General features: G+C 42.1%; 3 protein-coding genes and 2 non-coding genes across 8 annotated transcripts; 3 read left to right on the forward strand and 2 right to left on the reverse strand.

The window, feature by feature from the left end:
• Positions 1 to 3,947: 3,947 nt before the first annotated feature.
• On the reverse strand, positions 3,948 to 29,128 carry TAB1 (TGF-beta activated kinase 1 (MAP3K7) binding protein 1). Its single transcript, XM_070756139.1, has 11 exons — positions 28,863 to 29,128; positions 26,319 to 26,455; positions 25,386 to 25,539; positions 22,476 to 22,562; positions 20,891 to 21,029; positions 18,467 to 18,580; positions 15,886 to 15,997; positions 15,630 to 15,774; positions 9,641 to 9,863; positions 7,709 to 7,865; positions 3,948 to 4,583 (listed from the first exon to the last, which is right to left on the reverse strand). The coding sequence occupies exons 1-11, from the start codon at positions 28,893 to 28,895 to the stop codon at positions 4,379 to 4,381; spliced, it is 1,506 nt and encodes a 501-aa protein (XP_070612240.1). The 5' UTR covers positions 28,896 to 29,128; the 3' UTR covers positions 3,948 to 4,378.
• A 10,602-nt stretch (positions 29,129 to 39,730) lies between these two features.
• Positions 39,731 to 81,294, reverse strand: SYNGR1 (synaptogyrin 1). 4 transcript variants are annotated; one of them, XM_070756140.1, is made up of 5 exons: positions 80,610 to 81,245; positions 56,986 to 57,117; positions 52,104 to 52,341; positions 45,046 to 45,191; positions 39,731 to 40,749 (listed from the first exon to the last, which is right to left on the reverse strand). In XM_070756140.1, the coding sequence occupies exons 1-5, from the start codon at positions 80,706 to 80,708 to the stop codon at positions 40,534 to 40,536; spliced, it is 831 nt and encodes a 276-aa protein (XP_070612241.1). In that variant the 5' UTR covers positions 80,709 to 81,245; the 3' UTR covers positions 39,731 to 40,533. The 4 variants fall into 4 exon arrangements, with proteins under 4 accessions (XP_070612241.1, XP_070612242.1, XP_070612243.1 ...); XM_070756141.1 differs by having other exon boundaries at positions 39,731 to 42,032; positions 80,610 to 80,806; XM_070756142.1 differs by lacking the exon at positions 56,986 to 57,117 and having other exon boundaries at positions 80,610 to 81,294.
• Positions 81,295 to 90,536: 9,242 nt separating this feature from the next.
• Positions 90,537 to 97,693, forward strand: RPL3 (ribosomal protein L3). Its single transcript, XM_070756097.1, has 10 exons — positions 90,537 to 90,664; positions 92,133 to 92,325; positions 92,778 to 92,946; positions 93,624 to 93,759; positions 94,291 to 94,477; positions 94,840 to 95,000; positions 95,539 to 95,640; positions 95,918 to 96,013; positions 96,546 to 96,665; positions 97,595 to 97,693. Exons 1-10 carry the CDS (start codon positions 90,662 to 90,664, stop codon positions 97,637 to 97,639), a joined length of 1,212 nt encoding a protein of 403 aa, XP_070612198.1. The 5' UTR covers positions 90,537 to 90,661; the 3' UTR covers positions 97,640 to 97,693.
• On the forward strand, positions 93,576 to 93,623 carry LOC139169828 (small nucleolar RNA U82P). The gene has a single exon (XR_011559533.1). It is a non-coding gene; the product is annotated as a small nucleolar RNA U82P (small nucleolar RNA).
• LOC139169826 (small nucleolar RNA U83B) lies at positions 94,595 to 94,688 on the forward strand. Its single transcript, XR_011559531.1, has one exon. It is a non-coding gene; the product is annotated as a small nucleolar RNA U83B (small nucleolar RNA).
• Positions 97,694 to 144,179: the final 46,486 nt, after the last annotated feature.

Consider the following 144,179-nt stretch of genomic DNA (forward strand, 5'->3'; position numbering starts at 1 on the left):
AGTGTTTTTATTTGTTCTTGTTTTTGGTTTTAGACTGTAATAAACTTGATTTGATTTGAACTGTGTTGTCCTTGGTACCAAGGTAACAGATTAGTCTTTTCTGAACCATTGCCTGAACAACGCTATGATTCTTAGGCAGCTATTGATGAGTCAGTGGCTTGGTTCATATATATATCTTCACAATAGCCTGTGATTTGCTGATATTTAGATTGTCATGATGCGCAAACCCAACACTCAAACCCCCATTTTTGTTTTTTTACAATGGATCACAAATTGAAATTGCAGGTTCTTTTGTTTCAATTACACTTCAGGAAAATTAGTGGATCAGTATTTGAGATTTTGTACGTGTATGTTGTATGATATCTTTTCAAAAGATATCTGTTTTTGTAGCTCTAAAACAGCGGTCCCCAAACTACGGCCCGCGGGCCGGATGCGGCCCGCTGAGGCCATTTACCCGGCCCGCGGTAGCGTACGAGATTTTACCATAAGCTCCGATACTCCCCTCCACTCTGCTGCTGAGCGTCTGGCGGCGGCAAGGAAGAGGAAGAAAGCCAGGGAGCAGGGAGGAAAGCACCCTATGGCAGAGCAGCAACAGTTCCTCTCCCTGAAAGCGAGAAAGAAATTGGCCAATTGCAGGCCCGCTTTCCTCCCCGCCCCCTGGCTTTCCTCCTCCTCCTCCTCCTCCAGACGCTCAGCTGCAGACCGTCTTGGTCCCTCCAGTGCCGCTTTTTTGCTTCTTCGCCACCCCGCGGGGAGCCTGGAAACCCTGCAAAAGCGGCTGGAGGGGGCCATAAGCAAGCCATCAGGACCCCCGTGCACTAACTTGATGATGGCTATGCCATCCCGGATCGCGGGGAGGGGAGCTCTTCTCCAGCCAGGCAACGACGAGGCCCTCCCAATGCTTGCCCGCCGCCCAGGCCCCGCGCTTGGAGCCGGGGCGACGGGCCTAGCCTCAGCTTACTTGGCCCCAGCGCGGCCGAAGCGTGAGGCAGAGTAGGCGGCGGCGGCGGCTTCAGCCCCGCCCCCGAGCTGAGCTTCCTTTGGCTTCCTTCGAGGCAAAACTGCAAAGCTCAACTGCCGCCTCGAAGGAAGCCAAAGGAAGCTCAGCTCAATGAGGACCGGCTGTTGGTCCCTTGAAGCTGCCGCTGCCCACTGCAGAGATCCCTTCGCCAGAACGGAGGCGGCGGCGGCGGGTTCAAGGGACCAACAGCCGGTCCTTTTCGGGGCTGCGTTGCTGCATCCTCCGATGCCGCCCACTGAGGAGATCCCTTCGTCCGGAAGCGGAAGCGGCCTCAGAGGCTGCAACGCAGCCCCGAAAAGGACCGGCTCTTGGTCCCTTGAACCCACCGCCGCCGCCTCCGTTCGGGCGAAGGGATCTCCGCAGTGGGCGGCGGCAGCTTCAAGGGACCAACAGCCGGTCCCTGTTGAGCTGAGCTTCCTTTGGCTTCCTTCGAGGCGGCAGGTGAGCTTTGCAGTTTTGCCTCAAAGGAAGCCAAAGAAAGCTCAGCTCGGGGGCGGGCCTGAAGCAGCCGCCGCCTACTCCGCCCCGCGCTTCAGCCGCACCGGGCAGCTCTGGCGGGCGCAGGGCAGCAAGGGCAAGCCGCGAAGGTGGCGCAGCCAAACGTGGGTCGGCTCTGAGCAGTAGCCATGGGGAGGCAGTGGGGCGGTTGGCTGCAAGGCACCGGCGGCGGCGGAATGGATGTGTTGCAGGACATGCGCTGGGCATGGGGCTGGCACCTCCGTCCCGGCCCAGCTAGCGGGCCAGTGCCAGTCCCATGCCCATGCCCAGCACAGTGCCAGCAATGTACTGCGACCCGATGTCGGTGCCACCATCTTGGAGCTCCTGCTTGCAGCCGACTGCCCCGCGGCGTGTTGCAGGGCAGAAAAAAAAGAAGAGAGGAAGGAAGAGAGAAGAAAAGGAGAGAGAGAGAAAGCAAGAGAGATAGGGAGAGAAAACAGAAGTGGGAGGGGGAGGGAATGTGAGAGAGAAAAAGAGAAAAATGAGAAAATGATGGAGGGAAAGAACGAGGGAGAGGGAAACAAAACAAATGAGAAAGAAGGAAAAAAGGGAGAGGGAAGAGAGAAGTGGAAAGGAGGGAAGGAGGGAGGGAGGGAAAGAAGGAAAAATTGAGGGAAAAGGAAGGAAAGGAAGAAGGAAGGAAGAAGAAATGGAGGGAACAAGGAAGGAAGGAAGAATGCAATTAATGGAGGGGCGGAGGAAGGAAGGACTTTTTGGGGGGGGGATTTTTTAAAATTTTTCTCTCAACATACATTCAAAAAGTACAACACCAATTATATTTCTAACTTATTAACCATTATGCCAAAGTGCTTCCTTCTTTCTTTATATATTTTTCTATAAACCTTTTTATACATTTTTCTATAAACCAAGAGAACCTTGTATAGCCAATCAGATGTTAACAAAAGAAAATTAAAAACAAAGCATAAACATATATAAATTTCAGACTTCTTCCCCCCCTCTAAATAGAACATTCCAATTTTGTTTTTTACGTTAAAACAAGGTATGTGCAGTGTGCATAGGGATTTGTTCATAGTTTTTTTTTATAGTCCGGCCCTCCAACAGTCCGAGGGACAGTGAACTGGCCCCCTGTATAAAAAGTTTGGGGACCCCTGCTCTAAAACAATTAAAACTAAGATGGCATTCATTCCTTAGAAGTTCTACAGCAGGAGCTGAGGAGATATGCTTCATATAATATCACTGATTTAAAGGCCTGGTTCTTCCCCACTAGGCGTACCCGGCACCTTCTTCTTCCAGATCTGAGCAATTTGTTTCTGATGCTGTAAAGGATGGACAGGAAGCCGCTCTGGAACATGTTCTTGAACATCCCGTCGCCGCAGGGCTGCTCCGCCAGGGCACCTCAGCACCTGTCAGCCACCTCTGTCATGCACCACCCTCACACCGAGGCCCGGTGTAGATAGAGACAGGCGTCACTTGCAGGTAAGAAAGCGCTCTGCCGGTGTCTTCAAGCAGTGCCCTGAAGATAGGAGATGGATTACCGGTACAGTGATACCTCGTCTTACAAACCCCTCATCATACAAACTTTTTGAAATACAAACCCGGAGTTTAAGATTTTTTTGCCTCTTCTTCCAAACTATTTTCACCTTACAAACCCAAGCTGCCGCCACTGGGATGCCCCGCCTCTGGACTTCTGTTGCAAGCGAGGCGCCCGTTTTTGCGCTGCTAGGATTCCCCCGAGGCTCCCCTCCGTGGGAAACCCCACCTCCGGACTTCTGTGTTTTTGCAATGCTGCAGGGGAATCCCAGCAGCGCAAAAATGGGTGCTTCACTGGCAACGGAAGTCCGAAGGTGGGGTTTCCCAGCGAGGGAAGCCTCAGTGAAATCGCAGCATCACAAAAACTCGGAAGTCCAGAGGTGGGGTTTCGAGGACTTCCATGTTTTTGTGATGCTGCAATTTCGCTGAGGCTCCCCTCGATGGAAAACCCCACCTCCGGACTTCCGTTGCCAGTGAAGCACCCATTTTTGCGCTGCTGGGATTCCCCTGCAGCATCACAAAAACACGGAAGTCCGGAGGTGGGGTTTCCCATGGAGGGAATCCCAGCGGCGCAAAAATGGGCGCTTCGGCTGGCAAAAGAGGTGAGTTTTGGGCTTGCACGCATTAATCACTTTTCCATTTATTCCTATGGGAAACATTGTTTCGTCTTACAAACTTTTCACCTTAAGAACCTCGTCCCGGAACCAATTAAGTTCGTAAGTTGAGGTATCACTGTACTCATTTTGCTTCCCAACCTGTGTTGTTGGAGACCTCATCGCCGTGGCAACCAGGGGCAGGACGAAGGGCTCATAAGCCCCACCGCAAAAATTCAGAAAGAGAAAGGGATCCCAGGAGGCAAAAGGCAGGACTGCCGGGCCTCTAAAGCGATTCCCCAACCGAGCGCCCTCCAGATGGATTCACAGCAGGAGGACACTTATAGTAGTAACTATAAGTTAGCCTTTATTTTGCAAGTCAGAGGTATCTTTCAAATCATGGTTGTTTCCCAGATTTATGCCTTCAACAAGATGCGCACACACATATATATATACACACACTCTCTCTTGACAGATACTTGTTGTGGACCTATCCATAAGAAAAGTCTGGCTGCTGATTCTTCTTCTTCTGCAGCCATGCGGTAAAAGGATTTGCAACCCTTTCTAATGCCACAAGATTTCACAGTGGAAGAGACCATTAGAAAATAATTCAATATGAGTAAATATGCTCAACAAGTTGATGAGAATAATCACACGAGAAATTTGTCCCGAACTCTCCAAATGATGATGCTTTGTACAAAAATGTTGTCAGCCAAGAGATGAATTGCAGCCTACTGTCTGGTGGGACTTCACAGGGGTTACGCTCCATGCGTTATTACACAGTGATTGTCCCCTGTTCACTGTGGTCCATATTCCAAAGGCGGTAAAACTCTGTAAAGTCTACATAGGATTCAACACGTCCATCTTCATCCGGCCTGAGAGAATGAGAAGGACGAGAACGGAAAAGGCCTCCATCGGAGCTTGAGCTGCTACTCTGGGTATGAGTGTTAGTAGACTGAAGAGTCACAGTAGGACTTTGACTGTTGGTAAAGCCATAAAATAAGGGGGCAAAAAAGAAGAAAGAAAAACAATCGTTCATTCAATCTTCACAAATGACATAGCAACGGTATATATATAAATTTTATTTACGGTCAAAGACCATCAATATAATATTAATAATAATTAAAAGGAAAAAGAACAGGAAACAGGACTTTGGGCTGAGCAACCAAGCTTGACCCATTGTAACTATACAAGAGATGTACATATCTCACTATGAAGGCACACATTTGCGACGAATCCCCACTGCTGCTGCTGCGCTGAATCTGGCCACCTGTGCCGTAATCCTGGCCTGTTCATCCCCAAGCAACCACCGGAGATAGGCAACGTCCGAACGGCCAGGATATCCCTCAATAAGTGGTAGAATATGCTTTCTCCTAATGTCAGTGTAAAAGGAGCATCTCAGGAGCATGTGTCCCTCAGCAACGGTAACTTATAGTGGGGACCATAGTTCCCTTTAAGCTGAGCAGTGAGCAATCGCTCACTTAAAAATCATCATCAACTCAGAGTTTTCCAAACCTGCCCAGAAGCCGAGAGGGAAAGAGTGAGAGGGAAGGAGAGAGAGAGGAAGAGAGAGAAACAGATAGAAAAAAGAGAGGAAGGAAAAGAGAAAGAAAAAGAATGGGAGTAAGGAAGAGAGAAAGAAAATCAAAATCTAGTTTGAAACTAGCTCAACTATTTAAGTGGCATTTTGATATTGATAGAGTTGCCCTATTATGAGCTCACTGTTATAGACACACAGTACAGTATTTTATTTTGAAATTCTCTGAGGCAAAACAGGGTGGTTTTTTTAATTTATTTGTTTGTTTGTTTGTTTATTTATTTATTATTTCTAAGCCGCCCAGTCCCAAAGGGACTGCTGCTCAGACACTATACTTTTCCGCCCACCCCCCCAAAAAATTAGAGGGAACACTGGTGGGGACCTCTCAAAGTCTTCTCCATCCCCAATGGCCCTCTGCACAATCACTTAACAACCACAATGGGGAGAACTGGGATTGTGATAACTGAGCAAGGTGATCGCATAGATGTCTCACTTAACTTGTTTTAGAGACCCTAGGAGATTGAGTTTAGATTCTGAATGGCTTTTTAGATTTAACGTTGTTGCTGTCCTTGCTAACACAAGTTATGTATCAATTTTTATCATTTTTTTAGCTGATGAAACACCCTGGGCTTTTTTCATATGTATTACTGCAAGCAAGGTTTTCCGTAATCCCATACCTGTGACTTTTCTCCTCCCCCACCTCCCCATGCATTTTGGGCCTCTTGTTCAAGCTTGTCTAAACTTGTCTTTGGATCCTTCTCTTTTTTTGTGTGTGTGTTAGCCATTTCTAGTTTTATGTCAATGGAAAATTATGTAATTATTTTCTCAATTCTTTGAGAGGTCAATTTGAGGTCATTAACAAAAATATTGAACAGCACAGGGCTTAGAAGTTTACATTAAATAACATTTGGGGGTGGGTGGGAGGGATAACACATCCAGTATTCCATAAATAACTACGGAGATGGGCGGCATACAAATCTAATTAATAATAATAATAATAATAATAATAATAATAATAATTGGAAGTGATGTGCCAGTGCCTGGAGGCTGTTGGGGCCTGGATGGGTGTCAACAAACTCAAACTCAACCCAGACAAGACGGAGTGGCTGTGGGTCTTGCCTCCCGAGGACAATTCCATTTGTCCGTCCATTACCCTGGGGGGAGAATCATTGACCCCCTCAGAGAGGGTTCGCAAATTGGGCGTCCTCCTCGATCCACAGCTCACATTAGAGAAACATCTTTCAGCTATGGCGAGGGGGGTGTTTGCCAAGGTTCACCTGGTGTACCAGTTGCGACCCTATTTGGACCGGGAGTCACTGCTCACAGTCACTCATGCCCTCATCACCTCGAGGCTCGACTACTGTAACGCTCTCTACATGGGGCTACCTTTGAAAAGTGTTCGGAAACTTCAGATCGTGCAGAATGCAACTGCGAGAGCAATCATGGGCTTTCCCAAATATGCCCATGTTACACCAACACTCCACAGTCTGCACTGGTTGCCGATCAGTTTCCAGTCACAATTCAAAGTGTTGGTTATGACCTATAATGCCCTTCATGGCACCGGACCAGATTATCTCAGGGACCACCTTCTGCTGCACGAATCCCAGCGACCAGTTAAGTCCCACAGAGTGGGTCTTCTCCGGGTCCCGTCAACTAAACAATGTCGCTTGGCGGGACCCAGGGGAAGAGCCTTCTCTGTGGCAGCCCCGGCCCTCTGGAACCAACTCCCCCCGGAGATTAGAACTGCCCCCACCCTCCTTGCCTTTCGTAAGCTGCTTAAAACCCACCTCTGACGCCAGGCATGGAGGAATTGAGATACTCTTTCCCCCTAGGCTTTTACAATTTTATGCATGGTATGTCTGTATGTATGTTTGGTTTTTATAATAATGGGTTTTTAACTGTTTTCAGTATTGGATTATTATTATTATATGCTGTTTTGTTATTGCTGTTAGCTGCCCCGAGTCTCTGGAGAGGGGCGGCATACAAGTCCAATATAAATAAATAAATAAATGAATGAATGAATGATTGAATGAATGAATAAATAAATTTAAAAAAAAGAGTAATAGGGAATACAGCGTTCCCTCGATTTTTGCGGGGGATGTATTCCGAGACCGCCTGCGAATTTCCGCGAAGTAGAGATGCTCCTTTTCTTTCCTTCCTCCCCCGCCCATCTTCATTCCTGGTTTTACTTACCCCCAGAAACCCCAGAAGCAATGGGACAGCAAGCAGGGGGCTTTGCTGCGCTCACTGCGGTGGCAGCAGGCGGCAGTAAGGCTCGGCTTCAATTGGATTGTACCAACGCTCCAAGAATTAAAGGGGTGGGATCGGAAGGCTGGGGCGGAAACAGAGCTTTTATTTAAAGAAGCAGGACGGCTGAGGTGGAGGGGGGGGAGAGTTAAAACGCACAGTATTATACATCGGGTAGCCCCAGAAAACCCTTGGTGTGCAAAAAAACCACGGAGTATTTTTTAATTAATATTTTTTGAAAAACCGTGGTATAGGCTATACGCAAAGTTTGAACCCGCAAAAATTGAGGGAACACTGTAAAACTTAAGATGGAACACTTACTTGGTAAGTGTGGGTGTGACTTCATCCAGCGTAGAGCTACTGTGGGCACCATTGACCATCTGACCTTGAGAAGGCATCACAAGTGATAAAGTCACACTGGTCTTACTTGTGCTCTGAGCACTAGAGTATGGCACGGACACAGGATAGACACGGCCACCTAGAGGTCCAGAAATACATCATGAAAAGAATGGGTACATTGGGAAATTTAACTTACTTACTTACTTACTTACTTACTTACTTACTTACTTACTTACTTACTTACTTACTTTATATATTTATTTATTGGATTTGTATGCCGCCCCTCTCCGTAGACTCGGGGCGGCTAACAACAATGATAAAAACAGCATGTAACAATCCAATACTAAAACAACTAAAAACCCTTATTATAAAACCAAACATACACACAAACATACCATGCATAAATTGTAATGGCCTAGGGGGAAGGAATATCTCAACTCCCCCATGCCTGGCGGTATAAGTGAGTCTTGAGTAGTTTACGAAAGACAGGGAGGATGGGGGCAGTTCTAATCTCCAGGGGGAGTTGGTTCCAGAGGGCCGGGGCCGCCACAGAGAAGGCTCTTCCCCTGGGGCCCACCAAACAACATTGTTTAGTTGACGGGACCCAGAGAAGGCCAACTCTGTGGGACCTTATCGGTCGCTCTATTATTTATTTATTATTTGAATTTATAGGCTGCCCTTCTCCAATGGACTCAGGGTGGCGTATAAAGATGCCAGTAGCTTTATTCTAAACAATTTGCCCCCGGACATTAAAAGCATGGCCCTTTAATCCAAAGATAAATAGCTTATAATGTTAATAAAAGAAATAGCATTATGGCTGCTTCATACTATTCGAAGCTAAATCAAAATCTCACAAGATGTTTACAATGCTTCTTTTTATCTGCGCCTCTTTCTTCATGTGCTTCTCCTTCACACAACCAACTGGGGGAAGAGTACAGATCTAACTCTGCTCCTGTCTTTCACACACAATTTCTTTTTTTTTTTAAATATCAGCTTCCGGTCACAATTCAAAGTGTTGGTTATGACCTATAAAGCCCTTCATGGCACCGGGCCAGATTACCTCAGGGACCGCCTTCTGCCGCACGAATCCCAGCGGCCAGTTAGGTCCCACAGAGTTGGCCTTCTCCGGGTCCCGTCAACTAAACAATGCCACTTGGCGGGACCCAGGAGAAGAGCCTTCTCGGTGGCGGCCCCGGCCCTCTGGAACCAACTCCCCCCAGAGATTAGAATTGCCCCCACCCTCCTTGCCTTTCGTAAGCTACTTAAAACCCACCTCTGCTGCCAGGCATGGGGGAATTAAGACTTTTTTCTCCCCCTAGGCCGTTACAACTGTATACATGGTATTTTTGTATGTATGTTTGGTTTTTATATATTAAAGGGTTTTAATTTGCTTTTAGTATTGGATTTTATTGTATATTGTTCATGATTGTTGTTAGCCGCCCCGAGTTTTCGGAGAGGGGAGGCATATAAATCCAATAAAACTTGAAACTTGAATATATTTTGTTGGTTTTTGCACATACATAACACAATACAAACAATATGCAACAGTGCTCTGTGCATGTGTCCCATCACCCGACTAAACATACATCCCCCACCACCAATTTGGGGGGGGGGGTTCAATTATTTACGAGTATATATTCTGTTATTTCCTCAGCTCTGATTTGCATTTATTTACAATTCAAAGAGTGATTTGAGTTTATTTTTCACCTTTTCTTCACAAATTTTACTTAACATATAATTTTTCACCTTGTCCCATCGCCCCATCAGTTTCTCCAGTTTGTTTTCATTAAAGTCGTTTAATCTTATTTCCATAATTTCAAAGTGAAGGTGATCCACCATGTACCACTACCAATTCTGTAATGGACAAAATTTCACACACAATTTCTGTCATGAAACTGTTTGATTTTCCCATACCTTGTGTTGGAGTCAGTGTGGGCTGGCTCATCTCTCCTAGCGGGTACCCAAAATTTCTTACTAGGACTGTCATGTCTTCATGCCGAGAGCAGAATTTGGACCGTTCACCACCACTGGCATAGGTATCGCAGTGAATACGCTTAACTCGGTCCACAACTGCTTGAGCCACAGAATCCAATGACGTTTGTTTGGCAAACTCTGTGGCAATCATGGCTGCAATTTCCTGGAAAAAGAAGTTTACCAGAAAAAAATATACATTAGCACTAAAAGTGATTCGTTGAAAGCCCTGAGGATGCTTCTCCCATCCCTTAGGAGTTACTTATTTATGAGCAGCCTGTTGGCTTGTCTCGGTTAGGCTATGAAACCTTCGACAACACCGAGCAGAGAATTTTAACAGAGCATGGATGTGTGATAAAGCCAAGACACAGACTTAGTTAAATAAGTATTATTTACATATAAACAAAATATAAACAATCCAGAATAAGCATGAAGCAAATACAGAATAATAAGCACTGAGCAATTACAAGATTAGCACAAAACAAAATACAACATAGGTAATAAGCACAAAGCTTATACAATAAGCACGAAGCTTATACAAGCACGGAGCTTAAACACAACTCCCCCATCTCAGGCAAAAGTAAAGGAAATGACCGAGCAGAATAATGAGCTTTTATAGCTTCAATGAGGAAGTGATGAAACAGCCTTGAATATTAACTCTTCAAGTACAACTTAACTCTTTGAGTGCACATTAACTCTTTAAGTACAAGTTTGGTACAAGTGTACAATATGCAGTTTACAATGGCAATCCCTAACAACCATGTACCCTGTACTAACACAGCCCAAATGCAACTGCAGCTTAGACAACTGTGGGGGGTCCTGCCCCAAAACAGGCACCAAGTAGTAGAAGTATCCTATGATCAAAATCCCGAGAATCAGCTCATGGCTGGGCTCTTAAAATGGCATTATAGGAAAGCTGCTCATGGTGGAGTTCCCAAAGATCTGGATACATAGTAGGAGGACATCTCAGTAATCCATTTGAAGTGGAAAGGGATAAAACCTAGTAAATAGTGTTGGGCGAACCGAACTTGCGTAGTTCAGGTCCGTGCCGAATTTGGCCGGGTTCGGTATACCGAACCCTATCCCGGACTTTTTCAGACGTCCGTGTTCAGGTTCAACATTCGATTGAACACCGCGATACTATTGCAGCAGCGGGGGTGGGGGGGTGAGACGCTCTGCACATGCCAGCTATTCAGGATCCCGGCCGGCAGCTTCAAGCGGGCAGTGGGTGGGAGGGAGAGACGGGGAGGGCTCCGCTCCTGAAGGGCTTTAAAAGGGCTGAGGGAATCCAGACCTTTGGAGCACAAGGAGGGAGGGGAGGCGTGGATTTCTCACAGACCAGGGGGGTGTGCAAGCAAAAGGAGGCAGGGAATCCCATTTGCTTGCCTCCCCCACCAGGGGGGGGGGGTGTTGGTAAGAGCCATACCTGATCCTGGAGCCCACTTAGGAGCTTCTCGCTTGTTCCACCATGGCTCTCCTGCTGGCTGCAAAGACAGGACTTTCTCCCCGCTGAGCCCCTAGGGATTGGAGCCTGACCTCCCCCCAAGCGCTTTGCCTCACGCCAGGCCAGAGGGGTGGGGAGGCAGGTTCTGCCGGCCAGCTATTCAGGATCCCGTCCGGCAGCTTCAAGCGGGCAGTGGGCAGGAGGGGGAGGCGGGGAGGGCTCTGAGGCTCAAGCCGACTCGGCTTGGGGGGGGCAGGAAGGGCAACTCCAGACCTGGAGCCTGACCTCTCTCCCAGCGCTTCACCTTCCGCTGGGCCAGAGGGGTTGGGGTTGGTGTTCCGAACACGAACTCCGACGTCAAGTTCGGCTAAACCCACCAAACCCGAACATCAACGGGTTTGCCCAACGCTACTAGTAAACGCTTTGTCAGATTACTTGAAAGGACTGCATATTGTTCCTGCAAGTACAGTATGTGCATACATACAGAAAAACTTCTATCAGCAGTGATATGGACATGAGTTACTTGTAGGTTACCTCATTTATTTTCTCTCCTAACATAATCTTTTCATTTTTTAATACAATCTTATTGAAAGTTTTAAAAACAGGGAATAAAAATTAATACAAACTAAAACATAATCAGAAAGAAAAAAGAAAACTAAAAAGATAAAATGGTAGAAGGAAAATATAAAAAATACAAAAAGGGCTTCCACTCTTAGCTGCAAGTTCTATTGTAAATGTATTTCTTAAATTACATAACAACTCTCTTCATTCTATAATCTTTCCTATTTGATTATCAAAACCATACATCATGCTTTTTTGCTTTTGTTTTACACAAAAAAAGTCAGTAAGATATTTTCAGTCAACAATAAACACAGATATTGTCTTCTCCAATTCCAATGTAGCTCTTATAAGGTACTTATGTACACAAACAAGAAAAACTGTTTTTTGGACTCTTCCTTCACAAGTACTGAAAATGGATGGAAGGAAGAGATTGCTTTAGGTCTTTGGGACAGATCTGAATGTCAAGTTCTTACAGTATCTAAGTGGTCCCTCTGGTGGAACTACTAGGAATGGAGAGAATGTGATGATTTTCCTGGGTGTATAGGTTTAATTTCCTAAAAATATTTTAATTAAAGATTTAACGGGCTCAGTTACATCATAATTTCTAAAAACAGTTATTCAGATTTGCATCATTTCCTACACTTTATATAAAAAGCAACCATTTTTAAAGGAAAAATTAATCTTTTTAATAATAATAATAATAATAATAATAATAATAATAATAATAATAATAAATAAAAATTTAAGCAAAGCAACATGTCAAATAAAAGAATTAATACTATGTGAAAGAAGCAAAATTCTCTGATCGAACATTCAAAAAAAAGTGGGGAAGCTTTCGTTTCTCAAATGTTGTATGTATATGTTTTGTGTATGTCTTTTTTTGTTATATTTGAAAAAATACATAAATTTTATAATAAAATAAAGGAAAAAATAAAATTGTTGTTCTACATGCCTCAGATCAATATAAATCATTTGTTTCTACAAAATATGAACTCAATGAGATTTATGCTTTTCAAATAGTTATTATTAAATTACAGAAGATGGTGAAATATTGGAAAAGAAGATACAGTACACCTCTTGTAAGTTATTGGCTTTTAAAAGAAATTAAGTAAAAAACATATTACAATCTATTTAGGATATCAAAAGGAATGTATACATATATATATTTTTCTTAATCAAGCATTTTTTTAAAAAAAAACGTGTAGCAATAATCCTTTATTGATACACTTTAAACATGATTTAAATAAAACACAGAAGATGAATTATGACATTTACCACAAGATCAATCCATATTTCCTTCACACCTTTCACTTTGGGAAATTATCATTAAGTTATATCATTGGGGAAGGTTCCTGGAGATGATAGCTTTCCAGAAGAATATTGGAACAAATATACTGCTCAAAAAAATAAAGGGAACACTCAAATAACACATCCTGGATCTGAATGAATGAAATACAGTGATCCCTCGGGTTTCGCGAGGGTTCCGTTCCAAGACCCCTCGCGAAACTTGATTTTTTGCGATATAGCGGTGCGGAAGTAAAAACACCATCTGCGCATGCGCGCCCTTTTTTTCATGGCCGCACATGCGCAGATGGTGGAGTTTGCGTGTGGGCGGCGGGGAAGACCCAGGGAAGGTTCCTTCGGCTGCCCAACAGCTGATCTGCTCCGCAGCGCGGCAGCAGCGAGGAGCCGAAGATGGGGTTTCCCCGTTGCCCAGGCAAAGGGGAAACCCCAAGATCGCTTGCCGCTTGCCCGTTCACCCGCCCGCCCGGCTGCTCGCTTGCCCGTTCACCCACCCGCCCGGCCGCTCCGCTTGCCCGTTCACCCGCCCGCCCGGCTGCTCGCTTGCCGCTCGAGAGCAAGAGGGGGAGAGATAGAGAAAGAGAGAGAAGGAAAGAAAGAGATGAGAGAGGGAGGGAGTGTGAGAGAGGAAGAAGCAAGATAGAGAAAGAGAGAGAGAAAGAAAGATGAGAAAGGAAGGGAGTGACGTCATCGGGTGGAAAAATCGCGATATAGCGTTTCGCAAAGATCGAGATCGCGAAACTCGGGGGATCACTGTATTCTTTTTGAATACTTTGTTCTGTACAAAGTTGAATGCGCATAACAGCATGTGAAATTGATTGTCAATCAGTGTTGTTTCCTAAGTGGACAAGTTTGATTTCACAGAAGTTCTACCTGGAGTTATATTGTGTTGTTTAAGTGTTCCATTTATTTTTTTGAGCAGTGTATTTATTGTATCCAACTTAAAGGGGCTTTCCATATTTATTCAACTACAGTAAGTGAATATAAAAGGATGCTGAATATTTTTCTCTGACAAGGACGTTCAATGCAATGTTGACTATATAATCTATAATTATTTGGAATAGGAATAGGAATTTTTAATTTCATACTTGCAGGGTTGTCATTGGCATTTATCCTAATTTTGTTTCCTATTTGGAATAAAGATCTTTAGAATTCAGCTCCTCTTTGGACTCAAGAGCTACTACCCTGTTTCCCCGAAAATAAGACGCACCCCAAAAGTAAGGCATGTCAGAGGTTTTGCAGAATTTGCTAATATAAGGCACCCCCCCCCCGAAAATAAGGCGTAGTCAAGTTTACATACGGTACGGTGGAAAAACATACGGTACCATTCAAAGCTGTACATAGCGGTACCGTAATAATGTGGCGTCCCCTGCTGGCCCCTTCCATCGCTTTGTACTGTCCAGTACAGCAGACACAGTCTGCTGCTGTCTCACCGCCATTAGTCTCCACTACAGTGCGTAGACTGTAGTTCCTCTGGTGGCCGGAAGCTGCAATAGCGGGAGTATACTGTTGTACCATATAAGTGCCGTCGTTTGTATGTGTGGGTGCCATACTGACAGGTACCGTACCGTAATCAGTGTACTGTACGGTACACTTTCTTTGGGGGTGTCAGCTTTTCTGCCTGTGAATTTGTCTTATTTGAGAAATATAAGGCACCCCCCGAAAATAAGATGTAGCACAACTTTTGGAGCAAAAATTAATATAAGACAGTGTCTTATTTTCAGGGAAACACGGTATCTGACAAGTACTATTTGTGCAAATTTTTGTTTTACCACTTAATTCTGCCGGACATAAATATAGAAAATAATGGGCCAGAGATATAATTTTGAGCTACTAATCAATGAAAAGCCTATATTGTGAAATAACTAAAGTTTAAAACTAGCAACTAATCCTGTTTTCCAGGTAATCATGGTCTCTCATTATTGCTTCAAATCAATTCAGAAGAAACATTTTTAAAATGCAGATTCAAAAAATGAATTTGATTTTTCCTAGAATGCTTACAAGCAATTTGATAAAATTAAAACTACTATTTAATTCTGATGCAATCACAACTTCTGACATTCTATGATGGTTAAAAGATTCTGAAATTACTGTAGCACTTTAGGCATCTAAGTCACTAAGGACTTTACCTGAAGGAATTTGATAGGGATATTATGTGACCCCTGAAATAAGTAGCTTGTCGTGTCCCAAGATAAACCAATAAGCCAATGGTGGTTGCACTTTAGAATATGCAATCTGTTTCCTACATTCTAAATATAACATTAATAAAACACCAGATTTTTCTCTGTATATTGAGAGCCGGGTTGGCGCAGCACGTAGAGTGCTGTACTGCAGGCCACTGAAACTGACTGTAGATCTGTAGGTCAGCGGTTCAAGTCTCATCGGCGGCTCAAGGTTGACTCAGCCTTCCATCCTTCCGAGGTGGGTAAAATGAGGACCCGGATTGTAGGGGGCAATATGCTGGCTCTGTTAAAAAGTGCTATTGCTAACATGTTGTAAGCCGCCCTGAGTCTAAGGAGAAGGGCGGCATAAAAATTGAATGAATGAATGAATGGGCAATAAGATCTAAAGGTTTCAATTAGGTGGTGCAAAAGAACAGTTTTTAACTGGTGAGGAGTCACTTACCTGATTGGCTTGTCCAGGTCCATGAGCAGCTTCTAGAGCTTTGTAGAGTCCTTCTGACATGAGCACAAGGAAGCCTGTGACGCCATCTAATGGGTGCCCACCATGGATTTCAGGCTCTGCTATGATTGGCTTAGATTTCGCAGCACTTCAAAGAGAAACCTCAATTAGTATTATATAATGCAATGAAAAAGGATTTGGCAATGCAATGAAATCAAATAGAGAAATAAGGGTAAGATACAAACAAGCTTTACCTTACCTAAGAAATTCAATATCACTGTAGCCATATTTGACCTTATAATCTCCAATACGCCGAGTACTTTCTTGTCCACCTATGGTTCCTACTTGCTTTATTTTTGCTGCATCTAAACCTGCCGGGGTATAAAATAAAAACCTCATTGATATACTGTAGGTACAGACATAGGTATTATAGAATTTGGGATAAATTTTACAATTGGTTTAAACAAAGAAACAATCAAATAATTGAATAAGGTTTAAAAGATTAATAATTAATATGTTCATCTCTTTTTTCAAAATTGGAAACTAGATTTTCTAGCTTTTATGAAGTCTTTTTTTTCTATTCTCTTTCAAGTTCTTCTCTAAAATGTTTCCTTTTTTCTTTATTTTCTCTTACATAAAAATGTACAGTATTTACAGTGAACATAGACTAAAATGTTTTCAATTTAATGTAAAAATATATACAACTCCATATGTGCTTCTGACGAAAATTGGGATGTAAATCATCCCGGATATATATATTTTTCTTTTATGTTTGTGTGTTTTTATATGTCTGTTTCATTTTAAATTAAAATTTTAATTTTTTTAAAAAAAGATATAGGTACAGGTGCTAAGAGTTTGCAGTTGCATTCCAAGTCAGGGAACAGCAATGTCAGCTGAAAAATTGAATTAACCAATCAGGGAAAAGATCATGAACTTAAGAAGGGGAGACAGAGAACTGACTTTCATCTTTAGTTATTTATTGGAAAGAAAGTGCAGACTCACATTCTAGACCAGTGATGGCGAACCATTTTTTCCTTGGGTGCCAAAAATGCATGAGTGCCCACACCCATAATTTAATGCCTGGAGAGGGCGAAAACAGATTCTTCCACCCCTCAGAGGCCCTCTGGAGGCCGGAAATGGTCCATTGCTCAACTTTTGGTGGGCCCAGCGGACTTGTGTTTCATCCTCCCTGGGCTCCAAAGTCTTTCCTGGAGCCAGGGGTGGGTAAAATGCCCTCCCCCATCCTCCTGGATGCTCTCTGGAAGCCAAAAACGCCCTCCCAGAGCCTCATTGCAAGCCAAAAATCTGTATACAGTAGTCCCTCGCTATACCGCGCTTCACCTACTGCGGCTTCACTTCATCGCGGGTTTCTGAGGAAGTCGATCGGCAGGTTTAAACAGCCCGCAGAACTCGATCGGCAGGTTTTTAAAAAAATATATATATCTAAAATTGTAAATACTGTATTTAAATACTGTATCTAAAATAAATACTGTGTAGGAAGGGTTTATAAACACTTAAAACAATGAAAACTTACCAAACAATTACAATATAAATACTTAAATAAGTAGTACTATCAGTCGATAAATTCCCCATCGCGGATTTCACCTATCGCGGCCAGGTCTGGAACGTAACACCAGTGATAGGTGAGGGACTACTGTAATGGATATTGGAACAAATTTAAATGGCTTATGTATTTGGTTTAACTATCCATTCTCTGTAACCGGGAATATTACAGCTGAAACTAAATAAATTTTAGTTTTGCAACCTGTGGTGGCAAACAAAAGCCGTTTTGCAACTACTCTGATATTCATATATTAAATTATATATTTCTTATAGTGGGAAGGAGAGAGATTACTACCTTCACCTGTTCAATTGGGCATGCTTTAGCTTGACACTGCTAACCAGAGAACCCATCAATAAACAGTGGTACTCTGTAAGGAAACAAAACAAAAAAGGAAAAGGAAAACCTCAGCAAAAAAAATCTTACTTTTGGGATCTTTCCCCCCTACTGCAGGGAAGTAATCTGGGATCTACTTACAAAACTCACAATACTTTTTTGATACTATGGACACTCCATTAACTACTCCATAAAAACCCTGATATATTTTGTTTTACCTGATATATTTTGTTTGTTGAACTCACTTAAGAATATTTTATATCAGTATCTTAGATTTGTTTAATATAATCCTTTGCACGAGTTATATTCTCATGTTTTACTACTCAACTTTAGCATATTAGACTGCATTTTAACTTATTATTTATTCAAATTCCCTCTATTTTAGCCAATGTTATTGTATTTTAACCAGTCACAGTTTTATGACGACCGATTTGTGGTCCTTTTCCTCGCTTTGATATGGTCGATTGACTAATCAAATAAAGTTGATATTGATATTGATTGTTTTACCAAAGTTTGCTTCAAATTAAAATGCCAATTCTTAAAGATGGTGGGAGCTTTTAAAGCATTCTTCTAGATTTTTTTCCCTCCATGGCTTTGCCTACTTCTACATCATAAGTTTAGCCAACTGCCTGTGTGTTTATTTCTAATTAGTTAAGAACCAAAGACTTGCATACGACTCTGGGCTACTAGGCTACTGGGCTCACCTACTAATGTTCCCAATAATAACTTAGTTTTCAAGAGCGTTCCAATAATCCAATGTACCATATCCATGTCTTATTTCCCTCCCATTTTGTCAAGCATATTAATTTTAACTAGTTCATCACATATTCACCTCATATTGCCGAATTATATGAAGTCAGCCTTTATTTGATCCAAGACTGGTTGACTTGATTTTGTTGTGGACTGTAGTGTCCTTAGCAACCGACAGGGAAACATTTCTTACCCAGTTGTGAAAAGCGGAATAATTCATCTTCGTTCTCGGTAGTGTGATCCATATTGAGTTGCGTCACTTGCAATCCATCCATGGTAGATTTGCACAAAAGTGCACGGTTTGTCCCTGTAAAGAGATAATGTACAATGCAACGCCAGAAACTGTAACTGACTACTACTGCCCTATGACCAAAAATCTTTTTTGTTTCTTGCTAGGAAATTGTACAAGCTGTTTCACAGAGCTATTTCTGTGGTGATTTGAGAAGTCAGAGAAGCATTTTCCTTGGATAAATATACAGTGTTCCCTTGATTTTCGCGGGTTCGAACTTCGCGAATAGCCTATACCACGGTTTTTCAAAAAATATTAATTAAAAAATACTTCACGGTTTTTTTCTATACCACGGTTTTTCCCACCCAATGACATCATACGTCATCGCCAAACTGATAATTTTTGCAAATAAATGACAAAAAAAAGTTAATAAATAATTATGTTTATAAATATCAGGATCACTAAGTGTCTTATTCAATGGTGAGTACCAGTAATAATGGTGAGTAAATGGTTGTTAAGGGAATGGGAAATGGTAATTTAGGGGTTTAAAGCGTTATGGGAAGGCTTGTGATACTGTTCATAGCCAAAAATGGTGTTTTTACTTCCGCATCTCTACTTCGCGGAAATTCGATTTTCGCGGGAGGTCTCGGAATGCATTCCCCGCGGAAATCGAGGGAACACTGTATTGTCATCTAACCCAGAGGTCCCCAACCTTTTTTGCACCAGGGACCGGCTTTAAGCTAGACCAGTTTTCCATGGCCCGGTGGGGGGGGGGGGAGCTAGCTGTCAGCGGCGCCGTAAAAGGGGCGATCAAGAGAGGAATGGGTGAATGAATGGACGGAGGGTGGGAAGGAAGGAAGGAAAGAGGGAAGGGACAGGAACAGAAGAAGGGTGCAAAGGAAGCAAGGAAAGGTGTGAAAGGGGAGAGTAAGAGAGGAAGGAGTGAAAGAAGGGAATGAGGGAGGAAAGAAGGGAGGAAGGAAAAGGAAAGCAAGAAATGGAGGGAGGAAAGGAAGGAAGGAAAGAAAAAGAAGGGGGGAAGGGACAGGAACAGAGGAAGGAAGCAAGGAAACTTATGAAAGGGGAGAGTAAGGGAAGAAGGTAGGAAGGAGAAAGAAAAGAAGAAATAGAGGAAGGGAAGGTAAAAGAGAGAAAGAAAAAGAGCAAGAAAGAAAGCAAGAAAGAGAAAGAAAGAAAGGCAACTTCAAAGAAAGGCTCACTGAGCATCTCTCACTCTCTCTCTCTTTCTATCCCTCTTTCTTTCTTTCTCTTCCTTTCTCTCTCTCCTCTTCCTTTATCTCCTCTCTCTCTCCCTCTCTCTTTCTCTCCCCCCTCTCTCCCCTTTCCCTCTCTCTTTCTCTCTCTCCCTCTCTTGCTATCTCTCCCCCCTTTCCCTCTCTCTTTCTCTCTCTCCCTCTCTTGCTATCTCTCCCCCCTCTCCCTCTCTCTTTCTCCCTCTCCCTCTCTTTCTCTCTCTCTCCCCCTCTTTCTCTCTCTTCTTCTCACTTTCTCTCTCTTGTTTTCTTTCTGTCTCTTTTGCTTTCTCTCTCTCACTCTTTCTTGTTTTCTTTCTCACGCTCTTTCTCTCTCTTGTTCTCTCTTGCTATCTCTTTCTCCCCCCCTTTCTCTCACTCTCTCTTTCTCACTTTCTCTCTATCTTGCTGTCTGTTGCTATCACTCACTCTCGTTCTCCGTTCTTCTCAGCGGTGACGCGCGCACGCCCTGCCCGCCTCACCTTTGCGAGAGCACTTTCGCCCTGGGCTCTCAGCAAGGGGGTTTGCAGGAGAGGTGGGGCCGGCGAAGGTGATATTCAATGTCGGGGGCGCACAGGCGGTTGCACGCGCTCCCTATCTCCCTGCTAGCCCACTCGGAATATTCAAAATAAGAAAAGCCTTCGCCGGCAAAGGTTTTTCTTATTTTGAATACTCCGAGTGGGCTAGCAGGGAGATAGGGAGCGCGTGCAACCGCCCGTGCGCCCCCGACATTGAAGACCTCCGCTGAGAAAAGCCTTTGCCGGCATTTCCTCTCGGCGTCAAGGAGGCGCAGCGGCGGGCGGAGAGAGGGAAGGGTGGGGCAGCGGCGTCCCTCCTGGCCTTGGCGGGCCGCCCGACCCTCCACACCTCCTGCAAACGCGGCGGGGAGAGAGCGAGGAGCCGGTTCCGGCGGGCGCGGGGCTTGGCTGGCTGGCGGGGGGAGCGCCGCTGGTGGTGCGGAAAGGCCAAGGGGGCCCTGGCGCCGCGGACCGGCTGAAAACCCCCAACGGCCCGGTGCCGGTCCGCGGACCGGCGGTTGGGGACCTCTGATCTAACCAACCAACCAACCAATTTTCGTCACTTAATGCTGGACTCAGAAAGTGCCAAGTCGAAAGAGCGTAGAAGAGGAACACACCTACATTAGCGATATAAAGTTTGTTGCTAAGAATCACTGCCACAATGGCCATGGCTCCTCCAGAGATTTCCTTTTCTACAGACTTCAACCTCTCCAAAATTTTCTGGTACTGAGGAGGCAGCTGGTGATGGGGAACCCCCTAGAAGACAAAGCAATAACTAAGCTTATCAGCAATATATTTTGGGAATCTTCTATGTAGTCTTTATATTTTTCTTCACCTACGTACATACTGTATATACCTGTCAAGTAAGGTAAATATGCATTTGACAAAAATGACTCCAATTCACAAAGTTTATGTCCTAACCAATGTGCTAGTCTTCTAAAATGGTAGCACATTTTTAATATACAGGTAGTCCCCGACTTACAACGGGAATCCGTTCCATTCGCCCGTCGTAAGCCGAGTTTGGTGTAAGTCGGAATATTCTGATTTACATGAATATTCCGACTTACATGGCGGTGGCTTCTTCAAGGATCCAACAGCCGGTCCTTCTTGGTGCTGCGTTGCTGCAGCCTCCGAGGGTGCCACTGCCGCCGCCACCTCTGTTCGGGCGAGAGGATCTCCATGGTGAGCAGCCTCGGAGGCCACAGCAACACAGCGCCGAGAAGGACCAGCTGTTGGTTCCTTGAAGAAGCCGGTCCTTCTCGGCGCTGCGTTGCTGTAGCCTCCGAGGCTGCCTACCGCTGAGATCCCTTCACCTGAACGGAGGCAGCGTCGGCAGCCTCCAAGGCTGCAGCAACGCAGCCCCGAGAAGGACCGGCTGTTGGTCCCTTGGAGCCGCCGCCGCCTTCATTCGGGCGAGGGGATCTCCGCGGTGGGCGGCAGTTTTGGAGACCCCACGGAGATCCCTTTGCCTGAATGGAGGCGGCAGCGGTGACTTCGAAGCTGTCCCCGGGTCGTCGTAACGACGAAACATCATACGTCAGGGATGACGTAACCCGGGGACTACCTGTAAAAAGAACAATCACATGACAGAATTTGACAGGATCAAAGGAAGCTACCAAACAACAAAGGCATTCAATTTTATTTACCCTAACTATCTGTATATTAGGCCAAGATTGAAATTTTCCTCTCAAAATTTCCTCTTTACCATATGCGAAACAGAAATTCCAATTAATTTAATAGTTATAAACATAGGACATTAAAAAAAAATTGTGTGTGTGCCTTTGAGTAAGTGTTGATTCCTGGTGACTGCCAGACAAGTCCTTGCAATTCTCTTGACAAGATTTTAGAAGTAAAATCTTTTGTACCACTGCTCCCTTTTGAGGGTTGGGAGAGAATGATTGATTCAAGATCGCCCAAGTTGCTTCATGCCTAAGGCAATACTAAAACTCACAATCTTCTAGCCTAGAGCTTTAATCACTACACTGACGTATCTCTCAAAGGATTGCATTATTTCTTAATTATTTAACAGACTACAAGGGCTCAGTTTTGTACATACAGTATTTATATTCTATTATGCCAGCTTCTACTCACATAGCACTCATCTATCCACATTCTAAAATAACACATAAGCAATTAGGGTTTCCAAAAATAAAATGTGAAGTCAACATTCCTGGAATTGCCTAGTATAAGTTATGGAATTACCTCTGGCAACTGGGCTTGGAGGCTGGCTTTTTCTGCCAATGCGTCATCAATGGACTCCAAGAAACTACGTTCTACCACATCAAAGGCCTGAGAAAATACCAGGAGTAGGTTAATAGAAATAGCCTAGTAGATCTCCAAATATTTATAGTCAGCTATATAGAAATTTTCAGATGATTCTTTCTGTCAAATATTATATTATTTTCTTATGAATTCCCTAAATGTGCTCATACTGGTATGTTTCTACCAAAGAGAATACTTCTGTGGGAATACATGTAACATCTTTGTGCCAAAACAAGTCCCACTATCAGGACACTTTCATACTACACTTATTTTCTCTTCCACTGGACAAAAGGCTGAAATTTCTAATTGCCAGTATAAATGAATAAAATAGGCAGATAATGAAAATAGGGAATATGAAAAAAGAACTACAAGGTTTGAGCGTTGGCTTCAGAGATTCAAAACCAGTCATTTCTCTCAATAAATAAATGAACAAATATAATGTTTTCAGCTCATATAAATTGGGTTCTCTTTATCTGGTTTTAGGACTTGTATGAGAAACAGGTCACATTTGAAGTTATAACTATGCAGAGATATTGAAAATTCAAAAGAGTTCACAAACTTTTAAGCACCACTGTAGCATTTTACTTAATTGTTCAAGCTGCAGTCTCTAAGTTTAAACTTTGGAGAGTATGTCTGCCTTCTGACAAAAGGTAAAAGATGAACAGGAAGAGGGGTTTGCCAATCTTCAAGTGTCAATTATGAAATGGTCTCTCCAAAACAGTTTCTACTCCTTTTCTGATATCACACAAAAGCATATCTATTTTCTGGGATCCTCTAAACCCACAAATTCTTTTTTTTTAATCAAATCCTTTAGAATAATTGTGGGTCTTGTCATAGCATTTTTAACATATCAAGAAATAGAAATGGGACATCCATGTCTGCTAAGGTATTGGTGACTTTACTAATGGTAATTGACCCTATTTAAAAACTTATATACATTTTAAGAAACTTTCTGTTGCGACTACTACTATTTTAGAGTTCCTAGCACAGTATCATACAATAATGATTCTTACTACATTTAAAGAATGCTGAACCTTTCTGTAGTTTTAATTTAAAGATGCACCCTAGAAAAGAAGAGCGTGATTTTTCTAGAGTCAGCCATCAAAGGATTTCATCGGCTAACCTGAGATTATTTATTATTAGATTTGTATGCCGCCCCTCTCCGGAGACTCAAAGCGGTTTCCTGAAGGTTTTAATTTATCAGTGTTTTCACAATTGGGCATTTACTTGATCATTTATGAAATGAGAATAGAGTATAAACCCCTAACAATTGTGTTGGAAAGTGACTTATGTATCTCTGTTTAAAACCCAGCGATTAATTTTATATTTTTATAGCAAAAGCATTTTTTAAATTTCCTGGCTTATGTGAAACTAAAACATATTTTGGCTTCATTTAAGTTACATTGGATTTTGATGATAAGTCTCATGAATATATAAATTTGTGAAATCATTAAAAAATAATTAAGGAGATGTTTTACTAGAAAACATGGGAAGATCCTGGAATAATTATTTAAATCAAGGATTTTTAATTACAGATAACATTTTTCTTCGCTAACAAAATCAGTAGCAAAATATTCAACCTAGGATGTTTTGATTTTGCAGTATAGACTATACAGCTGCTTCAGAAAAATCTCAATCTCATTTTTATACTGTCTGTTATTGAAATTAAAGCAGGTCCATATCAGAAATTGAAAAATTGAAGTTGAATTTACTGATATTTCTAAGGTATGGAATAAAGAGTTGAATATTTAATAACAGAAACATAGAAACATAGAAGACTGACGGCAGAAAAAGACTTCATGATCCATCTAATCTGCCCTTATACTATTTTCTGTATTTTATCTTAGGATGGATATATGTTTATCCCAGGCATGTTTAAATTCAGTTACTGTGCATTTATCTACCACGTCTGCTGGAAGTTTGTTCCAAGGATCTACCACTCTTTCAGTAATAGTTCTCATGTTGCTTTTGATCTTTCCCCCAACTAACTTCAGATTGTGTCCCCTTGTTCTTGTGTTCACTTTCCTATTAAAAACACTTCCCTCCTGGACCTTATTTAACCCTTTAACATATTTAAATGTTTCGATCATGTCCCCCCTTTTCCTTCTGTCCTCCAGACTATACAGATTGAGTTCATGAAGTCTTTCCTGATACATTTTATGCTTAAGTCCTTCCACCATTCTTGTAGCCCGTCTTTGGACCCGTTCAATTTTGTCAATATCTTTTTGTAGATGAGGTCTCCAGAACTGAACACAGTATTCCAAATGTGGTCTCACCAGCGCTCTATGCAGCGGGATCACAATCTCCCTCTTCCTGCTTGTTATACCTCTAGCTATGCAGCCAAGCATCCTACTTGCTTTTCCTACCGCCCGACCACACTGCTCACCCATTTTGAGACTGTCAGAAATCACTACCCCTAAATCCTTCTCTTCTGAAGTTTTTGCTAACACAGAACTGCCAATGCAATACTCAGATTGAGGATTCCTTTTCCCCAAGTGCATTGTTTTACATTTGGAAACATTAAACTGCAGTTTCCATTGCTTTGACCATTTATCTAGTAAAGCTAAATAAAGCTAATATTTAATAATGGATTATTAATGGCTCTAAATGTTTCAATATTACTTCTTTAACTTTTAATTTTAAGTCCTCAGAGTATGCATCAGAAAGTGCAGACAAGAGATTGTTGGCATTATAGAAAAACTGAGGGTGTATTGATTCAAATGATTTATGCCTGGTTTTGGAAGAATACAATTTCATAATGTGTTGGATATTACAGTTTTCTTTCCTATTCTTTTATTTTTCATTTACAAATCCCAATAACAATTATACACAAAGAGAAGGTTCTATTACCTGTAACAGGATTCTGCGCACCTCTGCCTCATCCTGCTCTGCGTTCAGCTGGCCCAACAGAAGTTCTGCAGAAAGTCGCTCTCCCACAAAGTTTGTGATTCGGTTACCATCATAACCATTAAAGACTCCATAGAGGTAGCAGTTATTCTCACTTCTGCCAAAATGAGTCAGAATAGGTAAGCAGTGATCTTTTTTATGTAATCAAAGTAACAGCCAGAGAAAACTGAATGAAAGAATGAGAAAATCGTGCCCTTGTTCCAGGAGTATCAAACTCAGGGCCCGCAGGCTGGATCCAGCCCGAGGGGTACTTAGATCTGGTCTGCGGGGTCACCATGGAAACAGTATGTGATTGGCCCATGGTGCCTCTGCCAGAAAAAACGGAGCTTGGGAGTGTCACGCTGTATATTGACAGCCCTTCAGAGACATTCAGTAATGAAACAGTTAACTAATGTGCCTTATTGGATCCTCCTCTTGCGTCACTTCCTTTTCCTCCTTCTTCCTTCTTAACCTCCATGAATCTCCATGATGTAAGAAGCATATGTTCTCCTGTCCCTCGAGACAGTTTTTTTATTTGTTTTATCTCTGTTTTTGAATAAATATCTTGTTTAAAAAAAAATTATAAAGGCTTCTATCCATCGACCTCTGGAGTTAAGGTCCTAATAGACTTTTAAGTTCTGCGAGAGGGAGGGCCGCTTACGGCCCTCCCAGGCTCCATTTCTGCTGCCAGAGGCCATCGCAGCCAAAAATGGAATTCAGGAGCCCGTTTTCACTGGTAGAGTGCTCAGATAATCACAGGTGCCCCCGACATGAGTGAGTTGAGCTGGCAATCCCCCCAGAGATGAAACACAACCCTAATGCGGCCTCAATGACATCAAATTTGACACCCTGGCCTTGTTCAGTTGAATGGTTCCATTCAAATCTTTGGCTACTTACCTGAATTTTAACCAGTTATCCTCTAAAGGATGAATTTCGGTGCCCTTTCCATCAGTAGCATAGGAACGATTAGAAGCTGAACCGACACCAGAGACCTGACACAGCGGCAAGTCATCTGTCCAGCTTGAAAGCTGCTCCTAAATATTTACAAGGAAAAAAAGCTCCATTTCTCAATAAAAGCAAATGGAAGAAAGGGCATACTAGTCAGAGTGCTAGCAGTTAAAAAACTTAAGATCCTTTTCGAACTTACATAGATCTTGCCACCTCAACTATATTGTCTCTGCTATTACATCACTCTTACTGCCTGCCTGCTTCTTGAAACCTAACTCCAGATATTAAATGCCCATATATACGTACTCTATACCTGTGATGGCGAACCTATGGCACGTATGCCACAGGTGGCAGGCAGATCCATATTGGAGGGCATGAAGAGACGTTGCCTATGTCAGCTCTAGTGTGCATGTGTGTGCCTGCCAGCTGATTTTCGGCCTTGGGAAAGGCCGTTTTGCCCTCTGGAAGCTTCCCTGAAGCCCCGGAGTGCAACCCCCCCCCCCCCCAAAATGACAAACTGGAAATTCAGAAAATGGACTTCCGGTTTGCCAATTGTGCTATTTTTTGCATTCCAGGGTTCAAGGAAGCTTCCTGAAGCTCCGGAGTGCAGAAAACAGCACAACGGGCAAATAACTGCAGGTTATAAAGGATGTCTACTTTCATTCAAAAGTCTGGGAGACAAGTTAGGATTTAGCCCCAAAAGTGCCTTTTTTCAAGAGGCAACTGGACTTTCTGATATTTTTTTTAAGATGTTTCGCTTCTCATCCAATAAGCTTCTTCAGCTCTGAATGGGATGATGGGGAATGAAAAAAATTATACTCATTGCAGACAGCTGATAATTTGCATTCTTTTAGCAGGTCATTAAGGTCACCTGAAGGTGATATTAGGGTAAAAGTTTATACCACAATTAAAAGATAATGGTGATGAATAATTTTAAAAGGGAAAAAACATAAGAGATGTACAGAATACAATAAGTTCGTAATATATTATCAGTCTGGTTAGCATAAAAGTTTAATAGACTTAAAATCACTCAAGGGAAGGTTTAGAGGGAGAGACAGGAAGTAGGTAGAGAGAGAGATAGAAGTGGGGTGGAGAGAGGAAGGAAGAAAGGAAAGAGAGAGGGCATAGAAGGTAGATGGAAGAGATGGAGCGAATAGGAGGGGAGTGAGAAAGAGAAACATGAATAGAGACTGATAATGTCATCAATATGATAAAGATGTTGAATTAAATAGGGATTGATTAGAAAGATATAATAATGTTATGGAAATATTTGTATGGTATACGCAGGAAACTATGTGTGAATATGGAGTGAACAAAAATAAAAATAAAAAACTTTTTTAAAAAAAGATCCCCTGGATCACCAGGGTCAGCTGAGTGGTGCAAATGGGTGTGGATGTGGAGCCTTCTTGGAACTGTTGAAAGGACTGTGTGGTAGATTGGGAGATAGACGGTGACCTATCCCTCCCCCTCTGTTGAGAGCAGCTGTTCAATTTTGATTTTGTTCAGTTGTCTCTTGGTGGAAAAAAAGGCACCTTTGGGACAACCATGACCTGGATGTCTGATAATGTCCAGACATTTAGGATGCAGTCTATTTATATGCCCCACATTTTGCAAGTTACGGGAATGGGGCACACCCGCCTTTGACAACCTTGCCTCTCCGGGCTGTGTTGGCTGCAATACCTATACTTCCAAATCAATCCAGCCTACCGCAGTATGTATGTATGTATGTATGTATGTATGTATGTTTGTATGTATGTATGTATGTATGAGTTGGAAGGAACCTTGTGGGTCATCTAGTTCAGTGTTTCCCCACCTTGGCAACTTGAAGATATTTGGACTTCAACACCCAGAATTCCCCAGCCAGTGAATACAGTATTCACTGGCTGGGGAATTCTGGGTGTTGAAGTCCAAATATCTTCAAGTTACCAAGGTTGGGAAACACTGATCTAGTTCATGGGTAGGCAAAGTTGACTCTTCTATGACTTGTGGACTTCAACTCCCAGAATTCCTACGCTATCATGATTGGGTCAGGAGTTCTGAGAGTTGAAGTCCACCAGTCCTAGAGCCAACTTTGCCTACCCTTGATCTAGTCCACTGACCCACCCCGTTCAAGCGGGAATCCCATTTGTGCCAAGTCCCGTATATATTAGGGTATTTTGGCGTATAGAAAACTACGCATCCCGGCATGCTGCCTCGCGTAAAGGCGTCATTAAAGGGGAACCCCCCCCCCCCATGCCTTCGGCTTCGATTACTTCCACGGCTGGAAGGGAGCGCCCCGTGCACCCTCTCCCGCCCACCCCTTCCTTTATCATTGCAGGAAAGCATCCCTCCGCGGTTGGGGGAGGCACGGGAAGAAGAGCACGCGAGCCACCCGACTCTTCCTTTTAAACCGGGGAGCGGTGCCTTCCTCCGTCCGTTTCTCCCCCTTCCTTCGTCCCCCCCCCCTCCGCCGCGCCCTTCCCGCGATCCCATAGAAAAAGCGGGGCCGCTCACGCTCTGCAAAAGGCTCCTCCTGGCCGCCGCCATCTTTACGCAGAAGCGACGCCCGGCCTGCGGGACGGTCGTCGGATGTACTTTTCATCCTGCGGAATTGGGTTCTTGATTTTTCCCTCGGTCGGCAGCGCCCTCGAGAGGACGGGAGGAAGTATTGAGACTTGTTTGCTTCGCTCTTCTGCGTTTTGTCTTGCGTATCGGTGGTTGTGTCTTTGTTTTTTAAATATTTGCGGCAAGAAATTTTGCCAATGTAATCCTCGGCTACCAGAGGATTATGCTGTAATTTTGCAGATAAAACAGGAGGAGTACCGCGGACATCAGCAGCAACTGGCTTTCTATATTTAATTATAATTATATTCAATTATATATCAATGCTTGGAATGCACTACCTGACTGTGAGTTTTTTCTTCAAATCCCCAACTTTAACCTTAGATTGTCTACAGTTGACCTTGACCTTTCCCGGTTTCTAAGAGGCCTGTAAGGGGCGGGCATAAGCACACCACTGTGCCTATCCTCCCTATATTACTGTCTCTATCATTACTTTTTTACTTATGTTTATACAAACTATTATTATCCTATACACGTTTGCCAAATAAATTGATATACAGTACTGCTAAAAATTAAAGGGAACACTCAAATAACACATCCTAGATCTGAATGAAATATTCTCATTGAACACTTTGTTCTGTACAAAGTTGAATGTGCACTGCAGTATGTGAAATTGATTGTCAATCAGTGTCGTTTCCTAAATGGACAGTTTGATTTACTTGGAGTTATATTGTGTTAGTGTTCCCTTTATTTTTTTGAGCAGTGTATTTATACTGTACTGTACAGCACCTTGTACTGAAGCCCACTACTTGATCAGCAATGGCTGCATATTGTACATTTTCACAGAATTGGGGGCTTTTAGGTCTGAAAATCCACATTTTAGATAATCTCTGAGAAATTTCAGTAGCCCGCAAAATATTATCTTGTGATAATTGTATGTCACCTTTTGATGCCTTCTTCTTTTACCGCAATTTTGCTTTAAGTTTTAAGTTTGCCACTCATTTTCAAAGTGGCACCAATTTGTAATGTAGTCTTAAAAGGTCCTGGCTTTAGTCTGGAGAGATCAATTCCACGTGCCTTTCATAGAACTCTCTAGTTAGTTTAAGGGCAGTCACTTTCAGCCTGACCTACCTGTCAAGGTTGTTGTAAGGATAAAAGGTTTAAATGAAGGAGGGTTCCCCATGAGCTCCTGGAGAAGTGAGAGATGAATGGATGAGTTTGTGACAGGTCTTAGAGGAGCCAAGACACATTTTACATGCAAGATGGCCTTTCTTCTAGGGTCCAAAAGAGCCCAATGTGAAACTTGCAGAACTGTAAATTAAATGGATTATTTCTCGAATGGCTTGGAAAGGGTTAGTACAGAAGTCTTCACACTTGTGAACTTCAACTGCCAGAATTCTCCAGCCAGCATAGCTAGCTGAAGAATTCTGGGAGTTGAAGTCCATCAGTCTTAAAGTTGCCAAGTTTGAAGACCTCTGGGCTAGTAGATCAACCAGCTGGCTGTGAACTTGCTGAAATGCTTTGGAAATTGGTAAGAGAAGGCTTTTGTCATTACAATACCCTAGCTATTCAGTGTCATACAGTACAGGTAGCTTTTAACTTATAACAGTTTGTTTAGTAATCATTTGAAATGACAAAGGAACTGGAAAAAGTGATTATGACTGTTTTTCACACTTAGGGCCACTGCACTATCCCCATGGTCACAATGATCAAAATTCAGATTCTGGGCAACTGACTCAGTTATGATTGTTGTAGTGCCCCAGTGTTCACTGTTTACAACCTTTTGACAACAGAAAATCCAGATTCCTTTAACAACCGTGTCACTAGCACTTAACAAGCGTGTTAACTTAACATTTTCAGTGATTCGCTTAACAACTATGGCAAGAAAGGTAATAAAATGGAGTGAAACTCACTTGACAAATGTCTTATTTACCAATGTTGGTCGTAGATCGAGAACTAATTACTTAATAATAGAAATGTATTAATGTCCCAGCAAGAATGTGTTTCATTCCGTTGTAAAAATCATATGAAATGAATCCAGTGGTTTGTCACCTTTTCCCCCTTGGATTGTACCCAAATGCCTCCGCACACAATGGGCTGACAAGGTTTGCTAGTGCAGGTATAAAGTATTAGCTCACCATGATAATGACTAGAAGTAACTGCCTTGTGAAGACAGGAAGCCAGATCTTTGAATGGAAGTGCCACTGTTTTAAGTTACCTTGAGACAGAGGTGGGCTGCTAAGGTGGAAGGGTGACGTGTGTTCGACCCTGTGGCTCTGAGTGCTAGCGGAGTCCAGCACAATTCTGCTACTGCACCTGGGCAGGTAGTGAAATTGCACACGGACACGCAGGTGCTAACTGTCCAGGTGCAGTAGCAGAATTGCGCTGGACCCCGCTAGCACTCAGAACCCCCGGGGGGGGGGGGAAATGACACGTCATCATCCCACCTTAGCAGCCCCCTTTCTGCCTTGAGAAGTCCTTTTTATGTCACTTGCTGGCTGGTATAAGCCACATGAGAAACCAGACCTGTGGCTGGGTGCTCTTGGTTCTCTCCCCGTTTTCTCAGAAAACAAAGGACATTTTAGTTTTGCCCTGAAAAGCTTTCAGGTTGGGTTTTAAAAATCACATAAAAGTAAGATTATGCATCTTTTCTCACATCAAGAGCCACTTTTTCCTTAGGGCCTGCTTCAAAAGTCAGACAAGGTTGGCGGAAACAGACTGTAGAACCAGTTAAGTGAAGAGATGAAGGTGTTGAGCTAAGATATGAGAGATCTGGATTCAAGCCAGAGGTGGAGTGGAACTGGCTTGTACCAGCTTGCAAGAACCGCTGGTTAAATTTTCAGAAACGGTGAGAGCAGGGCTGAGCTGTGACACTTAGCATGTTGATTTGGTACACTACTGATTCAAGCCGACTTTCCCACCAGATACTCACTGGGTAAGTTTGACCAGCCATTACTTTCACCCCAATTTACTCTACAGAAGAATAAAATAAAAGGTAGTAGTACTGTATATGCAGGCTTCAGCTCCTGGAGGAAGGGTGGGGTATACAGTACATCTAATGAATATGATTAAAATTTATTTCATTTTTAGTGCCATAAGAAGATAAGAAGAGCCATGCTGAATTGGGCCAAAGCCCATCAAGTCCAGCATTCTGTGTCACATAGTGGCCCACCAATTGTCCATGGGGATCTTGAGTATAAAGAGAAGGCAAACCCCCCCCTTTCCCTTTGACCCCCAACAAATGGTACCCAGGGGAATCCTGCCTGCCTCAACCAACATAGAGGCGGCACATGGACATCTGTTTCAATAACCACCAATACACTTGCCATCCATGAATCAAAATGATTGCCTGTCACCTTAAAGATTACAATTCTGTAACAGTTTTTGAAAGGTTTCTGGGGACTGTTTCAAAGTTTTCAGGGGCTGCATGTGGCCTTGAGGCCACAAGTCATGCACAAGTCATTTGAACTAAGATAATAAACTTGAGATTGTTGTGATTCAGCCTGAGGCTCCTCGGGGACCGGCTGGAGCTCTACCGGATCCATGCCCAGAGGAGGACAGTGACCAGGAGGGGGAGGACCAGGCAGACGGGGGAGAGGAACGCCAGGAAGAGGAGGAGGGAGAGCAGCCTGAGACCCCCGGGGGGGGGGCTCTCCCCAGCTAGTAGCCTGGATTCATTGGATGAAGACGCACAGGCTATAATAGACATGAGGCAGAGACGTGCAGCTCAAAGAAGGGGCCAATTAGAAAGATATTTCCATCCCTGAATTGGCAACAGCTGGGTTTGGGTGTGGTTCTCCTCAGCAGGATTGAAAAGGCAGGGCCGCCCTTACAGTCTTGTGGAGAGTTATCAACTGGGAGTCCTGTGACCTTGCTTCGATTCTTGGCGTCTCTGATCTTGGCTTGTGGCCTAGAAGTCTGGAAGACTTGGGGGAGGCGTGGGTTTTATTATCTCCAGTGTTGTTTTTGCCAGCAAGCATCCTGTTTTATTGCCTGGCCTTCGTGAAACCTCTGTGAAGCTTCATCGTGTTCCTGTCTGTAAGAACAGTTTTTGTTACCTGTGTTTGCTTTGAATTATATAAACTGCCTTTGCTTTTTACCAGTGTGTCTGGCTACTCTTTTTGGTTGGTGTTGGCGTCTGGGGGGACCCAGACAGAACAGAGATAATGAAAATTTCACAGCACTCCTGTTACAATGTACAATTTAACAATTTTATTGATATCAGTAATTATCACCTTCACTTGTGTGTTTTTTTAAATAACCACAAACATATAGGACGCCATAAACAGAGGGGCCAAGAGGTCAGGGTTTCTTCTATTAGTTGATAGGAGATACACTGAATAGGATAAAATGAGTGGAGCTAAGAATTCACTGAACATTTGGGGGAATCCTGTATGGAGCAAGCCACTCTTTCGTTGCCACATATGTGTATATGTGGGTATATAGAGTTCTATATTATACATCTTTATATATAATATATTTATATATACTATACAAGGGCAGTAATGCAATAGATTAAGGATATAATCCTGAGTCAATGATTCTGGGACAAAGAGATTGTCAGAACTGTATGTATTGCATGATGTAAAATGAACTGGCATATGATTTCTTACTCTCTTCCAGATTAATTTCATAAGATCCCCCAAAATAATCTTTCTTTGCATCTGAAATCGTGCTTGGGAATGTACAGAGATCTAGCAGCATCAAATACTAAGAACCATTGTCCACTGTTATTGAAAAAAAAAACCTAGGGGACAACACAAAGGTTAGAGAAACATTAATTTGATTTCAGTGTTCAATAATAAATAATTGGACTGGATATCAAAATAATAATGGCCTTCAGGTGAGATATGTATGCAAGTACTTCCCTATTTGTGGGCAAATTAAAACCAAAAAATTAAAGCCAACCTTTATGAACCATTAGCCTCATAGTTATAAGAAAACTCACCTCAGTAAAGAACCTACACTGTTGCCTAGCGATCTTCTTTATCTGGATGATGGATATTTACTTTGGGGGCTTTCAACCTTCCCAGGTAGAACAGATTAGGAAATCAATTCTACAGATAGGCTAAAATTGCTTTTGTTGTGGGTGACTATAATAACAGAATCTTGCAAGCCTGATTGTACTTTACCTTCCTCCTTCTTACACTCCAATGAATTAGGGAGATGTCTACCTGAGCCAAATACTATTTACTTCACCCCTCATTGCTTTGGTAATGGAGTTTGCAAATTTCTGTCAAGGTCATATTTCTTTCTCTCTGCAAATTGTGCAAATATAAAGAAAGATTAAACAAGGAGATCCCTAAATGCTGATCAATCTAATTGTCAAAATTTATATGGCTTATATTCTCTCTGAACGATTAAAATCTGAGGAAGATAACAACCGATACTTCAGAAACATAATGCGGTGTTTCAGGCCAGTATTATATTTCCAAGCTGTTTCACATTAGGTCAAGCAGCCAAATTACACTAGAATTGCCCTACAAGGAAATACATTAGCGTAAAGGGCATACGTGTGGTTCTAAAGAGGCAGAGCCATCTGCTAGGAAGCCAAGTTAAGTGACAACTCATTGAGCACGACCTCTACGCATAAGTGTTATCCATTCCTCCCGTTTTATGTGGAAACTAATTCAGTTGCTTTATAATTCAGAATGAAATAAATGGCTGCAATATTGTGTCGGAAATTAATGCAAAGATTCCTTCCACTGGTCTAGCAAAGAGCAATCATCACAATGCTGAGTTCAGTGAGGTAACTCTTCCTGGGGAGGCAGAAAATACATATTGTTATGCCCCAATTTTGTGAATTGTTATTGTTTCAGGGCCTTTATCAGAGAGGATTACTATTTATTTTATGGTTATTGGTTGCCCGGAGTTGCATTTTTGCAAATTGGGCAGCCATATAAATATTTAAATAAATAATATAGCTTCTGGGTAGCCAAAAGGTCTCCCTTGATGGTGGACGTTTTTACAGAAAATCCTTTTACTGTTCACATAAAAGGCTTTTATTATGTAGTAGCCAGTGTTACTGCGTGGGTATGTTCAATTAAATGGAATTAAATGGAAGTAAGCCAAACTGACATCCGATCCTCTTTGAACGAAGCAGAAAAATGTTTCAAAAAAGAACACAAAGAGAATCATTATTGAACTTTTTTGTAAGAAAAAAAGTTTTAAGACAGACATTGGCATACCCAGATCTAAGACTATAACGTTTATTTTAAAGTGAAATATTGAATACCCTTAACTGCTATCCTGGTTTGCAGGATGACAGAAATGACCTAACATTTTCAGGTGTGCCTCTTTCTAGACTTTGTAATAGTTACTGAATGGCTGAGGTAAGTTCCTATTTGGATTTAAAACTATATCTATATGGGAAAAGAAAAGTGGCATGAATTAATGTCCACTACTACAAGAATTTAGAGTTTGGTTTGTAAATACAGTAGTACCTCTAGATACGAGTTTAATTCGTTCCAGAAGGGAGCTTGTATGTCGAACAACTCGTATCTGGAACAAATGGCTTTAGACTTTGTTTTTCCCCTCCGAGATAACCAGAAGCAAGGATTCTTGCGCCACCTAGTGGACGCTCAGGTCGTATCCCGAATTTGAGCTCGGATCTGGAACAGAAATTTCTCTCCCTTCCTGGCTCGTAACTTGGAATACTCGCATGTGGAGCAGCTCGTATCTAGAGGTACTACTGTAGAGAGTTTAAGGTAGATTGACCTGTCCTACCAAAGCCAAAACCCGCTTGTTGTTTTTGCTAGGTGAACTTGACATGAATGCATGTAAGTGACATCCACAAAGCTTTTTAATGCTATACCACTAGATTTTCTATCCCCTCATTCAATTCTATAATCAAGCATCCCTGGCCTGATTTAGTAAGAACCCCCTCCTCCCTTTTCCCATGTACCTAAATATAAGGCTACATCAGTAACAGAAGCTTTGAAAGAGAATCCCTCCCTCTCAAGCCTATAAGGTATTGCTTTCACCTGGAACCATAAGAGGACCAAGTTCTTTGTGCTTTAGTGCTATAGATCAGGGGTCGCCAACCTTGGCAACTTGAAGACTTGTGGACTTCAACTCCCAAAATTGCTTTGCTGGCTGAGGAACTCTATGAGTTGGAAGTCCACAAGTTTTAAAGTTGCCAAGGTTGGAGATCCCTGCTACAAATCAGATCCTCTTAATGCTGCGTAGTAGCCACACCCACTTCAGAGTGTATCTCTAGAGAAAAATAGACCATAGAAAACATTCTGAAGTCACCCTACATACAAAAACCATCATAACAAGCCACACACGAGGGAAAGATCAAACTCCACAGCGTGTGTTTCTTTTCTTTTCATTGCTCTCTGCTTTCAAAGCCTGAACTAATTATATGGAGATTTTTTTTCCCCCTCTCTGTGCAAGAACTCTGTTTATACCAGCTTGATAAAAGCAGAGAAGGTCAAAAACCACAATGTCCACTGGGGAGAGAAGTCAATATCCACAAGAAGGCAGGTGTAATGTTGGGATCCAGGTCCTGTGCTTTTGTATGCCCTTGACTTTCCATATTAAAAAATAATAATAATACTGTGTCTGCCATCTTGCACGTTTTGTCAGGTCTTGCCCATAGTCAAATGGCATTTCAAATGCTGTACAGTGTTCCCTTGATTCAAACTTCGCGAAATGTCTATACCACGGTTTTTTAAAAATATTAATTAAAAAATACTTTGCGGGCTTTTTCCCTATACCACGGTTTTTCCCGCCCGATGACGTCATATGTCATTGCCAAACTTTCATCTGCCTTTAATAAATATATTTTTTAATAAACTTTAATAACTAAACATGGTGAGTAATAATCTAAATGGTTGCTAAGGGAATGGAAAATTGCAATTTATGGGTTTAAAGTGTTACGGGAAGGCTTGTGATACTGTTCATAGCCAAAAATAGTGTATTTACTTCCGCATCTCTACTTCGCGGAAATTCGACTTTCGCGGGCAGTCTCGGAATGCATCCCCCGCTAAAATCGAGGGAACACTATATTGCCTTATTTTATACAGTGGCCCTGATGATGTACTGCTGTTATTTTGGGAAGATTATCTGTAGGTATGTATATCTGAATAAAGGCAATCTGATCTACAGGTCCTATCGCTCACAGCCATCATGACAAAGATCCATCTTTGACTCCCTGACATACAATTAAGTAAATATGATTTTGGAATTTAGCGAAGTATTGAGACTGAATACTGCATCTTCACTTTTGGCTTAGTGTGTTGTATTTCTTAGCAACAGGCTTATCCCATTAAATCTTGTGATCTTTGTAAACTTAAGGCAAACCATTTAAATGAAAATAATTCTATGGTTTCCTTTAGAGGAGAAATGGCCATTAAAAGTTTGCTGCATAAAGAGATGGCTAAGGAGAGACGGGTAGATATTTGTACTAGCAACTTGCAAATCAATAACTTTGGGAGTTACTTTGGGTAACGTACCACTAAGAATAGATGAGCATTTTTACAAATGTTCTTGGTATACAACCTAATGGTATTTTCTTAGCTCTGACTACTGTAAATGAGCTTAAAAGATAGAAGAATTCTGTTTTGTTACACTCTATACAAAATGTTAATGTTTTCTTATCATTTAATACAATGAATGTGGTTTCCAGACAACATTTGGTCCGAGCACTTTTCTTTAGAAATTCATGAATAAATATGTTTAAACTTCTGGACACAATTCCCCAGAGCAAGTCCCATTGAAAGAGATGGAATTTACTTCTGAATAACCCTTTGTCTGATTAGACTTGTATCACTTGTTCCTTATTTATCCTATTAATTGCTTGAATCATGAATATATGAATAGTATACATACATTATGTATCCATCACACTATTCCTTTTTGCGTTAATAAACATAATGAACAGTGCAGTAAAGAAACAAAAAATAGTACACTGAAGAAAGTTAAGGCATGAGATAAGAAAAATAAACTTCTCTCTTTAGGAGAATTTGAGTTTCCTTCTGCATGAGTGTCTTGGTCCTCCCCTTCCTCTCAATATACTCTTTCTTCATGTACTTAGTCTGCAAATCAATCTTCATTCCTTCTTTTTAAGAGGATCAAGCCATTTCAATATACAGTGTTCCCTCGATTTTCGCGGGTTTGAACTTCGCAAAAAGTCTATAACACGGTTTTTCAAAAATATTAATTAAAAAAAATACTTCACGGGGTTTTTTCCCTATACCACGGTTTTTCCCGCCTGATGACATCATATGTCATCGCCAAACTTTCATCTGCCTTTAATAAATGTTTTTTTTAATAAACTTTAATAAACAAACATGGTGAGTAATAATCTAAATGGTTGCTAAGGGAATGGGAAATTGCAATTTAGGGGTTTAAAGCGTTATGGGAAGGCTTGTGATACTGTTCATAGCCAAAAATAGTGTATTTACTTCCGCATCTCTACTTCGCGGAAATTCAACTTTCGTGGGCAGTCTCGGAACGCATCCCCCGCGAAAATCGAGGGAACACTGTATTTCTTTTGTTCAATACTGGTGACTCACTTTTGTATTCAATCCACATTCATTTTCTATCTATTCACTCTTGACCATGCTTTACCTCCTACGTGTCTTCAGTAATTCATTTGCATTGCATTGAAGTTATTTTTATGTTTCTCCTGACATACCCAACACTGTGTTCCATATAACATTTTGGGCAGAAGTACAGTCTTATTCAGAGCTATTTTCCTTATTTGTATGTCCTTTCCTCATTGGAGTTCCTCTACTCACTATAATATTATCAGCATTGGCATTTCTTCAATTGGAAATTACCTTTTTTTAAAAAAAAAATCCTATAAAAGAGGATTGACCACTGATACAGGTAATTTTGTTCAGTGGTACTTGAATTACATCTCAATATGGTTGTGTTATCACAGGATTTTTCAGACCGTTATTGGCACTCATTATTTTTCCAACTGAATTGTTATTTGCACAATATAATCCTGATGACAATCTATTAACTATGAGTCTGAATTTTAAGGAAATTTCATGGTCATTATTCTGGAGTTAGAATGTTGTATCATTCCTTAACAACTCATAATTTGCATATTTGTTTTCATAAACCATTTTGGTGAAAAAAAATAACGGAATGAATATGTCAGTCATTTAGTTACTTTAAATTTTATGGATTGTGACTGGGCCTCTTCTCATATGCCCATGTCACACCAACACTCTGCAGTCTGCATTGGTTGCCGATCAGTTTCCGGTCACAATTCAAAGTGTTGGTTATGACCTATAAAGCCCTTCATGGCATCGGACCAGAATATGTCCGGGACTGCCTTCTGCCGCACGAATCCCAGCGACCAGTTAGGTCCCACAGAGTTGGCCTTCTCCGGGTCCCGTCGACGAAACAATGTCGTCTGGCAGGACCCAGGGGAAGACCCTTCTCTGTGGTGGCTCCAACCCTCGGGAACCAACTCCCCCCGGAGATTAGGATTGCCCCCACCCTCCTTGCCTTTCGCAAACTCCTTAAAACTCCTGATTCCCCTGGGCCATTTCCGCTTTACATATGGCTTATATGAGATGTATGACTGTTTTTTTATATTAAGGGTTTTAAATTGTTTTTAACTATTGGATTTGTACTGTTTTGTTGTTGTGAGCCGCTCCAAGTCTCCGGAGAGGGGCGGCATACAAATCTAATAAATAATAATAATAATTATTATTATTATTATTATTATATGCTGTTTTGTCAACTACACAAAGCCAGTCCATCAGATTTGGTTTAGCCTACAGTACATTTAACAGATGTGATTCTGTTGTAAACAGCTACCTCATATTCAGAAACAAATGTAATCACTCTGTGTCTCGTTTTTCAGCCTGTATTTAACATTTTACTTTTTAAACTTGATCAGAGACTCATGTAATACTTCTCAATTCTCCAAAAAAACAGTCACAAGAAATCAAACATTGGAACAGTTTGTGAAGGGAACCACATATTATCAACCTGAAGCAGATAAAAGTAAAATAATAAATAATAATAATAATAACAGAGTGCACAAAACAAAACATTTTAGTGTTTCACAAAAATCCAGGATATTTTAAAACCTCCCTATTATCAAATCCTATCTGGATTATTGTAGATTCCACATCCAACACTTTATGATTCCATTCTCACCTACCCGAGATCCTTTTCTGCTTGCCATCTCTATATTTTCCTTGCTGCTATGTACAGCATTGACCTTTGCCTGCCCTTTCTCACTACTCATTTATAGGATGCTCTACTCACCTGCCTAGTTCTTATTCTCATTTTTCAGCACTTACATTTATGCACTGGCATTTTAACCAGTATTCATCCACATTCTTTTTATGCTTTCCACAAACAGCATCTTGAGATTCTTTCCCTCTGAAAGACAGCTTGAGCTTCCCATACAATCTATCACTGCAACCACAAATAATAAAATGTTTTGCAATAAGCAATCTAGTTACGATGGAGAATTCCGGAGGAGGAGGAGGCATTTTCTGTAAAGAAGAAATTAAAAAAAAAGAGAACCTAGAAGGCCAGAACTGGCCAAGAGTCACCTGTTGCTCTGGTCTGCTTTGCACGCTGACTTCTCAGTGGCAGAAAAGAGTGGGCAGAGGGAAGGGAAGTAGGAGGTTTCCAACAGCTTTCAGTAGTCTTGAGTTTGATACCCCTGTGTCCCATCATCAAAAGCATCTGCGGAAGGCGGCTGCTGGTAGGGCGCCATGCTATCTGTGGTATCCTCGTTTGTGTAGGGTGCATAAGGCATGCCGGCCTCCTGGCTTGGATCTGTGTAGTCCTGGGAGAAGAGGGCTGAATCCGCTCCAAGTTGATATCGCTGGAATGCCAGAAAAGCCTGGCCCACCTTTAATAAGGGAGGATACGGGACAGCATGGGGGAGATTTTGGAAAACGGGATGGAAAAACAAAAACAAAAGAAAGAAACATACCAGGAAGAAACAAATAGAAGCTGTGTTAATAATGGTTAGTGCACAAGACATAAATTAGGGAAAGAGACATGTTGCAATTACTTAATTAAATGCAAATACATTCTGAAGACCAGATGATCTGGTACAGCTTACCAAGACAAGCGAGCTCAAGAGAGAAATTGCAGAATAAGCAAGGGAAGAATAAACTTTTAGGAGAGATCCTATGGCTTATTTACTTGGATAAAAGACTGGCGAAAATAAAGCTACAATAGAAGATATGGTTCTGGAGTGGTGTTTTTTTTTTTTAGCATATCCAAACCCAACAAGGCCAGGTCAAGTATGTGGAAAGCATTAATCGGCCCTCTTTTGTATTCAGTATTTCATATTCATATACCTGAGACAGGTAACATAAGGCTCACACAAGGTTGTGCAGCCAAGCTTTTCAATGCAGACTGGGCTATGGAGGTAGAGTTTGAAACAATATCACCTTTCCAGGGACATCTCATATCCATACAACTCCACCTCTATTAGTTCTGGAGATCTATGGAAGCTAACAAGTAGAAATAAAAGCAAACCATATTTTCAAGATTAATCAAAGTAGGGGTTATAAGAGGTCCAGCCCCGTCATGAATCTCTTATTTGTGAAATAGTCTTTAGTAATAATGCTGAAGAAAGAGTGTGGAAAGCTGTCTCAAGTTTCTAAACTGCCTTCTGATACCATCAACATGTAGGTTATACAACAGAAGAGCAAGTTGTGGCAATATGGGGGTGAGCAGGAATGGAAAACACATTTTGTCATTAGCGTTAAAGTTGTTAACCAAGTCAACCAAAAAGGCACAGTGGTGTTATCTAGAACTGAGGGTAGAAAAAGAAGCAAAAGAAAAGAAATTGAATAGGGCATATTCTACTTTCAACTATTTGAGGCTTCAAAAGAAGGCAACCTCAAATATTTCCTTAAGTATCTCAAAGTTGCTAGAATTTTCCTTCTTCCCCAAAATATGCTGTTTATTTGCTGGACCTGCCCTATTTTATCCTGTTTTCTTCCTTCCTTGCACTTTACGCAACAGAAATATTTGCTCTAAACATTTTCTCTCTGATATGTCAATTTTATGCACCCAAGTTTAGGGGAGAACTGGTGAAGAATTAGGAAACAGTGTGTTGTATTCTTCCTGAAATGTAATTTCTCCAAGTCTGCGAAAGGCCAGAAAAGTCAGGAAGCTCTGTGGGAAAAGAATAGGGTGGACAAAGGGCATTAGACACGACGTGAATTCAAGGCCTTATTGAAATTAAAGATAACATGGGAAAAACAGCTGGATGCTAATATCCCTTAAGCAGAAGAGAAATCTAAAATGGCGGTATTTATAATAAAGGCTTTCAATTGACAGCAAATTTCTCCTGTAGAAACTCATTACCCAACATTTTACCCTTAGACTATCCACGGTTGACCTCTCCAGATTCCTAAGAGGTCAGTAAGGGGCATACATAAGCGCACTAGAGTGCCTTCCGTCCCCTGTCCTATAGTCTCTCCTATATCTCGTATTTCTTCTCTACTATATCCTCTATAACCTTCATTGTGTATTATTGTGTATTGGACAAAATAAATAAATAAAATAAATAAATAAAATAGACATTTTTTTTCCTGTTTGGACCAGAAAAGGACTCAATCCATCCCAGGATTAAAAGCTGTCAACGATGGGGTCCTTGGTGCCCTGTGAGCTTGATGGTATTCTAAGACACCAAGCTCAGTTCAACCCTTGAGTTACAAATAGTCTCTTCTACCAGTGTTGCCAATGTTAAAAGCAATAAGCAGCACTAGATGGGGGTAACCACAGCCCTCCAGGACAGCATCCCCAGATAAAACCACTGAGCTTTGCCAACAAAGTGGCCAGATTTAAATGGCAAAATTTCAGAATGTTTGGGAAGATTAGTGAGGGGGAAGGGAGCAGTTTGCTTCTCCCAGTTTTTCCGTTACCACTCTAATCCCCGCAAAAATGTTTTGATGGAAATTATATGACAGAATCACTATGCAACCTCCAACAGTCCTCCAAAAGGCTGGGAAGAAAAGTCATGGCCCCTGTTTTAGGAGTGGCAGTCTAACATTTAAACAGCATCTGTAAGAAAACAAATACCAAAACCCAGGAGGAAAGGATTTCGTAAAATGCCAAAGAAAAACCAACCCTTCTGAGGCTTTGTTTCTACCCTGTTTCCCCCCAAAATAAGATATCCTCTGATAATAAACCCAATCGGGTTTTTGAGTGCATGGCAGTAAGGCCAAGTGCTTATTTCAGGATTCAAAAAAATATAAAACAGGATAACTAAAATAAAAATCGACTACATCAACAAGTATAGGAATTTCTTTTCGATAAAATAGTATTCTGTACTATTCTAGGTTGTCTCTCAGCCTTTCATTTTTTGTTTTTCTTTTGCATTTCTTTTCCAAAGGAACAGTAATATGTGGTTAGATTTAAATGTCGACAACAATAAATAGTAAAGAATTCTCTTCTTCTCTATGAAAAGCAATAATCTTGTACGGTAATAGCTTTCTTGCAGTTCGTTCAAATTCTCACCATGTGACAATATATGAGGCACATATGCTTTGTGACAATACATCTCTAAATTGTAATATAAGCCTGTATCAGGCCAGTAATCAGTGTCAATTGTAATCTACTCTTCACTTTTTGTTCCTTCCATTATCAGAGATATAATATTCTTTTTTGTAATCTACCAATCAAACTCTGGATAATTTTAAATTTAAAGACATTAAATGAATATTTATAGATGGACAAAATATGATGCAGTCTCATTCACATTATAGAAATGGCAAATCTAGTTTGTTTTAGTTATTATATCTAACTATTTTAACAATGATTTTATTTATCTAAAATTTTCTACGCTGCTTCTCATATTTATAAAGGGGGAAAAGATAGTGCTAAGTCAACACAGGTGGCACGCGGAGACATATCTGCTGGCACACAAACCGTTGCCGTAGCTCAGCTCCAACGTGCATGTGTGTGCCGGCCAGCTGATTTTTGGCTCGCACAGAGGCTCTGGGGGGGTGTTTTTGGCTTCCAGAGAGCCTCCGGGTGAATAGGGAGAGTATTTTTACCCTCCCCCGGCCCCATGGAAGCCTTTGGAGCCTGGGGGGTGTTTGTGAAACATGAGCCTACTGGGCCCACCAGAAGTTGGGAAACAGGCCATTTCCGGCCTCCAGAGGGCCTTTGGGGGGTGGGAGAGGCTGTTTTCGCCCTCCCCAGGCATTGAATTATGGGTTGCGGACATTCACGCATACCTGATAGTGTGTGCACATGCTCTTTTGGCACCCAAGGAGAAAAAGGTTGCTGCCGGTTTAGACCAGTTCGCCTGAACCAGTGGCAGGAATTTTCCCCCGCTCGCCAAACCAGCAGCCATGGTTGGCTGGCCATGCCCCCAAACCAGTCCTCAGGTCACTGCTCCTTGAAAGCAGCTGGCAAGGAACCGTCTGCGCATGCACAAAGGCTTCTGCGCATGCACAGATGATCACTTCATTACCAACGCTTCTCTGAGGGAGGGGTCCTTTCCAGCTCCGTACAAGGAGGCACTTGTGCGCCCCCTCCTCAAGAAGCCTTCCCTGGACCCAGCCGTATTCAACAACTACTGTCCTGTCTCCAACCTTCCCTTTATGGGGAAGGTTGTTGAGAAGGTGGTGGCGCTCAAACTCCAGCGGTCCTTGGAAGAAGCCGATTATCTAGACCCTCGGCAGTCAGGATTCAGACCCGGCTACAGCACGGAAACTGCTTTCATCACGCTGATGGATGATCTCTGGCGGGCCCGGGACAGGGGTTTATCCTCTGTCCTGGTGCTTCTTGACCTCTCAGTGGCTTTCGATACCATCGACCATGGTATCCTTCTGCGCCAACTGGAGGGGTTGGGAGTGGGAGGCACCGTTTTACGGTGGTTCTCCTCCTACCTCTGTGGTCGGTCGCAGTCGGTGTTAGCAGGGGGTCAGAGGTCGACTCCTAGGTCCCTACCGTGTGGGGTTCCTCAGGGGTCGGTCCTCTCCCCTCTGCTGTTCAATATCTACATGAAACCGTTGGGTGAGATCATCCAAGGGCATGGGGTGAGTTACCATCAGTACACTGATGATACTCAGCTGTACATCTCCACCCCATGTCCACTCAGCGAAGCAGTGGAAGTGATGTGCCGGTGTCTGGAGGCTACCCCTGCACTGAAGATGCTTATAACTGTATAACTTACCCAGGTGAAGATGGAGAAAAAAGAGAAGGCAATGGCTGCACGGGCTGCATCCGATCCTTCATTCAGCGGAATATCCTCTTTCTTCGAAACACGCCATTGGTCAGCCAAGAAACAAAAACCGACAAACCAGAGAAACGCCCAAAAGCCTATGAGACATTGCCATTGAAACAAGAGAGAGGGATGAAAGAATACAAAGCCATGAATTTTAATTCTCATCTGTGTTCAGAATTTTTCCCCTAAAACATCTCAAAGTGATTTGCAGATTGGGATAAATTCCAGTTCTTTACAGCATGGAATTTACTTTTATTTATTTATTTAATTAATTAGATTTGTATGCCGCCCTTCTCCGAGGATTCGGGGCGGCTCACAGCACAGTACAACGGCAAATCTAATTAAATTTAAAATTACAATCTAAAAATCCAATATTTAAAAACAATCATACCAGTTCAATCATACAACATATATCTCATTTCGTTGGCCAAGGGGCTGAGATCTAATTGCCCTAAGCCTGGCGACATAGGTGAGTCTTAAGACTCTTACGGAAGGCAAGGAGGGTGGGGGCAATGCGAATCTCCAGGGGGAGCTGATTCCAGAGGGCCGGGGCCCCCACAGAGAAGGCTCTTCCCCTGGTTCCCGCCAAGGGACATTGTCTGTTTGACAGGACCTGGAGAAGGCCAACTCTGTGGGACCTAATAGGTCGCTGGGACTGATACGGCAGAATTGCAAGTTAAATCCAAATATACTATTTCCAAGCCTTACTTTTCCCAAATTTGCGAGATTAAATTGATTCCTGGATACCAAGTGTATCAGTGGTTATTGAAACGGATGTGCAAGTGCCGCCTCTCTGTTGGTTGAGGCAGGCAGGATTCCCTTGGATATCATTTGTTGGGGATCAAGGGGAAAGGGAGGGTTTTGCCTTCTCTTTCTGCTCAAGATCCCCATGTACAATTGGTGGATAGTATAGTAACTCCTCTTGCTGTTCTCCATACAGATAGCCCTTGATTTACTACCATTCATTTAGCAACCATATGAAGTTACAATGACAATGGGAAAAGTGACTTATGATCAATCCTTGAGCTTACAGCCATTGCAGCATTCCTATAATCATAGGATTAAAATTTGGATGCTTGGTAATTATTACATATTTATGACAATTGCAACATCCCAGCATCATGTGGTTGCCAATTGCATCCTTCCTGATTGGCTTCCAAAAAGCAAAATAGGGAAGTTGGATTCACTTAATGACGTTGTGATTTGCTTAACAACCATGGCAAAAAGATCATAACATTGGGGGTGACTTGCTTAGCAAAGAAAATTGTGGTCGCACTTGTCAAATTCTACACACACAAACCCACACCAGAGATATTGTAATATTGTTATTGTAATATTGATTGATCCAAGGCGGTTGAAAGCAAAACAAATATGCATGCAAATTAAATAACCGGAATTAATTCTTTTTAAAAATATAATTGTCTGTAATAGCAGTAAAAATGACCAAGTAGACATTGTGTTTAATGGATATGTACAATTTAATTTAATTGAATATTCTTTTTTTTTCTTTTTTTTTGTGTATCTACAATTGTTTGTCCTAATTGTTTATATGTTTTGTTTTTAATGTATATATTTTAATTAAAAAAAATTTTTTTAAAGGAAAGAAAATCATGGTCGCACTTGTCGAATTCTACACACACAAATACACATCCTGGTATTCTTTCTCCTCTTTTATGCTTTGCAAGCCAGCAGCAATAGCATCTTTTTCTTTTCAACTGAATGTAGCTGTATTGCAGAGGATTTTAGGAAAAGGAACAACAGGGGAGAGGATATATATTCATTTACCCAGCAATCAAGTTTATTGGGTTAACATTCAGTTCTGCCCTAAGTGAAGAACATGCTATGGAATGGCAAGGTTTATTCATTAAGAGTAAGTTCATTTCCATTGTACAAATATATCTCCTGGCCTCACAACAGTGGAGTCACTTGCTCACTTATTCTTGAATTGTAGCAATTCTGCGGAACTAAACTATATAATGGACCACAAGTCAGCTGAGAAGGAGGACAGGTGTAGAAAGAGCCCTATCTTGAAGGGAGTGGTGGATTGTTGAAGGTCTCAGTATCAAAAGGAATCTCTGTAAATGATTCCATATGGCAGGCAGAGTTATTATTCCTGCAGTTTTACATTGGGGGTGGGAGAGAACAACGTGATTTTGGCCTCATTCTGTGTCAAAGCAGAAATAAGAATTAAACTGACTCTGATTGCCTTGAAACACAGTTTTTCAATTATTAAGTTTTGCTTTTATGTAAACATCGCTAAGAGAACTCGAGTAATAACTCTAAAATATATTTCCTTTCTTCCATTATTTATGTAGCATTTCCATCAGAATTTGCTAACATAGAAGAAACAAAGTACAGTGATCCCTTGATTTTTGCGGGTTCAAACTTCGCAAAATGGCTATACCATGGTTTTTCGAAAAATATTAATTAAAAAATACTCCGTGGTTTTTTTTCTATACCACGTTTTTTCCCACCCGATGACGTCATACATCATCACCAAGAGTCACTTCTCTCTCTCTTTCTCTCTCTTTCCTGTCATTCTCTGCTTCAATCATTTTCTCATTTCTCTTTTTTTTCTCCCCTTTTTTCTATCATTTCTCTCTCTCTCTCTACCTTCCACTCTCCCCCCCTCTTGCTCTCTCTCTCTCTCTCACTCTCTCTCTCCTGCTCTCCTTTCTATCTCTCTCTCTCTGTTGCTCTCTCTCTGTGAGAACGCCTGCCCCACCTCTCCTGCAGCCCACTCGCTGACAGCTGGGATGAAAGCACTCTCAGCTAAGGGACTGCGAGAGGGGCGGGGCGGGCATTCTCAAAGCGCTCAGAGTGGCTAGCGGCCGAATGAGGCCGAGAAGCCGTAGCCACCAGCACTGCTGCAGGAGGACCCGTGCCCCAAGAAAGCCGGTGAGAGGGGTGGATCGGGCGGGAGCGGCGAGGGGGCCGGAGGCGCAGGGGGGGCTGGGGCGACCGACATTCAAAACAATCTTTGCCGGCCTCCGCACTTTCATCGCTCCTCGCCCCCAACTTCAAGCCTGGCTCCTTGCGCGGCCTTGGAAAAGGGTGCGCGGGGGTAGTTTTTGGCTGTCCATAGCCAAAAATGGTGTTTTTACTTCCGCATCTCTACTTCGCGGAAATTTGACTTTCGCGGGCGGTCTCAGAACGCAACCCCCGCGGAAATCGAGGGATCACTGTATAACAAAACAAAAATGAGCAGCATTAAGCAAATATCTCACTGGCTGTTCTTTTCTATCCTGACATCATTAACAGATGCACCTAAATATTACACCTTAATGGATTTATAATCAAATCGTGCCATCTTACAGAGCTATTTGGTGTAGTGGTTAAAACATCAGTCTAGAAAGTAAGAGATTGCGAGTTCTAATCTTGCTTTAGGCAGAAAGATACCTGGGTGACCTTGAACTAGTCACTTTCTCTCAGCCCTAGGTAGGAGGCAATGACAAATCACTTCTGAAAAACTCTGTCAATAAAACTGCGGGGACTTCTCAATCTACAAGAAGAATGAAGGAATGGCAGGCAATTTCCATGATTGAATGGGAGGAGGGAGGAAAAGCCACTTCTAAGGATGGCAATACTGTAGAAACAATCTCCATGTCAATGGAAGAGAAGGGATGCCTCATGCTCTAGAACAGCAATGTGCTTTATTTTCTCTGAAAACACAGGAGCAGGGGTAGGATTCTGTGGGTCCAAGCGACCCAGATGTTAATGTTAATGTTAGACTGCTTTAGCTCATGCTTGAACCTTTTCAGAGAAGGCTTCCTTGAAGGAAAAAATTATTATGGAATCACTTCTCACCTATAAAAATAACATTTAACCCCCACAATTGTGAAAAATAATTCACCGAATAACTCTGACCACTGGATAACTGTTGCTTTGTCAGATTTATTTATTGAATTCTAGGCTCTTTGACTCCAAAAACCTCTAGGAAATTTTAATTTTTAATAATAATGATGATGATAATGATGATGATGATGATGATAATAATAATAATAATAAAAAATAATAATTTATTAGATTTGTATGTCGCTCCTCTCCGAAGAAAGGTTAATGTTTCATTAAGTTGCCAACACAAAACCACATAAATAACACTCCTAAAAACTTGTTGGGGCTCCTAACGTCAGGCCTGGGAAAAGGGCCAGGTCTTAAGAGGCTTCCAGGCAGCTTGAAGCATTGGGGCTTATGTGTGTCTAGAGGAATGTTGTTCTACCCCCCCTTTGGCACCACGAGATAACAACATTTAATTGAGCAGACCCCTAGTGTGCCCACTATGCCCAGGCATACCAGAAAGGCAGAAACAATTGGAGACAATTACTAGCAATAGCAAATTATGATGCTTGAAAGAACTGTAGGAACAAATCAGCATCTCAGGAAAAATATGTTTTTAAGAAAGATGTGTAATTCATGTGTAGAAAGTCACTGAAATAAAAGTGACTTAAATAAGTTTAAGGTTTATATATCAATTTGCTTTGGAACCACACTTGAAATAGCTGAGTAGAACAATGAGACCAATTAAAGCAGACCTGGGCAAAGGGCAGCCCACGGGCCGGATGCAGCCTGCCCGTTGTCTGTGACCAGCCCGCGGAGGTTGGAAGGAAGGAAGGAAAGAGAAATAAATTGAGGAAGGAAGGAAGGGGTGGGCAACTAATTTATTAATTATAATATATATAATATAATATATAATATATATAATGTAATGTAATATAAGATAAGATAAGATAAGATATGATATAAGATAAGATAACATAATTTATAATTATAATTTATAATTTTAAATTATAATATAATTAATTCAGTTCTACCTAATAATATAGTGTATTGGGTAGAACTGAGTTAATTATATTAATCTGTCCCTCTAAAACCATCCCAATTTCTTATGCGGCCCCACGGCAAAATTAATTGCCCACCCCTGAATTAAAGGATGGCTTAAAACAAGAGGTTTTTTTTTTTTTAAAAAAAATTCTAGTTCAGAACAGCAATATCTCCATGTTGGATCTTAGACTCTGTATTCACCATCTTGCACATTTTGACACCCACCCACCCATGGATATTGCTGGTTCAAAGCTCCTGGCTTGTGCTCTCACAGAATATTCTCTGTAGGGACAGATCACTCTCCTAAGCCGATTACAGCCTGCATAAGCCAGACCCAATTCCTTTTAATTTGGTCTTCAGTTTCATAAGAAGTAGAGAAGATTTTGAGTCTTAGTGTACCCTTTAGAGCCCAAACAAATGGCGGTGGCATCTTTTTAGTTTAATTTGGAATTAGCTTGCTTTAGTATTAATATTTATTTGGTGGAAAGCAGTGGTGGGCTGCTGCCTCCATGGGTTGGGGGGTAGTAAGCTTATGCACTATTTATTGAATACTTAATAGTTTTTTTATTGTCCTTCCTTCTCTAGTATGATCCTTAATTACTTTTAAAATAGTATGTTTTTACCCATAAATGCTTTAATCATTTTAATCATTATGTAGAACTGAACTTTTATAGCAATTAAAGAAAATTGAGCTACTTGCCTAATCTGTTATCATACTGAACCTTGTGGGTCTAGTGCAAAACTTAAAATGTTACTGTGCTCCTCAACAAATAATGCTATCATTTGTCCTTTTTGTGGCTATTCAAATAATGTGACTTAATCAACTGAAAAAGAGTCCAAGCACCTATTTGAAAACTTACCTTGGTCAGTAAGCCAATCCCACCCAGTCGCATGACCTTTAAGCCATCCCTGGTCACATGACCATCAACCCACACCCACACAATAAGCCACGCCCACAGTGTGGTAGTAAAAAATTTTGCAGTCCTTCACTGGTGGAAAGTTAATAATTTGAAAGACCGACTATCAAGTTTTCCCAAAAATAAGACCCTGTCTTATTATTATTTTAATCCTTAAATAAGCGCTTGGTCTTATTGCCGTGCACTTAAAAGCCCAATTGAGCTTATAAGGAAAACAGGGGAGCTATAAAGCTAGCATATCACAATATTATAGATAATATCTGAAAGTGGGTTTTCCCTTTCTCCATTAGTGTTCCCTCGATTTTTGCGGGTTCGAACTTCGCGAATAGCCTATACCACGTTTTTTCAAAAAATATTAATTAAAAAATACTTTGTGGGTTTTTTTCTATACCACGGTTTTTCCCACCCGATGACATCAAACGCCATCGCCAAACTCATAAATTTTGCAAATAAATAACCAAAAAAATAATTATTGTTAATAAATAATTATGTTTATAAATATCAGGATCACTAAGTGTCTTATTCAATGGTGAGTACCAGTAATAATGGTGACTAAATGGTTGTTAAGGGAATGGGAAATGGTAATTTAGGGGTTTAAAGTGTTAAGGGAAGGCTTGTGATACTGTCCGTAGCCAAAAATGGTGTATTTACTTCCGCATCTCTACTTTGCGGAAATTTGACTTTCGCGGGCGGTCCCGGAACGCATCCCCCGCAAAAATCGAGGGAACACTGTACAGTACATCCAACAGCTTTCCCTTCAACAAGATATTTCTAGAAACATTTTTTCTTTTTTAAGAAGTGGTGCCAAGAATCCTTCTGATTACTTTTATTTATGCATTTCTGAATGTTAAGGAAAAGCAGCTACATGACTCTATCAATAGAGGGCCCTAATTTTCCAGAATCCTCATCTGCACTGAGATTCTCCATAGACAGAGGACACCCTGCATGACAGCCACCCTCCATCACAGCAAAGGCAACACCTTCTATTCAGTTAATTAATTAATTTAAACTAAAAAGAATAAAACCGGTGAAATTAAGAATAGGAGAAAAGATAAGCAAGATGATGCAAGAGAACAAAAAAAAAATGCTTTCAATCTGAATCAGTGAGCGGTTTCCTTAATAAAGCAGTTTCCAAAGCAATACAACTCCATCTCTGATTAATAAAAAGCCATTTAAATCATGTATACAGATGTAAGGCAGGATCCGTATTCGCCAACAAGCATACACACTGTCCCTGTAGAAACCCGTATACATTCACCAGAAACTCACCAGATACTCCAATGTCTGAAAGCACAGCTTTCTTGCGATCCTTGACACTGCTAATCTGCGGGAAGTAGACATCTAGGGCTAAGTAAAGAAGGCAGGTGAGGAAGGTGAGGACTCCCACGGTGATACCATAGTTGCAGGCATTCTGGTTGCGATTGTAGATGCAGAACTGTTCTGACGTGTCCGGTTGGTTGATATAGCCTTCATTCACAATACAGCCGAACACAACAATGGAAAAAAGCTGGGATACAGAAAAGTGAGAAAAGAATTCATTATACAAATACAAAACCCACCTGAGGCAGGCTGGTTATGGATCGTCAGGTTGGTGTTGACACTTAGCAACCAGATCAAAGGAGCAGCCCTAAGAACTTTAGATCTAGTGATTTATATCATCACAAACCATCCATCCACTTAGGCTGTCATATAAGAGAATAACAGAGTTGGAAGGGACCTTGGAGGTCCTCTAGACCAGGGGTCCCCAACCACCGGGCCGCGGACCAGTACCGGGCCGCGGGGCATGTTGCACCGGTCCGTGGAGTCAGCAGCTGCCAGTCCTCCTGCCGCCGCCCCCTCCCTCTAGTGCTTCATCTCCCGCTGGGAAAGAGGCCTCGGGAGGCAGGTTCTGCCGGCCACAGGGCGATGGACGGGACAGAGGGGCGGGAAGGACCGGGAGGCTCAAGCCTCTTTTGGCTTCTGCCGTGGCACACCTTTGCATTTTTGACTGGGGGGGGAGGCAGGAGGGCCGACCTGACCCCCTCCCTCCAGCGCTTCACCTGCCGCCGGGCAAGAGGGTTTGGGAGGCAGGTTCTGCCGGCCACAGGGCGATGGCGGGAAAGAGGGGCGGGAAGGACCAGCATCCCCATGCTTAATCCCGCCCCCAACCACACCCCTTTCCGCCCCCACCGGGCCATAGAAAAATTGCCTTGCTGAAACTGGTCCCTGGTGGAAAAAACGTTGGGGACCACTGCTCTAGACCAGTGTTTCCCAACCTTGGCAACTTGAAGATATTTGGACTTCAACTCCCAGAATTCCCCAGCCAGCGGATGCTGGCTGGGGAATTCTGGGAGTTGAAGTCCAAATATCTTCAAGTTGCCAAGGTTGAGAAACACTGCTCTAGACCAACCCCCTGCTGAAGCAGGAGACACTATACCATTTCAGACAAGTGGCTGTCCAGTCCCTTCTTGAAAGCTTCCAGTGATGAAACATCCATAACTTCTGAAGACAAGTTGGAAATTTCTCCTTAGTTCTAGGCTGCTTCTCTCCTTCATTAGTTCTCACCCATTACTTCTTGTCTTGCCTTCTGGTTGTTTGGAAGATAGGTTCACTCCCTCTTCTTCATGGCAGCCCCTCAAATATTAGAACACTGCTATCTTGTCACCCCTTCTTTTCACTAGACTAGACAAACCCAATTCCTACAACCATTCATCATATGTTTTAGCCTCCAGACCCCTAATCATCTTTGTTGCTTCCTTTCTGCATTATTTCCAGAGTCTCAATATCTGTTTTTTACAATTTGGTTATCAAAATTGGGTGCTGTATTCTAAATGTGATCTTAGTAAGGCTTTATAAATCCCATATCTAGAATATTGCATATGTACATCATTTGAACTTTGAAAAGTGGCTACCTTTGAAAAGTGTTCGGAAACTTCAGATCGTGCAGAATGCAGCTGCGAGAGCAATCATGGGCTTCCCAAGGTATGCCCATGTTACACCAACACTCCGCAGTCTGCATTGGTTGCCGATCAATTTCCAGTCACAATTCAAAGTGTTGGTCTTGACCTATAAAGCCCTTCATAGCATCGGACCAGAATATCTCCGGGACCGCCTTCTGCCGCACGAATCCCAGCGACCGATTAGGTCCCACAGAGTTGGCCTTCTCCGGGTCCCGTCGACCAAACAATGTCGTTTGGCGGGTCCCAGGGGAAGAGCCTTCTCTGTGGCGGCCCCGACCCTCTGGAACCAGCTCCCCCCTGAGATTAGAACAGCCCCCACCCTCCTTGCCTTTCGCAAACTCCTTAAGACCCACCTCTGTTGTCAGGCATGGGGGAATTGAAATATCTTCCCCAGGCCTATACTGTTTATGTATGGTATGTTGTGTGAATGTTTTTTAAATTATGGGTTTTTACTTTCTAATTATTGAATTTGTATTTTACACTGTTTTTCTGTTGCTGTTGTGAACCACCCCGAGTCTGCGGAGAGGGGTGGCATACAAATTTAATAAATAATAATAATAATAATAATAATAATAATAATAATAATAATAATATTTAAAATTCCTTATTTTTTTCAAATCATGAAAAAATACATGAAACATTTGGAAATTATATTCCATCATTAGCATTCTTGACTTTTCATTTACTTGTTCAATTATACTTTTGTTGTTCATTCATTAAGTCATTTCTTCAGACTTCTTCTTCTTCCTGTTTTTCCAAATGTATTTATTACCGCTGCATGGTGTTTACATAACACCAAGATAGTCGTAATATAAGAACCAGCTAAAGGTAGAGTTCACATCTATCCTTCAGAATGATTCAGGGAATCTCATTACCTATCTGTTGCTGATTTCCTTATCCTCTGCTCTATCACAATAGTTTTTCATGCTCTAAACACAAGAATGTATAAATCCTTTGGTAAACATACTGATGTTCACTAGGCAGAGGAAAATGTGTTTCCAAAATACATTGTAAGATATCCCAAAGGTGCTTTTTCAAGAACCATGACCTGGATGACTGAGAATCTCCATAGACACACTGTAAGATAATTCCATTCAGACCTCTGCATTCAACTGCAGAATTTAACCTTGTACACAGAAGCGCAGCAAGTTTTGAAAGCCTGCTCATTTTCCAAATATCCTGTAGTTGTTCTTGTGCGATAGAATTATATTAATCAAGAATTGCAAATATTTCCCATTTGAAAACTAACATATGATACCTTGGTTAAATCTGCATCATGGTTTCCTTAATTTTTATTTCTAAATGGAAGGTAATTTTTTCAAAAGTAATCATCATCCTCAATCACCTATCTCTACTTTAATCAGATGTTTATTTATGAGCAAAATCATCATTTTGATATACACACGCACACACACACACACACTGTCCATTCAGATAGGTCAAGGTGACCTCCCGGAATATATCAATATCATACAAGATAGGCATAGTTGCATTGGCAGTATATTATATTTACCTTTTTAAAATCTATTTTTGTGGTTTGCTGTGAACCACCCAGAGCTATGCATTCAAGATGAATAGCCACACAATTTTTCTAAATAATACATTCTAATAGCTGTACATTTGAAGTATTTAAAAACAAAATGGAAAGTACTAAAACTGTAACAAGTATACTTTAAACCAGGGGGTGGGCTACTGCCCGGACGGAGGGGGGGGGGGTAAGAGGGGTAGCAAAAATGGAGCTCCACCCCAGAGTACCCAATTTGCACTGAAAGATGTTGAAAGAAAATGCTGGGCGTCCTGCATAAGCCACGCCCACAGTGTGGTAGTAAAAATTTTGGTAGCCCTTCACTGCTTTAAGCCGTCTCCTAAATTGTACTGTATTTAGGAGCTTTAGTTCCTATAACGATTCATTTGTTATACAGTGATCCCCCGAGTTTCGCGATCCCGATCATTGCGAATCGCTATATCGCGATTTTTCCACCCGATGACATCACTCCCTTCCTTTCTCATCTTTCTTTCTCTCTCTCTTTCTCTATCTTGCTTCTTCCTCTCTCACACTCTCTTCCTCCCTCTCTCATCTCTTTCTTTCCTTCTCTCTCTTTCTCTATCTCTCCCCCTCTTGCTCTCGAGTGGCAAGCGAGCAGCCGGGCGGGCGGGCGAACGGGCAGGCGGCAAGCGAGCGGCCGGGCGAGCGGGTGACGGGCAAGCGGCAAGCGATCTTGGGGTTTCCCCTTTGCCTGGGCGGCGGGAAGACCCAGGGAAGGTTCCTTCGGCCGCCCAATAGCTCATCTGCTCCGCAGCGCGGCAGCAGCGAGGAGCCGAAGATGGGGTTTCCCCGTTGCCTGGGCAACGGGGAAACCCCATCTTCGGCTCCTCGCTGCTGCCGCGCTGCGGAGCAGATCAGCTGTTGGGCGGCCGAAGGGTCTTCCCCGCCGCCCACACGCAAACTCCACCATCTGCGCATGTGCGGCCATGGAAAAAGGGGCACGCATGCGCAGATGGTGTTTTTACTTCCGCACCACTACATCCCGAAATATCGATTATCGCGAGGGGTCTTGGAACGGAACCCTCGCGATAATCGGGGGATCACTGTAGTTACAATTCCGTGTAACTTGTCACAGGGGGGGGGAAAACAGAAATTCCTGTAAATCACAGATGTCAAACTCTACGTGATCATGTTACTGTCATGTGACATTTTAGGACATTTTTCCCTTTTGCAGAGCTGGGGTGAGTGTGAGCTATGTGCGAGATATTAAACATATTTGTACTGATATTTGACCTATTACCAGTAAGGACCTGGACCTAACACTGAAATGCAAATGAACAAAAAAAGGTGATCTGCAGACCATTTGGCCTATACCATGTAATGTTTATGCTCTATAGTCAGCGGTGGGCTACAAGCCATAACGCTAAATTGCGCTCGGCGCCGTGGCTCATAAGTTCTTGCGGGACCAGCATGATTTTGCTGCTGCACCTGTGGAGGTAGCAAAATCAGGCATGGAGCCGCAGATAAAACCTTGTTGAAACACGGGAGCAATTTTGCTACCTCCACAGGTACAGCAGCAAAATCGCGCTGGCCCCGCAAGAACTTACGAGCAATGTCGGCAAGCACAATTTAACATTCCAGCTTGTAGCCCATTGCTGTCTATAGTGGCTACCTTTTATAAGGATCACTTCAGAAAAGATGCATGACAGTTTACAGAAATGTTTACCATAACTGTTGTATCCTTGTAAATAGTTGGTTCCGTGTGGAAACGCTGTCTAAGCGGGAAACAGGAAGTCGCGTCTGATTGGCTCAGATGCGGGGCTAGACACTCTCTCCTGGGTTTGGCTTGGATGGACCCCTGTGGGTGACAAGCGGGAAACAGGAAGTCGCGTCTGATTGGCTGAGACGCGGGCTGCTCTCTTTTGGCGGGAGCCGCAAATGTATAAAAAGAGCGGTTTCTCCCCAGGTTGAGCAGACGGTATTCTGCTGATTGTCACTTACCTATAAGAGCTGAAATAAAGGAACCGTCTTTACCTAGCCTAGTCTCTGGACTTTTCAATAACCAACAGTATTTATAATTCCTTTATTATTTTTATTTAAAATATTTTAAAATAAACTATTATGGTATAAAAAATGACGAGCCACATGTTTAAAGTTATATCAATATTTTTAAGATTTAAAACATGCTGGAAGTCACACATCTTAAACAGGCCAAGCTTGAGAAATACGGTACTTTATTAGACAACCTCTAACCATGGAGCAATCAATAAAAACATCAGTACAGTGTTCCCTCGCTTTTCACGGGAGATGCGTTCCGAGACCGCCCGTGAAAGTCAAATTTCCGCGAAGTAGAGATGCGGAAGTAAATGCAATATTTTTGGCTATGAACAGTATCACAAGCCTTCTCTTAAAACTTTAAACCCCTAAATTGCAATTTTCCATTCCCTTAGCAATCATTTAGATTATTACCATGTTTATTTATTAAAGTTTATTAAAAAAAAAAATATTAAAAGCAGATGAAAGTTTGGCGATGACATATGACATCATCGGGTGGGAAAAACCGTGGTATAGGGGGGAAAACCCGCAAAGTATTTTTTAATTAATATTTTTAAATTAATATTTTTTAAAAACCGTGGTATAGACTTTTCGCGAAGTTCGAACCCGCGAAAATCGAGGGAACACTATATACCTTTTCTTATGAATCACTTCCACGCTAAAACCTTACTAATAAAACTAAAAGATGTCTAACTGATGTTATAGTTTAGGGACAATAAAGAGCCTTATTAGCTGTGGAAGAAAACGATCCCAATTATGGTGTGATTAGGAAGCTTCTGAGAAATTGCAACATGTGCCACAATTTAGGACCATTTCTTTAAACCCAGGATCTGATTACATTTCCATCTGAAATAAATTGTATAGCATGCTGAGAGAGAGAGAGAGAGATAGCAGAAAAATCAGAATTAACAACTGTTTTATAATGTTTCAGGTCACTTCTATTTATAGATATAGAGGCCGGACAGACAAACATATGGCTATAGGCAAAGCATTTCCAAGAAAATGAAGAAAGAATGAGAGCCAAGGCAAGGCACAGAGACCTAAAAGATACTAGATTAAACACTAAAAATATTTTCTCGAAATTCCTGTGATTTTGAAGCTTCACTTGTTATTTTCACTGAGTATGTTCTCCATAAACTCAGTCAGTAATCAAAGATTACTCCCATCTCCCTTATCCCCAATGTTGCAAAGTAAATTGAGCAGATAGCTTACACAATAGATCTCTTGACTGCCTTGTGATGCTTGCAGCATGATACTCATTTCCAGTGGTCTATTAAGTTCTCTTAAGTATCATGTGATGTCGTGCTGGCATCTCAGCCCCCCACCCCCCCAATGCCTCTTGAGCACCAGAAATTTAATTATTTAATTTTTGAACCCACCCATCCTGTCTTGAATTCTTTTTATTTCCAGCACTTTGCTCATTATGAATCCTTCCCTGCTCAGAAATCCTGCAGCCAAACCATCAAATTTCTCACCAGGTTTATTACAGAATAGATGTCAGAAAAAAATAAATCAGTTTTTTTCCTTTACATTTGAGGAGCAGTTGCAAGCAAAAATTGAATTTTTTCTTGGACTCTATTAACTCTTATCTGGCACCAAAATAATGCTAATCATTAGTTGAGTATTATTCCTGTGCATAGACAGTCATGAGCCATATATTAAATGGTTCTGCCACTTAATAATGATATTCACTTAACAAATTCAACGATTAACTTAAGACTGTGGCAAAAAACCCTCATGCTTAACAACCGCCTCACTTATCAACAGAATTTTAGTCCCAATTATTGTCCTAAGTTGAGGACTACCAATAATAGAAGGAATCCCTTTCTTTTTTGGCTTGCAACTTCACCTTTTTTGTAAGAGGCGGTTATTCAAACGGAGCACAAATTATTCTGAGTCTTTTTCATATGAGACCTATTTATCAAACCTATTCTTAAAAATGTTTAGAATATATTACACCATTCTGAATTTAATAAAACCAACCTTCCACATTTCCATTCATCATATTCACAATGGGCTAAATCCTAGATAACTATAGACAGAACCAATGCCCAGGAAGGTCAAGATGAATCATGTTGTTGGCACTTTTCACTGTTAATATTGCTTGTAACCTGAAATAATAAGTGATACCTTTGCTGTCATATATTTATATTTTACATGCTGCTAGTTGCCAGCTTCAAACTTTCAGTTTCATGCAACATGCAATTCTCATGCTTTCCTACCAAAATGCTTTCTCTGCCATTCCTGAAAATTAATTCAGTGCATATCTATTTGCTTGAAAATTAATGCCTCTGCATTACTACAGTGGAACCCCGACATAAGAGCTGCTCTACTTAAGAGCAACTCGAGATAAGAGCTGGGAGGGGAGAGATATTTTTGTTCTACTTACAAGCCCAAATTCGAGATACAAGCGCCAAGGAGCTGTCTCCTGAAGCCAAATGCTAACTTCCGCGTTCGGCTTCAGGAGACAGCTGCGAAGCGGCGCGCGTTTTAAAAGGTTGCAGCCGGCCTGGGGGGCTCGGGGGGGTGCTTGCAGCTTTCTTTCTTGCTCTTTTTCTTTCTCTCTTTTACCTTCCCTTCCTCTATTTCTTCTTTTCTTTCTCCTTCCCACCTTCTTCCCTCCCTCCCTCCCTTCACTCATTCCTCTCTTACTCTCCCCTTTCATAAGTTTCCTTGCTTCCTTCCTCTGTTCCTGTCCCTTCCCCCTTTCTTTCTTTCTTTCTTTCTTGCTCTTTTTCTTTCTCTCTTTTACCTTCCCTTCCTCTATTTCTTCTTTTCTTTCTCCTTCCCACCTTCTTCCCTCCCTCCCTCCCTTCACTCATTCCTCTCTTACTCTCCCCTTTCATAAGTTTCCTTGCTTCCTTCCTCTGTTCCTGTCCCTTCCCTCTTTCCTTCCTTCCTTCCCACCCTCCGTCCATTCATTCACCCATTCCTCTCTTGATCGCTTAAAGCCGGTCCCTGGTGCAAAAAGGGTTGGGGACCTCTGTCCTACAGGATTGGGTGGCAGAGAAGTTGAACATATGTAAATTTAAAAGTTTAAGAAAGTTTACAAGTTAAGTGAAAGAAACTTCATTATTCATTTATATGTACATGTACATTTCTTCATTAAAAACATGTCTTTCTGCATAATTTAGACTAACTTTGTGAGTTTTTTGAGGGCTGGAACCAATTAAAATTATTTACATTAATTCCTATGGGGAAAAGTCGTTCGAGATAAGAGCTGCTCGACTTAAGAGCCCAGGTCCGGAACGAATTAAACTCGTATCTCGAGGTACCACTGTACTATATTCAGTTCTGCACAATTTAACATATAGCTTGGATATCTCACACATATCATGTTTCAGGGCTTCTAAATATGAGATGGGCTTTCTCCATGCTTTGCTTATATCGTGGCTTGACTATTGCATTTCACTTAACCCGGGACTGCCCTAAAAAGTGTCCAAAATTAGAGTTGGTGCAAAACATGGCAGCAGAAAATATAAGGATCATACAATATTTATACAAAAAGGTCTTTACTGGTTTCCTTTTATCTACTAGGCACAAGTTAAGGTGTTGCTGATTACAGCTTAAAGCCTAACTAAGGTATCAGCCTTAAGGCCCTTACCTGACCATGCTTCTAGATCCCTGGTTCCCAATGTGGGGCCTATGTAGGTCCCTTAGGCGGGCAATCTGCTTTTTAATGGGGCAATTGGAGCCTTGTTTAAACTAAGTTAATGGCCTTTTGCATTCATCTTTTGAATAGTAAGAATTACATGTCATGGGGGGGGGGGTCAAGATTTTCGAGATGCTTAAGTGGGGCATGGCCAAGGAAAGGTTGGGAACCACTGTTCTAGATGCTCCTTATGTCTTATATAGGATCTTCTTCTGTGTGAAGCTCTATCTCTATTCTACCTCTATATTTCACATTTTCATTGAATGATTTCGATGTCAGTCAATCAATCAATTGGATATTTATTATGGTCACAGAGAAGCATAAATAATTTGGATAAGAATTTGCTTATCAAATTTGCATATTATTCAAAATTGGATAGGATCATTTCTGTTCCAGAACATTAAAGTCAAAGCAATCACTATACGCTATATACAGTGATCCCTAGATTATTGCGAGGGTTCCGTTCCAAGACCCCTCGCGATAATTGATTTTTCGCGATGTAGGGTTGCGGAAGTAAAAACACCATCTGCGCATGCGCGCCCTTTTTTGCGTGGGCGGCGGGGAAACCCCGATCTTCGTCTGCTCGCTGCTGCTGCGGCCGCCCAGCAGCTGATCTGCTCAGCAGCGCAGCAGCAGCGAGCAGACGAAGATCGGGTTTTCCCCGCCGCCCACGCAAAGGGGAAACCCCGATTCGGCTCCTCGCTGCGCTGCCGAGCAGATCAGCTGCTGGGCGGCCAAAGGAACCTTCCTTGGGTCTTCCTCGCTGATGCCCCCGCTCGCCCGCCTGCCCGCCACCCCGCCAGCAAGAGGGGGAGAGATAGAGAAAGAGAGAGAAGGAAAGAAAGAGATGAGAGAGGGAGGAAGAGAGTGTGAGAGAGGAAGAAGCAAGAGAGAGAAAGAGAGAGAGAAAGAAAGATGAGAAAGGAAGGAAGAGAGTGACGTCATCGGGTGGGAAAAATCGCAATATAGCGTTTCGCAAGAACAAGATCGCGAAAATCGAGGGATCACTGTACTAGGGATACATGTTTAGGTACTTTAGAAAAATACTTTAGAAGAGTAGTTTGCAAATGGAATATGATCCAGCAGTGTGAAGTGACTGTAAAACAAATACATCAATAGAAGTATAATTTCCAAATTAGGAGTATATTTTATTCTGCACTGATCAAATTTTATGTTGTCTGGTTCTTGGAACTACACTTTTAAAAGGATATATAGAGAAATTAGAAGAGATTCACACAAAAAGCAATGGCAATTGAAAGGCCCGAATTGTTTACTGTGAGAAAAAGACAATTGAAAGGCATATGAAAGCATTCTTCCAATATCTGAAATGATATAATTGAAGATATTAGAATTTGGGTTTTTTTTTCTTATTCCAGAAGTTCAGGACACAAAGTAAAAGTGACAGGAATGTAGATTCAAACCGAATGTTGGAAAACCCTTCCTAACAACAACATCACCAAAACAGTCAGTTAACCTGAGAATTCATAAACATAGAAACATAGAAACCTAGAAAACTGACGGCAGAAAAAGACCTCATGGTCCATCTAGTCTGCCCTTACAGTATACTATTTCCTGTATTTTATCTTACAATGGATATATGTTTATCCCAGGCATGTTTAAATTCAGTTACTGTGGATTTACCAACCACGTCTGCTGGGAGTTTGTTCCAAGGATCTACTATTCTTTCAGTGAAATAATATTTTATCACGTTGCTTTTGATCTTTCCCTCAACTAACTTCAGATTGTGTCCCCTTGTTCTTGTGTTCACTTTCCTATTAAAAACACTTCCCTCCTGAACCTTATTTAACCCTTTAACATATTTAAATTTTTCGATCATGTTCCCCCTTTTCCTTCTGTCCTCCAGACTATACAGACTGAGTTCATGAAGTCTTTCCTGATACGTTTTATACTTAAGACCTTCCACCATTCTTGTAGCCCGTCTTTGGACCCGTTCAATTTTGTCAATATCTTTTTGTAGGTGAGGTCTCCAGAACTGAACACAGTACTCCAAATGTGGTCTCACCAGCGCTCTATATAAGGGGATCACAATCTCCCTCTTCCTGCTTGTTATACCTCTAGCTATGCAGCCAAGCATCCTACTTGCTTTTCCTACCGCCCGACCACACTGCTCACCCATTTTGAGACTGTCAGAAATCACTACCCCTAAATAAATTCCCCTTTACTGCATGCTTTCATTTGTTGAGACTTTACTGTAAATTAGATTCTTGAAACAGCAAGAAATTGAATCCAGCAGATTAAACAGCCTTTTCCTATTTCCTGCTTCTACGAAATCCTGTTCTGCAAATCTTAGAGAAACAGAGCTTTCTTTTACACTTTTAATCATCATGTAATCACACTCCCCACCCCCACCCCCGCTACTCATTTTCCTACTCTCACATGCCCCAATTCCTGTCTAAAAACTTTTAAAACTGTCTAAGGATTAAGAATGCTCAAGGAAAGTGCTTTCATAAAATGTACAATATGTGTGATAGACAGTATAGTTTGCCTAGTACTTGAGGGGGGGGGGGGAGAGAGAGAAAATAAGTGTGTTGGGTAATGGCAGGTGGCATATTAAGATAGATTGCCAACCTTCTCCCTCCCAATACATGCCTTTTGTCTTAACAGCAGCATTTACGAGGATTATCCGGAAAGTAAAGTTATAAGGCCTGTAGCTCTCGCAGGGAATGTTCACGGGGGGAGTTGGTATTACTATCATGTAGAGGGAAGTTCTGTTCTGTATTGGCAGTTCTGTTAGCAAAAACTTCAAAAGAGAAGGATTTAGGGGTAGCGATTTCTGACAGTCTCAAAATGGGTGAGCAGTGTGGTCGGGCGGTAGGAAAAGCAAGTAGGATGCTTGGCTGCATAGCTAGAGGTGTAACAAGCAGGAAGAGGGAGATTGTGATCCCCTTATATAGAGCGCTGGTGAGACCACATTTGGAATACTGTGTTCAGTCCTGGAGACCTCACCTACAAAAAGATATTGACAAAATTGAACGGGTCCAAAGACGGGCTACAAGAATGGTGGAAGGTCTTAAGCATAAAACATATCAGGAAAGACTTAATGAACTCAATCTGTATAGTCTGGAGGACAGAAGGATAAGGGGGGACATGATCAAAACATTTAAATATGTCAAAGGGTTAAATAAGGTCCAGGAGGGAAGTGTTTTTAATAGGAAAGTGAACACAAGAACAAGGGGACACAATCTGAAGTTAGTTGGGGGAAAGATCAAAAGCAACATGAGAAAATATTATTTTACTGAAAGAGTAGTAGATCCTTGGAACAAACTCCCAGCAGACATGGTTGGTAAATCCACAGTAACTGAATTTAAACATGCCTGGGATAAACATTTATCCATCCTAAGATAAAAATACAGGAAATAGTATAAGGGCAGACTAGATGGATCATGAGGTCTTTTTCTGCCGTCAGTCTTCTATGTTTCTATATTTCTAAGCCAGCGGAAGAGAACAAGCAGTGCCAGTGGTCAGTAGATTTTTGACTGGCATTGTGGTGAAGGTTAGAGATGAGCCATGGTTAGAGATGATCATTCCGTTTCCCTCCAAGTGCAAAGTGCGTGCTGTAATATGCTATCTGAATGCCAAGGGCGTGAACGCTGCTGCGATGGGTGCCCGAGATTGGTGCGCGATAGGTGCCCGAGATTTTTCTCGCCAATTGCTGAGTTTTGAATCTTTGGGCTGAAGGAGAATGGGTATGGCGCCACTGCATTGATTGACGTTTGCTCTTTGGAGTACGGTGATAAGCACGAGTTTCATCTTCTGTCACGATACAGTTGAGAAAAGCCTTCAATCTCGAAACGGTGAAGAAATTCTCGGGCAGTACTGACTTTGTCGATTTTGTGTGCCTTGGTAAGCATCTTGGACACCCATCACAGCAGTGTTCATGCCCTTAGCATTCAGGTAGCTTATTACAGCACACACTTTGCACTTGGAGGGAAACGGAATGAGGATGCTCATCTTTGACCTTCACCACAACGAAAGTTGATGATCTACTGACCACTGGCACTGCTTGTTCTCTTTCGCTGGCTTCCCTCTACACGATAGTAATACCAACTTCCCCCACAGGCATTCCCCACAAGAGCTACGTGCCTTGTAACTTTACTGTTGTGGTTAGCTCTGGCCCAGCTCCTGCCCCAAGGAATGTGCAGGTGGATGTGGGGTTGACATCCACATGCTGCAGGCCTGTTTTGCTCCCGATGGAATCTGCCGATGAAGCCTCCTCTGACCAAGGCAGCATGAGTGAGAGGGAAGAGGGGAGTTTGGCAGACAGCCCAGGAGGAGATCAATCATCTGTATCATCTTTGGATTCTGAACAAGAATTAATGACACATCCATGCATGCGTAGAGTGATGCACAGGAAACAACAACTGAAGGATTATTACAAGAGAAAAAGAGGCCACCTGTGGTTGGGTGGGGCTCCAGTAATTAGGGCTACTGCTATAAATAGCAGCATGTGGGTTTGGCCATTGTGAAAGAGTATCTGATTGCAGTTCTTCAGGAATCGTGTGCTGCTGTTTTCTGGACTTTGTTTGTTGATTTTTTCACGCCTTTGAAACCAAAGCAGAGCAAAGTGTGTGTGTGTGTGTGTGTGTGTCTCACTTCATTGGAAGAAGGGGTGTGAAGTTTCTTCACAGCTGCTAGCTAAGTACTTAATGACTGCTTAAGGGAAATTGTACAAACTACCCGGTTGTTTTGAGAGGAGTGCTCTTTGCAATACAAAAAGAGTGCTTAGTTTATTTTGAATTTTGTGATAAAGAACATTGTTTTGAATTTTCAAACGTGTGTGTGTGTGTGTGTGTGTGTGTGTGTGTGTGTGTATCTGCAATTTGTACCCTTGAATTTTCGGGAGGCTCCTACCAGAGAGCCCGGCAGAACACTTTTCTTTCCAGATAACCCTCATATTTGATATGTAAATTGTTTTTTGGCAATAGAGAAAGACTAAAAAATTCTCATTGTATCGTGTGCCAATAATTTGTTGAATTTCTTTCATGGCACAAGATGTTGAAGAGAAATTTCAATTGGAAGAATGCTATCAAGCTTACCTTTGGAACACAATCCCTTTCTTCCCACAAAATGGGCATCTTCCTTGACAAATACCGGTACATCCTGTATTTAAATGTATAAATTAATATTGGATTTAGATGAATGCTGTGATATTGTTTTTATTAGCAGTTTTGAAGGCTTCTTTTTAACACAGCTGGCTTCTAATAGAAAACATACGGAGAAATAAATGTGCACAGATTTATAACTTTCGGAAACTTTTATCCACGGGAAAATTAATTACAGTGAAGGCAACTCCACTCTCTTCCCCGTATCTTGCATTTCAATACTAATCTAAGGAGAAATATTTTGTATGGCTGTGAAACAATTTGGAATTGATTCCTAAAAGGTACTTCCAAGTATGCAGTAGCACGAATGAAGCCATCTGCCTGGTGACATCTTTTCCTGGGATCACATGGCATTTGCAGAGGACAAACACAAGAACTGGGTGATAAAGGTGTATTTTAAAAGTTGCAGACTACATTCACTTTCTAAATGGAAGATGAACAGCTCTCCAGGGAATCTAGGAAACCTGAATCTGCCATAGGCATATCTTATTACAGCAAACATTTAATATGCATCTCTCAAAGAATCCAAACAATATGCTGCATAATTCCACGCTCAACTAAATATTGTCGATTAAAGGTCTGGAAAACAGGCCTGTCATTTCCGGAAACTATAGCTACTGCTATTATATTTCGGGGATTAAAGGTGAACGAAGTAGTAATTGTATGTAAAAATGAATCAGAGTATTCCAATTTTTAGTTGTGGCACAGCCTAAATACAACCCCAATGCTCAAACTGATCTGAAATAATAAAAAACAGCCTTTGCTTTCCCCTAAATATATGAACAGTACTAGAGATTTGTCTCTTATGGCATCTCTTTACAAATATAGTGGTACATCTACCTAAAAACGCCTCTGCTTACGAACTTTTCTAGATAAGAACCGGGTGTTCAAGATTTTTTTGCCTCTTCTCAAGAACCATTTTCCACTTACAAACCCGAGCCTCCGAAACTGTAACCGGAAAAGGCAGGGAGAAGCCTCCATTGGACCTCTCTAGGAATCTCCTGGGAGGAAACAGGGCCAGAAAAGGTGGGGAGAAGCCTCCGTTGGACCTCTCTAAGAATCTCCTGGGAGGAAACAAGGCCGGAAAAGGCAGGGAGAAGCCTCCGTGGGGCCTTGCTTCTTCTTACAAACGTTTCTACTTAAGAACCTGGTCACGGAACGAATTAAGTTCGTAAGTAAAGGTACCACTGTATACCAGTAATTCAAAAATAAAAGTTGAAGAATACTGTAGTAGCACAGGATTATGTCCATAGGATGAAAGGTTGAAGTCCACACTTCCTTCCCTGAAGTTCTCTGGAATGTCCCCTTCCCTCCCATGGTACATTTTGTAGATTGTGTTACCATCACCAATCTGTATGTTGGGGGGGGGGTTTCCTTTTACTTGATATCCTTTCCCCCAACCCCAGTTTGTGAGACAGAGAAGGATCTCAGCATTGCTTTGGAGTAGTTACAGCAAAATAATAACAGTAATAAATTCTATAGTTATTATTATTATTATTATTATTATTATTATTATTATTATTATTATTTATTGGATTTGTATGCCGCCCCTCTCCGCAGACTCGGGGCAGCTAACAACAATGTTCTTGGCTGTATATCTTTCAGAGCACATGATTAGGCAGATCAAGTTGTTACTGCTCTATTAAGATATTAAATACCATGCAAAGATAATTAAAAAGAATACCAACATTCTTTTTGCCTTTACAGAGTAAAGCTTTAAAACATTCAGAGATAAAACACATAGAATTGTAGAACTACTAAAGCAGCATCTGCTTTAGCAATTCTATAATTAGGCTAAAACATATGAAGAACAGTTGCAAGAAGTGGGCATGGCTAGTTTAACGAAAAGGATCAGGGGAGACATGATAGAAGTGTTCCAGTATCTCAGGGGTTGCCACAAAGAAGGACTCAACCTATTCTCCAAAGCACCTGAGGGTAGAACAAGAAGCAATGGATGGAAGCTGAACAAGGAGAGAAGCAACTTAGAACTAAGGAGAAATTTCCTGACAGTTAGAACAGTTAATCAGTGGAACAGCTTGCTTCCAGAAGTTGTGAATGCTCCAACACTGGAAGTTTTTAAGAAGATGTTGGATAACCATCTGTCTAAAGTAGTGTAGGATTTCCTGCCTAAGCAGGAGGTTGGACTAGAAGACCTCCAAGGTCCCTTCCAACTGTGTTGTTATTGCTATCTTTGAGAAACCCCCATCTCCTGGGGTGAAAAATGCAGAGAAAAAGTTTAAAAATTGAAGATCCTGAGCAAAATCTAAGACATCATTGAATTGCTAATAATCAAGAAAGCTTTGTTACCCATAGAATCCAATGATAGAAAGCTCACACAAACATTGGGCTTTCAGATTTTTAAAAATACATATTACTGTAGATCATGATCAGAATATTAGAGTAAATATAGTACACTAAGTTATACACAGCAAAGCTTTCACCTTAATGGAGACCCAGTAAAGCATATCTATAAGTTCTTTAGAGAGAATGAATTCTTGGGAGCACAGGATCTATTTTGCCTCCTAAGATTTTCTTAGTTTCTCATATACAGTGATACCTCTACTTAAGAACGTAATTTGTTCCGTGACCAGGTTCTTAAGTAGAAACGTTCTTTAGAAGCCATTTTTCCCATAGCAATCAATGTAAAAGCAAATAATGCGTGCAAACCCATTAGGAAAGAAATAAAAGCTTGGAATTTGAGTGGGGGGAGGGGGAGGAAGAAGAGGAGGAGGAGGACAGTCGCTGCCAAAGGAAGAAAGTGAGGGAAGGGGAATCAAAAAACTCCAAAACTTTAAGGCTTAAAAAAAAAAGAGGGACTCTGAGGCGGCAAGGAAGAGCACACGCCTCCAATACACCTGGCCCGAAGCTGCCTCCCATACACTGTCTCCCATATACTGGCTGCTGCTGCTGCTACCTGCTTCCTCTTCCTTCCCATGCTGAAGGTCTCTCCTCTTCCTCTTGCTGACCCGCTTTGTAGCCAGCGCCTTTCCTTCGCTGTGGTGACTCTTCAGCTGCCCAGAGTGAAGGGAGCATTTCTTTTCTCTGGGCGCTGGTAGAGGTTTATTCCCTGTCCAAGCGCCCAGAGAAAGGAAAATGCTTCGTTAGCTCTGGACTACCAAAGCCTCCTTAAGCGCCACCAAAAGGCTCCTCTGACAGCTCAGATGGCCAGGATTAAAAGGGAAATGGCAGGAAACTGGCTGGGCCTTCGTGCCGCTCTCAAACTTCCTGGGAGATTTTCCCCGGCTCAGGTTCTTAAGTAGAAAATGGTCCTTAGGTAGAGGCAAAAAAATCTTGAACACCCAGTTCTTATCTAGAAAAGTTCTTAAGTAGAGGCGTTCTTAAGTAGAGGTACCACTGTATTTGCAAACCTTTTACAGAGAACTTCTATTGTCTTTAACATATTAACATAGTTGGGAAGGGGCCTGGTAGATCTAGTCCAACCACCCACCCAAGCAGGAGACCCTACACCATTTCTGACAAATGGCAGTCCAGTCTCTTCTTGAAAGTCTCCAGTGATGAAGCTCCCATAACTTCCAAAGACAAGCTGTTCCATTGGTTGATTGTTCTCACTGTCAGAAAATTGCTCCTTGTTTCCAGGTGAAATTTCTCCTTCATCAGTTTCTATCCATTATCCCTTGTCTGGCCTTCAGGTGCCTTGGAAAACAGCTTGACCCATTTCTCTCTGTGGCAGCCCCTCAAATATTGGAACACTGCTATCATGTCTCCCCTGGTCCTTCTCTTCACTAAACAAGCCATGCCCAGTTCCTGTAATCATTCTTCATAGGATTAGTCTCCAGTCCCTTCATCATCCTGGTTGCTCTTCTCTGCACTTTTTCTAGAATTTCAACATCTTTTTAATAGTGTGGTGACCAAAGCTAAATGCAGTATTCTAGGTGGTCTTACTAAGGCTTAGCCCCACCATTGTCCAAAGTACATTTAAAATAAATGAGAAAAGGCCAAGGAGATCTCCATCGTTTATATGTAAGAAAGTATTATTGTTTCTGCTCGGTGACTAGAATGTAGCCATAAACCTCGTTAATAATAAATACCAGTAGTGACTGTTATCTCAACATATTTAGTTTAGTTTAGTTTAATCAGATTTGTATGCCGCCCCTCTCCGCAGACTCGGGGCGGCTCACAGCAACAGCAATACAAGACAAATCCAATATTAAATTAATTTTAAGACATGCTTGGAAGAGCCACTAATTTCAGTGGGGTTTCTAAATGTGGCTTTCAATTGGAATATAAGTCACAAAGGAACTGTTATCATACTTCTTCACTGAAGCTTCCTAACAGCAACCTAACAGACCAGATTATCTCAGGGACAGGCTTCTGCTGCACGAATCCCAGCGACCAGTTAGGTCCCACAGAGTGGGTCTTCTCCGGGTCCCGTCAACTAAACAATGTCGCTTGGCGGGACCCAGGAGAAGAGCCTTCTCTGTGGCGGCCCCGGCCCTCTGGAACCAACTCCCCCCAGGAGATTAGAATTGCCCCCACCCTCCTCGCCTTTCGTAAGCTTCTTACAACCCACCTCTGCCGCCAGGCATGGGGGAACTGAGATACTTTTCCCCCCTAGGCCTTTACAATTTTATGCATGGTATGTCTGTATGTATGTTTGGTTTTATGAAAAGGGTTTTTAACTGCTTTAATACTGTATTGGATTGTTATATGCTGTTTTTATTACTGTTGTTAGCCGCCCCGAGTCTACGGAGAGGGGCGGCATACAAATCAATCAATCAATCAATCAATAAATCTGATATTGCATCTGCAGAGATGAAAATTGCAAACCAACTATACCATTAGCCTGTCCAAATTCTATGTATAGCTTGAAGAGCAAAAATCAACTTTTAAACTTTTTCACACCATGAATAAAGATGGCAATTTTGAAGAGAATAGCATTATATTATATATATATTGCTGCCTGTTCCTAGTTATGTTTACTAAACACACCTAAGGTGATCCTATCCAAATCAATGATCTTTTTAGCTACTTAATTTAGCACAACAATATTACTCCCATGGGACTAGTGTATGTTTCACAACTGAATAACTGGCAAAATTCCAACATCACAGAAAAGCATGCTTGAATTTAAATTTGGTGCATTGGTCTTCCAGAAAATCGCTGCTATACAGCAAACGGGTGGCCAGTTTCGTACAGTTTAGTTGTCAGTTTAGTACCTACAACTTCAAGGTCCATCATTTAATAGGCCACATTTTTATCCTCGGTCTGCTTACTACTATAATAAATGCATTCAAGATAATGAACTGCTCTGGAAAACTGACTATGTTGTACTAACCAAGATTGTCTTTTTCTGCTTCCTGCATTTAGTCCAAGTCCATCGGGGTTGGGTTTTTTTCATAAATTTTTATTGAGAATTTTAAAAAACATATACAATATCATAATCAAAATACAAAAATTTAACAATAAAGCCAAAAAAAAGGAAAAGGAAAAAAACCTGAGCAAAAACAAAAAAACAAAATTTAAAAAGAGAGAAATATCTTATTTCTCTCATAACTATCTTATTCTTACATATATCGTTCCATATCATATGCAGTTGTTTGTATTGTTTAATATATTATCGTTCTTATACCTGATGATTAATAACTATTTATATTAAATTGCAATTGGTATTAAGGTTATTAAAGTTACCTAATGTATGCTATCTATAATTCACTCCACATTTACATAATAAACTGCCTTTAATTTTACACTTTTTCATCTCCTGTTAATATCACCTCTATGCTGCCTCTATTATTTTATTTATTTTGCTTTATTTAGCCATTTGTACCATTTATCCCATCAGTTATTACCATAATAAAATATTTAGGATATATTTTTTGAAAGATTCAAGAGGTAATCCCTCCCCAGCTCCACCACAACTACCACCAAGGCAAAAAGGAATCCAAATATTTGGCTCCCATCATTCTGTTAGGTTTTGCTCCATAAAAGGAATGCTACTTGATTTCATATAGTTTCAGGTAACATTTTTTATATCCTCAGCACTCATTCATTTTAAATGATTTAATTCACAACATCAGAGATGCAGGGAAATAATTTAAAAGAATCTGTAAACTGTAGAAACAGTACATAGGTTACAAATTCTATGTAGCCCATCACTCTTATAAAGCCTATTATAAAATATAATAAGGTTAATATTTTGCACTTGATTTGTTCAACATTCTCCGGGTCCCGTCGACTAAGCAATGTCGTCTGGCGGGACCCAGGGGAAGAGCCTTCTCTGTGGTGGCTCCGACCCTCTGGAACCAGCTCCCCCCTGAGATTAGGATTGCCCCCACCCTCCTTGCCTTTCGTAAACTCCTTAAAACCCACCTCTGTCGTCAGGCATGGGGGAACTGAAACATCTCCCCCTTGCCCATGTTGTTTTGGTGTTTGATTGATTGTGTGCTTGTTTTTTACATATATTGGGGTTGTTTTATGAATTTTCTTAACTTAAAATTGTAATTGGATTGGTGGGCATTGGATTTGTCACTATGTACTGTTTTTACCATTGTTGTGAGCCGCCCCGAGTCTGCGGAGAGGAGCGGCATATAAATCCAATAAATCTAATCTAATCTCATCTAATTCTGAATGGATAGCTGTCACCTACATGTCACCATGTAATGTTTACATCAGTATATTTTTTATAACATTGATACAATTCTAAAATAGGGGTGGAGAGGTATAAATATCTGCTTGGAAGCAAGTTACATGAAGCTTGTTGAGACTTATTATTGGTAAATAGGCTTAAATTTGCACTGATTATAAATTTGTGACAAAGAACATGATAGCTAAACTGGGTAGGGGAACATTCTATTGCCACACACACACACAAAATCTAAACAGGAAAAAAAGTTGTGTTTCAGTAGCCATTTATCTAATTTGTTCCTTTAAACTTGTGCTCCAATTTATTATGAAATGTTTTTCCTACAAGCCTGTAAATTGGATCAGAAGGACTTCATCCCAAAGAAATAGTTATTCCTATTCTATAATTCACTTGTTTATCAAGTCAACAGAATTATAACAAGAAATAGAGAACTATCAAAGTCACTTCCAAGGTCAAGGAACAATATGCAGTTAATGACTCTAGGAAAATGTGGATACATCCAAGGGGAAAATTTAAAAAAAGATGGTGGAACTGAGAGATCATTTCATGAAGAATTCAGCAAGTATCACTCTAGAACAGAAAACAACATGCTGCAAAAACTCTTCTCCTTCTTAGTGAAGCCCTGTAGCAATGAAGTCACAGCTTTAAATCAGAGAATTTTTTGTCCTAGATTCTCAAGAACCAAGACATCCATCTCAGGACACATCCTGTCAATTCTCTTGACTGACCACTGCTGTGTTATCACCTGGGCTGTCTGTCACTTTACCTTGTGCAGGTTTTAAGCTTTCATGCAACACAAGATTCTTTCTATCATTTCATGAATTCACGAATTTCAGCAGCACCTGGGAGCCAACTGCCTTCCCCCTTCTAATAAGAACAGCAAACATGCTGTACTGTAAAATCCCTCCAGGGATATTCCTACTAGCCACATTAATTATCTATAGAAATTTGCTTAAGATTTCTTAAACTTTCCATTCATAAACAACCCCCTCTCCCTTTCTTTCAGTACTTTCCATGGCTTCTAGGCAAATGAGTAGCACTCACTCACTTATTAAAATAAGTATTATTATTTTTTTTAAACTATAATTGAATGCATGAGTTGGGAAGTTCCGTATAGTTCATCAAGTCCAATCCCATAGACAGAGAAGGAATCAGGAGCAAATGTTTGAAAACATTTCCCCAAGGAAGTCTTTATTACTGGTTAGGGCAAACTGTTTCATTACTTGGAACAGTTCTTATCATAAATTCCATATAATGTTCAGCATGCCGTGTTTTTCTTTAAATATCCAATTATTGCTTCTTGATGTGGTATTCAACCCCTTTGTTCTCTGAACTTGCTCCAGTTTCTCTGTGGCCCTTTAAAATGCAGCACCCAGAACTGGACACAAGACTCCAAGTGCAATCTACTCATTGTAGAGAACAGCAACTACTATCTCCTGTGATATAGAAGCAATGTTAACATTAATGCAGTCCAAGACTGCATTGGACTTTTTTGCTTTAGCTCATGGGTCCTCAAACTACAGCCACCTGATCCCATTAATCTGGCCCGCGCAGGACCACAAGGCTGCCCCGCCCACATCACCCTGCCCACCCTTTGTCCGAGCACAGGACTTATCTTTGTGAGCCCACTGGGCTGGAACTGAAAGGTAAGGCCAACAATTTTGGCCTGCAGAATGTTGCTAGAGGCGGGGGAGGCGAAAATGGGGCACACAGATGCTCCAGGCGGCCTCAAAACAGGTGAAAATGGCCCATTTTTGCCCAAAAAATGGCCTGTTTTTGTCTGGTTGTGGCCTACAGAATGTTGCTGGAAATGGGAGAGGTGAAAAATGGGGTGCACAGATGCCCCAGGAGGCCCAAAAATGGATGAAAACTGCCTAGTTTTCACTTTCCCCACCTCCAGAAGATGGAGACAGAAAGATAGGCAGAGAGAAACAGACAGAGGGAGAGAGAGAGAGAGAGAGAGAAAGAAGAAAGGAAGGAAGAAAGGGAAAGCAAGCAAGAGAGATAAACAAATAAACAAACAGAAGGTGGGAGAGAGAGAGATTTCTCAAGATCCTTGGGGCTGAGCAGAATTGCTGCAAAACTGTAGTGGTCCTCCAGTGGACCACTACACTGAAAAAATAATCTAGTAAAAACAAAAGTCAACCAAAAGAGCAACATGCAAACAAAAGTATATAAAACACCTCCAGGAGCAAAATAAATTAAAGTTTAATTTGTGTGCATTGTTTAATACAGCGTTTCCCAACCGCTGTGCCGCGGCACACTGGTGTGCCGCGAGACAAGGTCAGGTGTGCCGTGAAGTTCCGCTTCCAAACCGGAAGTTGAGTGTCCCAGCTTGCTTCTTCACACCTTCATTTTCGCGCCTTTCTTCTTCGTGCCTTCCTTCTTTGCAGCAGGTGAGCTTGGGACTCGGCGGGATGGCAATAGCAGCAGCTGAGGCTTTCACTTGTGGCATCGGGAGTGCTAATAGCGGCGGCGGCGGGAATAGCGGGGGGGGCTCCTGCAAGTGGAAGCCTCAGCCCTGGAGCCCCCTTGCGCCCATGGCTTCTCGTCGATGTCTCTGCCTGCCCGATCCGCGGGAGTGCTAATAGCGGCGGCGGCGGGAATAGCGGGGGGGGCTCTTGCAAGTGGAAGCCTCAGCCCTGGAGCCCCCTCGCGCCCATGGCTTCTCGTCGATGTCTCTGCCTGCCCGATCCGCGGGAGTGCTAATAGCGGCGGCGGCGGGAATAGCAGGGTGGGGGCTCCTGCCCGCCGCCGCTATTAGCACTCCCGTGGATCGGGCAGGCAGAGACATCGACGAGAAGCCATGGGCGCGAGGGGGCTCCAGGGCTGAGGCTTCCACTTGCAAGAGCCCCCCCCCGCTATTCCCGCCGCCGCTATTAGCACTCCCGCGGATCGGGCAGGCAGAGACATCGACGAGAAGCCATGGGCGCGAGGGGGCTCCAGGGCTGAGGCTTCCACTTGTGGCTGTCCCCGCCCGCCCGATCCTTCCTTCTCTCCGGCTTTTTTGGGGTGCGGCTTCTTCCACAGCGGTGGCTGCAGCGGCGCTGGCGATCCGGCCGCTAGCCGCTCCAAGCGCTGTGGGAACGCCCACCCCTCTCACAGTCCCGTCCCGGGCTGTCAGTAAAGGGGCTGCTTGCTCGGAACATTCAAACTAAGGGAAACCTTCGCTGGCCTCCACAGAGAAGAAAGGAAGAGAGAGAACGAGAGAGAGCAACAGAAAGAGAGAGAGAGTGAGAAAGAACAAGAGAGAGAAAGCATGAGAGAGAGAGAAAAAACAAGAGAGAGAAAGAAAATAAGAGAGAACAAGAGAGAGAGAGACTAAGAGAGAGAGAAAGAAAAGAGAGAGAGAGAAAATAAGAGAATGAGAGAGAGCAACAGAGAGAGAGAAAGAACAAGAAAAAGCACGAGAGAAGAAAAGCAAGAGAGAAAAAGAGAGATAGCAAGAGATACTGAAAGAAAGCAAGAGAGAGAGAGAGAAAAAGAAAGCAAGAGAGACAGATAGGAAGAGGAAAGGAGAGAGAGAGAAATGAGAACAAAAAGGAGAGGAGAAATGAGAAAATGATTGAGGCAGAGAATGAGAGGAGAGAGAAACAAGAGAGAGAGAGAGGTGATTCTTGAAGCATATGGTAAAAAGCACCCAAATAATAAGAAAACCCCTTCCAGCCCTCACCTGTTTTTGAAAAGAATAAAAGAGAATAAAACCCCAGCCCTCACCTGGTTTTGGAAATGGTTTGAGTACATACAGACATATAAGGGGGGGGGGGAGAGACAGAAATGAGACAGTAGTATAAATTTGAGGAGGGATGATTGATGATTGACTGTATTTATAAGGGGATGTTACATGGGATTGTATGTTCTATGTATAAATACATGTAGAAATACTGTAGATCTGAAGGTCAGCAGTTAAAATCTCATCCCCAGCTCCAGGTTGACTCAGCCTTCCATCCTTCCGAGGTGGGTAAAATGAGGACCCAGATTGTGGGGGCAATATACTGGCTCTGTTAAAAAATGCTATTGCTAACATGTTGTAAGCCGCCCTGAGTCTAAGGAGAAGGGGGCATAAAAATTGAATAAATAAATAAATAAATAAATAATATTTACTGTCTTTTTGTGTCATTTTGGTTGGTGGTGTGCCCCAGGATTTTGTAAATGTAAAAAGTGTGCCGCGGCTCAAAAAAGGTTGAAAATCACTGGTTTAATAGACTGTTATATTGGCCATTGTCACATGACCTGGCCACACTCAGCCAGTCACATGACCACCTGGCCACACCCACCCACCCAGTCTGCTCACCCCCTGCATAAAAAGTTTCAAGAACCCTGCTATAGCTCATAATTAATAGCAGAGGAAAACTCCCATAAGGAATCGATTAGCCAGGAAACACACATGATCCCACTGTTTTGGCTTCCTCCTGAAGATCCGAATGGATGACAAGTAAAAAGCTTTGCTTAATATTTGTTTGTATTTGTTGGCTGTCCAACCCCGGTAGACTCTGGGTGGTGTACAAAACTAGGGGGGGGGGAAACATTAAAACAGAGGGAAAAAACATCAAACAACATAATGCTAACAAAATCTACCAAACAAAACAGAGGTCATTAAACAATGTAAAGCATCAACCATTCAGCGGAGACCAAAGCCAGTTTTTTAAAGCTTTCTAGGCCTTAGGAGAGAAGATCTCCCTCTCTGTTGGGGTGAGGGTTGCAACAGAGAAATCGTGTTTCTTAGATCCCACAATATGACAATTTTTAATGGAGAGGACCTGGAGAAACATCCCCTGTGCTGGAGCACCCTGAGTAGGCCAAAACCCTTGGAGAGGAGTAGTCTCTCAGGTGTCCAGGCCCTAAGCTGCATCTGTGTCAACCTCAGCTCAGTCTGCCTCCCTCGATCGTTGGGGGAAGGGGAGGAAGCCATTTCATTTCTGTCATTTCTTCCCTGTCACCGTGTCCTCCTTTCCTCTCCTTGTGAACACTCGCAGGAGACAAAAGCTCTCTGTAGATTTTCTGTTTGCAGTTTGCAATTTCCTAATCCAAATGACCTTCTTTGTAAACACTATAGGTGCCCAGCAGCCACGGCAGAGTGTCACAAGATGGAATGACTCCCCTCTGATTCAGCCCTTCCAAAAGGGGGGAAATTAAAAAAAAGACCACGTAGAGGAAGGAATTATTCTGCTTCAACTGGCTGATTATATCTCCATCACTTTCCCCCATTACATTTACAGGCGCTTACATAAAAATTGCAATATAGAGAGATACATAGATGTATCTATGGGAGGGAGGGATATAAGGGGTTTTTTAATTGGTTTTTTTAAATTGGATTTGTATATATATTGCTTGTTGTGAGCTGCTCCGAATCCTCGGAATGGGGCGGCATACAAATCTAATAAATTATTATTAAATTATTATTAATATTTAAATTGAAGCTAAGGGAACTGAGGATTTAGAGCTGTGGTTCCCAACCTTTTTTTAGCCATGCCTCACCTAAGCATCTCTAAAATCCTGAGGCCTCCCCCCCCCCCCCAATGACATATAATTCTTAGTATTCAAAAAGTGAACTACTTAAGGAGAAGCCTAAAAGGCCATTCACCACTCCTCCACTCGAAACAGAATACCCTACGAAAGCAGACTATCAATCCTAAGTCTAGAAAGCTTAGAACTACGTCGCCTAAAACACAATCTAAGTATTGCCCACAAGATCATATGCTGCAACGTTCTACTTGTCAATGACTACTTCAGCTTCAATCGCAACAACACAAGAGCATGCAACAGATTCAAACTTAATATTAACCGCTCCAAACTTGACTGTAAAAAATATGACTTCAGCAACCGGGTTGTCGAAGCGTGGAACTCCTTACCTGACTCAGTAGTGTCAACCCCTAACCCCCAACATTTTCCCCTTAGACTATCCACGATTGACCTCTCCAGGTTCCTTACAGGTCAGTAAGGGGCGTGCATAAGTGCACCAGTGTGCCTTCCGTCCCCTGTCCAATTGTCTCTCCTTATCTCATTTATCTTTTCTTCCTTTCAAATATGCTCACTTATACTTTTATATCTTTTCTTCTATTCTTTTCTTTATTTATATTACTACATATCTATTCTCTTCAATGTGTATTATGTATTGGACAAAATAAATAAATAAATAAAATACATTTAAACAAGGTTTCAATTGCCCCCATTAAAAATGAAATTGTCTCCCTGTGGGGTCGGGAATCAGAAATTTAGAGGATTACATACATTTTCACCCCTCATATATTTCCCCTCCTGAGCTCCTTATCCCAATCCTCCTTGCAAATGTGGAAAAACAAAACGGGGAAACTAAAACATAGAGGGTGGGATTCACAAGAGGACGGAAAATTCACCATTACTGTATTCCCTTCATTCCCTTCCATTTTCCTTGTTTTGTTTAAAATCAATAGTGGTGTCACCAGGAAGGGTGGGAAAAACCAGTTGAATCACCTCTTTTTTAAAAAAAGGGTTTTGAGAAAGGCAAAGGACCAGATCCCAACATTTCCAAAAAATACAAGAAATTCTCATTCCTGCATAATAAATCATTGAAGTATATATGAAATGAATTTGTTAATGAAAAAAAGCATGTACTAATTTATATACTAGAGACCAATTATCGTCGGGTGTATAATTCATAGAATATAAATTTAGTGACTTTAATGCTAATATAACACTAATATAATAATAATAATAATAATAATACTAATAATAATTAGATTTGTATGCCGCCCCTCTGTGAAGACTCGGGGCGGCTCACAACACAATAGCAATACAATATACCGGTAGATACAAATCTAATGTTAAAAAATTGGGGGGGAAACTAATTTAAAAATACATTATAAAAACTTATCTACTACAGTCATACACAATCAGTTCAACTAAATAAAAAACATAATAAACATAATAAGGTCAGCAAAAATATATGTATATACAGTACTGCTATTAAATTTATTTTATTTTATTTTCTTCTTTATTTATTATTGTGTCTTCTTTTTTTTAAAGTGGAAAATTAATTAAAAAATTTAAAAAGAAAAAGAAATACAAGTTTTGCCATTTTTGAAAAAAAAAACCCCACACTTCAGGACCCCATTTCTAGGCGATGGGAAGAAGGAGGGGCAATCCTGGGGCTATTTTTCATCCTCCTCACCACTTGCTGCATAAACACATAAAGTATCCGTTTACATACATTGCACCCAGCCAAAACAAGCCTTGCTAGGGGGCCCGCGCCGCCGAAACGGCAGAAAAAGCAAGAAGGGGCAGCTGCCCGGCGATCCCGCCTCCCTGCCATCTTAAAGGTCACCGAGCGCTGTCTAATCCTGCCCGCTCTCGCGCAAAGCTCCGATCCTCCTTGTTTTGCCCCGCGAGGCTCTTCCAAGAGGAGCCGGTCCGAGCGGCCGTTGCAATCCAAGCCGGCCCCACCGGGGCATCCCTAAAGCGCCTCCATAACTGCGCGCCGGCCGCATCAAAAAAAAAAGAAAAAAGGCCACGGCTTTAATAATAATAACAACCATAATGATAATGATAATAATAATAATAAAGAAGTAGGATGATAATGATGATAACGCTAATAATAATGCTAATAATGCTAATGCTAATGCTAATGCTAATGCTAATGCTAATAATAATAATAATAATAATAATAATAATAATAATAATAATAATAATAATAATAATAATAATAGCCCACTGAGTATCCACGGCTCTTGTTCGAGCGGTTCCCTCTTTTAAAACCTTCAGGTTTGCTTACATTACTTTGCACTTGGGCAAACCAGCCGCCACCTACGCCACATTTCGGGGGCGCAATTTCCAAGCGTGCAGGTGGCGGCTTTTGAACGCGCCCCCACCACCTCGGAAAGCTCGGCCCTTCTCTTACTTCACCCGACGGGCCTCCGGGAGCGTCGTCCCCCCCTTACCCAAGAAACTATCCGGAGGACGGTGTGAGGTTGCCGGATGAAGGTCTGGGGGTCAAAGGCGCCCCCGGCTTTGCCTGCACCGTACGCGGCCGTTTCCATCCTTGCCAACCTGCCGAGCCGGCCTTCGCCCTCCGGAGCTGCTTTTATTTCCCTCGGCGATCAAAGTTTGCGGCGCCTCGGGGATGGATGCTCGCGCGGAGAGGCTGCGCCGTCCAGCATCCGAGAGCGCAGCCCGCAGAAAGGAGGCAGCGGAGGGGGGGACACGGAGGACGGAGAAGCCGCGCGCGGTGTCGGGAGGTTCTGGTTGGGAGTCAGTTCTGCCCCGCGGCCCCGCCCTCACTCCTTGCTCCGGGCCTCTTGAGGGGAGAAACGGGCCGGCGGGCGGCGACCGAGGCCGGGGTGGGAGAACGCAACCTTCCTCACAGGCGGTCGGGGTTGGACCGAAGGCAGCCCAGCCGAGCGCGCTCCCGAGCCGCAGCAGTCGAGGGGCGGCCGCGAGTGCTGGTGACGGCAGGCGCTTACGCGCGACCTGCCATCCTAGCAACTTGGAAGGCGGGAGGGGGGGAAGAGCGCTGCGGAGCTCCGCTTCCCTCGGACGGGAAGGCCTTTCCCAGGGAATGCGGTCTTCTCTTCACCGGGCGGGTTCTAGTCCGGAGGGCCCTATTTAAGGAACGAACTGCGGCCCTCCGAAAAACGCTACGCGGTTTACGTAACCGAGTTGAAAGCAGCGGGCTTTTTTTTTCCTGGAGGGACGGGAATAGGCCTGCCGCTGGTCTTGTGAAGGGGATAATTCAACGTGGGCCAATACAATCCTGAGTGGCATTAAACGATAGGGATACAATCTAGGACTAGGGAGGTACTAATACCACTCTATGAGCAGTGGATCTCAACCTTTCTAACGCCGCGACCCCTTAATACAGTTCCTCATGTTGTGGTGACCTCCAACCAGTGATGGGCTCCTACAGGTAGGGTCAGGTACACAGAACCGGTAGAATTTTTTTTTCCTTCTGGGCTCTGGGTATGTTTTTCCTATCGCAGTAAATGAGGTTGAATGTGTATAATTTTAGAAGAGCTGTGCCTGCATGCGCGTGTGTACAAATACATACAGTTTATAAAGTAGATAATGTATATTTTTGTGTGCCTGTGTGTAATAAATATGTACACATATGGCATATATATATATAGAATTAAATAGTATATTTTGGATGTTCAGAAATAGTAAATAGGTAGGGAAATTGTATCTCTTTGAGGAGAGGCCAGGCACCCTAATTCAATCTCTTGATGTGAGTGACATCAAGTTGGCCACCATTAAGCCAGTCACATGACCTTTAAGCCACCCCCTCGACTCACATGATCGTCAAGCCATTCCCACCTGGTCACATGGCCGGTAATCCACACCCACAAAATAAGCCACACCCACAGTGTGGTAGTAAAAATTTTTGCAGCCCTTCACCGCCTCCAATCATAAGTCAAGCGCCAATTCTCCCATCAGAACTTTAAGCTGATTGGCAGGAAGGTCAGAGGGACACCCCCACTGTAAGCGCCTGATTGTTCGGATTGTTCCGAGGTGCCAGAATAGAAGCTTTAGTTCCTAACACCATAGGAAATTTGTCTTTTTCCATGGTCTTAGACGATCCCTGTGAAACGGTCATTGGACCCCCAAAGGGGTCCCGACCCACCCACCCCCAGGTTGAGAACCACTGCTATAAAGCCTTGGTCAGTCCACACCTAGAGTACTGCATCCAGTTTTGGTCACCCCACTACAAAAAAGGCATTGAAACTCTAGAGAAGGTGCAGAAGAGAACAACCAAGATGATAAGGGCACTGGAAACTAAAACAAAGAGAGGTTGCAGGAACTCTGCAGGGCTAATCCAGGAAAGAGAAGGGCCAGGGGAAACAGCAGTCTCCCAATACCATAGAGAGGAAGGGCCAGGTGAAACAGCAGTCTCCCAATACCATAGAGAGGAAGGGCCAGGGGAAACAGCAGTCTCCCAATACCATAGAGAGGAAAGGGTCCTGTTTTCCAAGGCACCAGAAGGTCAGATGAGGAATAATGGATGGAAGCTGACCAAAGAGAGATTCAACCTGGAAATAAGGAGGAATTTTCTTGAAGGTGAGAGTGATCAACCAGTGGAACAACTTGCCTGCAGAGGTTGTGAGCACTCCAACACTTGAGCCTTTCAAGGGGAGATTAGACTGCCATTTGTCCGAAATAATGTAGGGACTCTCATTTTAGCGGGGGGGGGGTGTTGGACTAGATGACCTACAAGGTCCCTTCCATCTTAAACAAACAAACAAATAAATAAATATTGTAACCAAAACAACATACAGAAGACACAAGACGTAGAGACACCTACTGGCAGGGTGAAATCCAGCAGGTTCTCACAGGTTCTGGAGAACTGGTAGTGGAATTTTTTTAGTAGTTTGGAGAACTGGCAAATACCACCTCTGGCTGGTCCCAGAATGGGGTGGAGAATGGGGATTTTGCAATATCCTCCAGGAATGGGGTGGGAATTGAGATTTTGTAATATCCTTCCCTTGCCATGCCCATAGAACTTAGTAAACAAATTGGATTTCACCACCACCCACTGGGTTAAAAGGAACTTTCTTGCTTTTTCCTTGTGTGCCATTTTGATGACAATTTGGCTTGCCGGAGAGCTTGGGAGAACTTGAAAGGATGCCCTTTGTGCCGCTTTAGGTCAGGGGTCTCCAAAGTTGGCAAGTTTAAGACTTGTAGATTTCAACTCCCAGAATAGGTGGCTGGAGCATTCTGGAAGTTGAAGTCCGCAAGTCTTAAACTTGCCGAGTTTGTAGACCTCTGCTTTAGGTATTCCTAAGAAAGGTATCCAGTTGTTAGATATTAGAGATCCAGGTCATGGTTGTCCCCCAAATTTGCGACCTTTGAAGAGGTTTTACTTCTCATCCAAGATGTTACTTGGATGAGAGGCAAAAAGTCTTAATGGAAAAACAAAGAAAGTCCAGGTGCCTTTTGAAAAAGTACCTTTGGGGGATATCCAGTTGTAGGTTATATTTGCTGTGAGGATTTGGGAAAGAATTGCCTCTTCATTTCTGTCATCTCTTTGCCTGATAATGTGATCACTCCTGCAGAATTCTGCGGGGCTTATTTCATGATAGGTTCCCAAAATTACAGTATTAGAGATTTTTTTAAACTCTTGCTACTTGCACAACTTTTAGATGGTGGGACAGTCAATAAGAAGTTATCAGGAAAAATACCAGATATCTTTTATCAAACTTAAAATAACAATGGCAACAAAACTAGTAAAATCATTTCTAGAAACATACTGCCACCGTATATATTTGTTCATTTCTAACATCAGTGATGGATGGCAGAGACTGGCCAATATGTAACTATAGCAGAACCGGCTGAACTTGGCTCAGCAGTGTTTTGCATAATTTTGTTTTCATCATTCAGTTCTGCAATTATTTGCTGAGGAATTAGAATGGCCCTGAAAAACCAGTTAGACAATTGGTCATGCTGCATTAAACTGAAAAATGAGTTTATCTTCTACAATTAGAGGTATATAGTGCCTTTGCAACCTTCTAGAATCTTTAAAATCATGAGAATTTATATTAGCTAAAATTCTTTTGATACCTGGAATTTCAGTACTGTTGCTCTGGAATAATCAGGAAAAAACCATTTTGGTGCATTCTCTTGTTTTATAAAATAACCCAGTTCTGGAAAATCATAAGTACTAGGGAGAAGGAAAAGATAAGTTATGGCAGATGAAAATATGTGTCCTGTTTAGACACACTGAAGATATTCATCAGGGTTGTTGGGAACAGCCATGAAAATGCAAATAAATACATGGTACACCTTTAGGAAATTTTCTGGTGACTTTGCACATTATCTAGATGATTTTTCATTAAAAACCAGATAATTTTTCCAGACAAAATTGCTGAGAAAGTTGCAAAACCTGCCAAGTTGCAAAACTAAACAATAGTCTGACTTGTCACTGAGTCACTGTTTGGTTTACAAAGCAATAGCCGTGTTAGAAAGTTGTAAGAAACAGTCTATCACTCTTATCTCATTCTGAAAACTAATACAATTAGTTTTACCTAATGTGATTAGCTTTTTAAGCGAAGTTTTATTTGATTATCAACTCTGTTAAATGTATTCTATAACTATGGGGGGGGGGGGATAAGTTACTGCCTGTCAAATAGGACTATTAATTTGTGTGTGCTTTGCCCCTCTATTTTTCATTACTGTACAATGCCTTTTAACCACATCCACGCTAGGAAATGCTTTATCCAAGCCAATAGAAGGTGACATGCTTAATATTGATATGTCCTCCAACATCAGCCCCTGCTGTAAGGCTGAGCCATACTCTGAAATATTTTCCTATTTAACAAATGGACAAATTATCCAAGTCTTATTAATAACAAAGAGGTAAATAAGGAGTTAATAAATATTTTTTTCCAATGTAGCTATGTGCTATGAATTTAACATTTAATTACAGAATCAGGACATTACACAATCACATATTCTTTTTTGAAATAATGCCCATTTATATAGGAAAACCTGTTCACATAAATCATTTTGTAAGAGTCCCTACAAAGTAATCTGAGATGACTCATTGAAAAATAATAATCTTACAAAAAAGTATGAATTGTCAGCTTGGGATTTGGAGGGTGGAAAAGCTGGAATTCATGTAAGATGCAAATAAACTATGTTATAGGTTAGTGTAGTGTATTAATTTTGTCAAGGTCTATGCTCGTATGACCAGTAAACTATGGTTTGCTTAGCAATCCACACAACACAAGGCTCATACTTCATACCAGCCAATACATCCACTATAAAAACTATCAAGCAATTCAAACAGTTTGAATACAGCAAACTACATTCCTTCTCCCAGTAGGAATTGCAGTTTCTTTAGGTGAGTTTATTTGCTCCCTTTAGGGGTTTCCCCCCCTTTCTGTTATTAGGGTGGACACTGGCAAGTTTTAACAACTCTCAGTTGAGCCCTAAAGCTCTAACTAATCTGTGGAACCCTGGAGTCCTCTCTCTGGAGCATTGAAGGGCATTGATGAACAATAGGCAAGAGGGAAAAGAGAGAGAAGGATCAGCATTGATTGATCAGTCAGGCTTGCTCGGATCTGCAACAAGCACAGAGAGAAGGAGAGGGAGCACGCGCATAGATTTGGAGGGCTTGCCCTGTTCTGCCAGCTAAGGCGACACACAAGGGAGGGCAGACACTGGCAACTGATACTAGTCTCCTTTAGATCCTTTTGACCTCTACATGACTGGATAACTGTGTTCCTGTCAAAAAGACAACAATTGTCAAAATAGGGAGCGCCCTATCAAATCCCATTCAGGTTAACAGTGGTGTACTTCAAGGCAGCATAGTATGACCAACACTGTTTATATTCTATATAAATGACCTTTGTGATCCCATTACAAGCGGCTGTGTTCTCTTTGCTGATGATGTGAAAATCTTCAACACCACCAACAATACTGCTCTCTCCAAAAAGACCTTCACCTTGTGTGAGAATGGTCAAACATCTGGCAACTCCAAATCTCAACCAACAAATGCTCAGTCCTACATATTGGCAAAAAGAATCAGAACACCAAATACAAGCTGAATAAACAAGACCTTACAGACAACCCTCACTCCATAAAAGACCTTGGAATAATCATATCTAAGTGCCAAAGCCCACTGCAACAACATTGCCAAAAAGGCTTCGAGTTGTTAATCTAATCCTACATAGCTTCTTCTCCGGAAATACAAAACATTAGCCATACCTATCCTTAAATACAATTCATCTGTCTGGAACCCACACTGCGTATCAGACATAAATAAAAAGTGTCCAGAGATTATTTACGAGAAGAGCCATCCCACTCCTCTACCTGCAACAGTATACCTTATGCAACCAGACTTGAAATCCTGGGCTTAGAAATAATAATAATAAATAATAATTTATTAGACTTGTATGCCACCCCTCTCCGAAGACTCAGAAAGCTTAGAACGTCACCTTCAGCGTGACCTAAACATAGCTCATAAAATTATCTGTCTTACCTGTTTACAACTTTTTCAGCTTCAACCACAACAATACACAAGCACACAAACACACACAACTTAACTGTAGAAAACACAACTTTAGCAACAGAGTGATTAATGCCTGGAACTCACTGCCTCTGTGATTTTTTCTCCTAACCCCCAAAACTTCATCCTTAGACTGTCTACTGTTAACCTCACCCAATTCCTAAGAGGTCAGTAAGGGGTGTGTATAAGTGCACCAGCGCGCCTACCATCCCTGTCCTAATGTTCCCTCTTCTCAGTACCCATCTTATATATATAAACAATGTTATATCTATGTATATTACCAACACGTACTTAACAAAATAAACTGAAACAAAATCCCCCTATATATTCATGTATATATTGTGAACCAGCTTTGCATGTGGACAATTTTCATTGAAAGATTTAATTATTCCATATTATTATGCCAAGAATGGAAAACATCTAGAAGTTTAATTCTTAAAGCACCATTTTTGCCCCGAAGATCCCTCTTGAAAATTTTACAGAGAAAACCCTAAAGTCTAGTTAGTTGTTCCTACCATGCTATATTAGCAAAATACATGAGGGATTTTTGCTATTGTGTGCTAAAAGCATGCATACATCACCATATAACTGGGAAACACAGTGTAAGTGGCAAGGCAAAGGCATTACAAAATGTCAGCATATAACAAACTTGGCTTCTTTTATCTAATAATCTTTATAACACTGGAGAACATGGAAAGGTAGAATGCAATGAAGACCATGCAAGCCACCTTCATTCGCTTCACGGTTGTACCTGTTTTCTGTACCGAAGAAAACCCATTCTTCATTCTGTTGTTCTGGAACCTTTCATGCAGAGGAATATTGGTGGTATCTAAACCGTACTTGCCTGGTCCACTGACTATGTGCTCTGTGGCCACAACAAATTTTAGCACGTAAAAATGCTGGGGTATGTCTTTAAGAATAGAAGTAGCAGGGCCCTTAAAACGGGCACACAAAGGAACATGGATACGTGGAAGGACACATGTAATATCACTTAAAATGTCCTCATTGTGGGTTGAATGCTGTATGGGCTTGATGTAGTTAAAAAGTTGGTTCAGTGCATACTTCAATATTCCTAATGACAAGCATGCAGCTTCCTGAACTCCATCCAAGAATCCCAGGAAGAGAGAGGTCACAATTTGCTTCATGACTGGTCGTAGTGTTATCTGATAAAATTCACCATTTTCCTTGGGACAATGGTGCCCAGAATGGTAAAGTTGTTCTGTAGATGAAGCACCAGGAAACATTCTTTGTTTCAGGAAGACAAACAGCAGCCCTAGAGTCCATTTGGCAGCAAAATATTGAAAAGTATTGGCCCAATAAAAGCACAAGTTCTTTATTACTGCCTGAAAACACCACAGGATCCGGACTGTTGGGGCTAGCACATCTTTCCAGAGCTTCCTAAGCAGAATGCAACGCGCTCTGCTTGACATCTTTTGGATGAAGTGACACAGAATGACAATCCCGGTCACATGGACAGCGATCCAATAGAAGATCAGCCTCCCTATCATGGCCAGAGGATGCAGCAGCATCTTGTACAGTTTTACAAAAAAAGAATATATCAAGAAGCAAAGTACGATGAGCTGGGCTTGGGGAAGCCGTAAGATCTGTTCTGATCTCTGAGTCATAACTTGCTTTCCCGATGGCTTGTAAACTGCGCATCCTTTATTGCCCAACATGTTGTTAAGTTGGGCACCTGATATGTAAGGCCATAAGGCACGCTCGCTCCAGCACAAATTTCTTCCCTTTCCTTTGCATCTGTTTTAAGACTCCTTCTTTGTAATTAGATATCCCATCAACAAGCTATTACATCAGAAAGAGAGCCAAATATGGGCATACTGAAGTAGGCTTGCCAGGTTGAACACTATGCATTTTATGACATCAGTCTTAAAAATAACCATTGATTCAGATGCCTTGTTTTTCTTCACCTCTATAAAGGGGCGAGACATGGGTGGCTAGGAAGATGACAATGAAGACGATGCAGTTAGAAAGTACAATGGGGACTTTAGAAATTTTATTCCAGTAGAAAGTTAAAATGAACTCTAGGTTAGGCGATAGTTGAATTTTGACAAGAAGTATTTAATTTTGATTATTTAATAAATTTATCATTTCAGTTTATGTGGCTACCTATTTCAAAGCCATGATCCTGGGAAAGTAATAATGTAAAATAAACTATAAAACCATAAAAACAGGGAGAAAACAACCCACGCCTAGAAACAGCAGCTGGAATTAAAACAGACCCATATAAAGTCTCAACCTTGTCTCCAGACTCTCCAGTCCTGATGACAAAACCAACTTAAATAAAGGCTTAGGAAAGGTAGATGGGGCAGAGTCAATCTAGATTCTGGGGAAATGATATTCTAATGGGCAGAAACTACAACAGAAAAGGTTCTCTTCCTGGCTTGTGTCAAATGACATTGCTTAGCAGGAAGAACCTGAAGAATTCCACTTCTGCCAGACCTAGTGGAAGAGGTAGACATAATTGGGAAGTAGTGAGCCCTGAGTTTTTCTCATTCAGCCTTCTTCACTTCAACGGTATTAACATTCTCCATTCTTGTCCTCTGTGAATATTTGTGCCCAGTTCTTCAGGAAATCTTGGATTGTTTCCAATTTTTAAAATTTACTAGCTTAGAAGATGAGAATACGACAAATTAGATTCATCATATTCCTGTGTGTGTGCTTGTGTATACATATGGAACTGCCTTAATTCTAGTTTGTTTAGTTATGGAAGTTACCAAGAGAAGTTAATGGTAATTTTCATTGATATTCTTTTTTAACGTATTATAGAGAGCATACAATCATTTTCCTCATTACATATTGTTTCCCAACCTTGGCAACTTGAAGATATCTGGACTTCAATTCCCAGAATTCCGCAGCCAGCATTTGCTGGCTGGGGAATTCTGGGAGTTGAAGTCCAAATATCTTCAAGTTGCTAAGGTTGGGAAACACTGCTCTATGGAACATCCTGCTAAAAAACTGACATTGTTTTTAAAAAAGCATGTTTCACAGATTTTGGTGACTGCTTCAGCAAAAGAGTAAGCCTTTGAAATAGTCAACTTATATGAGGTTAGATGTTTACATTTTAAAAATTGTTTTAAGTTTAGAGGGTTGTGTACTCTGCTTCGAGATCAGGGGTCTCCATCAGGCTTAAAAATTGCCAATGTGGGAGACCCCCGTTCTAGATAGCTAATGCAAGCAAATCCAGAAGTTGTACGTATATCTTTGAATACTAAAATGCTGGTAGGGTGGAAGGCCATCACAGAGGGCCTTCCAAATAAATCTGAGGTTACAAGTTTGGGCACGATCTTGGAACTTTTTGTTGCGCTAGAAATCAGGGGTAGGCAAAGTTGGCTCTTCTATGACATGTGGACTTCAACTCCCAGAATTCCTGAGCTAGCAAGATAGGCTCAGGAATTCTGGGAGTTGAAGTCCACATGTCATAGAAGAGCCAACTTTGCCTACCCCTGCGCTAGATGAGGAGTGGACATTTTCCCAAAGAACCAACGAGACATAGAACTGTCTTGGAGGGCCACTGCTGCCACCTCACGATTTGTTTATTATTTGTTTATTTGTTTGTGGTATAATAATATTTATATACATGATACTAGTAAAAGAGAAACATTAGGACAGAAATAATTACGGCCAAGACATAATTTTCTAAGAGCTTGATTCCGAAGGGACGTTCATTCACAAGCAATTCCACGTCAGCTTCAATACCAATTACAGTACATTCCTAATCGGTCCTTTGCAATGCAAGCCCGTCTTCTGCAATATTGAAGCTCTATCAGCACCTGTAGCCCCGCCCCGCTAGCAAACGGTATCACTTCCTTCGACCCTCCTCGCGACATTTCCCTACGCACACCGTAACCAAGGGCTTGAAAGGCGCATGCGTAAAAGTCCAGAAAGGCGTTCCGACGTAACCTCTCGGCGAAAAGGAGATAAATAGCGCGTGCGCGGTCTTTGTCTTCCCTTCTGCGTCGGCTCGGAGAGAAAATGGTAGGTGGCTTGAGCGGGGCCTGCAAAATGTAATCTACTGCCATCGCTTCGGGGGTGGCTCTCAAGTGTCAAAAGCCGGGTTTTTCTTACTCATATTTGATTAAAGGTACCCGGATAAGTAGCATTTTGGGGATTCTTAACTCTCATCTTAGATGAGAGGCCCGGGCCTGTTAAAGTTGTAAGACTTGGCCTACTGTCAAATAATTAGTTCTTTCTCCCTTTAAACGCGCAGAGTTGAGGGTTTTAAATCAAGGCCTTCCTTTTTGGAGGCTGGCTGGATTATTTGAAGAACTTGGCCTAGTTATTCAGTTAATTAATATTCTGGCTTAGTTATTCAGGCTGTTACTGCAACAGCAGCTATTCAAATTGGGGCCTAGCTTATTTGTCAAGGCCACGTGGAAAGTGAATCGCAGGACTTTATAAATAAAGCCTTTCGAATAAGGCCATTTCTGTGTTTATTGAGGCCGTCCATTAACGGATGGGATTATTCGTTACAAGGGTTTTTTTCCAGTTATGTGAATGTTATTTTGCAGTGCTGGCCCGTGATATGGGGTATCATTTGCATGGCCAAAGTTCCCATAAGGCACTTGCCCAAGTGTTACTACTGTCTTTTAGAATGATTAAATATGTAAAATACCTGCAGCATTATCTGTTTTACTTCCCAATGGAATTGTAGTACTGTACATAGAAACATAGAAGATTGACGGCAGAAAAAGACCTCATGGTCCATCTAGTCTGCCCTTATACTATTTCCTGTATTTTAGGATGGATTTATGTTTATCCCAGGCATGTTTAAATTCAGTTACTATGGATTTACCAACCAGGTCTGCTGGAAGTTTGTTCCAAGCATCTATTACTCTTTCAGCAGTAGATGCTTGGAGGAAAAATCAACTTTGAATGTGATTATGATTTTTTTCTAAAGTTATTCACAGGGATGAGGAAAACAAATGATCAGAGAAGCATTTATATGCCTACACAATTTTTGTCCACCAAAAATAAACCTTTCCAGATTCTCCTAATGCTATTTAAACATAGTTGGTGTAGGGGAAAACAGTAAAACCAACGTGGCCTTTTTCTCAAGGCAAATACCTAATAAGAATAATTGATAGGAGAAGTGAGTCTTTGGAAGTAAACTTACTTTATGGGCTAGTTACAGTTCTGGGAGCCTAATGCTTATGTTGCTTTATTCCACAAATCTTTAAAAATATTTCAAGAGGAAGGATTTTAATGACTGGAATAAAACCTACCTTACTCAGTAGAGCAGTGTTTCCTAACCTTGGCAACTTGAAGATATTTGGACTTCAACTCCCAGAATTCCCCAGCCAGCATTTGCTGGCTGGGGAATTCTGGGAGTGGAAGTCCAAATATCTTCAAGTTGCCAAGGTTGGGAAACACTGCAGTACAGGTTTGTTTTCTGCTTAAAAGGGGTCCGTGATTTGAAATAACCTATTCAAAATTTCCCCCTCAGTCGCACCGCAAATTTTCAGCTCCCCGGCATGGCTCTTTGGGCTTTCTGCCACGTAAGCGCAGTTCTCGTCATCGAGGAAAAGTGAAGAGCTTTCCTAAAGATGATCCTAGCCAGCCTATCCATCTCACTGCATTTCTTGGATACAAGGCAGGCATGACCCACATTGTCCGAGAAGTTGATAGAGTTGGGTCCAGTAAGTATTTCTTTACTCTCTGGATTTGGGGTGGATGGGAAGGAAACTTGTGTTTGCCATTAGTGCATAAGATGTATATGATTTAAGATGCAGCATCAAAATATCTTTCTGATGGAGAGTAGATCGACTACAGTTGCTTAGCCAGTCAGCCTGCAGTTGGACTACAGCTGGGAAGTCTGATTTATGTTCTGTCTTATCTTTCTGATTGTGTAATGGTTTAACTTTTGTATAGGCATTAGAAAATATTTTTAATCCCTTTTGAGTTTCCCATGGTAGTTTTTGCTAAGCTTTTCAAATTAAGATGGGTAGCCTATGCATTTTATAAATAAAATAATTTAACTTACAGAATTGAGATTGGATTATTTCTGGGTGTAGCATATTGCATTTTCCATTAATTATAAAAACAAAACCTTGGTGCTTTAAGAAAAACTTCTGTAACATCTGATTCACAGAGGTGAACAAGAAAGAAGTTGTAGAAGCAGTTACTGTGGTGGAAACCCCGCCTATGGTCATCGTTGGGATTGTTGGCTATGTGCAAACTCCTCGTGGCCTTCGCACCTTCAAGACTGTGTTTGCCGAACACATCAGTGATGAGTGCAAGCGTCGTTTCTACAAGAACTGGTATGATAACTGCATTTTCCTGTGTGGGAAAGTACAAACTTTATTAGATTTGTTTGTATGATAGTTATGGGATTACACAATCTGAGTCTGGAACTAGACCACTGAAAACTATTGAAAGGTCTGTCCCTGTTGAGATTTAGAAATGAAACATTCACTATTTGCACTACACATGATGATTTTCTCGACGGGCGGACATAAGGAATCGCCTTTGGCGTTTGTTGCTGATTGTCGAGTGTACTGAGTGTAGTTTCCATCATCCGAGTGATTTCAGGGCGATGTAGTTTTAAGATTTTCTGACATATTCTCAGATTTCTTCCATATGATATAATTGGCAAATGAGTGATGATTCAGGAAATTATTTTCACTAGCATATTTGGAGTCTTGCATATAAAACGCATCTCCCACCTATTACATGTTAAAGTGAACCTGACATGCAATACAAGACAAGATTCTTTCTGTTACATATTAATGTTCTTTGGCATTTGTGGCAGCTCCGCTCAGCAATGGCAGGTTGGCCACTGTCTGATGAGCTCCAGGCTCCGCTTGCCGGTGGAAAAGACTCCTTAGAAGCTGGCAATGAGCCTCTTCAACCCCTTGGCAGTTTCTTCCACTCAGCCACCTCCCTGGGTGGGCTGATGAAGGACTGTGCCAATCCCCCTCTGCTCTGCTCCTTGAAGGCATAAGTCCAAGAAGAAGGCCTTTACCAAGTACTGCAAGAAGTGGCAGGATGAGGAAGGCAAGAAACAGCTGGAGAAAGACTTCAACAGCATGAAGAAGTATTGCCAGGTCATCAGGGTTATTGCCCACACTCAGGTGAGTACTTACCTGTTTTCCCTCCACGTGTATTTATAGACACTGAAGTCTTAACCAAGGAATTGCTACTGTTACCACTGTTATTAAATTGTAAGCTGCTTAACTTCTAATATCACTAAACACTTTGTAAAACATAGTTGCCATGTGTTCTATAATCTATATGAACTGAATTGTCCAATTGGACATTTCATTGTAAAATGTTTACTTCCCTGAAGGATTTCAATTTTGTTGAGTATTTCACATGATCTATTTTGTTACTTATTTGTGCCTGTTATTCATCTGGATCTTGCTTATAAACAGACAGTTTATCAGTTTTGGCAAGGAAAAGTATTTGGGAATTCTGGCACTTTTTATTTTTACTTTTTAGCACACAGCCTTGAATGTGGTCTGTTCTAAGAACAAACACTCATTCTCCATCTTTGGATGATTTTAATGTTAATGATGTTAATCTGATGGCAGGAAAAATTCACAGATGAATAAAAAATGAAGCATCTTGCACAAACTATAATATTGCTTCTGTTGGTCCATTAGATGCGCATGCTTCCACTCCGGCAAAAGAAATCTCACCTGATGGAGATCCAGGTGAATGGTGGCACCATAGCTGAAAAGGTGGAATGGGCCCGAGGAAAGCTGGAACAGCAGATGCCTGTGTCCACTGTCTTTGGCCAGGATGAAATGATAGATGTCATTGGAGTCACTAAGGGAAAAGGATATAAAGGTAACTTGTTTTTAGATAAAACTATAGTGAGGCTGGTTTTTCAAACCTGCGTAGGTTCTGGGGTAACTTTGACTTTATGTCGCCTTGTGACAAGAGCAAACTGATCTGCACTGAAGTACTGCTCAGTGATGAGGACATGGAATATGCACTGGGCACAGTGCCTGAGACCCATGAGGAGTTTATTCCATGCTGCCTTCCTTCTGAGAGCAGCATCATAATGAAGGATGGAATGGAACAGGGTGGTCAGTTGATGATAACTGCAGAGGCTCCCTGGGTAGTTTAGTTTTGTTTTTAGTAACTTTGTCCTCAAAGAGCTAGTAATTAACAAAGTAAGTTGACAAGTTCTGTGTTCTTATTTTTAGGTGTCACTAGCCGATGGCATACAAAAAAATTGCCCCGCAAAACTCACAGGGGCCTACGTAAAGTAGCTTGCATTGGTGCATGGCATCCTGCCCGTGTGGCTTTCTCTGTGGCTCGTGCTGGTCAGAAGGGGTACCATCACCGTACAGAAATCAATAAAAAGGTAAGTGGAGGTGCTTTAACATTTTGCGGCCTTGAGTTGGTGCCCACCCAGGTTGGCTTTGGCTGTACTCATTGCAGTTGGTATGAGCTGAAGTACTATTACTTCTACTTTAAAAGTTTCTGTTTGGTTTGGGAGAATATCGACATATTGAGTGGGTTTGGATTTACAATTTTGAAAGGTGTAAGACCACTGATGTTGTTAATTGAAGAGTTGCAGTGCAGTGTCACTAGTTGGTTATCAAGAAGGATTAAAATATTCATCGTTAAACTGCTGAAGAAGAAATATAATTATGTGTATGTTTGTCTAATGTTAAATCTTTGGTGGCAGTTGACAGAAAAATCCAATGGATGTCAATCAGAAGTTCACAAATGATAACACAACTTTCAGCTGCATTTTAGTTTGCGGATGTATTTGCTGATAGACACACAGAAACAAATAGTATAGTCTTTTACCTAGATGGGTAACAATAAGTATGTACTGTTCTTCAGAAAATATTTCTGTATTGGTGAAACTTCATTACCATGTATTCATTTTTTAGATCTACAAGATTGGACAAGGTTACCAGATCAAAGATGGCAAGCTAATCAAAAATAATGCTTCAACAGAATATGATCAATCTGACAAGAGCATTAACCCTCTGGTGAGTGGTGTTTAAAAGTTGGAAATTAAGCAAACTTTGAATAGTAATGTTTTAATGGAGCAGAATGATTATCAGTACTATTAGATCTGCACTATAATAGTTTTTGTTCCTTTTTCCTTAAAATGTGTTTTGGTAGCTTTTGTTTGATCATTAGTTGCTCTGGATATTTTGCCATGAAAAAACCTAATTGAGATTTTGATAGAATCCCACTGGGAACAAAGGGGAAACTAGCTTAAATAGTGGAAACAAGTTAAAATATTGCTTCCTTACCATACAGGGTGGATTTGTCCATTATGGTGAAGTTACCAATGATTTCATTATGTTGAAAGGATGTGTTGTTGGGACCAAAAAGAGAGTTCTCACTCTGCGCAAGGTGAGTGTTTCAAAGTGAAGTTTCTCTGCTTCCTTATCCAGAAAGTAGTCAGATTTTCCAACAAGCATTTACCATCTGCAGAAACACCCCCTAGACAGAGAGAAATTCAATTACATAGTCTTATTTCTAATCATGTTTAAGAGAGGAAAGGTCCTGATTTAAGCATGGAAGCACTTTTAGGCTGCTCCTTTTATGTCTAAATGCCATCCCTCTTGAGGGATTGAGTAGAGTACTCAGTAGCATCAAGCAGTTACAATACAGTTTGCATGTGTACCATATACTCCAGCGCTTTCTAATGTGGACTTTGCATAACCTGCAATGTACAGCCAGGAGCTATGCTACCTAGATTTTCTGGAAGTTCTAGCCAAGATTTAGAGAGCTCTTAAGATCTAGAGGGCTGATAGATTCAGTGGAAGTTATAGATTTGCTGTAACATTAACTGTTGAGTTTTGAATATAGGCTAATGAGATTTCTAAATTGACTGTTAAATCAGGGTTTCTCCCCTCCTAACCCTTTCCACTTTTCTGTGCAGTCCTTGCTTGTTCAGACCAAACGTAGAGCCCTGGAGAAGATTGTCCTGAAGTTTATTGATACCACTTCCAAATTTGGCCATGGCCGTTTCCAGACAGCAGAAGAGAAGAAAGCTTTCATGGTAAGAGTTATTTCCAATTTGTTACCTCAAATAATGCTTTTGATTTGTGTAGAGAAGCAATATAATAACTGTTGAGGGTCTGGATAATAATCAAGACTTATGTAAAATTTACTACCTAGATGAGTTGGGACTTGCTTTCACCATTGATGAAGATTTAATATATAAATTGGAAGTTATAATGTTATTCTAGTGAAGATCATCTGGAATAAATGCCCATATGGCTTTCTTACCATTTCTATATGATAGTGCATAACTTAACTTGACAAGAGGAAGGAAGTGTTTCTATACCTGAAAACTCTTAAACTCTGCACAGTTATACTTGATTCAGGTTTTCCATTGTTGGATTTGCAATCCATTATGGGGTACACGATGTTACTTTATTATTTGTTGGCCACTTTTTTTTTAACTTTTCCCATAGTTTTCATAGAATAAGAAGTGAGAGCTGTACATATAGTTTGCATGCCCATTCTCATTAAGATTCTCTATTCTGTGTGCAAAATTAAAAATAAGTTACATTTTTTAAGAGTTTGCCTTTAAAACTGCCTTCATTGGCAAGTTTAATAAATTTACACTTCCAGTATTTTAAATATTGGAGGTGTAAAGGTGTTAAACTTGCTAGGTAAATGTAGTTGCTGAAGTTGTTTTTATAGGACTTCATCTAGGATGTTTAAAAATTTCCAAAACCAACTTAATAAATCTAAATCTTAAGTACCGTAATAAACTTACATTAGATGTAGTTCACTTACTACATGACTAAACTTCAAACAGTGCTGCATCAGGTGACCAGTAGGTGGCAACATACTCTCACTAATTGCTGTTCAATGGAGTATTTTTTTTTCCAAAAGGAAAAACCCCACCTAAAGTATCCTTACTGGTATCTACTGTGTAAATTGAGATTTTTTTTTCTCTCTCTCTCTCTCTCTTTTCAGGGACCACTCAAAAAAGACCGTATTGCCAAAGAAGAGACTGCTTAATATTTGGCGTACTGTTATTTCCATCTGTAGTTTATAATAAAACTACAAATAAAATCTTTGTTTTGCCTTGTTCTTATAGAATTGTTGCTGTTTATCAGTGTTAAATTAGGCTGTGATAGCAGATAGCATATAAATCAATACTTACTGGCATTAAGCAAAGTAGTTGTATTGTCAAGGAAAAAGTAAAGGAATAGTTGATACCTGATCCTGGAAGCCATTGAGCTAAATTAATTAAAATTTATGGTTTTTTCCAGTGCTTGGGAAAGACTTTCTACTGAGTAGAAGTTCAGTGGTACCTCTACTTAAGAACTTAATTCGCTCCGTGACTAGGTTCTTAAGTAGAAAAGTTTGTGTAAGTAGAAGCCATTTTTCCTATAGGAATCAATGTAAAAGCAAATAATGCGTGCAAACCCATTAGGAAAGAAATAAAAGCTCGGAATTTGGGTGGGAGGAAGAGGAGGACAGTCGCTGCTGAAGAAAGAAGGGGGGAGGGAAGGGGAATCAAAAAAATCCCAAACTTTAAGGCTTAAAAAAGAAAAGAGGGACTCTGAGGCAGCAAGGAGGACCACACGCCTCCCATACACTGCGCCAGAGACAACCCCAGGGGGAATGGCAGGAAATTGGCCGGGCCTTCATGCCGCTCTCAAATTTCCTGGGAAAGTTTTCCAAGCTCGGGTTCTTAAGTAGAAAATGGTTCTTAAGAAGAGGCAAAATAATATTGGAACACCTGGTTCTTATCTAGAAAAGTTCTTAAGTAGAGGCATTCTTAGTTAGAGGTACCACTGTATTTGCAATTGATTTTGGCAGCTTTTATACCTGAAACAATATATTGCACTTCATTAAGGAAGACATTTGAAGCAGACATTTAATGTGTGATATGGTAAAGAAAGTTCTCCCAAAAGAATCAGTGGAGGCAAAGTCAATCCCCCTAGCATATTTTGTTCTTATTGTGATCGCAGAAGCTGAGACTCATTGGACAGAGACATTTTTTCACAGTGACGTGTTATGCTTCACAGTGCCCAAAGCATGCTGATCTCTATTTTGTGTTCCAAAATATTTGTGATTCCTTGAAAAGATGTCAAAACTTGATGTGACTTATTTTTGCACTTGGCAATTTCATTGTTTTAAAAAGCAATTCAGCAACTATGATGATTGATATGGGTGTACCATAGTCAATTGATAAATTCTACAATGCGTTGCAGCCTTGATCTCTAAAAGCTCTTGATGCTTTAAAGGGAGATAGCCAGGAAACCCAAAGGTTGTAGGGTGGATAGTCATGGCATTTAAGGAAAAAAACTAAATAAAAATAATTACTTTATTTGCCATTGTTGCCAAATAAAACATGGATGTAGGCACTTTGAGTTGAGGGAGGCTTTTCCAACTTGAAAAGTTCTGGAAATAGGTGAATGTTTTCACAAATAAACTAGTAAATGAAACAATGGGATCACTAGTTTTAGGTGGATTGTGGATTGGGATATGCTTGAAATAAAATATGCATGTTATAGTCAGACATGTTTTGGGGTGAGTGGCAGTTCAAAAAGGAAGAAAATAGTATTGGGAAAATCTGGGAGAGAAGGGATAGGTAGCCAGTTGACAACCAGTTTGGTCAAATGGGTAAGGCACCAGGCTAGAAAGCAGGCAGCTGAGTTCAAATCCTGCCTTAGCCATGAAAGCCATCTGGGTGACTTCTGACCAGTCACTCAGCCCTGAATGGCTGTGGGAAAACGAGGAAGGTGTTTTGGACATGTTTGCTGCCCTGAGCTATTATAACGTCTGGATACATTGCATTGGCATCCTTCAATCTAAATAGGCCATGGTATGCTCTGGATTCCCCAGAGCATGAAGCCTGGGTAGGTTGGTCTGGATACAAATGGTCAAATAAATAGGCTGTACTTGGAAGATGAACATTGGGGGCACATTAGGAAAAAAAGTACTGTACATCTGGAAAAAAGATGGTGGACCGCTTTATGCCAGATACCTACAATACCCTTTCTACATTTTCTTCAAGCCAAAGTTCAGAAAAGAATGGCTACGTCTTTGATGGGTTTCTGAAGCTATATTTCATGCTTGAAACATTTTCCATTCAGCACAACCGCAGCACGGTGTATTTCATGTAGAAGTGACTACCATTGTTCTTGATTTATTATATGCCATCAAGTCATGATTCTTAGCAACTAGAGAGATTCCCCTAACTTAGTCTTTCAAGGGTGCATTTACTCCTGTTGTAATGGGCTTCCTCCACTTTGATAATGGTCATATCTGTCTTTCCCAGCATTACAGCCTTCGCCAGAGAGCTAAGACTACATAATGTGTCCAAAGTAGGATACTTTGAGCTTGCCTCATTGATACCATGAGAACTATTAATTCTTACATAAAACCTGTGTTCTGTCTTTGTTGAGCTCAATAAATCAACATCTTGGGAGGAGGGGAGAGATACTGAAGCCATTGGATAAGCAACACTAAGCAGGTTGGGTTTAGGAGTTTTGTATCAATGAGGTGACATGACAAGACCTCGTTATTTGCCAAGCCTCCACTTAACAGGCATAATATTTGGCAATACTGTAGATTCTTTGAGGATCTCAGGAAAGTTCAGTGTGAGACTACGGAGAGGGGCGGCATACAAATCTAATAAATAATAATAATAAAACAATTACTAAAAGTGATCAGTCATTCTTCCCAGGAATGGTGGTCCCAGAAAAAAAAATCCAAGAATAAAAAATATTTTTAAAATGGGATGTTACAAAGTATCCCAGAATAACAGCAAAGAATCTGCAAGGTGTGTTCACATTTTCTAAAGTCAACATTTTAAGAAGAATGAACAAGAATGAAATGGAGTGGCAGGGGGAGGAATAATGGGGAGGACAGAAAACTTGCTTGTCATTAGTGCTGCCTATCTCATGTTTCCTAATGACCTTTTTAATGGTTCAGTGTGCTTTCAAGATAGCATTCTGTGGACATTAAAAAAGAATTTTATGGCATTGGCAAATTGGGAGGAAATTTAAACCTATCCCAACAACCACGAAGCATGACGATGAGAATACTGTTAATGAGGTTTGAAGCAGCTTTGTAGCCTCAGCTCATAAATCATTGAGAGAACAAGAATTCTAAATTCTGTCTACAAATTCTACTGTAGGATGTCAAGATGTCTTGTGGGTTAAAGCTAAAACAAGTTGTGCAATCCAGTAATCCATAAATTTGTTCTAGAGTGATTGGTTAAATTATAGCCGTGACTTCATACCAACTTATTTACTTACTTACTTATTTATTTACTTACTTATTTATTTTATTAGATTTGTATGCCACCCCTCTCCGTAGACTCGGGGCGGCTAACAACAGTAATAAACAGCATACCGTGTTTCCCCGATAGTAAGGCAGTGTCTTACTTTCTTTTTACCCCCAAAAGCCCCCCTATGTCTTACTTTCGGGGTATGTCTTATATTGGAAAAAATAAGACACACCCGGCCAACCCACCTACCCGAACCCGCAACACCCGTGTCCGGTAAATAGTAGCACCCTCCCCGCCACACACAAACACACGGAGACACATCCGCATCTCCGCCTGCCCGCCCCGTCCGGAGCTGCCGGAAAGAAGGCGGGCGAAGGAGGGCGCAGCTCCGGCCGCTCGCCTCGCCCGCCCACCCGGCGTCTCCGAAGCTTACCGGTCTCTGGCGGGCGCCTTTCGGCAGGAGAAGCCCTCGCCGGGTTGCTTCGCTGCTTGTTGCTGTTCCTGCTGCTCCCGCTGCTCCCGCCGTGTTGCCCGTCCCGGCCGGTAAGCTTCGGAGACGCCGGGTGGGCGGGCGAGGCGCCGGAGCTGCGCCCTCCTTCGCTCGCCTCCTTTCCAGCAGCTCCCCGTGTGCCCTTCGCCTCGAGCTCCCTCCGGAGCCTGCCGTCGCCGCCGCGCTTCCTCCGCCGGCCGAGGAGTCCTCCTTATCCGCGCCGAGTTTGGAGTAAGGCTTGAAGCTGGACTTGTCCTCGGCGGGCGAGGCGGCGGCCCTGGCCGAAGCGGCGCGGCTCTGGCTGCGGCACGAGCGGGAGCTCCAACTGCGCTTCCTGCGCAAGCCCAACGCTGACAAAGAGACGTCCAAAGGCGGACCCTTGAAGCTCAGCGACATCGGCGCCGAGGACAAGTCCAGCTTCAAGCCTTACTCCAAACCTGGCGCGGATAAGGAGGACTCCTCGGCCGGTGGAGGAAGCGCCGCGGCGGCGGCAGGCTCCAGAGGGAGCTCGGGCCGTGGCCGCTCCGCCGCTTCGGCCAGGGCCGCTGCCTCGCCCGCCGGGTGGCCCAAGCTCACCGCCAGCTTGGGCCACCCGGCGGGCGAGGCGGTGGCCCTGGCCGAAGCGGCGGAGCGGCCACCGCCCGAGCTCCCTCCGGAGCCTGCCGCTGCCGCCGCGCTTCCTCCGCCGGCCGAGGAGTCCTCCTTATCTGCGCCGTGTTTGGAGTAAGACTTGAAGCTGGACTTGTCCTCGGCGCCGATGTCGCTGAGCTTCAAGGGTTCGCCTTTGGACATCTCTTTGTCGGCGTTGGGCTTGCACAGGAAGCGCAGTCGGAGCTCCCGCTCGTGCCGCAGCCAGAGCCGCGCCGCTTCGGCCAGGGCCGCCGCCTTGCCCGCCAGGTGGTCCAAGCTCTGGGCGCAGCGCGCCACCGCGCACAGCTCCCTCGCTTTTACATAGTACCGTGTTTCCCCGAAAGTAAGACATATGTCTTACTTTCGGGGTATGGCTTATATTAGCCGACCCCCCTGAAACCCCCCATATGTCTTACAATCGGGGGGGGTCTTACTATCGGGGAAACACGGTATAACAAATCTAATGTTTAAAATAATTAAACCCTTATTTAAAACCAAACACACACAAACATACCATGCATAAATTGTATAGGCCTAGGGGGAAAGGGTAGTTCAGTTCCCCCAAGCCTGACGACAGGTGGGTTTTAAGGAGCTTACGAAAGGCAAGGAGGGTGGGGGCAATTCTGATCTCCGGGGGGGGGGAGCTGGTTCCAGAGGGTCGGGGCCGCCACAAAGAAGGCTCTTCCCCTGGGTCCCGCCAGATGACATTGTTTAGTTGACAGGACCCGAAGAAGACCGACTCTGTGGGACCTAACCGGTTGCTGGGATTCGTGCGGCAGAAGGCGGTCCCGGATGTATTCTGGTCCAATGCCATGAAGGGCTTTATAGGTCATAACCAACACTTTGAATTGTGACCGGAAACTGATCGGCAACCAATGCAGACTGCGGAGTGTTGGTGTAACATGGGCATACCTGGGGAAGCCCATGATTGCTCTCGCAGCTGCATTCTGCACAATCTGAAGTTTCCGAACATTTTTCACTTATTCTTCGTGGTGTCTCTGAATCAAGAAGTTCATGCAAGATAGTAAAACAATATCAACAAGGTGAAATAGTTTTAGAAAGAGGAATAAGTGAAAATACCTTCAGGCCGAGGTAGAGGATTGATCAACAAGTACAGGTATAGGATAAGTTTTAAGTCATTTATTGCTAAAACAGATGCCATCTATTACTAAGTCAAAAGCGTCAGATATTTTAAATTTTGGCTCATGTTCTGTATAGATAGGAGACTCTACTCTTTAACCAGAATCTTCATATCTATTATTCTGTTAACAAGGATTTCGATGTTGCTCAGATGACACTATAGGTCACAATACTTTGTAAGATCATGGACAATTCTAAAGAATTTGCAAACTTTCACCACTGTATGATGATTACTGTACTCATTGTGATTGGAAAGACTGATGCTGAAGGGAATGGAATAATGGAATATACGGTGGATAGGAAATATGAATAAACCAAAGGAATTTCCACCAGCATGATGCAGTGATTCTGGAAACGTTTGATATAACCATCCCTTTCTGTAGAAGGGATACAGAAGAACAAGTGGGTTGAATATGCAAGTGAATGCATAAATGTCATAACATCATTTGCTCTCATTTCAATAGTTACACTGCAAATTATTGACCAGGTTTTAATAGTCCTGTCATCCTCAGCTTACAGGGATATAGAAAAAATTGAGGTGAATAAAAATATGCAACTTCAGCAACAGAGTGGTCAATGCCTGGAATGTACTACCTGACTTTGGTTTCTTCCTCAAACTCCCAAAGCTTTAACCTAGACTGTCTAGTGTTGACCTCACCCCATTTCTAAGAGGTCTGTAAGGGGCGTGCATAAGTGCACCAACGTGCTTACCGTCCCTGTCCTAATATACCCATGTATTCTTAACCATCTCCTGTATTCATAACCATGTTTTTACATGTTATAAACAATTATGTTTATACTTTTTTTGTAATTTTATATATGCTTGACAAATAATAACAAACAAACAAATACAATTGAGATAGGACAAATCACTGAAAAACTATCATCACATTGTTTTTATATGGCAGAAGTGAATGGAAAACTCACAGTGGCATCAATAATCTTGAACCACATACTGCCAGAGAGGGTCCACAACTTGGGCGGCCTCCTCGATCCACAGCTTACATTAGAGAACCATCTTTCAGCTGTGGCGAGGGGGACGTTTGCCCAGGTTCGCCAGGTGCACCAGTTGCGGCCCTACCTGGACCGGGACTCATTGCTCACAGTCGCTCATGCCCTCATCACCTCGAGGCTTGACTACTGTAAAGCTCTCTACATGGGGCTACCTTTGAAAAGTGTTCAGAAACTTCAGATCGTGCAGAATGCAGCTGCGAGAGCAATCATGGGCTTTGCTAAATACGCTCATGTTACTCCAACACTCTGCAGTCTGCATTGGTTGCCAATCGGTTTCCGGTCACAATTCAAAGTGTTGGGGGTTTTTTGTTTTTTTGTTTTTGTTTTATTTTATTTTATTTTATTTTATTTGGCCTTCTCTGGGTCCCGTCGACTAAACAATGTCGTCTGGCGGGACCCAGGGGAAGAGCCTTCTCTGTGGCGGCCCCGACTCTCTGGAACCAACTCCCCCCAGATATCAGAGTAGCCTCCACCCTCCTTGCCTTTCGCAAGCTCCTTAAAACCCACCTCTGTCATCAGGCATGGGGGAATTGAAACTTTCCCTTCCCCCTTAGGCTTATAGAATTTATACATGGTGTTCTGTCTGGGTTCCCCCAGACCTCAACACCAACTGGAAAAAACAGCCAGACATTCTGGTAAAAGCAAAAGTACTTTATAGCTGGAAAAAATAAACACAGAGGAAAACCTGTTCTTCCCAACAGACAGGCTATAATACTTTACAGCAGAGTCCTGATGTCCAGACAATACAGCAAGCTTCTTGCTGGCACACCCACCCCAAGGTTTCAGTAGTCAAAGGCACAAACCAGGATTCCAAGACGCCAAAGTTCACAGCCAGGTCCCAAGACTCTCAAAGATAAAACTCCACAAGCCAGGAAGGGTGGGTCTGCCTTTTAGCCTTTCCAAAGAGCACCACACCCAAACCCAGCTGTTGCCTCTTTAATGCTGAAAGTACCTAGCCAATTGGTCCCTTCGCTGTGTAGCTCTTCTCTGTCGCAGATCAATTATGGCTTGTGCATTTTCCTCTAAGGAATCCAGGCTGCTTGCTGGGGAGAGTTCCCTCTGGGGGGACTCTGGCTGTCCTCCCTCTTCTTCAGCCTGGGATTCCTCCTCCTCGTCTGCCTGCACCTCCTGTTCCTCATCCTCTCCCTCTGAGCTGGAAACCGACAGAAGATCAGCCGTTCCCTGAGGGGCCTCAGACGGAACCACAACACATGGTATGTTTGTATGTATGATTGGTTCTTTAAATTGGGGTTTTTTAGATTATTTTTAATATTAGATTTGTTTACATTGTCTTTTTTATTGTTGTTAGCCGCCCCGAGTCTTCGGAGAGGGGAGGGATACAAATCTAATAGATAAAATAAATAAATAAATAAAATAAAAGCCTGAACTTCAATCCTTGCATGGCAGCTTTAAAACACTGGAGCAAGATCTCTTAAACTGCTGACTGAGATCATATTCAAAATCCATCCATCCACCCATCCATCTCTGTTCATAAAGTCCTTGAAATAGCACTACTATGAATTTGCAGCATATCGCCATAGCTACTGTGTGGTGAATTCAGGCATCACCTCCAATCTGTACAAAATACAGTGGATGCTAAAAAATATTTCCCATCTATTATATTAGTTTCATAACCATCCTTAAAAGTTAATTAATATACTTTATTTCTGCAGGAGGGAAGTTTCGCATTTGCTCAGCTACCGTAAGGAAGTAGCACAGCATTATAACGTTATGGATAAATGGGAGTGTTAACAATCCTAAGAAATAATTTAATGGAGCTTTTAGATTAAAACTGCTTAATGTGTTGGGAAAATGGGACAAAGCAGTTTGATCATGAATAAATGTAATCATGAATAAAATTTAAGTATTTAAATATTTAAAATTTCTACATTGGTATATTTATGCCAATCATACTTGATTAATCAACTTTTAAAACGTGTAGTGCAATCTTTCCACCTTAACTTTGGGCAGCTAGCTAACTTGGGGGTGGGGGTGGTCAAAAAACCAGACTCTGGTATCTTCCTCTTCCCCATCCCCAGCAATTGGCACCTGAAAAAACCGACTCAGTTTACCAAATAACAGGGAGCCTTGCAAACATGTAATTTTATTAGATACATATTCTGTATTTCCTTCAGAAGTTGAAGGTGGAATACATAATGTTCTTTCATTTTACTCCATATCAGCATCTTGAGAATATGTGACTAGCTCAGAATCACCCAGTGAATTTCTATGATTATGTTGTGGTTAGCTCTGGCCCAGCTCCTGCCCCAAGGAATGTGGAGGTGGGTGTGGGGGAGACATCCACATGCCGCAGGCCTGTTTTGCTCCCAGTGGAATCTGTCGATGAAGTCTCCTCTGACCAAGGAGGTGTGAGTGACAGGGAGGAGGGGAGTTTGGCAGACAGCCCAGGAGGAGATCAATCATCTGTATCATCCCTGGATTCTGAACAATAATTAATGACACATCCACGCATGCGTAGAGTGATGCATAGGAGACAACAACTGAAGGATTATTACAAGAGAAAATGAGGCCACCTGTGGTTGGTGCTGCTGTAATTAGTGCTACAGATAAAAGCGCAGCCTGGTGTTTTAGCCTTGTGGCAGTTTATCTGATTCATTGTTTTGTCAAGATCGTGGTTTTTGTGCTGTTCAAGATTGTGTGTGGACTCTCTGGACTTTAGAATTGGACTCAATTTTCCAGTTATTTGGTGGGCAATTGGATTGCATTTAACCTGTGCCTTGTGTGTACCAGAAAATCCCTTTGACATTTAAAAAGGGAGCTGTTTCTGTTTTTCTGTTTATAAAAACTTTTGGGTTTTTCTTTTATCGTGTGGTGTGTGTCTTCCTGGACTAATTACCCTGTAATTATGGGCGGTTGAGACATGTCGGCAGAACAGATTATGGTGGACTTGAACTTGCATCTCCGCTGTGCCAGTCCAGCTCCTCAAATGCTATTATCACTGATTCTGTTTATGTGGCACTCTGAGCCCAATTTTATAGCTAATGGGTTAATAAATGGCAGTGATGGCAAACCTATGGCATGGGTGCAACAGGTGGCATGCAAAGCCATATCTGCTAGCATGCGAGCCATTGCCCTAGCTCAGTTCCAATATCCATGTATGTGCCAGCCAGCTGATTTCTGGCTTGCACAGAGGCTCTTGGAGGGTGTTTTTGGCTTCCAGAGAGCCTCTGGGGAGGATGGGGAAGTTGGACCAGAATACCTTCGGGATCACCTTCTGCCGTACGAATCCCAGCGACGGGTTAGGTCCCACAGAGTTGGCCTTCTCCAGGTCCCGTCGACTAAGCAATGCCATCTGGCGGGACCAAGAAGAGCCTTCTCTGTGGTGGCCCCGGCCCTCTGGAATCAACTCCCCCCAGAGATTAGAACTGCCCCCACCCTCCTTGCCTTTCTCAAGCTCCTAAAAACCCAGCTATGCTGCCAGGCTTGGGGAAGTTGATATTCTCCGTAGCTACTATGATTTATGTATGGTTTGCTTGGGTTTTGTGGTTAATTTTTATAAGGGTTTTAATCTGTTTTTAATATTGGATTTGTACATTGTGTATTGTGTTGTGAGCCACCCCGAGTCTTCGGAGAGGGGCGGCATACAAATCTAATAAATTCTTCTTCTTCTTCTTCTTCTTCTTCTTCTTCTTCTTCTTCTTCTTCTTCTTCTTCTTCTTCTTTTTCTTCTTCTTCTTCTTCTTCTTCTTCTTCTTATTATTATTATTATTATTATTATTATGGGGGAGGGCGTTTTTACTCTCCCCTGGCTCCAGCGAAGCCTTTGGAGCCTACGGAGGGCAAAACACGAGCCTACTGGGCCCACCTGAAGTTGGGAAACAGGTCATTTTCGGCCTTCAGGGGGCCTCTGGAGGATGATGGAAGCTGTTTTCACCCTCCCCAGGCATTGAATTACGTGTGTGGGCACTCGTACATGAGTGAAAGTGCACACACACACTCTTTCGTCACCCAAGGAAAAAAAGGTTCGCTATCACTGGTCTATGGCATCAGTTCAAAAATGAGATTGAGCAAACATCATAAGGTTTTTTCTCACCTCAAGAGGGAAATTTGTTTACTAAACATACAGTATATCTTGGCCAATGTCTCAATCTAGCCATAGGATGGGTTGGAGGCTTGCTCTTCAGGCCAACAAACTACGGAATCAGTGCACAAATTCGAACACACTTTCTTGAGATCTTTGACAGAAGCCTATGGACTATCTGAAATGTATACCTAACTAACCAGCTTAAGATCTTAGCTGCCATTGACCACATTAAAATTGTCTTGCAAATTCAGTGGGTTTCTGGTCTTAGCTTTTCTGCAGAACCCCAAAGTCAAAGCTTGCTAGTTTCAGAGAATGCATCTGGCAGGCTCAACTAGCTGAGAAAGTTGACCTAGCAGTGTACCTACAGAAGATGTCCTTGAAGACACCAGTACTGTTGCTGAGTGAGTGGCCCAGTAGGTGGTGGTCTCTCTTTGCTCGCTCAGATCCACAATATCTCTGCCTTTCTATTCCTGCAGAAATGAAGGCTGCATCCTGTGTTTAGGACACAATCTCCAAAGCAACCAGCAACAATTGAGTGATGTCACAGGGCTGGCCTTTGCCATGGGCTCAGTCTGGAAAAGTCTTGGCTGTCAGCAAAAATAATTCCTTTCGAAGTATCTAAGATCAGAATTTTAGACAAAGGAAACAGAAGGCACATTTTAAAATATACAGTACTTTTAGACCTTAGCTTTATATAGAATTCTTTTCTTTGTTTGCTTCTGTGGTATGAATGCTATTGAGCATCTGAAGGTCAACTTGTATGGTTGGTGGTTTTGTCTACATTATATATTTATTCAGAAACAAGAGCTGCTTCAGCTGTTTCATTACACTGTGTCTGGAGCCAATTTCCTCAATTTTCCTCAAATAAATCTTGAGGGGAGCAGGGTCTCTACATTTTTCTTACCATAGTCTTCCAAAGCTGATTGAGGATTGCAGCTCCACCCTAGTATGTTTCAATCTGTCAAAGACCTTGGAGTACTCATATCCAATGACCTAAAACCTAGAGCCCACTGCAACAACAACCTAATCCTTTGCAGCTTCTTCTCTGGTAATTTTGAACTGCTAACAAGAGCTTACAAAACATTTGTCAGACCAATCCTAGAATACAGCTCGCCTGTATGGAACCCACATTGCATATCTGACATCGACACAATTGAGAGAGTCCAGAAATATGTCACAAGAAGAGTCCTTCACTCCTCTTCTCACAACAAAATACCTTACTCCGCCAGACTTGAAATTCTTGGTTTAGACAATTTACAACTCCGTTGTTTCTGTTCCGACTTAATTATAGTTCATAAAATCATATACCAAAATGTCCTACCTGTTAATGACTACTTCACCTTCAACCACAACAACACGCGAGCACGAAATCGATTTAAACTAAATGTCAACCGCTCCAAACGTGACTGCCAAAAATCCGACTTCAGCAACAGAGTAATCAACGCCTGGAATGCACTACCTGATTCTGTGGTTTCTACTCCTAACCCCAAAACCTTTAACCTTAGACTATCTACAATTGACCTCTCCCCCTTTCTAAGAGGTCTGTAAGGAGCGTGCATAAGTGCACCACTGTGCCTACTGTCCCTGTCCTATTGTCTTCTTTTGTGACTTTTTATCATTACTTATCTAATGTTTTATTTGTACAAATTATCACCCTATAATTGTTTGACAAAAAAATAAAATAAATAAAATAAAATAAAATAAAAATAAATAAAATAAATAAAATAATAAAATAAAATAAAATAAAATAAAATAATAAAATAAAATAAAATAAAATAATAAAATAAAATAAAATAAAATAAAATAAAATAAAATAAATAATAAAGTAAAATAAAATAAAAAATAATAAAATAAATAAATACATGACAGAGTATCAATCTTTTCTACACAACCTTTGAAATTGTGGAGGATGAAGTCCCAGTTCATCTGGAGCAGACTTTTTCAAACCTGATTCTTAATTCTCTCTCATAATTCTCCAGAAATCATGCTGAAATCCACACATCTTAAAGTTGCCAAATCACTGATCTGATGGTTGCCACATTGGGAATTGCAGCAGGAGGCAGCATCTAACTATCGTAGGCTGATCTCAGAAACCTGGTTATTGAGAGAACACAAGAAAACGTCAGGCTCTAAGCCTAGAGCAGTGATGGCAAACCTATGGTACGTGTGCCACGGGGGGCACACGGAGTCATTTCTGCCGGCACGCAAGCCGTTGCCCTAATTAATCTGCAGTGCAGATGTGAGCATTGGCAAGCTGATTTTCAGCTTGTGTAGAGGCTCTGGAAAGGCTTTTTTAGCCTCCGGAAGGCCTCCAGGGGGAGCCATTTTTGTCTATATGCCTCTGTAGCCTGGGGAGGGCAAAAAATGGGCCTACGAGGCCCACCTGAAGTCGAGAAACGTGTGAATGGGGGGATTGTGCGTTCATGCACAGCGGGTGGGGCAGCACAGGGAGAACACACAGGCATGTGCAGAGGGCATTGAATTATGGGTATGGGCACTCGCATGGGCACAATAGCGTGCAAACATATGCTTTTGGCACCTGAGGGAAAAAAGGTTTGCCATCACTGGCCTACTTTTTTTTTTTAAGTCTGGGAAACCCAGACTATGCCACTTCTGTAATTTTCCTTAATGTACTGATGTGTCCAAAGTTGATCTTGTCCTTTTAACAACGGCCTCCACCATTCTTCTACATTGCTGTTGATTGATTATAGATGCTGGCTTGTTTTAGCAGGGGTGACCATGTTGGAGGTGATCCTGTGGGATTACATATTCTTAACATCTGCTTCTGGTGTTATTCATTCATCTGTCCCAGGACCAGAGTTGGGTTCCTACCGGTTCGGACCAGTTCTATAGAACTGTTAGTAACATGGTGGCGTCTGCGCATCTTGAGCACAGCAGTCTCTTCTCTTTTCTCTTCACAATAATGAAACATGGAGAAAAACGACAGGGAATAGATTGACTCCTCTGTAGCTGTACAGACTTATATGGTGGTACCTCTACTTACAAACTTAATTCGTTCTGTGACCAGGTTCTTAAGTAGAAAAGTTTGTAAGCAGAAGCAATTTTTCCCATAGGAATCAATGTAAAAGCAAATAACGTGTGCGATTGGGGAAACCACAGGGAGGGTGGAGGTCCTGTTTCCTCTGAGGAGATTCCTAGAAAGGCCCCACGGAGATTTCTCCCCACCTTTTATAGCCCTGTTTCCTCTGAGGAGATTCCTAGAGAGGCCCCACAGAGGCTTCTCCCTACCTTTTCCAGCCCAGGAGATTCCTAGAAAGGCCCCATGGGGGCTTCTCCCTACCTTTTCTGGCCCTGTTTCCTCCCAGGAGATTCCTAGAGAGGCCCCACAGAGGCCTCTCCCCACCTTTTCCGGCCCTGTTTCCTCCCAGGAGATTCCTAGAGGGGCCCCAGGGAGACTTCTCCCTGCCTTTTCCGGTTACAGTTTCGGAGGCTCAGGTTTGTGAGTGGAAAATGGTTCTTGAGAAGATGCAAAAAAATCTTGAACACTCGGTTCTTATCTAGAAAAGTTTGGAAGTTGAGGCATTTGAAGGTAGAGGTACCACTGTATATAGTATTTTTAAAAATTCAGGGAACAGACAAAACTTTCTAGTCTGCTTCACCTGCAGAGCTACTTGGTAAATTTAGGCTGTAAAATTAATTAACCTAGATAATAGAAATTGTTCATTTTCAGCTGAGATGCATGATTTCACTGACTTCAAAATGCAGTATTTGTTGTGTTGGATGCCTTCCTGATCATTCTGCTGAGTGGGATCCTGGCCCTAAAATTCTGTTGTAATGGTATTTTCCCATTACGGCATTACAGTAATAGATCTTCCTAAGAAACCTTGTCTTCCCAATTTGCTTATTGTTAACCTTCAGGTTTGAGCTGGAAAGCGGTTATGGAACAGTTAGCGATGTTCAGAGTCGCCGGAGGCATTGAAGGAGGTTGTGTTTTGACATTATCAATGCACACAATTAGCTTCACAAGTGACCCACCTGACACCTCTTGTGTAGAAGTGGGCCTCTCCCTTTGATCAGGATGACAAGGAGGGGGAGAGGCACTTTAAGTATGCTTCACACAAGAGTTTAATATGCCCAGTAGGGGTGAAGGTGTAGTTTTATCCTGCAGGTCTATGAGTGAGTGTTTCACATTCTCCTAAAATGCATTTTGTTATCCCTGCCTCCATTCTGTACTTTTTGCCATTTTGGTGCTGGAGATTGAACCTGAAAGTGTACGTATCAAATTGCACCGATCAAACCAAGCTACCATTTAAAACAAGAAAGAAAAAAACCTATCCTTTCTTGTTTTAAATGGAACCTTGGTTTGATTTGTGATTCAGGCAAGTTTCAAATTGCTGCATCCCAGTCACTTTAACTATTATTTATTGGTTTATGACAGCAGCAGTTGGAGGCCTCAGATGAGTCACTGAAAAATTGTAATAATGTGATTTTTTAAAATCCCTGAATAATAGGAATAGAAGAGGCATTATGACCCTGTTTTATATCATACAGTGATACCTCGTCTTACAAACGTCTCATCATACAAACTTTTCGAGATACAAACCCGGGGTTTAAGATTTTCTTGCCTCTTCTTACAAACTATTTTCACCTTACAAACCCACCGCCGCCGCTAGGATGCCCCGCCTCCGGACTTCCGTTGCCAGCGAAGCACCCGTTTTTGTGCTGCTGGGAATCCTCTGAGGCTTCCTTCCATGGGAAACCCCACCTCCAGACTTCCATGCTTTTGTGATGCTGCAGGGGAATCCCAGCAGGGGAATCCAGCAGCGCAAAAATGGGCGCTTCGCTGGCAATGGAGGTCCGGAGGTGGGGTTTCCCAGTGAGGGGAGCCTCAGTGATATCGCAACATCGCAAAAACACAGAGGTCTGGAGGTGGGGATTCAAGGACTTCGATGTTTTTGCAATGCTGCAATTTCACTGATGCTCCCTTCGCTGGAAAACCCCACCTCCAGACTTCCGTTGTCAGCGAAGCGCTCATTTTTGCGATGCTGGGATTCCGCTGCTGGGATTCCCCTGCAGCATCGCAAAAACACAGAAGTCCAGAGGTGGGGTTTCCCATGGAGGGGAGCCTCAGGGGAATCCCAGCAGTGCAAAAACAGGCGCTTCAGCTGGCAAAAGGGGTGAATTTTGGGCTTGCACGCATTAATCACTTTTCCATTAATTCCTATGGGAAACATTGTTTCGTCTTACAAACTTTTCACCTTAAGAACCTCGTCCCGGAACCAATTAAGTTTGTAAGACAAGGTATCACTGTATACTCAAATGATTCGTTCAAGGTTTGCACGTTCTTTCTTTCACAACCACTTTGCAACAGGTTTTTTTTTTTAATTTCATGCTTTTTCTCCTGTCCCTCAGAGGCCTCCCTTTATCTTTCTTGCTCATTACCTTCCTTTTAAAGTTCTTTATTATTTTGTCTGTTTTCCCATTCAAATGAAAATAGAGAGAAATTTCATCAGGCTTGCTGCTAAACAGTACTGGAAAAATGCTGAGAAGGCAGAAAAAATCTTGAGAAGTGAAAATGATGTACAGTACTCCTCTACTTCTGTTTCTATTTTTATTTTAAATGAATTACTGAAAATGGAGCTGTTGACTCCATTTAGACCTTTTGACTATGCAGCTTCTGCTCTGGCAATCTCACACTACTCACCAGAGCCTACAAAGCTTTTGCCAGACCAATCCTTGAATACAGTTCATCTGTCTGGAACCCATACCTCATCTCAGACATCAATACCCTAGAAAATGTCCAAAGATACTTCACCAGAAGAGCCCTTCACTCCTCCACTCGAAACAGAATGCCCTACGTAAGCAGACTATCAATCCTAGGTCTTGAAAGCTTAGAACTACGACGCCTAAAACATGATCTAAGTATTGCCCACAAAATCATATGCTGCAACATCCTATGGGACAAAATGTTTCTTCTTACAAACTTTTCTATCTAAGAACCTGGTCACGGAATGAATTAAGTTCGTAAGTAGAGGTACCACTGTATTATCTTACTGCAGAGACAGGAGAAATCACATTTGTCAGAATGGTTTGAGGTAAAAGTTACAAGCAATGCTTGGAATAAAGATAAATGATTTCTCTTGATTACTATCTCTACTCAGATCAACTGCAAAACGTTACATCAACACCAGTAGACAGTTCTAGTTATACGTAGGCAATGCTTGTACCACTTAAACCAAGTCATTGTAGGAAATGCAGAGTTGCTCTTGCAATGCTTTTTAAATACCTTTTACAGAATTTATGATTACCGGTAAATCTGTATACCACTGTTTACACATTCTTCCATTTTCTTTTCATTCCGTGTCATTGACTGGGTTCACAAATAACACCAAATGACAACGTAACCTTTGATTAATTGAATAACGCACAATTGCCAAATTTGTACAATATGCTAAGTTTTAATCCATAGTTGGTAAATCGCAGTGACTGTGTGTGCACAATCTGATGATAAAAACAAATCATAATATTTATGGCTTGGCACAGTGTAAGAATTCAATTACAGGGTCAAATTTAGGCTGCGAGCTTCTTGGTGCTCCCTCCCTCGTGAAGGATGTTTTATTGGGCAGCCCCTTACATCGAGATAATAACTAAATAATTTTTTTAAATGTCAGAAAACATTTTAAAAACCAGCAGATTGGAATTTTTGTTTAATATTGCTATTTTCAACTGTCTGATTCTCGTGTATTATTATTATTATTATTATTATTATTATTATTAATTAGATTTGTATGCTGCCCCTCTCCGCAGTCTCGGGGCGGCTCACAGCAATGACAAAAACAATATACAGTAACAAATCTAATATTAAAGTTTTAAACAACAATTTTACATTAAAAAGCCTAAAACCCCCAATATATAAAAAAGCATACACACAAACATATCATACATACAGCTACATAGGCAAGGGGGGAGGTGTCTCAGTTCCCCCATGCCTGACAACAGAGGTGGGTTTTAAGAAGTTTACGAAAGGCAAGGAGGGTGGGGGCAGTCCTGATCCCTGGGGGGAGCTGGTTCCAGAGCGTTGGGGCTGCCACAGAGAAGGCTCTTCCCCTGGGTCCCACCAGACGACATTGTTTAGTCGACGGGACCCGGAGAAGGCCAACTCTGTGGGACCTAACCGGCCGCTGGGATTCGTGCGGCAGAAGGCGGTCTCGCAGATATCCTGGTCCGGTGCCATGAAGGGCTTTATAGTATGTTTTGCAGTGTGAATGGGAATGAACGATTTTAAATGTTAGTAGAGTTTTAAAGTTTTTTTTCTAGTGAAATTAATTGGATTTTTAGATTTGTACATTGTATATTGTTTGCTATGTTGTGAGCTGTCCTGAGTCCTCGGAGAGGGGCGGCATACAAAGCCAATAAATAAATAAATAAATGTGTGGGCTGGCTGGCAATGAAGCCAGCTCTCTCAATTTCAACCCCTTTCTCTGCATTACTCATGGTGTGACAGGATGGTCCATCCATAGTCCCAATTGGTGCATTTCCCTGCATTTTGCCTTTCCCACACAAGTTGAGAAAGCAAGCCCCATTTGCTTTCCTTCCTGTGGGCAGATCCTTGAGGATGTGTGGTTTCCATTGATATAATTTGTGTACGAAGCCCCCTGTAGTGTCATCCCCTTGCACTAGACATCTGATGTGTCTAACAGTGGACTGGTTTAAAAACAAACGGACCAGAGTTTTCTTATTATTCCAGGTTCAACAGTGAGCTGAGGTCACTTCAGAAGCGGATAGGCAGCCTGGCACAAAAGGTTTATAGAGGGCATCTGAAGAAGACTGAGGCAGTCGGTTCTTTAAATTCTATATTTGGCTCAGCAGGAGAAAGCTCTTTTTGGAAAGTGACTTCAGCTCAGAACGCGACTGACTGAAACAGTGTCAGAGCGCTCCTTATATACTTTTACTTTCCCGCCTAAACTCAACTGTCGTTGTTTCAACCAATCAGAACGCTCAATCCACATTCAACTTATTTATATTGCTTCAATGCATATTTAACAGCATCAATCAGTGATCATAGTAGATGAAATTCAGAAAAGGGGGCTTTTGCTCAAGGTCATCTTGTCTACCAGTTGTGGCCCTATCTTGACCAGAAGGCATTCCGCACAGTCACTCACGCCCAGTGAAGGGCTACCAAAATTTTTACTACCACACTGTGGGCGTGGCTTATGCAGGACACCCTGCATTTTCTTTCAACATCTTTCAGTGCAAATAGGGTGCTCTGGGGTGGAGCTCCGTTTTTGCTACCCCACTGCGTTCCCACACTCCCCGTCCAGGCAGTAGCCCACCCCTGCTCACGCCCTCATCACTTTTCGCCTTGACTATTGCAATCCCTTTGAAGAGCATTCGGAGACTTCAGCTGGTGCAAAATGCAGCGGTGCATACAACTATCCCATCTTTACACGAGCTCCATTGGTTGCCAGTCGGTCTCCGAACACAATTCAAGGTGTTGGTTATTACCTTTAAAGCCCTAAATGACTCAGAGCCAGACTATTTACAGGACCGCCTCCTCCCCCATACCTCACTGCAGCCAGTAAGGGCCCACAGAGTCGGCCTTCACCAGGTCCCGTCCACCAAACAATGTCGGCTAGCGGGACCTCGAGGAAGAGCCTTCTCTGTGGCGGCCCTGTGGAATCAACTGCCCCCAGAAATCTGCATTATCTCCTCCCTACCAGTCTTCTGGAAAGCTATTAAGACCTGGCTTTTCTGTCAGGCCTGGAATTAGGAATGATTGCGAGTATGTATGGTTATCTTTTTATGATAATTTAAATGTATAAATTGTACATTTATTGTGAGTCGCTCCAAGTCTCCAGAGAGGGGCGGCATACAAATCTAATTAATAATAATCATCATAATAATCATAATAATAATCATCATAAGAATAATCATAATCATAATCATCACCATCATAATCATCATAATCATAATAAAATTATTATTGTTGTTGTTGTTGTTATTATTATTATTATTATTATTATTATTATTGATTTTACAATTTTATGCAGATTTTATTGATGTATTTATTTTCCTTTTTACTTGTATTGTATTTATGACTGTGGTTAGCCATTCAGAGTCCGTTTTGGAGTGAGCGGCATATAAAATAAACAAACAAATACACACACACACACACACACACCGAGGAACCCATTGCAACAGACATGTTTCCTTACAATGAAATGCTGTAGAGTGGTCAAAGCAGAGAATAATTTCTCCTGTGCTGGCAACAATCCCAAATTTATTGTATAGCAAGAATTGGCAGGTGGAGTCCACATTCACGGTGACCGTTATAATTTTATGTGTTTATTTTGCCCTAAAATACGCTGTGACAAAGGAATAAAGACTGTAACCGAAGAGTAAGAGATGTTAGAAAGAGGCTAGGAATCAACGCAAGGTTCATTCTACATGATCACAACTTCCCGTATCTTTGAACAGAAGAGACCATGGGACCATGTATTGGGCTCTGTCAGCAGAACTGTTGAACTATTAATTCATTGGGCTTCCTAGAAAAAGTTTCATGTGATGTTTTATGGGAAGTGGTTCATCTCCTTCCAGTGAAGAACAGTCACGAGTTTCATTGCCATCACTGGCAGATTTTAAGGTACACTAACTAAATATAGTCTCCCTGTCTTAAAAGCTTAACTTCCCTCAAAATACTGTCTACTTAAATTTTGGTGATGAAAGGGGATTTTCTGGAAGTGCTGTGAGGTAACACATTCCATGACTTCAAAGCTGCTGAGAGGAAGGTTTCCAGCAGAAGACCAATATCTACTACCATATCATTCATTAGTTCACGAAGAGTTTGGGCTTCTTCCCAGAAAGAAGATTTTACTCCAGTTTCTTCTTAGTTTGGGGGTTCAGATGCTGAGAATATCCATCGAAGGAAGGCCCAACTGCTCAGGTCGAATGATATTCTGGAGAAGTCCACAATCTAAGGCAGTGTTTCCCAACCATGGCAACTTAAAGATATCTGGACTTCAACTCCCAGAATTCCCCAGCCAGCATTCTTTAATTGGTTAATTGTTCTAATATCCGGAAATTTCTCCTTAGTTCTAAATTGGTTCCCTCCCATCCGCCTAGTTTCCATCCATTGCTTTTAGAAATATAGAAACATAGAAGACTGACGGCAGAAAAAGATCTCATGGTCCACCTGGTCTGCCCTTATACTATTTCCTGTATTTTATCTTAGGATGGATATATGTTTGTCCCAGGCATGTTTTAAAATTCAGTTACTGTGGATTTACCAACCACTAATTTTAGTCCTGCCTTCAAGTGCTTTGGAAAATAGGTTGACCCCCCCCCAAAATATTGGAACACTGCTATCATGTCACCCCAATCCTTCTCTTTGTTAGACTAACCATACCCAATTCTATATTTGTATATTTGTTTTTCTTTCCTAAATGTAAAACCTTACTTTTCTCTACACTGAATTTCATTTGTTGTTAGCCGCCCCGAGTCTACGGAGAGGGACGGCATACAAATCTAACAAACAAACAAACAAATAAATAAATATTCTTTCCCTTGGTCTTTTTTCCCCTTGGTTATTTCCTTTACCTGGCTCAAAGTAAAAAAAACCCCACAAAAAGGCAGAAATTATTGCTCAGACTGAAACAAGATATACAGCCCGTTATATTGCATCAGATATTGGCCCTTGGTTTCCTTTCTTCTCTTCTCCCCTTGTTCTTTTTCCCAATGGCTATGTTGTCTGGAGCTGATAAGAATTGCGATTTAATGCCTCTATAATTGGCAGATGGTGGATGACAATTCAAGGCTGAATAGGTATAATAGAAACATAGAAACATAGAAGACTGACGGCAGAAAAAGACCCCATGGTCCATCTAGTCTGCCCTTTTACTATTTCCTGTATTTTATCTTACAATGGATATATGTTTATCCCAGGCATGTTTAAATTCGGTTACTGTGGATTTACCAACCACGTCTGCTGGAAGTTTGTTCCAAGGATCTACTACTCTTTCAGTAAAATAATACTTTCTCATGTTGCCTTTGATCTTTCCCCCAACTAACTTCAGATTGTGTCCCCTTGTTCTTGTGTTCACTTTCCTGTTAAAAACACTTCCCTCCTGAACCCTATTTAACCCTTTAACATATTTAAATGTTTCGATCATGTCCCCCCTTTTCCTTCTGTCTTCCAGACTATACAGATTGAGTTCATTAAGTCTTTCCTGATACGTTTTATACTTCAGACCTTCCACCATTCTTGTAGCCCGTCTTTGGACCCGTTCAATTTTGTCAATATCTTTTTGTAGGTGAGGTCTCCAGAACTGAACACAGTACTCCAAATGTGGTCTCACAATAATGTACGTATACAAGTGGCCTTCACCTTATAACAGTTCATTTAGTGCAGTAATGGCGAATCTATGGCTCAGGTGCCACAGGTGGCACACGGAGCCATATCTGCTGGCATGGGAGCTGTTGTTGTTGTTGTTATTATTATTATTATTATTATTATTATTATTATTATTATTAATTAGATTTGTATGCCGCCCCTCTCTGCAGACTCGGGGTGGCTCACAACAATAATAAAAACAATGTATAACAAATCTAATAATTAAAAGTCACTAAAAGCCCCTTATTAAAAAGCAAAACATACACACAAACACACCATGCATAAACTGTATAGGCCCAGGGGAGATGTCTCAATTCCCCCATGCCTGGCGGCAGAGGTGGATTTTAAGAAGTTTACGAAAGACAAGGAGGGTGGGGGCAATTCTAATCTCCAGGGGGAGCTGGTTCCAGAGGGTCGGGGCTGCCACAGAGAAGGCTCTTCCCCTGGGTCCTGCCAGTGTTGCCCTAGCTCAAGTCCAACGTGCATGTGTGTGCCAGCCAGCTGATTTTTGGCTTGCACAGAAGCTCTGGAGGGTATTTTTGGCTTCCAGAGAGCCTCCTGGGAGATGGGGGAGAGCGTTTTTATCTTCCCCCCGGTTCCAGGGAAACCTTTGGAACCTATAGAGGGTGAAGCACGAGCCTACTGGGCACACCAGAAGTTGGGAAACAGGCCATTTCCGGGCTCCAGAGAGCTTCCGGTGGGGCTGGGGGAAGCTGTTTTCATCCTCCCTAGATATTGAATTATGGATACGAGCACTCACGCATGTGCAATTAAGGGGCGAGCATAAGTGCACTGGTGTGCCTTCCATCCCGTCCAATTGTCTCTCCTATATTTTATATATCTTTTCTCCCATCCATATATCCTTCCTCTACTCTTCATTGATGTATTCTATTCTCATCTCTTCTTCTATCCCTTCCCTGATATTTACTACTACATGTTTTTATTCTCCTTAACTTTCAATTTGTATTGGACATAATAAATAAATAAATAAATAAATAAAATAGCATGCGCGCACTCTCTTTTGGCACCCGAGGAAAAAAAGGTTCGCCATCGCTGATTTAGTGACTGTTCAAAGTTACAATGGCACTGAAAAAAAAGTCACCTATGGCTGTTTTTCACTCTTATGACTTTTGCAGCATCCCTATAATCACTTGATTGAAATTCAGATACTTGGCAACTGGATCATATTTATAATTGTTGCAGGGTCCCAGAGTCATGTGATCATCTTTGGGTGATTTTCTGACAAGCAAAGTCAACAAGGAAGCCAGATTGACTTAACAACCATGTTATTAACTTAACAGCTGCAGTGATTCACTTAACATTGGACCAGAATACCTCCAGAGCCGCCTTCTACCGCACGAATCCCAGCAGTCGATAAGGTCCCACAGAGTTGGCCTTCTCCGGGTCCTGTCGACCAAACAATGTCGTTTGGCGGGCCCCAGGCGAAGAGTCTTCTCTGTGGCGGCCCTGGCCGTCTGGAATCAACTCCCCCCGGAGATTAGAACGGCCCCCACTCTCCTTGTCTTTTGCAAGTTACTCAAGACCCACCTATATCGCCAGGCATGGGGGAACTAAGACATCTCCCCCAGGATTTCTTATATTTTATGTTTGGTATGTATCTGTTGTATGGTTTTTAAATTGTTGGGGTTTTTTAATGTAATTTTATTATTATATTTGTTCCATTGTTATACTGTTTTTATTGTTGTTGTGAGCTGCCCCGAGTCTTCGGAGAGGGGTGGCATACAAATCTAATAAATTGAATTGAATTGAATTGAATTGAATAACAGCTGAGGCGAGAAAGGTCATAAAATGGGGCAAAATTGCCTCACTTAGCGTCTTAAATGTTGGCTTAATTGTGGTCATAAGTTGAGGACTATCTGTTATTTTACAATGTAAAATTTAACACTTGGGTGGGATTTTTTCTTCCCCTTAACGATTATTACCTGGCCTCTTGCCTATCTTATATAAACAGAGACTTCTATCTTGTTTGCATTTCATTCTTCCTCCCCAAAAGAAGTTCTGGGTGGCATAGTTGGAGTTCTCCCATATTCTTCTTATAACTTTAGTGTAAAATTGTTGAAATAGACTGCGGCTTGCCCAAGGCTGCAGTGGAGCATCGTGTTTGAACAAGGATTTCAGCCCTCGATCTCATGGATTGTTTAATCATCAATTGCATACACTCTGGGTGTGCAGACAAGTTCATGTAAACTCATCCCCTAATTTGTTTATGTAGTCCCACGTTGCCTGTTCTAATTGACAGCACCTCTGGAAGTCCTGGGAAAAGAATGACCTTTTCCATCTCCTGTTACCCAATATTTTTAACGGGAGATAATCCGAGATTGAATCAAGGACTTTCACAGGACAAAGAAGGCATTCTGCTATCATTCAATCGGTCCCATAAGTTAACAATCTAAATTCAGAGGTGGGTTCTTCCCAGTTTGGACTGGATTGCCCAAACCGGTAGCAAACCACTGGTGATGTCATGATGATGTCACGGAACCAATTCAGTCGGTGCTGGTCCGTGGGTGCTGTCATCTTTTTTGGGGGAAATTTTTTCCCCGATTTTTTTTTTCTGGGTTTCTTTTCTTTTGTACATGCGGAGTTTCTGGCACTGCACATGTGTCGCCATCTGCCAGTCTGCGGAGAGGGGCGGCATACAAATGTAATAAATAATAATAATAATAATAATTGTTCTGTCGAGCTCTCTGGTAGAATCCTCCCAAAAAATGCACAGATACAATTTCAGACACACACACGTTTGAAAATTCAAAACAATGTTCTTTATACCGAAAATGCAAATAAACAGAGCACTCTTTTTGTATAGCAAAGATCACTCGTCTCCAAACAAATTGGTAATTTGTACAAGTCCCTTATCAATTCTGTGATGCTTAGCTTGCAGCTGTGAGGCAATTCACAGTCCTTCTTTCACAAAGTGAAACACACTTTGCTCTGGGTTAGTTTCAAAGTGGGGGAAAATCAGCACACAAAGATCAAAGTCAGCAAAGCAGTCATGAAACACAATGATCAGATAATCCTCCACAATGGCCAAACCCACAGGCTGCTATTTATAGCAGCCTCAGTAATTACCACAGCCCCACCCAACCACAGGTGGCCTCATTTTCTTTGATAATAATCTCTCAGTTGTTGCTGCCTATGCATCGCTCTCCGCATGCGTGGCTGTATCATTAACTCTTGTTCTGAATCCAAGGAAGAGCTAGATAATTGATCTCCTTCTGAGCTGTCTGCCACACTCTCCTCCTCCCTGTCACTCATGTCTTCTTGGTCAGAGGAGCCTTCATCAGCAGATTCCACTGGGGGCAAAACAGGCCTGCAGCATGTGGATATCTCCCCCACATCCACAGTCCTTGGGGCAGGAGCTGGGCCAGAGCTAACCACAACAAATAATAATAATAATAATAATAATAATAATAATAATAATAATAATAATAATGTTTTTAGCCGCCCTGAGTCTACGGAGAGGGGCGGCATACAAATCCAATAAATTATTATTATTATTATTATTATTATTATTATTATTATTAATAATAATAATAATCATCATCATCATCTTGTTTTTGGCTTTTTTAAAAAAATGATTTCCCCCCCCACTGTGCATGGGCGTGCATGCAAAGCGCATGCATGCACCAAGAGGTGCGGCCACACGGCATGGGAGAAAGCGAGGCAAATTAGAACCCACCCCTGTCTAAACTGCTTTCTAAAGCTCTTGAAAAGGGAAGGCATTCTTCTTGATTCCTAGTCATTTTCAAATGTAACAATGTTTTCCAGTTTTTAAGGGAAGGGGAGGAAGGTTTACACTGCATTCAGAGAAGTTGTATATAGTGTAATGGAGAAGACATTTACTATCTGTTGTAGTTGGCTCTGGCCCAGCTCCTGCCCCAAGGAATGTGGAGGTGGATGCAGGGGAAACATCAACATGTCATAGGCCTGTTTTATTGCCGACAGAGGCAGGTAGTGCAGTTTCCTCGGATGAAGAAGAAGGTGGGGGTGACTTGGAAGAGGGGGGCTTGACACACAACCCAGGAAGCCAATCTCCATTATCTTCGGTCGATTCGGATGCGGAAGTCTTGGACCCACGCAGGTGCAGAGTTATGCATAGAAGAGACCAATTGAGGACATATTACAGGAGATAAGAGAGGCCACCTGTATTTGGGTGGGGCTCTAGTAATTAGAGCTGCTGATACAAATAGCAGCATGTTGGTTTGATTATCTGATCACAGTTCTATAGGACCGTGTTTTGCTGTTTTCCGGACTTTGTTGATTTTTCACGCCTTTGAAACCAAAGCAGAGCAAAGTGTGTGTGTCTCACTTCGTTGGAAGAAGGAGGGATGTGACGTTTCTTCACAGTTGCTAGCTAAGTACTTAAGGACTGAGCAAGGGAATTGTACAGCCTACAAGGTTGTTTTGGGATGAGTGTTCTTTGCAATACAAAAAGGGTGCTTTGTTTCTTTTGAATTTTGTGATAAAGAACATTGTTTTGAATTTTCAAACGTGTGTGTGTCTGAAATTTGTACCCTTGAATTTTCGGGAGGCTCACACCAGAGAGCCCGTCAGAACACTATCCTCCGTTATTCTTTCAATGAGCTAGAAGATAATGATTAATTTCTGTGCAAGAGCTGTCATCTGGTTTGAGAAAGCAACAAACACAACAATCAAGATTCAATATAGGACAAGTTGTTCATTTCCTCATAGCTGAAATACCTGGTTCCAGTTTCTCTTCTTCTTTGAATTATGTTTAATTTTTTTCCATGACTTGGAGACATGTAAAATTCTATAAGTACCAGAAAAAGCCAGTTAGACAATACTTGAAATGCCGTGGGATTTATTTGTTCCTCCAAGGGAGTAAGCTTTGAATGGTTTGTTAGCCTCTGGAATTGGAGGTCAAGAATAATGAATGATTTGCTGGTTCTCCGAACTACTCAAAATTTCCACTTTTCCAGAACCTGTCGGAACCTGCTGAATTTCACTCCTGGTCCAACACATCTGAAGGTCATTAAAAGTTGGAGAAAGCTGATGGAGGTGGAAAGGTGTGGATCAGAAAAGTAGTATTAGCTATATAGCCATATTAGCCATATTATGCCCAGGTTCGCCTGGTGCGCCAGTTGCGGCCCTATTTGGACCGGGAGTCATTGCTCACAGTCACTCATGCCCTCATCACCTCGAGGCTCGACTACTGTAACGCTCTCTACATGGGGCTACCTTTGAAAAGTGTTCGGAAACTTCAGACCGTGCAGAATGCAGCTGCGAGAGCAATTATGGGCTTCTCCAAGTATGCCCATATCACTCCAACACTCCGCAGTCTGCATTGGCTGCCGATCAGTTTCCGGTCACAATTCAAAGTGTTGGTTATGACCTATAAAGCCCTTCATGGCACCGGACCAGAATATCTTCGGGACCGCCTCCTGCCGCACGAATCCCAGCGACCGGTTAGGTCCCACAGAGTTGGCCTTCTCCGGGTCCCGTCGACTAAACAATGTCGTCTGGCGGGACCCAGGGGAAGAGCCTTCTCTGTGGGGGCCCCGACCCTCTGGAACCAGCTCCCCCCTGAGATTAGGATTGCCCCCACCCTCCCTGCCTTTCGTAAACTCCTTAAGACCCACCTTTGCCGTCAGGCATGGGGGAACTAAAACACCTCCCCCTTGCCCATGTTGTTTTGTTGATTGATTGACTGTGTGCCTGTTTTTTATATATACTGTTTTGTTTTTGTTTTTTTTTATGAGATTATTAATTTCAATTGGAATCTGGATGGGTGGGCATTGGATTTGGTATTGTGTACTGTACTGTTTTTTATTATTGTTGTGAGCCGCCCCGAGTTTGCGGAGAGGGGCGGCATATAAATCCAATAAACCTAAACCTAAACCTAAACCTAAACTATATATTATCGAACTGGTAGTGGAAATTTTTAGTAGCTCGGAGAACTGGCAAATTCTACCTTTGGCTGGCTCCAGAGTGGGGTGAGAAGGGAGATTTTGCAATGTCCTTCCCCCAAGAGTGGGGTGGGAATCGGGATTTTGCAGTATCCTTCCCCTGCCATGTCCATCAAGCCATGCCCACAAAACCAGTAAGGAAAAATTTAGAATGTCACCCCTGTTTACTGTAGTTATCCCCAGAGAGCAGGGATACTAAGTTTCAGGAAAGTTATGCTACAATAATGGAGTGCTATGTCCTCAATTCTTTTAATGCTTGTATTACAGTAGATGAATAGAGAAGGGCAACATGGACAACCATGGGATCTGGTAGGGTGAGGGCTGTGAACCATAAACACAAAGCTTTTGCTGTGTCACAACATAACAGATTATTTATTTATTTATTTATTTGATTGATTGATTGATTGATTTGTATGCTGCCCCTCTCCGTAGATTCGGGGCGGCTAACAACAGTAATAAACAGCATGCAACAAATCTAATGTTCAAAATAATTAAAAAAAACCTTATTAAAACCAAACTCACAAACATACCATGCATAAATTGTCGCCCCGAGTTTTCGGAGAGGGGTGGCATATTTATTTATTTATCTATCTATCTATCTATCTATCTATCTATCTATCTATCTATCTATCTATCTATCTATCTATCTATTTATTTAGATTTGTATGCCGCCCCTCTCCGCAGACTCGGGGTGGCTCACAACAAAGTGAAAACAATTTACAACAAATCTAAATTACTATTTAAAAATATTTAAAAGACCCCATTTTCTAAACACACATACCTACAAACATACCATTCATAAATTGTATATGCCCGGGGGAGATGTCTCAGTTCCCCCATGCCTGACGACAAAGGTGGGTCTTAAGGAGCTTACGAAAGGCAAGGAGGGTAGGGGCAGTTCTAATCTCCGGGGGGAGTTGGTTCCAGAGGGTCGGGGCCGCCACAGAGAAGGCTCTTCCCCTGGGGCCCGCCAACCGACATTTGAAACTTGAAACTTGAAACTTGTATAAGTCTAGGGGGAAAAGGGTAGTTCAGTTCCCCCATGCCTGACGACAGATGTGGGTTTTGAGGAGCTTACAAAAGGCAAGGAGGGTGGGGGTAATTTTGATCTCCGGGGGGAGCTGGTTCCAGAGGGTCGGGGCCACCACAGAGAAGGCCTTGCTGACCTTAATAGGGACATTAAAGTGATAGGTCAATGTAATTGTGATAATGATAACTCAAATAAGCAGGGGATTGTGGTCCGAGATAAAGAACTTATTTTGGAAAGGGGAAAATGTGAATCAAGCATTGCACAACAGTCACACAAGAACAGCAAGGTATCCTAAAAGAGTTGGTTGGTGATTCAATTGTAAGGCATGTACATTTATTATTATTTATTAGATTTGTATGCCGCCCCTCTCCGGAGACTCAGAACGGCTTACAACAACAATACATAGTAGAAATCTAATGGTTAAAAAAAAACAGTTTAGAACTCTTATTATAAAAAACAGTCATGCATCCCAAACAAACCATACATAAAATGAAATGAAACGGGCTTGGGGAATCAATTTCCCCATGCCTGACGGCAGAGGTGGGTTTTTAGGAGTTTGCAAAAGGCAAGGAGGGTGGGGGCAGTTCTGATCTCTGGAGGGAGTTGGTTCCAGAGGGCTGGGGCCGCCACAGAGAAGGCTCTTCCCCTGGGCCCCGCCAGACGACATTGTTTCATTGACAGGACCGGGAGAAGGCCAACTCTGTGGGACCTAACCGGTCACTGGGATTCCTGCGGCAGAAGGCGGTCCCGGAGATATTCTGGTCCAATGCCATGAAGGGCTTTATAGGTCATAACCAACACTTTGAATTGTGACCGGAAACTGATCGGCAACCAGTCCAGACTGCGGAGTGTTGGTGTGACATGGGCGTATTTGGGAAAGCCCATGATTGCTCTTAGTAAATTTAGTAAAGGATATGGATGCTTTGAAAGAAGTCACAAAGAAGAGGGCATCAAACTATTCTCCAAAACACCTGAGGGTAGAACAAGTAGCAATGAGTGGAAACTAATCAAGTAGAGAAACAACTTAGACCCAAGAAGAAATTTTCTAACAATCAGTGGAACAACTTGCCTTCAGAAGTTGTGAATGGTCCAGCATGGGAACTTTTAAAGAAGATGTTGGATAACCATTTGTCTGAAGTGGTGTAGGGTTTCCTGCCTAAGCAGGGGCTTGGACTAGATGGCCTCCAAGGTCCCTTCCAACTTTGTTATTCTATTCTATTCTGTTCTATACATTTAGAGTGTGATCTCAAAACATTTTTGTATGCATTTTTGGCCTTTCTATATTAACTGTTTATATTGCAATTGTCAGCATTTTAGTGATGGACACTGGCCAATTGCTTCAGCTTTAATAGCCAAGACCTGCTATCAAAAGCCACTGTATTCTACTGATCAGCAACTCATATTCATGCCAGTAGCTATTAGAAGATCAGCAGCATAATGATCCTCTCTAAAATTCATGCTGAAATGAAGAAAATAGAGGTTAGCCACAAATTGATTTTCATATGGAAAGTTTTGGTTACTTTGGTTAACTAACTAATTCTTCAGTTCACAATTCTCTGACAGCAAGTATTAGAATTCAGAATTCTCTTTATGCCTTTTGTATCAGCTTTTGCACGGTGGAGCAGATCAATAGAGTCTGAATTCTGTCCAGTCCTGTCATGGAATCCCTGAATCTATTCCTTACGTCTCCAATTAAGTTGTTTTATTGACAGGAATATGAAAAATATACAGAATGGCAACTTAGCCGGCTGCTGCTTCTAGTTCAGTAAGGGAATTGGACTAAAAGGTTACCATGGATTATAGCAGGGGTCCCCAAACTTTTTACACAGGGGGCCAGTTCACTGTCCCTCGGACTGTTGGAGGGCCGGACTATAAAAGAAAATTATGAACAAATCCCTATGCACACTGCACATACCTTGTTTTAAAGTAAAAAACAAAATGGGAACGTACTATTTAGAGGGGGGAGAAGATATGAAATTCATATATGTTTATGTTTTGTTTTTAATTTTCTTTTGTTACCATCTGATTGGCTATACAAGGTTTTCTTGGCTTATGAAAAATGTATAAAGAAAGAAGGAAGCACTTTGGCATAATGATTAATAAGTTAGAAATATCATTGGTGCTGCACTTTTTGAAGGAACATTAAGGAGGGAATTTAATTAAAAGAAAATGAATGTAACTGGATGACAAAATTAGAAAAAAAACCTTTTGCAACTTTTTTGATGATTGATATTAGTTACTAACAAAATACCACATTTTATTCATGGAAAATTAGATGGTACACTGTGTTGTTTGAATGTATGTTGAGAGAAAAATTTAAAAAAATTACACTCCCCCCAAAACAGTCTTTCCTTCCTCTGTCCCTCCATTTCATTCTTCCTTCCTTCCTTTCTTCCTTGTTCCCTCCATTTCCCCTTCTTTCCTTCCTTCCTTCCTTCCTTCCTTTCTTCCTTCATTCCACTCCACTTCTCCTTCCTTCCCTCTTTTTCCCTTTTCTTTCTTTCTCTCTCTCTCTCTTTTCCCTGTGCTCTTGTCACTCACTGGCGGGCCGGATAAATGGCCTCAGTGGGCCACATGTGGCCCACGGGCCGTAGTTTGGGGACTACTGGATTATAGCATCAGCCTGAACTGGGTAAATATGATTGAAAGTGAGTTCTATTATTTTAATCATCTGCCAATTGACACATATGGAATGGAACATGCAGAATTCATTTATCTTATGCAAACCTTGTTGCCTGTGATGTCTTCATTTCACACCTGTCCTTGCCACCTGGATGCATTGAAGACCCCCTCACAGGCATGTATCTATTTCGCTCCCTTCATCCTTCATCTTCGTACTTCAACCAACTCACGCCTGCTCTCTACAATAAATTGTTCTGCGTTTTCTTCCCAGCCTTTCCCGTGGCTCCTTCTTCTTGAACCTCATTTGCTGAAAGTTTGGGGCCCTGCATGGACATTGAAGAAATTAGGGGAGGGGGCCTGGTGCTTCCCTCTCCAGCTGACAAGGCCCTTTTGGCTCTATTCCCACTTCTGCCTCTTGGAAAGTGGAATTCGGAGCAGCCCCAACGTGTACTCCTGACTGCTGTTGCCTGAACAGGCTTCTTCTCTGAAGCTGGGCCAGGAATTTTTCACACCCATTCTCCCTGGGCCCAAAGAGGGAGTGAAGATGGAAGGCGGGGAAGCAGCAGCAACAGCAGCAAGACAAAAAAGTAGTAACAATGGATGATAAATTGATGCAATTAAATAGAGAGTTAGAAGAATCAATAATTAATTTTGAGGTCGATAGAGCAGAATTTTATGTCAGATTCCAAAATGTAGAAGAAGAGAAAGAGGAGAATTTAGTAGAGACAATGACAGAAATGATAGCTAATATATTACAAAAAGATAAACAAGATACAGCTAATGGAATAGATGAGATTTACAGGGTGAACACTAACTACGCCCGAAAACATAAGCTTCCTAGGGAAGTACACGTGAGATGTGTAAAAAAGGAGATTAGAAATGAAATATTGAAAATTACAAAAAACGAAGCAATAATTCATAATGGGAAGGAAATCAGAGTTCTTAAGCAAATCCCAAAAAAATTAAGGGACAATCGAAGGGGATACCGACCGTTGGCAGATTTGTTAAATCAAAGTAAAATTACCTTCAGATGGTTAATTCCGGAGGGGATGCTTATCACATGGAAAGGGAAAAAAATAAAAGTAAATAACGAACTAATGGCACAGGAATTTTATGATGAATTAATAGCGGAAGAGAGGGTGGAAACAGGAAGTCAAAAAGAGATAGAAGAACCCCAGGTAGAATCAGATAGCGGGAAAGAAGGAACTTCTAAAGATATAGTACAGGAGGAAGAAAGAATATTGACAAGAGCACAGAAAGAAAACAGGACAAACAGAAGACAAATAAGGAATTAAAGGGGGATGGGAACAGAAATTAAATTAATCTCAATTAATGTAAATGGCTTAAACTCATTTATGAAAAGAAATAGTATATTCAATAAATTACAAAAACAAAATTTAGACATTGTTTGTCTACAGGAAGTACACATTCCACAAAAAAATGAAAAGCAATTAGAAAATGAGAAAATTGGGAAAGTATTTACGTCCTTATCACATAACAAAAAAAGAGGGATTGCAGTTTACGTTAAAAAAGAATTAGATCCAAGGAAAATATATGCAGATAAAAAGGGAAGAACTCTAATCATGACAGTTAAAATTGTTAATGTATTTGTATCATTAGTAGTAATTTATGCACCAAATAAAAATTTAAAAAAATTCTTCTATAACTTGCACCAGAAACTGATTGAATTAGAAGTAGAAGACATTTGCATGATAGGTGACTTTAACGGTATTATCGATCCCATTAAGGATTACAAAAGTGCTAATAAAAATCGATATAAAAAAAGAAAAGTACTGCCAAAAACGTTTGATCAGATGTGTGAAGAATTAAACCTGAGGGATTGTTGGAGAACAAGGAACCAAAATAAAAAAGAATATACATTCTACTCCAATGCGCACCAAAGTTGGTCTAGGATTGATATGGCGTGGGTTAATAACAAGATAGGAAACTTAATAAAACGAATTCAAATTGATAAAAACGATTGGGCTGATCATAACCCAATAAAAATTATATGGAATGAGGAGGAGAAAAAAAATAGGAGTTGGAGATTAGATCTACAATTATTAAAAGAACAAGAATATATAGATTGGATTGAAAGAGAAATGAAATTATTTTTAAAAGAAAATAACAATCCAGATACCTCCCTCCAGAATTTATGGGATACAGCAAAAGCCTATCAAAGAGGCTTAACAATAGCCTATAAATCAAGAAAAAACAAGGAAAAAAGACAAAATCAAAAAGAGTGGATATTTAAATTAGGAAAATTAGAAGAAGAATCCCAAAAAGACCCAGGAAACCCAAATATAAGGCAACAAATTATGCTGATAAAACACAAACTAGAATTAATAGAGATAGAAGAAGTAACTAAGAAACTAAGAGAAGTAAAACAAAATCAATTTGAGCACGCAAATAAACCTGGCAGATGGCTATCGTATAAATTGAGGAAAGAAAGAGAGAAGAAATTAATCCAACAATTAACAGATAAAAAAGAAATAACACATTACCAGTTAAAAAAAAAGAAAGAAATTGCATTAGAATACTATGAAGAATTGTATAGTGAAGAAAATATTAAGGAAGAAGATATATTAAAATATTTAGAGACATGTAAAACCAATTTAATAAGTAAAGAAGATAAAGAAATATTAAATAAAGAAATAACAAAAGAAGAATTGGAAAGAACAATTATGAAACAGAATAATAATAAAACACCAGGCCCAGATGGCTTCCCAATTGAATTCTATAAAGCAACATTCCATGTAACGGGAGAATTATTATTAGAAATTTATAATAAAATGTTAACGAACGGAGAATGCCCGGTATCATGGCAAGAAGCTAACATAACGCTGATACATAAAGAAGACACAGATCCAAAGTATATTAAGAATTATAGACCAATATCCCTGTTAAATGTAGACTACAAAATTTATATGGCAATAATAGCAGACAGATTTAAAAAAATATTAAACAAAATAATACACCCTGATCAGAATGGTTTCTTACCTAACAGACAAATTAGAAATAATATAAGAATTACATTAAATATGCTAGAATATTATGAAAGCCATAATGACAAGGAGTTTGCAATGCTATTTCTAGATGCTGAGAAAGCCTTCGATAACCTCAATTGGAACTTTTTCAAAAAATTAATAAATACTATGGATTTAGGAGAGAACTTTGAAAATACAATAAATAAAATATACTCCAAACAAAAGGCAAGGATAATTATAAATGGAGATTTAACCAATACATTCGATATTAAAAAAGGAGTGAGACAAGGCTGTCCACTATCTCCCTTAATATATATAATGTCTATAGAAATACTATTAAACCGAATTAGAGGGGAATCATCAATACAGGGCACCCAAATTAAACAACAAATTTATAAAACACAGGCCTTCGCTGATGATCTGGTCTTCTTCTTAGAGAATCCAGTTAGCTCAATGATATATTTAGTAAAAGAATTAGAGAACTATGGGAAAGTGGCCGGCTTAAAAATAAATAGGAACAAAACTAAAATATTAACCAAGAATTGTAATCAAAATTTAAACAAATTATTAATAAAAGAAACAGGTTTTCAAATAGAAAAGAAAATTAAATATCTAGGGATTTGGTTTACGACAAGGTATTCTTCACTGAAAGAACTAAATTATACAAAATTATTAACAAAAACAAAAGAAGATTTAGAAAAATGGTCAAAGTTAAATCTATCCTTAATGGGAAGGATCAATACAATAAAGTCTAATATACTTCCAAGGTGGCTCTATCTCTTCCAAACAGCACCAATACAACTAAACAAATCGTTCTTTGCTAAAATAAATAAAATAATTTCTAAATTTATCTGGTGCAATAAAAAACCTAGAATAAACATGAAAGCCCTACAAGATTTAAGAACAAGAGGAGGATTCGGTTTACCCAACTTAGAAATATACTACCAAGCCACTAAATTACTATGGATTAAAGAATGGGTCAACCTTGAAAATCCTAGAATTCTAACAATAGAAGGCCACGATATAAATGAAGGATGGCACGCACATTTGTGGGAAAAAGAACACTCAAAACATTCTCACTTTAAACAACACCAAATTCGGAATACACTACTGACACACTGGCGGAAAGTCAGGAAAAAATACTATAATGAAATTCCCAGATGGTTATCCACTCTAGAAGCTCAAATTCATCCAAACATAATAAGCCAAGAACAAAAAATAACCTATGAAGCCCTATTAAACACTAAAGGAAGTCTTAAAACTAGAGAAAGACTTAAAGAGGAAGGTATAGTAATAGATTGGCTTCCATATTACCAAATTCAAAGCAGATATAAAAGGGACTTGGTACAATTTGGAATATGTAACAAACAAAATGAAATAGACAAAATATTGACAGGATCTGACAAAAAATTTATAACTAAAATGTATATTTATCTATTAAACTATGAAAACATTGAAGAAATTGTTAAACCTAACATGATATCTTGGATGACCAACTTTGGATATGCAATTCAGCTAGAAGACTGGGAAAAACTATGGTCAGTTAATTATAAGATGACTTTGTCAACACCATATAAAGAAAATCTTTATAAAATGTTCTTCCGATGGCATTATGCGCCAGCACGCCTAGCCAAAATGAATGCAAACATTAGTAACAAATGTTGGAAGTGTAAAAAAGAAGTGGGAACATACTACCACATATGGTGGCAATGTAACGAAGCAAAAAAATTTTGGATTCAAATTAGGGCATGGATGGAAGAAATATTGGGCTATAAAATTGAAATAAAACCGGAAATGTACTTATTAGGCATAATTAGAGGCAAACATAGCAAAGAAAATTACTACCTAATAAATCACTTACTTACTGCTGCAAGATTAGCATATGCACAAGTCTGGAAACAAGATAAGATTCCAAACAAAGAAACGGTAATTAAAAAAATATTAGACTGCGCCAAATTTAGCAAATTAACATACGAAATTCAAAACCAACAAAATAAGGACTATTACAAAGTGTGGGAAAAAATTTACAACTGGGTGGAAATCAAGAAAAAGGTATAGTAAATAGAATTGTTAAAAAATAAATCTTGTAAATATATTAAGTGTAAATGTTTAATGTTGTATTGTTTGATGTCTAAATGTTTGTAAGTTATATAAAATAAAATAAAAATTACAGGGAAAAAAAAAAAAAAGAGATTTGACCTGGGACAAAAGCCCAAGGATCTGCAAGAAGCCAGGAAAAAGATGAATAGCAGAAGCTCATCACGGAGAGGCTTCCTGACATCTTAGAGACAGAAGTGAAATGAAAACACTGAAGAGCAAGAAAAGGATTGAAAGAATTGGGCATTTTGGACCAGTGATGGCGAACCTATGGCACGGGTGCCACAGGTGGCACACAGAGCCATATCTGCTGGTTTGCGAGCTGTTGCCCTAGCTCAATCGTGCAGAATGCAGCTGCGAGAGCAATTATGGGCTTCTCTAAGTATGCCCATGTTACTCCAACACTCCGCAGTCTGCATTGGTTGCCGATCAGTTTCCGGTCACAATTCAAAGTGTTGGTTATGACCTATAAAGCCCTTCATGGCACCGGACCAGAATATCTCCGGGACCGCCTTCTGCCGCACGAATCCCAGCGACCGGTTAGGTCCCACAGAGTCGGCCTTCTTCGGGTCCCGTCGACTAAACAATGTCGTCTGGCGGGACCCAGGGGAAGAGCCTTCTCTGTGGTGGCTCCGACCCTCTGGAACCAGCTCCCCCCTGAGATTAGGATTGCCCCCACCCTCCCTGCCTTTCGTAAACTCCTTAAAACCCACCTCTGCCGTGAGGCATGGGGGAACTAAAACATCTCCCCCTTGCCCATGTTGTTTTGCCGTTTGATTGATTGTGTGCTTGTTTTTTATATATATTGGGATTGTTTTATGAATTTCTTAACTTAAAATTGTAATTGGATTGGTGGGCATTGGATTTGTCACTATGTACTGTTTTTTTTACTATTGTTGTGAGCCGCCCTGAGTCTGCGGAGAGGGGTGGCATATAAATCCAATAAATCTAATCTAATCTAAATCCCAGCACCAATGTGCATGTGTGTGCCAGCCAGCTGATTTTTGGCTTGCACAGAGGCTCTGGGAGGGCGTTTTTGGCTTCCAGAGAGCCTCGGGGGGGGGGGAATAAGGGAGGGCATTTTTACCCTCCCTCGGCTCCATGGAAGGCTTTGGAGCCTAGGGAGGATGAAACATGAGCCTACTGGGTTCAGCAGAAGTTGGGAAGCAGGCCGTTTTCAGACTTCAGAGAGCCTCCAAGGGGATGGGAGAAGCCGTTTTTGCCCACTCCATGCATTGAATTATGGGTGTGGGCACTCACGCTTGCGCGATAGCGTGCGCGCAGGCTCTTTCGGCACCCAAGGGAAAAAAAGGTTAATTACAACTGCAGAAAAAACAATTGCTACCAACCTGCCTTCCATTCAGGACCTATACACTGCACAAGTCAAAAAGAGGGCGGTGAAAATATTTACAGACACCTCACATCCTGCACATAAACTGCTTCAACTCCTTCCCTCAAAACAACGCCATAGAGCACTGCACAGCAGAACAACTAGACACAAGAACACTTTTCCCCCAAATGCCATCACTCTGCTAAACAAATAATTCCCAAATAATTGATTTGATTGCTTATTTCTACCTGGACTATCATTATGTGCTGTGTGTTATGATTCTTGAATAACTTGTCTATTCTTTTATGTGCACTGAGAGCATATGCACCAACACAAATTCTTTGTGTGTCCAATCACACTTGGCCAATAAAATTCTATTCTATTCTATTGTATTTCATTCCATTCCAATCCAATGTTTTGATTGGTTGATACTGAATAATTAAATTTTAGAACACCCTGTTAAAAAATAAAATGCCCATACTATCATTGCCTTGTGTCTGGGCTGCATCCAGCTATTAATGAATGTTATCCATTATACAGTATTTAAAGCAGTTAAAATTGTTAAGCAATACATTGGACAGTACAACCTTGTTATATCTTGAATTGAGAGAAAAATTGGAAGTTCTCTTTTGTCTCTTAAACACAGAAACTCATTAAACTCACAATAAGCGAGAGAAGAAATAGATATATGGATGGTGTGTGAAAATCCCTTCCCTTCCTGTATCTAAGTCTCGTTTCCCTAGTGATTAAAATAGTTAATTGGGGAAAATAGATGATGCATCTATACTTCTGAGAATTTAAGGTACAGGGTATCTCCATTATGAGAGATGGAGATTACCTACCTAATGGATCAGTGAAAGATTGTAAAATATTTTGCTGCCAGTAGGCTCACGCACTTACAGCCCTTCATGGCATCGAACCAGAATACCTCCGGGACCGCCTTCTGCTGCACAAATCCCAGTGACCGATTCAGTCCCACAGTGGTGGCCTTCTCCGGGTCCCGTCGACCAAACAATGTTGTCTGGCGGGACCCAGGGAAAGAGCCTTCTCTGTGGTGGCCCCAGCCCTCTGGAACCAACTCCCCCACCCTCCTTGCCTTTCATAAACTTTTGAACACCCACCTATGTCACCAGGCATGGGGAAATTAATATACCCTTTAGTAGTGTTGGGTGAACTTCAGGAAGTTTGGGTTCAGCGTTCGGCTGAACACCGCAAAACGCCGCCACCCGGGAGGAGAGTGGGGAATCCCATCATGGATTTCCCACCTCCTTTCGCTTGCAGCGCTGCAAGCAAAAGGAGGTGGGAAATCCCTTGAGGGGATTCCAGGGGCGGGGCTTTGATGTCACGGAGACTCCTTCCTCCCTGTTTCGGCCGGCCAGGAAGTAGTCTCCGTGATGTCAAAGCCCCGCCCCCGGAATCCCCTCGTGGGATTTGCCACCTCCTTTTGCTTGCAGCGCCACTACCCCTTAGCTATTATGATTTATGTATGGTTTGTTTGGGCTGTATGATTTCTTTTTATAAGGGTTTTAAACTATTTTTTAATCATTGGATTTGTATACTATGTATTGTTTTGTTGTGAGCTGTTCCGGAGAGGGGCAGCATACAAATCTAATAAATTATTATTATTATTGTTGTTGTTGTTGTGCACTAGACTTCTGTACATGCACAGAAGTGCCCCAGATGGGTGGGTGGATCCTCCCATCGTCAGAGCTACCAGTTCTAAGAACTGGTCCAAACTGGGAGTAACCCACTGCTGTAATGAATATTGTATCTGAATAGAGATTTGCCCTAGAGCCGTGATGGCGAGCCTATGGCACGCATGCCACAGGTGGCACTCAGATCCATATCAGATGGCACGTGAAACTTGCCATGTTCCACTTTCAGTGCGCGCCAGCTGATTTTTGGTTTTGGGAAAGGCATTACTACACTATACATTAGAGTAGTAATTCACCCTGTTTCGCTTTCCAGATGTTTCGCCCTCCAGATGCTTCCCTGAAGCCCCGGAGGCAAAATAATTGCTAATGGAGAAACCGGAAGTTTGGAAAAACGCACTTCCGGTTTGCCATTGTGCTGTTTTTTGTACTCCGGAGGGTTCAGGGAAGCTTCTTGAAGCTGTTTTTTGCACTCCAGAGCTCCAGGAAGCTTCCCTAAACCCCCCAGAGTGCAAAAAAACAGCACAAACGCAAGCTGGAAGTGCATTTTCCCAAACTTCCGGTTTTCCCATTTGGGTATTTTTTTTACCTACTAGGCTTCAGAAAGGCCTGCACGGGGGGCACCGTGTGTGTGTTTGCATATGTAGGGGGAGGGAAGGAGTGTGGGCATGTGCATGCATGCTAGCACACACACCCTTTTGGCATGTGAACCAAAAAAGGTTTGCCATCACTGCCCTAGAGTCTCCTCTATTCTAAGGCAGTGCACTATTACAGTGGTCCCTTGACTTTTGCGGATCTGACTTTCGCAGAAAGGCTATACCACGGGTTTTCAAAAAATATTAATGGAAAAAATACTATGTTTTTTTGAACATTTGAACGTTTTCCCACAGCTGCCCAATGTACAGTACTGTGTGTTTTAACTCTCCTCCCCATCCCCACCCCAGCCGTCCTGCTTCTTTAAATAAAAGCTCCACTTCTGCCCCAACCTCCCGATCCCTCCCCTGCCGTCGCTTACTGCCATCTGCCGCTGCCGCCTCTTCTTCCCCCACCCACCCGTCTCCCTTAGTGGTAGCATCCAACCTCCCAGCTGACTGGCCTGGAATCCCGGCTTCGAGTCCTGGCCTGGATCCCTATTGCCTTGAGCTTCCCCTTCCCCTGCCCTGACCCTGAGCACCGGTGCTGCCGCCACCGCCATGGGAAATGCCAGCAGTGACCGCAGCAAAGCCCCCAGATTGCCACCCCCGTTGCCCCTGCGGGTTGGGGGTAAGTAAAACCAGGAATGGAGGAGGGAGGGGGAGGAAGGAAGGAAGGGAGCATCTCTGCTTCATGGAAATTTGACTTTCACGGGCAGTCTTGGAACATATCCCCCGTGAAACTCAAGGGACCACTGTACACCGTTATACCAGTTACCACTCTCCTGTCATGCAGCTGAACAAGAAAAATTTGATGCTGCATTATGTATTAACTTTATAAATTATTCCCCTTTGCCTATTTCCTCATTTTTGTTTATGTCTCTCTTCTTGCCAGGGAATCTTAGGAATTGTAATGTTAACAAAGACGAGACATCCCCCAGTTTTTATAATACTGTCTCTTCACCAAACGAAGATTGCTAGGATTCTTTGATGGTTAGGGAGGCCAAACTGTTGACAGATATAAATTCAAAATAATCTGAAATATAGAGTTAGACACCTGTATAATAATCCCCCAAATTTTGCTGCATAATTTACACATATTTCAGAACCTATCATTTCTTGGGATTTTGAATATACTATCTCTATTCACATGCATATAATTTAGAATCTACATTAAAAAGTTGCCTAAAAGACAGCCATAGAGAATAACAATTAGGAAAGATTATAACTCAAACTCAACCCTGATAAGACGGAGTGGCTGTGGGTTTTGCCTCTCAAGGAAAATTCCATCTGTCCGTCCATTACCCTGGGGCGGGGGAATTATTGACCCCCTCAGAGAGGGTCCGCAACTTGGGCGTCCTCCTCGATCCACAGCTCACATTAGAGAATCATCTTTCAGCTGTGGCGAGGGGGGCGTTTGCCCAGGTTCGCCTGGTGCACCAGTTGTGGCCCTATCTGGACCGGGAGTCACTGCTCACAGTCACTCACGCCCTCATCACCTCGAGGTTCGACTATTGTAACGCTCTCTACATGGGACTACCTTTAAAAAGTGTTTGGAAACTTCAGATCGTGCAGAATGCAGCTGCGAGAGCAATCATGGGCTTTCCTAAGTATGTCCATGTTACTCCAACACTCCGCAGTCTGCATTGGTTGCCGATCAGTTTCTGGTCACAATTCAAAGTGTTGGTTATGACCTATAAAGCCCTTCATGACACCGGACCAGAATATCTGCGAGACCGCCTTCTGCCAAACAAATCCCAGCGGCCGGTTAGGTCCCACAGTTGGTCTTCTCCGGGTCCCGTTGACTAAACAATGTCGTCTGACGGGACCCAGAGGAAGAGTCTTCTCTGTGGCGGCTCCAACCCTCTGGAACCAACTCCCCCCAGAGATTAGGATTGCCCCCACCCTCCTTGCCTTTCGTAAACTCCTTAAAACCCATCTCTGTCGTCAGGTTTGGGGGAACTGAGACATCCCCCCCTTGCCTATGTAGTTTTGTGCATAATATGACTGTGTGTATGTATTTTATATATTGGGGTTTTTTTCTTTTTAGACTTTTTAATGTTAAATTGTTATTTTAGATTTTAAATATTAGATTTCTTACCATGTATTGTTTTTATCACTGTTGTGAGCTGCCCCGAGTCTGCAGAGAGGGGTGGCATACAAATCTAATTAATAATAATAATAATAATAATAATAATAATAATAATAATAATAATAATAAATAAATAAATAAATAAATAAATAAATCAATCAATCAATCAATCAATCAATCCAGAATGGAAACACTGGACACTCTCATTGGTATTAGCAGCCTTTAAAAGAAAGATTGCGTTAGAAACGGAGTAGGAATGGGGACCCTCCTTTGCTGAACATGTTGTGACAAACCATATTGGCTCTGCTCCTGCTTTGTAAATTTGTCTCCTTCTACAAAGAAGTGTGCGTGAAGTGCTGAAAGATGATTTTCCCAGGTGACCTTGTTGCCATAGAACCCTCTTATTTTGAATAAAGTTTGGGAGAAACTGGGCCTATGCAAGAAGTAGGTGCTACTTTTCACACTTCCCTCATTTTTGCATTCATATTCAACCATCCCCCTCCCTAACCATGGGCTGAGTCTATAGCAGTGGAAAATGATAGACCCCAGTTAGTTGAAAGAGGCCTCTTGATCACGGGGAAAAAAAGTCTTAGCTAGGGTGGGAACATAAAAGGGCAAGACTTGATGCAATATGTCTCTGATGAAATTTAGTTTTTGATAAGGGACCATAATGGACTTGTGAGGAGCGGTCTGGAATGAACGATGTGGCCAACAACTCAATGAGTATGGCATCTCAGGGACCACCTTCTGCTGCACGAATCCCAGCGACCAGTTAGGTCCCACAGAGTGGGTCTTCTCCAGGTCCCGTCAACTAAACAATGCCGCTTGGCGGGACCCAGGGGAAGAGCCTTCTCTGTGGCGGCCCCAGCCCTCTGGAACCAACTCCCCCCAGAGATTAGAATTGCCCCCACCCTCCTTGACTTTCGTAAGCTACTTAAAACCCACCTCTGCCACCAGGCATGGGGGAACTGAGATACTCTTTCCCCCTAAGCCATTACAATTTTATGCATGGTATGTCTGCATGTCTGTTTGGTTTTTATTATAATGGGTTTTTAATTGTTTTTAGTATTGGGTTATTATTATATGCTGTCTTATTATTGTTGTTAGCCGCCCCGAGTCTTCGGAGAGGGGCGGCGTACAAATCAATCAATCAATCAATCAAATAAATAAATAAATAAATATACAAACAAAACAAAACAAACAAACAAATAAATAATTTTTTTTAAAAATCTACTTATATGGAACTCCAAACTGAGTTGCAAGTGGAAGCAAATAACAGCTTGAGAAATGGACCTATCCAACCTAGGTGAGCAGTTTTTTCAAACTTCAATTTCCAGCAGCCCCAGGAAACATAACTTATAATGAGAAGGAGTCTGGCAGCATCTTCCCAAATTGCCAGATTTTATGAAAAAGCAGAAGCTTTCATCAACTGCAGCTTTCTTCAAACATAGAGTTTCCAGATTGATATAAGATTTAAGCTGGTGTCAAGCTGATTATGGAGAATCGAAGAAAAAACAGCTTATCAGATGAAAGCTTACACCTTTAATAAAATTTGTTAGTTGAAAAAGTTGCTGTCAGATGACTCCTGGTTTTTTGCCATCCTACATTAACCTATTTCCTCCCCCGCCCGCAATTTCTATAACTAAAAAGGATGCTGAGATTTAAAGTTTTAGATTTTAAAAATAAACTTCTATGTATAGTATCACCATTCTTCCCTAATGAATGGTGCAGTTTTGCCAGTAAGTCAACATACGGTTTTGTTTTGGTTTAACGGGCTGTGTGAACCTAACTATTGTGATTTGTAAATCATGGTTTATGCCATTGTATGATGTACAGTGATCCCCCGATCATTGCGAGGGTTCCGTTCCAGGACCCCTAACAATGATCGGGTTTTCGCGAAGTAGCACTGCGGAAGTAAAAACACCATCTGCGCATGCGCAGATGGTGTTTTTACTTCCGCCGCAGCAGCGAGGAGCCAAAGATTGGGGTTTCCCCGCCGCCCACGCAAACTCCTCGCTGCTGCCGCGCCCGCCACTTGTCCGCCGCCTGCCTGCCCGCGCGCGCGCCCTTCGCCCGGCCACCCGCCGTTCGCTCGCTGCTCGCCCGGCCACCCGGGTTCGTTTGGCTTCGGGACATGCCGGCGGCGACGTTTTAAAACAGCCGCGCGGCTTCCCAACTGAGTCCCGAAGTCAAAGGCGAACTTCCGCGTTTGGCTTCGGGACTCAGTTGGGAAGCCACGCGGCTGTTTTAAAACGTAGCCGCCGGCATGTCCCGAAGCCAAACGAACACGGGTGGCCGGGCGAGCAGCGAGCGAAGGGCGGGTGGCCGGGCGAAGGGCGGGCGAGCGGCGAACGGCGGGCGAGCAGCGAGCGAAGGGCGGGTGGCCGGGCGAAGGGCGGGCGAGCCGGGCGAACGGCGGGCAAGCGGGTGCTGGGGGGGGCTTCTCGCCCTCGCGCCAGCAAGAGGAGACCCAGGGAAGCCGCCCAGCAGCTGATCTGCCCGGCGCCATCTACGCATGCGTGCCCATAGAAAAAAAGGGCGCGCATGCGCAGATGGTGTTTGTACTTCCGGGTTTAAAAATCGCCATATAGCTGTTTTGCAATGATCGGGAATGCAATACCCAGGGGATCACTGTATTAACTGAACTACAGTGATCCCCCGCTCGTTGCGAGGGTTCGGTTCCAGGAGCCCCCGCAACGAGCGGGTTTTCGCGAAGTAGCGATGCGGAAGTAAAAACACCGTCTGCGCATGTGCAGACGGTGTTTTTACTCCCACAGCGCTAGCGAGGAGCCGAAGATTGAGGACTCAGCTCGGAAGCTGCACGGGTGTTTTAAAAGGTCTCCGCCGGCATGGGGGGCTTCTTAGCACCCCCCCAAACCCGAGTTGGGGGTTCGGGAGGTGGTAGGAAGCCCCCCATGCCGGCGGAGACCTTTTAAAACACCCGTGCAGCTTCCGAGCTGAGTCCTCAAGCCAATTCTGTTCCCTGCCGGCCCGATTGAGCGGCCGGCGGTCTCCATTCAGGGAACAGAATGGAGCGTTCCGCGGCGGGGCTGCTAAGGGGGGGGGGAGACGAGCCCAGCCCCGTGACATTTGTTTTCCTGCCGCCGGCAGCCGAGTGATCCTGGGCTCCTTCGCAACCTCGGAGAGCTTCCTGGGCATGAAAGCTCACGAAAACCAGGAAGCTCTCTGAGGTTGCGAAGGAGCCCACGATCACTCGGCTGCAGGCGGCAGGAAAACAAATGTCACGGGGCTGGGCTCGGTTATCCCCTCGGCTCCCCTCCTACCAGCCCCGCCGCGGAAGGCTCCATTCTGTTCCCTGAATGGAGACCGCTGGCCGCTCAATCGGGCCGGCAGGGAACAGAATGGAGCGTTCCGCGGCGGGGCTGCTAAGGGGGGGGAGACGAGCCCAGCCCCGTGACATTCGTTTTCCTGCCGCCAGCAGCCGAGTGATCCTGGGCTCCTTCGCAACCTCGGAGAGCTTCCTGGGCATGAAAGCTCACGAAAACCAGGAAGCTCTCTGAGGTTGCGAAGGAGCCCACGATCACTCGGCTGCAGGCGGCAGGAAAACAAATGTCACGGGGCTGGGCTCGGTTATCCCCTCGGCTCCCCTCCTACCAGCCCCGCCGCGGAAGGCTCCATTCTGTTCCCTGAATGGAGACCGCTGGCCGCTCAATCGGGCCGGCAGGGAACAGAATGGAGCGTTCCGCGGCGGGGCTGCTAAGGGGGGGGAGACGAGCCCAGCCCCGTGACATTCGTTTTCCTGCCGCCGGCAGCCGAGTGATCCTGGGCTCCTTCAAACCTCGGAGAGCTTCCTGGGCATGAAAGCTCACGAAAACCAGGAAGCTCTCTGAGGTTGCGAAGGAGCCCACGATCACTCGGCTGCAGGCGGCAGGAAAACAAATGTCACGGGGCTGGGCTCGGTTATCCCCTCGGCTCCCCTCCTACCAGCCCCGCCGCGGAAGGCTCCATTCTGTTCCCTGAATGGAGACCGCTGGCCGCTCAATCGGGCCGGCAGGGAACAGAATGGAGCGTTCCGCGGCGGGGCTGCTAAGGGGGGGGAGACGAGCCCAGCCCCGTGACATTCGTTTTCCTGCCGCCGGCAGCCGAGTGATCCTGGGCTCCTTCGCAACCTCGGAGAGCTTCCTGGGCATGAAAGCTCACGAAAACCAGGAAGCTCTCTGAGGTTGCGAAGGAGCCCACGATCACTCGGCTGCAGGCGGCAGGAAAACAAATGTCACGGGGCTGGGCTCGGTTATCC

Source organism: Erythrolamprus reginae, chromosome 6 (assembly GCF_031021105.1).
Source record: "Erythrolamprus reginae isolate rEryReg1 chromosome 6, rEryReg1.hap1, whole genome shotgun sequence".
NCBI classification, from domain to species: Eukaryota; Metazoa; Chordata; class Lepidosauria; order Squamata; family Dipsadidae; genus Erythrolamprus; species Erythrolamprus reginae.

Excerpts from the sequence above, each read along its gene's own strand:
- SYNGR1 (XM_070756140.1), bottom strand. The coding sequence starts at position 80,708 with ATGGAAACGGCCGCGTACGGTGCAGGCAAAGCCGGGGGCGCCTTTGAC. Across the intron at positions 52,342-56,985 it reads ACAAGGATACAACAGTTATG|CTTTTTTCCATTGTTGTGTT; the intron begins GTAAACATTTCT and ends TCTGTATCCCAG. Across the intron at positions 45,192-52,103 it reads TTCAGACATTGGAGTATCTG|GCTTTTGGGCGTTTCTCTGG; the intron begins GTGAGTTTCTGG and ends AATGTCTCATAG.
- TAB1 (XM_070756139.1), bottom strand. The coding sequence starts at position 28,895 with ATGGCGGCGGCCAGGAGGAGCCTTTTGCAGAGC. Across the intron at positions 22,563-25,385 it reads TGCGCAGAATCCTGTTACAG|GCCTTTGATGTGGTAGAACG; the intron begins GTAATAGAACCT and ends GTATTTTCTCAG. Across the intron at positions 9,864-15,629 it reads GACCTGGACAAGCCAATCAG|GAAATTGCAGCCATGATTGC; the intron begins GTAAGTGACTCC and ends TTCTTTTTCCAG.
- RPL3 (XM_070756097.1), top strand. Across the intron at positions 95,001-95,538 it reads GTACAGAAATCAATAAAAAG|ATCTACAAGATTGGACAAGG; the intron begins GTAAGTGGAGGT and ends TTCATTTTTTAG. Across the intron at positions 96,666-97,594 it reads AAGAGAAGAAAGCTTTCATG|GGACCACTCAAAAAAGACCG; the intron begins GTAAGAGTTATT and ends CTCTCTTTTCAG.